Source organism: Pelobates fuscus, chromosome 3 (genome assembly GCF_036172605.1).
Source record: "Pelobates fuscus isolate aPelFus1 chromosome 3, aPelFus1.pri, whole genome shotgun sequence".
Lineage (NCBI taxonomy): Eukaryota > Metazoa > Chordata > Amphibia > Anura > Pelobatidae > Pelobates > Pelobates fuscus.
Window position 1 is genome coordinate 360,805,294 of NC_086319.1, and position 144,179 is coordinate 360,949,472.

Sequence of the window (144,179 nt, forward strand, 5' to 3'; positions counted from 1 at the left end):
TTTTCATGCATGACAATACCTTACTGGCCTTAACCACTGCTGACTGACATTGCACATCGTTTCATAGTTTGTTGTCTATAACAATTCCCAAGTCCTTCTCGTGTGTGGTTATCTCTAATTTATTCCATTAAGGGTATAAGTTGCTTGTGCATATTTGATGCTGAAGTGCATAACTTTGCATTTTTCTACATTAAATTTAATCTGCCATTTAAGTGCCCAGTCCCCCAGTCTATATAAATCCTTCTGCAGCAAAGTGATATCTTGCTTACATTGTATTACTTTACAGAGTTTTGTGTCATCTGCAAGCACTGAAACACGACTTTCAATGCTTTTTTCAAGATCATTTATAAACATGTTAAATAGAAGGGGCCCCAAAACGGAACCCTGAGGGACACCACTTGCCACCTCTGTCCAGCTTGAAAATGTACTATTAATGACAACTCTCTGTACTTTATTTTTAAGCCAATGTTATACCCAAGAACAAGAATTTTCATCTAGACCGATTTCATTGAGTTTGAACTCTAATCTATTGTGTGGAGCCCTATCAAACGCCTTGGCAAAATCCAAATAGATCACATCCACTGTAACACCCTGATCTCTACTTCTACTTACTTCTTTGTAGAATGCAATTAGGCTAGTTTAACATGGCCTATGTTTCAGTTCATTCTAAAAATGTTATGTAGTTTGGTTAAGGAAGGCTGAGGGTGAAGTGTCAAGATTGGAAAAAACCTGCATATGAATTTTCGTAAATCTTCATGTAACTGATGTTTACTGATGTACATCAGGTGTTGGTTCAATAATTCCATAAGGACGTAATATAGCTTAAACTAACCAATGAATGATTATTAAAAATAGCAACTTGTCTCTTTGCCAGTGGAAAAAAGTAAAAGTTAAATGATTCAATTAGTTGAAGAGGAGAAATGAGAAGGGATTTCCGGTCAATCTAGGGAATTCACTTGTTACTCACAGATGTGGCCCTGTAGAATTATTGAGGCAACATGCACCTCAATACCCACTGCTATCCTAATGGACATTTCCCTCTTTCAATTGTATTTTTTTTGCAGTAAAAAATAACTGGTACTTTTTAAAAACATATGAGAATTTTTTATAGATGACTTAAAGGTAGGCAGACAGAGTCATAGAGCAGCGGGAAATGCTAGCAGAATGCTTGGTTGTATAGGGAGAGGTATTAGCAGTAGACAGAGGGAAGTGCTGATGCCATTGTACAGAACACTGGTGAGACCTCACTTGGATATTGTACACACTACTGGGGACCATATCTCCACAAGGATATCGATACTGATATTGATACTTTGGAGAGAGTTCAGAGAAGGAATACTAAACATGTTCATAGATTACAGAATAAAACTTACAAGGAAAGGTTACAGGATCTTAACATGTATAGCTTGGAGGAAAGATAAGACTGGGTGGATGTGGCAAATGTGCCGATGCCACAAGCACCTGGAGGAGCCTGCTAGCTATCCTCCGGCCCAAACACTATGGGCCATATACAAAGACCCTGTTCAGGAGTTAAATCTACACAGCCGCCATTAGCAGCTTTCCTGGGTGCCCCTGGTTTGGCACTTTCCCTTCATTTGAATGGAACCGAACACTAGCTCTCTGGCAGCCATTTGCATGAAAAAAACCACGAATTGTCCTCAGTGGTACTTAGCCGTGATCGTTATGGAACTAAATTCGGCATGAGGACTTTGTGGGTTCCCGGTCACCTCAGCTGGACTTAGCCGCAAATGTTATGGAACTGTTTTTGGAACTGTTTGGCATGAGATAACTGAGGTTTTAAACGATTTTGTGACCAGCCATGGGAGTACTTTTGTGGGGTTATTATTTATTTTTATGATGTTTTAGAGTATTTTAATGTTTTATATTTTTATGTTTGCATCTCTGTTCTTGGGAGATTATTAGCTTACAGATCTTTAACACAATTATCTCCCAGGCACAGAGATCTTTGGTAGGGGCTTGCATTGTATTGTGCTGGGGGTTCTGTATATAAATAGTCAACTTGGTCATAATAAACCAGTTCGTTTGTACCCTTCATCAAGTCTAGGCTAATGTTTGGGGTAACTCAGAGTTATAATCACTGCTTCACTTTGGGGCCTGGGAGACTTCAACGGATATACTCAGTATAGGAGTATAGGGGATCCGTTACAGTGCATATGATCAAAACATTTAAATACATAAAGGGAATGAACACTGTAAAGGAGGAGACTATATATAAAAGAAGAAAAACTACCACAACAAGAGGACATAGTCTTAAATTAGAGGACCAAAGGTTTAAAACTAATATCAGGAAGTATTGCTTTACTGAAAGGGTAGTGGATGCATGCAATAGCCTTCCAACTGAAGTGGTAGAGGTTAACACAGTGAAGGAGTTTAAGCATGCGTGGGATAGGCATAAGGGTATCCTAACTATAAGATAAGGCCAGGGACTAATGAGAGTAATTAGAAAATTGGGCAGACTAGATGGGCCGAATGGTTCTTATCTGCTGTCACATTCTATGTTTCTATAAATGTTTAATAAATCTTTTTATTTGAAAATCTACTGAATGCACACCATAATGAACCAAACTGGGTACTGTCATACTTATAACTGGCTAGAGAAAAGGTAACCTAGGTGTGAATCCCAGTTTGACCACTTCAGCAGTGAGTGTACTTAGGCAAGTCGCCTAATGGTACATATCTGCCTACCTCAAATCCTTGTAGATTGTAAGTTTTTTGAACTTGGTCTCCATCACCTCTAAATATCCCCTTCGTATAGTTGCATAGAGCTGTGGAATACGGTGGTTCTATATTAATGACAACATTATTAAAAGTTGGGCATTTCTACAAGCATTTATGATATACTTGTGGTAGAAATATTTTAAAAAAAATACATTTCAGTTAAATATTAAATTAGACAACCATTACAATTCTCTTGCAATAAATTAATTATTATTCTTTTATTTAATTTTTTTGTATTTATTTAGTCTACATATAAGGTCTTTTTTATTCCAAATATATACAAAATTAGGAATAATTTGATATACGATTATATAAAATTGCTTAGCATCTGAATACACACTATATGTATTACTCTCACAATAAATGCAAATATAAACCCAGGCTGGGTGGAAGAACATTGCCCACAGCACTCAAACACTTTGCATCTAAAATTACTATATTATTACTCTAAAATGCATGCATGGTACCATACGTCTGGAAACATTTGTTTTTATTCAAATGTCAAGAAATCAAATTCATTCTTTTTATTTAAATAATACATTTATTTGAATTTGATGGAAGTAATATTTGATGAATGCACTCACCTGCTGATTTGTTTAGTTTTACCCTTCTTTACATTCGGAACGAAAGTTTTTGCACTCGAGTAGCTCAGAACCAAGGTAATTTTTTTTTTTTCAAGAAATAACATTCATGGGTTAATATTTGTGCAAATATTGCTCAGGTCATTGCTTGAGGTCATTGAATAGTATTATGTGTAAGTTAACACATTTTTTTCTCTAAATTGTTGAGGAATGACATGAATTTTATATGTTTACAGATCTCAGTATAACCTATAATATAGAATGTTAGCTGCAAATTCTACAGAACGATAGCTACATTTGATGGAATTATCATTATAATATGGGTTTGATGGTAGGGGTACATGTTAAATAACTGGAATTAAATACATATTTAGAGAGAGAAAAAAAAACATACTTTAGGGAATAATTAGTAACTAACTAAAGCCAAATCAGCTTCTGCATGTGTGTTTTCTATTTTGTTAGTTCGAGAAACTGGTTTATTGTCAGAAAATGTCAGACTGCAAGCATTATTTGGTAGTTCATTATATTGTTCACACTTTTTAATGCTTATTGATTAAATATTGCACTTTGTTACATTGGCAGGCAATCAGCTTGAATAATTTGCACACATTGCTGACTTAGAAAAATGGATTAGGTAATTTTCTCACCCACTATATTATTATTGGTTTTTTTGGCCTAAATCTTGCAATACCATATAATTCTAATTATAGAAACCACAGGGCTTAGCCCAATGAAGAGAGCTTCCATCAGAGATGCTGTATGGAGCAGCACCTGGCTGTTCGCAAGAAGAAGTATGTTGAGGGGGAACCCAGGCACTCCTGGCACTATAACCACAACAGCATTATATATTGGTTCTGGTGCCTGGGGTGTTCAAGTCAATATCTCCAGTTTTGACTACTACAAGTGTCTCTATTTGAGAGACATTTGATTAAGCTAAAATGAATGCAACATTTTGCTACCCTGATCATATGTCTTATACATATTTACTTTTTTGCTGATTCTCTCTGCATAACTGTCTGCTGGCTCATCACTGGTTAGAAAAAAAATATCTCTCCACCCTGTTTCTTCTAAAATAAGTCATCTTTATTATAAAGTATGCTCCTACTCTGCACCTCTGCTCTTCTTGTGATCTTAAACTCTCCACCTGTCATAAAATTATATCTCTCTGTCTGTCGATACATGGATTTAAATAGAACATTTGAAGAGTATGTTCCAAATGTTCCAAATGCCCACATCTATCAAACTCACTAACATATGATCATGGACCATGATAGTTCTGGTAAGAGAGGCAATTGCTCCACAGGGGTTTGTGGACTTTGTGGACTGCAGCCCGGGAGCACCACTCACTTTAATTAAAGAAACTGGTGTTTGCTGTAATGCCTTACACTTTGTCTTTCATTCTAGAACATGACATTTCTATTCTTCCATGCATCCATTTCCTCTATTAGATTGCAAGCTAATGTAAACATGATCCTTGTCAATTCTTGTCCCCACCTAACATTTTTACAACTGTTCTCCTGTTTCATTTTGTTTAGTCACACTTGCTTCACTCACAAACTATACAAAATAAAAATACCCACTATTCTAAAACAATCGCACTATACATCATGCAACTAATGATACAACTCTAAAAAGTACATAAAGTGCCAAGCCAGTCACTGATAGTTTCCATGACGAGTTGTAGTATCATATGAAGCAATCTGAAGTTGTGACATTTGCATTTTGTTCTACTGTTCGTAACAGTCTACACAAAACCAAAAACAAGAGTAAAAAGTGTAAACAGCATATAGACAATAACAGGCAATACGAATGTTATCGCAATGTGTTAGGAATCGTTAGATACGAAAGATATGAACAAGTTTAGGCAAGAGATGTAGTTTGGTAATCCTCTCCTGTATACAAAAGAAAGAGGCAAAGCTTGATTCATAGTGTGTCACTTCAGTCTGGGATTGTGCAACATATGAATTGCACTTGTGCTATTAATCTTGTTTTAGTTAAGAGTGGGTGTGATATTACCGTTCTTCCAACCTCTTGTGTACACATTTGTAAACTAAAAGCATTGATTCACAGGAGAAAATAGTTCACTGTTATGGTTTGATAGTGGTTCCTGCATCTGGAGTCCTGTATAATTTACCCACATGGGATGAAAGAAGCCATAAACACAGGATTATATAAAGAATAACGCAAGAAATAAACAGGTCAGTCTGGATTATATCTTTAAACACACTGTGTTTTATATAAGGTAGCAATTTTACATTATGGCTCCATCCTCTGTTTCAGCAGTTTGGTTAAGCATTCGACAAACCTTTATTCTATTACCATACAGAGTAGAATATACAAAAATGTTTTCAATGGATTGGTAATATGTATGGAATACAGAACCTATTTTATTGCACAAACTATATATGTATTGTGTAAATCATAGTGGAGACAGTGATGTCACAGATCTATTGAAATCTGAGATTTAAAACATTTGACAAAAAGTTTAAAAAATAAAATGAGAATTTTTTCCAACCCAGCTTTTATATCTTGAATATTTTGAATTACTACTCAACCACTTCATCTCACTTTTTAATGAATATAACCTTCCTTTTATTTTCTTAATCAGATATTATTTTACAATTAAATAAGGTTAACAATGTCAGTATTTCACAGCGAGTCAACTGCATTGTCTGCAGAAGAATTTAAGGGAAAAGTAGATAATTTACCCAGAGAACTTATGGTCCATTTATGACATGTTCAGTATGATGTTTTTTCACATGACTAAACATAAACAAAATAAACAGGACTATTTGAAAACAGTACGGGAATATGTAGAAAGAAATGTCAAAGGACACACTTATTCCTCAAGTATGTCTGTTAGTTTATTGATGGTGTATGTTTAAATGTATTGTATGTAACGAGATAAATATCTATAGTATAAGCTTGACATATTCTATAGTAAAATTCTGGCATATTCTTGGTATTTTATATTTAACTCCATGGTAAGTCTTTATCATGGTAAGTCATTTATTTTGTAAAAATATAATGATGCTTATAACCGTAATGGCATCAAAGTGGATTGGACTCAATGATTTATCTCGGGTATGTTGGTCACAAGTTCGAAAACAGGTCAGCCTGGCCTTTCATTTTTCAGTAAAATGCCATTAAGGCATCGATTTAATATGCTTTACAAATGATTCAATACTGTTAGAAAAAACTTTCTAAATTATTTTTCTGTAAAATTGCTTGTAGACTTTAATGGTGACGTCTATAGATGAATAATTTGGAAAGTTTTTTCTAATAGTGCTGAATCATTCAGGAAGCTTATTAAATGAAGGTCTACATTGGGTAATAATACTAAATCTTGACCTCAGGGTATTTCCTAGTTAAATACTTTAATATTATAATATATTTTTCAAGGAAGGATAAAGTTAGACTTGTTCTAGCCTGTATTATTATTATGATGACTTTAACCCCTTAAGGACAGCGGGCGTGCTATGCCGTCCTTGGGGACCCAGCTCTAAATGCCATCCTGTCCTATGTACTTACCCACTCGCCGGTGATCCCACACTTACCTGCAATCCCAGGGAGTCCCCCTGCTGCTGTTCCGGCCCTCCTGGGCCATGTGATTGCGAGGTCCTTGTGAGGACCTCACGATCACATGGACAGAATAGCCATCCACAGCATTGCAAGTATATATATACACATACATACACATACATTGTGTAAGTGTATTTTAATATATATATATAATTATATATATATATAAATATAAAAATACACATAGAATGATATTGATTATATATATATTTATATATAAAATAAAATAAATACATAAATAAATAAGAAAATACGTTAAAAAAAAAAATAAAATATATATATGTGTGTGTGTAATTTCGTTCTAACTGTATTTTGGTATTAACATATATATATATATATTGCTATCAAAATACACGTAGAATGAAATAATATATATATATATATATATATATACATAAGTATATACATAAATATCACTATGCAGTATATCACTATATATATACCTATATATAAATCAAAAATATTAAAAAATTATACATATATATATATATATATATATATACATATATATATACATACGTATAAATGCAGACAGCTCTTGCACTCTTCACTATTTGTAAAGTACCTGGTGCTCTGGTAGCTCATGCACAGCAATAGAAAAAATATACCAGCACTCCTAGGATTTTCAAATGAAGTTTTCCTTTTATTCCAAAGTACAATATCGACGTTTCAGCTCTCCCTCAGAGCTTTCATCAGGACATATACATACGTATATACATATTAATTCTACGTATATATTTATGTAATATTTTTAAATAATTAGGTCATTTTATTAATTACAATTTGCAGAACCTGCCTGCCAACCCAGGCCGAAAGTCCAGTGAATTTTATTTGCTAGCACTATATTTAACCCTGTAACTTTCCAAGACACCATAAAACCTGTACATGGGGGGTACTGTTTTACTCGGGGGACTTCGCTGAAAACAAATATTAGTGTTTCAAAACAGTAAAATGTATTACAACGATAAAATCGTCAGTGAAAGTGAATTTTTTTGTATTTTTCACACACAAATGGCACTTACACTGACAATATAATTGTTGTGGTACGTTTTACTGTTTTAAAACACTAATATGAAACATAATTTAATAAATGGAAGAAAATAAGATTTATTTTTATTTTTTTTGTTCTATGTGACATTTTAACTGTGAATGTCATAATACTGTTTGCTTTTACTGCAATAAAATACACATATTTGTATTCAGCAAAGTCTCCGGAGTATAACAGTACCCCTCATGTACAGGTTTTATGGTGTTTTCAAAAGTTACAGAGTCAAATATAAGGCTTGCATTTCAGTTTTTTCACATTGAAATTCGCCAGATTGGTTACGTTGCCTTTGAGACCGTATGGTAGCCTGTAACTTCCCAAAATACCATAAAACTGTACGTAGGGCGTACTGTTTTACACGCGAGACTTTGATGAATACAAATATGTGTATTTTATTGCAGTAAAAGCAAACAGTATTATGACATTCACAGTTAAAATGTCACATAGAACTAAAAAAAATAGAAAAAAATCTTATTTTCTCCCATTTTTTTAATTATGTTTCATACCTAAATATTTAATGTTAAATGAAAGTCCTGTTTCCCTTGAATAGAATGATTAATAATAAGCGTGGTTGCACATAATATGAAAGAGGTGAATTACGGTTGAACAGACATACAGTCAAATTCCAGGTTTTGTTTACATTTTGGTTTGATCACAACATGTACATTTGGCTCAGTCCTTAAGGGGTTAAGCATTAAATGGGGTATAGATATTATTATATCTCTGTAGTACTCGTTTTGTCACCCATAGAATCATGAAAGTCAAGAATGTAGAATGTACTTCATTTGATATAATAAAACACTGTATTTAAACTAACTGTAAATATAACAATATCTCACTGGGAATATATATCACATATACTGTATATTTTGTTTTCATTTTCTATTAAGTTTACTTTCATGGTAGCCATGTAGAATCTAACTAAGCAACTCTTCGAAAGGATTTTTCTGGAAATGCTACTAAGTAAAATATAAAAATAAATGAATACAATGTTATTGCCTGTTTAAAGGGACTCTACAGTGCCAGGAAAACAAACCGTTTTCCTGGCACTGCAGGTGCCCTCTCCCTCCCACCCCCCATCCCATGTTGCTGAAGGGGCTAAAAACCCCTTCAGTGACTTACCTGTTTCCATGCCGATGTCCCCCAGCGCTGGGTCAGGGTCCGCCCACTCTCCTCCCCCGCCGATGTCATCCGGCAGGGGAGACCTATTAAGCATGCGCGGCCAGCGGCTGCGGGCATTAGACCTCCCCATAGAAAAGCATTGAATAATGCTGTCAATGCTTTCCTATGGGGATTTCAGCGATGCTGGAGGTCCTCACATAGCGTGAGGAAGTCCAGCGATGCTATAACACACTTTTCGTGTTCTATGAACACGGAAGTGTCCTCTAGTGGCTGTCTAGTAGACAGCCACTAGAGGAGGACTTAACCCTTCAAGGTAAATATTGCAGTTTATGAAAACTGCAATAATGACACTTGCAGGGTTAAGGGTAGTGGGAGTTGGCACCCAGACCACTCCAATGGGCAGAAGTGGTCTGGGTGCCTGGAGTGTCCCTTTAAGCTGCATGCTGCTTCTACAAGATGTGCACTCATCAGTTATATAAATTCTTGTGACTTGTATCAGCAAAGTTTTATAAACAAATGTTAAGTTACAATCTTCTGGCAAACAAAGTAGAGATAATTTGATATAGCACAGGGTATGTCCTTCCTTATCAATGGGGAACTGTCACTTACCTATAACTTGTGTTATCCTTTTTTTTCATGAACTGCTCTGTATTTTTTTAAATGAATATTAAAGATTTAGCACATGACACTATAATGCATTTAAGACAAGGCCACACCAGGACAAACAATGCTGATGAAGAGACAGAAATAAATATTTATTTACCCTCTTCTTTGTATCTATTCTGTATACTGACTGCCAGATGGAAGGGCAGAACTTATAACAATGATTGTCAGCTAACTAAGATGGAGGCACTCAGTGAATGAATAAAGATATACGTTTTCTACATTTAATTAGATTTTTCACTCCTCACAAATACGTGTACAAAAAATATATGGAAAATTAAACATAATATTACAAACCCTGGTTAGTTATAATTTTAATTTAACTGCATATTTTTCATTTCAAATTTGCTAAAAAAAATCTTTAAATATTTATTGATTTTTACATTGGTAGTGGCAGGGCACTCCTGGCACCATAACCACAACAGTGCTGTAATGTTCCTTCACCACATGTTAATATCAAGAAAAGTTAGCTGTTAAGTGTAAATATATGTATTGAACCACCCTGTAAAGTGCAGTTGATATTGGTATATACAACCTAACTTTAAATAGATACAGCTCCTTAGGGGGCCTTCCTAAACAGCAACCCCTTTCCATATCAACAAATATGTATATCAAGATACAGGTTCAGGACACTGCTGAACATCTATAAAGGAAAATGTATCCACACATAGTGACTTTTTGTTAAAAAATCTGACGATATTAGCTCATTAGTATGCACTTACAAAACGACTCTAGGTACCTCTCCTTTGAGGGCCCAACGGGGATCATTACAAATCTCTGTTTAAAAAAGTAATATAATATAAACTACAGCAATACATGTGTTTGCCATACATGTCTGTATTTACATAGTTTAAATGTAAACTTGACAATCACCCTAAACTCATTTTTAGGGCACATTAAAGTTATTTTAGAGATCCCTCTCTACATACCTCAAAACAGAAAGCATCTGTCATGGTTGATTATATATTTCCTACCTGTTCTATGTTAAATTTTGTATATATTGTGTATTAATATTGTTTTTGTATTTTATCGTTCCATAATGTATCAATGCAATGTTTTTTTTTTTTGGACCCAGGACATACTTGAAAATGAAAGAAATCTCAATGTATCTTTCCTGGTAAAATATTTTATAAATAAATAAATACATTATAATAAAGCCAACAAGTTTTTTATATGAGCAATAGTGATGTTGTGAACACAAAATTTTCGGTTCGCGAACGGGAACTTCCGCAAACGTTCGCGAACCGGCGAACCGGGCGAACCGCCATTGACTTCAATGGGCAGGCGAATTTTAAAACCCACAGGGACTCTTTCTGGCCACAAAAGTGATGGAATGCCAGAGGGGGGTCCATGGCAAAACTCCAATGGAAAATTACACAGTTGATGCAGAGTCTGGTTTTAATCCATAAAGGGCAGAAATCACCTAACATTCCTAAATCACAATGGATATGGATTGACACCTGACATATGACATATTGACACCTTGACATATGGATTGACACCTGTCCTCAGAGACCCTGATACACACTGACACAGAGCAGAATAGGGTCTATTCCCCCTACATAGGGTCACTTGGCAGATATGAATTGACACCTATCCTAAGGATCCCTGATACACACTGACACAGAGCAGAATAGGGACTGTTCACCCTACATAGGGTCACTTGGCAGATATGGATTGACACCTATCCTAAGGATCCCTGATACACACTGACACAGAGCAGAATAGAGACTGTTCCCCCTACATAGGGTCACCTGGCAGATATGGATTCACACCTATCCTAAGGATCCCTGATACACACTGACACAGAGCAGAATAGGGACTGTTTCTCCTACATAGGGTCACTTGGCAGATATGGATATACACCTATCATAAGGATCCCTGATACACACTGACACAGACAATAATAGAGACTGTTCCCCCTACATAGGGTCACTTGGCAGATATGGATTGACACCTGTCCTCAGAGACCATGATACACACTGACACAGAGCAGAATAGAGACTGTTCCCCCTACATAGGGTCACTTGGCAGATATGGATTGACACCTGTCCTCAGGGACCCTGATATACACTAACACAGAGCAGAATAGGGACTGTTCCCCCTACATAGGGTCACTAGGCAGATTTGGATTGACACCTGTCCTCAGGGACCCTGATATACACTAACACAGAGCAGAATAGGGACTGTTCCCCCTACATAGGGTCACTAGGCAGATTTGGATTGACACCTGTCCTCAGAGACCCTGATACACACTGACACAGAGCAGAATAGGGAATATTCACTAAATGCCAAACATTGTTATACAGGGGAATATTCAGTAAATAAGGATAAGGTGGGGGACCTACTGTCCTCCCCCCGGCCCCCACCCCTGCGCGGTGGGTGGGGGGGCATAAATCACAATGGGGGGTCCTATTGTCCTCCCCCCACCCCCACCCGAGAGCGGTGGGTGGGGGCCATAAAAATAATGAGGGGGGGACCTACTGTATGATGTTGTATCGATCAGGTAGTGTAAGGGTTTCGCCCGCTTCACAGTGACAGACCAAACTCCCCATTTAACGCACCGCAAACAACCGCAAACAGTCCATTTCCACAACCGCAAACTCCCCATTTGCACAAGGTTGGATACCAAGCTAGCCATGTCCCGTTCCTTGTCCTCACTGATGTCATTAAAGGTCTCTTCCTCCACCCAGCCACATACAACACCAAGGGTCCCCGAAAGGTGACAACAAGCCCCCTGGGACGCCTGCTGTGTTTGGTCTTCCACCTCCTCAAAGCCACCTTCCTCCTCTGTCTCCTCTTCTTCAGACTCCTCTCTCTGCATTGCCTCTCTCTGCGTTATCATAAGGTGTGTTAAGTAGTACTATTCTTATCAGTTTAATCCCTGTTGCGTCCCCTATCAGTGGACGTGTATATGGCAGCGATTTTAAAAACCGTGAGATAGAAAAAGATGCTTGGTCGATCCTCCTAACTGGAGACTGTGTTGCTGTACGGGTGGCAGGTGGAGCCATTTATAAAGTACCCACTGCCAAGGTACATTTGAATTGTGGAGCGGGGCACGGAAACGTGGAGGTGGGGCAGGCAGGACCTACCCGCTGACGTTATTTTGGGCAACGACCTGGGGGAGCTGACTTTAGCTTTTGTTCCTCAAACCGCAGTACAAGAGGCTTATCCGGTTGTGACCTGGCAGCAGGCCCGCACCACAGCTCTGCCTAACCACTCTGAGGCTCAGGTAAGCAATATACCCCCCATGCCCAATGTCACGCCCGGAACATCCCCCCTAGAATTCGGTTCTGAAGTGGCCCTAGATCCCTCCCTGCAGATCTACAAAGTTCGTATTAATAAAGACCAGGCAGGATTAGAAGGGGAAAGGTACACCTGGGACAAGGGGCTGCTGTAGAAAAAATAGTGTCCGGATCCATTCCCTTACCCATAAAGCAATTGATAGGGCCGAGAAAATATAGACTGGAGTTATTACGCATCGCCCACGACATTCCCCTGTCTGGGCACTTAAGGATCAGCCGTACTAAGCACAGGCTGACCCAGAACTTCTTCTGGCTAGGTATCTCACAGGACATCAGGCGATTCTGCCAGACCTGTGATACCTGCCAGAGGGTAGGGAAGAGGGGAGACTGATACAACGCCCGGCTCCGTTCTCTTCCCATAATTGAGGAACCATTCAGTAGGGTAGAGGTAGATATTATAGGACCCCTATCCAAGCCCAGCCCCTCCGGCAAGAAATATGTACTGACCGTGGTGGACTATGCCACCAGGTACCCAGAAGCAATAGCTTTGACTAATGTGCACGCAGAGACGGTAGCGGATGCCCTGATGCGAATATTTTCCCGGGTGTGATTTCCCAAGGAAATTATTTTGGATAGGGGCACCCAGTTTACCGCCGAAGTCGCACAACAACTCTGGAAGATATGTGGGGTTCAGCAAATACTGAACTCCACTTATCACCCCCAGTCCAATGGGCCCTGTGAATGGTTTAATGGAACACTTAAACAGATGATCCGTACGTTCATAGACACTCAGACTTGGAAAGGTTCCTACCCCACTTGATGTTTGCCTATAGGGAAGTACCTCAGGAATACACGGGTTCTCTCCTTTCAAACTATTATTTGGGAGGAGAGTGAGGGGCCCCCTAGATTTAATTAGGGAACACTGGGAGGGAGACGAGACTGTTAGCGGCACCCCCATCGTACCCTATGTGCTAGAGTTTAGGGACCGCCTGGAGATGCTGACCCAGAACGTACGCGACAACCTCCAGACGGCCCAACACAGGAAGTGCAGATGGTACGATAAGGGAGCCAGGGACCGCAGCTTTAAAGTGGGGCAAAAGGTGCTAATTTGGCGACCCGTCCACAAGGACAAGCTGCAGGCTTCCTGGCAGGGCCCATACAAGGTGGTAGATACCTTGTGATACCACCTTTGTGATCGGTCCGGTCACAGGCACGGGAGGCAAGCGCATGCTCCATGTGAACATGCTCAAGCCATACCACGAGCGCACGTAAGAGGTAACTGCGATCTGTGCACCTGCCACTGAAAATTATGATAATTTGCCACTCCCAGATCTCCTAGACCAAGAGGGCCAGAGCGGAGACCCGGGAGAAGTACAGTTAGGAGAACGGTTAGACCCCCAGGAACAAACCCAGGTCCAAAGACTAATCCAGGACAAGGGGGCCACGTTTCCCAACCTACCTGGGTACACTCCGTTAACCACTCACAAAGTTGAAACCCTAGACCAGACCCCCCTTCGCCAAACCGCCTATCGCATACCCGAAGCAGATAAAGAAAATATGCGGAAAGAAATTGAGGAAATGCTGCAGTACGGGTTGATAGAACACTCTGACAGCCCCTGGGCCTCCCCGGTAGAACTAGTAACGAAACGGGATGGCACGACCCGTTTCTGTGTGGACTACCGGAGGCTAAACGTTAAAACAACCTCAGATGCCAAACCTATGCCCCGGATAGATGAGATCCTAGACAAAATGGTCAGAGGCCAGTACCTCACCACAATAGATCTGTGCAAGGGGTACTGGCAAATTCCATTAGCCGAGGACGCCATCCGCAAGTCGGCATTTGTCACCCCGTTTGGCTTGTATCAGTTTAAGGTCATGCCATTCGGGATGAAGAATGCCCCGGCTAACTTTCAGAGGATGGTAGATCGGCTACTGGATGGGTTTCAGGAGTATGCCTGTGCCTACTTGGATGATATACCCATTTTTAGCTGCTGCTGGGCCGAACACCTGACCCACATAGGAGCCGGACTAGACCGGATTAGGGAGGCCGGACTGACCCTAAAGCCCAGTAAGTGCCATATAGGAATGGCAGAAGTTCAATACTTAGGGCACAGAGTCGGGAGTCTGCTACAGAAACCAGAACCCGATAAAATAGAGGCAGTCGCCAAGTGGCCAACCCCCCGCACTAAAACCCAGGTCCTCGCATTCCTGGGTACCGCAGGGTACTACAGGAAATTCGTAGCTAATTACAGCACCCTAGCTAAACCTCTCACGGATCTAACACATAAAAACCTCCCTAAGATAGTAGTATGGGCCCCAGAGTGTGAACAGACCTTCCAACAGCTCAAGACGGCGCTCATTAAATCACCTGTACTTTCTGCTCCTGATCCAACTAAACGCTTTCTCGTCCATACAGACGCTTCTATGTTTGGATTGGGAGCAGTACTGAGCCAAGTCGGAGCAGATGGCGGCGAGCAACCCATGGCTTATCTAAGCTGGAAACTTTTACCCAGGGAAGTAGATACACCGCCATTGAAAAGGAGTGCCTGGCGGTGGTGTGTGCCCTCAAAAAGCTGCAACCTTACTTGTATGGACAACCGTTTACCTTACAGATCACAATCCAGGAGCCCTCCACCTTCTCTTCCGGCGCGGCCGGAAGTGACGTCACGACGCCGGTCGCGCACGGCCGGCGCGCCGGATATGACGACAGCAGCCGGCGACGGGCAAAACCCGGAAGTGGGTGCCCGCGCCGGAAATAGGACGCCGGGCGCCCGGAGACCACAAGCGCCGGCGGAAGAAGGCGGCAATAGGGGTGCTGTGAGCCGGACAGCAGCCCCAAGGAGATGGGAGTCCCCAGGACCGGCCGGTTCATGGGGTGCCGCGGATCAGGCGGCAGCCCCAAGATTGCAGTACTTCCAGGATGCCGGCGGTCGGGAGGCCGTGTCGGCTGCAGCCCCTCTGGGAGCTGGGAGGCTCCAGGGGGAGTCCGATGAGGAGGAGGAGTCTGAGGAGGAGCGAGAAGGTGATGGAGGACGGCCCCTGCGCCTCCCCTCATTTGGTGAGTCAGCATGCGCAGGCGCCTGGGGTGCTGCAGGGGGTTCAGGTCAGGATAGCGAGGTGTTGCGCCTGCTGAGGATGTTAGTGGAGGGGCAAGCCAGGGGTACTGGTCTAGGGGCTCAGGGTCCCGGTAGTGCGGATAGTTTGAGGGGTCATGGGGTTGGGGTGGGTTCCTTTCTCCCAGGGTGTGAACTGGCTCCCCTAGGTTTACATGTGCCAGCGGAGGTGCAAGAGAAGATTATTCGTGGTGAGTATGTGGATCTCCTTTCTCTCGTTCCGCCAGACAAGGAGTCCGTGGACAGACCGCGACGTGGCGAACAATTGGAGGGAGAAAAGGGTAAGGCTATCCCGCGTACGTTCGGTAATTGGCTGCAAGGATTTAATATCTTTGCCAGCGTACTAGTGCGCCGTTTCCCTGAGAGGGCCCCCTCTTTATTTGGTTATTTGGACTTAATTTGGGGCGCCTACAAGGTTTATGGAGGGCAATGCTGGTTCAAATACGACCAGCAATTCCGCCAGAAGATGGCGGCGTGTCCGGGTATGGGTTTTGGGGTGCAGGACGGCAGCCTGTGGCTGCTACTTATGACCCCGTGTAGACCCTCTCCCTTTTCGGGGGCGGCCGGCGTCCCCACGGGTACGTCGGCAGGTCAGAGGAAGGGAGTCTGTTGGCTCTTCAACGAGAGCCACTGTAAGTGGTTTAGCTCCTGCAGATTCCGGCACGAGTGTGCCCACTGTGGGGGAGCCCACCCGGCTCTCCGTTGTTTCAAGAAGGGCAGACCATCTGCCTCCAAGGGCTCTGGTAGGGACGACGTTCCTCGCAGAGAGGACTCCAGTGAGCGTGGAAAAGATGCGTCCATGGCTCGTCCAGTATCCTAAGAGGGACGTTGCTAGCCTCTTGTTCGACGGTTTCACAACGGGTTTCTGGATTCCCTTTGTGCTGTCGGACGAGGGCCAGTTCGCGGACAATCTTCGGTCCACGCGGGGAAAAGAGGTTTTGTTACAAGAAAAGTTGGAGGCGGAGATTCAACGGGGCCGCATGGCCGGCCCCTTTGATTCCCCCCATTCCACAACCTGAGGGTGTCTCCGCTGGGTCTGGTACCCAAAAAGGATCCGGGAGTTTTTCGATTGATTCACCATCTCTCGTACCCTTCGGGGTCGTCGGTCAATGATGACATTGACAGGGATGCGTGCAGGGTACGTTACGCGTCCTTCGACTCGGCATTGCTCCTCCTGCGGCGGGCCGGTCGTGGGGCGTTATTAGCAAAATCGGACATTGAATCGGCCTTTCGTTTGTTGCCGGTTCATCCGGATTGCTTTCACTTGTTGGGGTGTTTCGCTAATGGTTGCTTCTATTATGATATGTGTATGCCCATGGGCTGCGCTATCTCTTGTTATCATTTCGAACTGTTTTCTTCTTTTTTGGAGTGGGTCACGTCCAGAGTTGCGGGTTTGTGTTCGTTGACACATTACCTGGATGATTTTTTGTTTGTTGGTCCGTCGGGTTCCCAGGATTGTACAGCGTTGCTTCAGGCATTCCGGCGGGTGGCGGCTGAGTTCGGGGTTCCTGTGTCCGAACAAAAAACGGTTGGCCCGGTGTTGGTCCTTTCATTCTTGGGTATCGAAATCGATACCGAGAGAATGGTTTTCCGGCTTCCGTAAGAGAAGTTGGAGGGGTTGCTGCGGTTGGTGGACTTAGTCAAAGGTTCCAAGAAGGTTCAGTTGCGTCAGATGCAGGGCCTGTTGGGGCACTTGGTTTTTGCATGTCGGGTGTTACCGATGGGTCGGGCATTTTGTCGTAGATTGTCCTTGTCCACGGTGGGGGTGAAGGAACCTTTCCATTACATTCGGATCACGAGGCGCCTTCGGGCGGATCTGGCAGTGTGGAGCTCCTTCCTCAGACGTTACAACGGGCACTCTTGCTGGTTGAGGGAGGCCACCACCAATGCTGCCTTGGATCTGTTTACCGATGCCTCGGGGTCAGTTGGTTTTGGAGCGTATTTTCGGGGTCAGTGGTGCGCGGGGGAGTGGCCGGAGGAATGGCAGTCTTCCCCATTTCGAAGGAATTTGACCTTTTTGGAACTGTTTCCGATAGTGGTCGCCCTGGAACTGTGGGGTGAGGAGCTGAGAAACCACACGGTGGTCTTTCACACGGACAACATGAGTGTGGTCCATGTGATTGCCCGATCGTCCTCCTCGTCCCCACCAGTGTTGGCTCTTCTCCGTCACCTCGTGCTCCTTAGTCTTCAGTTTAATGTTTGGGTGCAGGCGCAACATGTCCCGGGTGTGCAACATGTGGTGGCTGATGCATTGTCTCGCTTGCAGTGGGAACGGTTTCGCGAGGCAGCGCCGGAGGCGCGGCGGACCGGTCTGCAGTGTCCGGACTCCTTATGGAAGCTCGATTTCGAGGCCTGATGGGCTTGGTATCGGACTCCTTGGCGGAGGCTTCCTGGAAGGCATACCGGGCAGTGTGGAAACAGTGGCTGTCGGCAGCACGGGACGGGGATGTATCCACGGAAATGGGACGTACGGAGGCGACTCTTGTGTTGCTGGATGACTTGGTCAGGAGAGGTAGGTCTTGCGCAGTAGCGGAGAAGGCGCTGGCTGCCCTGTCTTTCTTGTTTCGATTTATGGGCTGGCGGGATGTTACTAAGGAATTTGGGATCCAGAGGGTGGTGAAGGGGTGGCGACTGCGGCGTCGCCCGGATCGTCGTCGTCCGATTTCGGTGGAAATGTTGCGGCGGATTCTTTTAGTCTTGCCGCGGGTCTGTGGCTCGGATTATGTATCGAAGTTGTTTCGCGTAGCCTTCTCGGTCTGCTTTTTTGGAGCCTTTCGCATCGGCGAGTTGGTAGCCCCGAGCAAGGGGAAGGCCTCGCCTTTGGCATTGTCGGATGTGCGGTGGTCTACTTCCTCCGTTGACATTTTTGTGCGGCGCTCTAAGACGGACCAGGCGGCCCGGGGTGCCTGGGTTCGTTTAGGGGCCACGAGGGATGTCGTCTGTCCTGTCGGGGCTTTTCACGATTTTCTGGAGGTGCGCCCGGAGCGGGGAGGCCCTTTGTTGGCTCACGCGGATGGGTCTCCCCTAACACGCTATCAGTTCTCGGCAATGCTGAAGAGAGCATTGGCCGCGGGTGGTATGGAAAGTCAAGGGTTTTCGGCCCATTCCTTTTGGATTGGGGCGGCTACCCAGGCAAGTGTTTTGGGTTACTCGGCTGCGGGCATTAAACGCATTGGAAGATGGGAGTCGGGGCGTTTTAAGTCTTATGTCCGACCTCATATGCTGTAACCCTCTTCTCGTTGTAGGTGGGCGGCCCCGGTACGTGTGGATACTAGGGCATTCCTACGTGTACTGGGCAGCTAGGCGAGCTGAAGACCGGGCCTATGGACGAAATTTGGGGTTCTCAGTGGACTTGGCCCGAGTCAGGTGGAAGGGCATTAGGGGCCTCCGATGGCAGCAAGTATATCCTGAGTTCGTGGAGCTCCGTAAGTTTGTGTCAGGGCCGGTGGTGGTGGTGGTCCATGCGGGCGGGAACGACTTGGGGGTTTCCAGGACTGTGGACCTTCTCCACGCGATTCGGCACGACTTGGCGAGGTGCATGGCGCTGTTTCCGGACATGACCTTGGTTTGGTCGGAGGTGGTTTCCAGGCCGTGCTGGCGCGCGCTGCCGCACTCGCGCGGTTTGGAGAAGAGCCGGCGCAAGCTGAACATTGCAGTGGGGAAATTTGTCCGGCGGCTAGGTGGGGTGGTCGTTCGACACGTGGAGCTGGAAGGGGAGAACCAGAACTTAATGAGGAGGGATGGGGTCCACTTAAATGAGATAGGTTTGGACATCCTGAACACGGGTTTGCAGAGTGGGATTGAGGCTGCGCTGTCGGCGGGGGGCGCGATGACGGCAGGAGGCGTGAGGGGAAGTCGTCATCGCGGTGGCGGGAGTCCTGGCCAGCGCAGGCAGAAGTGATGGAGTTGCCGAGGAGGCTTGGGGAGTCGCAGCCTGTTGGGAGCTGATGGCGGAGGCAGGCTGCTCATGGACTCATGGTTTGTGGGGATAGACCTGTCTGTTGGGCAATCACCCCAACAGCTGACAGTATTTATGTTGCTGGCATGGAAAATTAATAAAGCTGTGGCCGATGCCCTTACCCAACTTTATACGGTCTCTGTGTGTCATTGGGAAAGGGGGGCACCGGGTGGGTGGTACAGTCATCTAGACAGCAGTCAAGACACCTCCCTGGACTGACAAGGAAGGGGGGACATGACTGCGGCTAGGATAAGGAGTCTTAAAGGAAGAGCAGATGGGAGGGGGATATATGGATACATAGTTGCTAAGATGGAAGACAGTTATAAGGACAGTGAGGGGAGGGGACTTACCAGTCAGCTCTTGGAAGTGCAGGGATCCTGACTTTCCCGCCCTCCCGCCCTTAGGACATTTGGTTATTGAAGGAATGTGGGTTTTGTTTCTGGTGCTTGTTGTTGGTTGTCTTTTCTTGTTTTGTCACAGCATGCGGGAGTCCTGGCCAGCGCAGGCAGAAGTGATGGAGTTGCCGAGGAGGCTTGGGGAGTCGCAGCCTGTTGGGAGCTGATGGCGGAGGCAGGCTGCTCATGGACTCATGGTTTGTGGGGATAGACCTGTCTGTTGGGCAATCACCCCAACAGCTGACAGTATTTATGTTGCTGGCATGGAAAATTAATAAAGCTGTGGCCGATGCCCTTACCCAACTTTATACGGTCTCTGTGTGTCATTGGGAAAGGGGGGCACCGGGTGGGTGGTACAGTCATCTAGACAGCAGTCAAGACACCTCCCTGGACTGACAAGGAAGGGGGGACATGACTGCGGCTAGGATAAGGAGTCTTAAAGGAAGAGCAGATGGGAGGGGGATATATGGATACATAGTTGCTAAGATGGAAGACAGTTATAAGGACAGTGAGGGGAGGGGACTTACCAGTCAGCTCTTGGAAGTGCAGGGATCCTGACTTTCAGATTTTCAGATTTGCATCTGTCTTTCTTTGCTGACCCCTTAAAAAAAAAAAAAAAAAAATATTATAGACATTATTCTTAAAAAGTTTTATACTTACCTGTTCCTGAATTTTGAGAGTGATGGACGTTTCCCAGGAATCGTTGGTGGCCCTGTTGCAGGCTTATCGGGCTGCACATGGTGCAGGCTCGTTAGCAGAGGTGTTGGCCGGCATGGATGGCGTCCCCGGTGAAGAGGCTCGACCTGTGGAAGGTGGGCGGCGGGCCAGGCGTTCAAGGCCGCCGTCGCGACTGTCTCCCAGCCCGGTGAGAGGAGGTCGTGAAGGCCGAAGAAGCCGGCGAGCTGGAGTGGCTGGGAATGTGGAGCCGAGCCTGGTGTCGTCCCCCCGAGCGATCTGGTCCCAGGTGAGAGCTGCGGCTGCGTCCGGCAGCCATTTCCAAGATGGCGATTCGGCGGGAAGATCCAGGAGCCCTCCACCTTCTCTTCCGGCGCGGCCGGAAGTGACGTCACGACGCCGGTCGCGCACGGCCGGCGCGCCGGATATGACGACAGCAGCCGGCGACGGGCAAAACCCGGAAGTGGGTGCCCGCGCCGGAAATAGGACGCCGGGCGCCCGGAGACCACAAGCGCCGGCGGAAGAAGGCGGCAATAGGGGTGCTGTGAGCCGGACAGCAGCCCCAAGGAGATGGGAGTCCCCAGGACCGGCCGGTTCATGGGGTGCCGCGGATCAGGCGGCAGCCCCAAGATTGCAGTACTGCCAGGATGCCGGCGGTCGGGAGGCCGTGTCGGCTGCAGCCCCTCTGGGAGCTGGGAGGCTCCAGGGGGAGTCCGGTGAGGAGGAGGAGTCTGAGGAGGAGCGAGAAGGTGATGGAGGACGGCCCCTGCGCCTCCCCTCATTTGGTGAGTCAGCATGCGCAGGCGCCTGGGGTGCTGCAGGGGGTTCAGGTCAGGATAGCGAGGTGTTGCGCCTGCTGAGGATGTTAGTGGAGGGGCAAGCCAGGGGTACTGGTCTAGGGGCTCAGGGTCCCGGTAGTGCGGATAGTTTGAGGGGTCATGGGGTTGGGGTGGGTTCCTTTCTCCCAGGGTGTGAACTGGCTCCCCTAGGTTTACATGTGCCAGCGGAGGTGCAAGAGAAGATTATTCGTGGTGAGTATGTGGATCTCCTTTCTCTCGTTCCGCCAGACAAGGAGTCCGTGGACAGACCGCGACGTGGCGAACAATTGGAGGGAGAAAAGGGTAAGGCTATCCCGCGTACGTTCGGTAATTGGCTGCAAGGATTTAATATCTTTGCCAGCGTACTAGTGCGCCGTTTCCCTGAGAGGGCCCCCTCTTTATTTGGTTATTTGGACTTAATTTGGGGCGCCTACAAGGTTTATGGAGGGCAATGCTGGTTCAAATACGACCAGCAATTCCGCCAGAAGATGGCGGCGTGTCCGGGTATGGGTTTTGGGGTGCAGGACGGCAGCCTGTGGCTGCTACTTATGACCCCGTGTAGACCCTCTCCCTTTTCGGGGGCGGCCGGCGTCCCCACGGGTACGTCGGCAGGTCAGAGGAAGGGAGTCTGTTGGCTCTTCAACGAGAGCCACTGTAAGTGGTTTAGCTCCTGCAGATTCCGGCACGAGTGTGCCCACTGTGGGGGAGCCCACCCGGCTCTCCGTTGTTTCAAGAAGGGCAGACCATCTGCCTCCAAGGGCTCTGGTAGGGACGACGTTCCTCGCAGAGAGGACTCCAGTGAGCGTGGAAAAGATGCGTCCATGGCTCGTCCAGTATCCTAAGAGGGACGTTGCTAGCCTCTTGTTCGACGGTTTCACAACGGGTTTCTGGATTCCCTTTGTGCTGTCGGACGAGGGCCAGTTCGCGGACAATCTTCGGTCCACGCGGGGAAAAGAGGTTTTGTTACAAGAAAAGTTGGAGGCGGAGATTCAACGGGGCCGCATGGCCGGCCCCTTTGATTCCCCCCCATTCCACAACCTGAGGGTGTCTCCGCTGGGTCTGGTACCCAAAAAGGATCCGGGAGTTTTTCGATTGATTCACCATCTCTCGTACCCTTCGGGGTCGTCGGTCAATGATGACATTGACAGGGATGCGTGCAGGGTACGTTACGCGTCCTTCGACTCGGCATTGCTCCTCCTGCGGCGGGCCGGTCGTGGGGCGTTATTAGCAAAATCGGACATTGAATCGGCCTTTCGTTTGTTGCCGGTTCATCCGGATTGCTTTCACTTGTTGGGGTGTTTCGCTAACGGTTGCTTCTATTATGATATGTGTATGCCCATGGGCTGCGCTATCTCTTGTTATCATTTCGAACTGTTTTCTTCTTTTTTGGAGTGGGTCACGTCCAGAGTTGCGGGTTTGTGTTCGTTGACACATTACCTGGATGATTTTTTGTTTGTTGGTCCGTCGGGTTCCCAGGATTGTACAGCGTTGCTTCAGGCATTCCGGCGGGTGGCGGCTGAGTTCGGGGTTCCTGTGTCCGAACAAAAAACGGTTGGCCCGGTGTTGGTCCTTTCATTCTTGGGTATCGAAATCGATACCGAGAGAATGGTTTTCCGGCTTCCGGAAGAGAAGTTGGAGGGGTTGCTGCGGTTGGTGGACTTAGTCAAAGGTTCCAAGAAGGTTCAGTTGCGTCAGATGCAGGGCCTGTTGGGGCACTTGGTTTTTGCATGTCGGGTGTTACCGATGGGTCGGGCATTTTGTCGTAGATTGTCCTTGTCCACGGTGGGGGTGAAGGAACCTTTCCATTACATTCGGATCACGAGGCGCCTTCGGGCGGATCTGGCAGTGTGGAGCTCCTTCCTCAGACGTTACAACGGGCACTCTTGCTGGTTGAGGGAGGCCACCACCAATGCTGCCTTGGATCTGTTTACCGATGCCTCGGGGTCAGTTGGTTTTGGAGCGTATTTTCGGGGTCAGTGGTGCGCGGGGGAGTGGCCGGAGGAATGGCAGTCTTCCCCATTTCGAAGGAATTTGACCTTTTTGGAACTGTTTCCGATAGTGGTCGCCCTGGAACTGTGGGGTGAGGAGCTGAGAAACCACACGGTGGTCTTTCACACGGACAACATGAGTGTGGTCCATGTGATTGCCCGATCGTCCTCCTCGTCCCCACCAGTGTTGGCTCTTCTCCGTCACCTCGTGCTCCTTAGTCTTCAGTTTAATGTTTGGGTGCGGGCGCAACATGTCCCGGGTGTGCAACATGTGGTGGCTGATGCATTGTCTCGCTTGCAGTGGGAACGGTTTCGCGAGGCAGCGCCGGAGGCGCGGCGGACCGGTCTGCAGTGTCCGGACTCCTTATGGAAGCTCGATTTCGAGGCCTGATGGGCTTGGTATCGGACTCCTTGGCGGAGGCTTCCTGGAAGGCATACCGGGCAGTGTGGAAACAGTGGCTGTCGGCAGCACGGGACGGGGATGTATCCACGGAAATGGGACGTACGGAGGCGACTCTTGTGTTGCTGGATGACTTGGTCAGGAGAGGTAGGTCTTGCGCAGTAGCGGAGAAGGCGCTGGCTGCCCTGTCTTTCTTGTTTCGATTTATGGGCTGGCGGGATGTTACTAAGGAATTTGGGATCCAGAGGGTGGTGAAGGGGTGGCGACTGCGGCGTCGCCCGGATCGTCGTCGTCCGATTTCGGTGGAAATGTTGCGGCGGATTCTTTTAGTCTTGCCGCGGGTCTGTGGCTCGGATTATGTATCGAAGTTGTTTCGCGTAGCCTTCTCGGTCTGCTTTTTTGGAGCCTTTCGCATCGGCGAGTTGGTAGCCCCGAGCAAGGGGAAGGCCTCGCCTTTGGCATTGTCGGATGTGCGGTGGTCTACTTCCTCCGTTGACATTTTTGTGCGGCGCTCTAAGACGGACCAGGCGGCCCGGGGTGCCTGGGTTCGTTTAGGGGCCACGAGGGATGTCGTCTGTCCTGTCGGGGCTTTTCACGATTTTCTGGAGGTGCGCCCGGAGCGGGGAGGCCCTTTGTTGGCTCACGCGGATGGGTCTCCCCTAACACGCTATCAGTTCTCGGCAATGCTGAAGAGAGCATTGGCCGCGGGTGGTATGGAAAGTCAAGGGTTTTCGGCCCATTCCTTTCGGATTGGGGCGGCTACCCAGGCAAGTGTTTTGGGTTACTCGGCTGCGGGCATTAAACGCATTGGAAGATGGGAGTCGGGGCGTTTTAAGTCTTATGTCCGACCTCATATGCTGTAACCCTCTTCTCGTTGTAGGTGGGCGGCCCCGGTACGTGTGGATACTAGGGCATTCCTACGTGTACTGGGCAGCTAGGCGAGCTGAAGACCGGGCCTATGGACGAAATTTGGGGTTCTCAGTGGACTTGGCCCGAGTCAGGTGGAAGGGCATTAGGGGCCTCCGATGGCAGCAAGTATATCCTGAGTTCGTGGAGCTCCGTAAGTTTGTGTCAGGGCCGGTGGTGGTGGTGGTCCATGCGGGCGGGAACGACTTGGGGGTTTCCAGGACTGTGGACCTTCTCCACGCGATTCGGCACGACTTGGCGAGGTGCATGGCGCTGTTTCCGGACATGACCTTGGTTTGGTCGGAGGTGGTTTCCAGGCCGTGCTGGCGCGCGCTGCCGCACTCGCGCGGTTTGGAGAAGAGCCGGCGCAAGCTGAACATTGCAGTGGGGAAATTTGTCCGGCGGCTAGGTGGGGTGGTCGTTCGACACGTGGAGCTGGAAGGGGAGAACCAGAACTTAATGAGGAGGGATGGGGTCCACTTAAATGAGATAGGTTTGGACATCCTGAACACGGGTTTGCAGAGTGGGATTGAGGCTGCGCTGTCGGCGGGGGGCGCGATGACGGCAGGAGGCGTGAGGGGAAGTCGTCATCGCGGTGGCGGGAGTCCTGGCCAGCGCAGGCAGAAGTGATGGAGTTGCCGAGGAGGCTTGGGGAGTCGCAGCCTGTTGGGAGCTGATGGCGGAGGCAGGCTGCTCATGGACTCATGGTTTGTGGGGATAGACCTGTCTGTTGGGCAATCACCCCAACAGCTGACAGTATTTATGTTGCTGGCATGGAAAATTAATAAAGCTGTGGCCGATGCCCTTACCCAACTTTATACGGTCTCTGTGTGTCATTGGGAAAGGGGGGCACCGGGTGGGTGGTACAGTCATCTAGACAGCAGTCAAGACACCTCCCTGGACTGACAAGGAAGGGGGGACATGACTGCGGCTAGGATAAGGAGTCTTAAAGGAAGAGCAGATGGGAGGGGGATATATGGATACATAGTTGCTAAGATGGAAGACAGTTATAAGGACAGTGAGGGGAGGGGACTTACCAGTCAGCTCTTGGAAGTGCAGGGATCCTGACTTTCCCGCCCTCCCGCCCTTAGGACATTTGGTTATTGAAGGAATGTGGGTTTTGTTTCTGGTGCTTGTTGTTGGTTGTCTTTTCTTGTTTTGTCACAGCATGCGGGAGTCCTGGCCAGCGCAGGCAGAAGTGATGGAGTTGCCGAGGAGGCTTGGGGAGTCGCAGCCTGTTGGGAGCTGATGGCGGAGGCAGGCTGCTCATGGACTCATGGTTTGTGGGGATAGACCTGTCTGTTGGGCAATCACCCCAACAGCTGACAGTATTTATGTTGCTGGCATGGAAAATTAATAAAGCTGTGGCCGATGCCCTTACCCAACTTTATACGGTCTCTGTGTGTCATTGGGAAAGGGGGGCACCGGGTGGGTGGTACAGTCATCTAGACAGCAGTCATGTATAATTTACCCACATGGGATGAAAGAAGCCATAAACACAGGATTATATAAAGAATAACGCAAGAAATAAACAGGTCAGTCTGGATTATATCTTTAAACACACTGTGTTTTATATAAGGTAGCAATTTTACATTATGGCTCCATCCTCTGTTTCAGCAGTTTGGTTAAGCATTCGACAAACCTTTATTCTATTACCATACAGAGTAGAATATACAAAAATGTTTTCAATGGATTGGTAATATGTATGGAATACAGAACCTATTTTATTGCACAAACTATATATGTATTGCGTAAATCATAGTGGAGACAGTGATGTCACAGAGCTATTGTAATCTGAGATTTAAAACATTTGACAAAAAGTTTAAAAAATAAAATGAGAATTTTTTCCAACCCAGCTTTTATATCTTGAATATTTTGAATTACTACTCAACCACTTCATCTCACTTTTTAATGAATATAACCTTCCTTTTATTTTCTTAATCAGATATTATTTTACAATTAAATAAGGTTAACAATGTCAGTATTTCACAGCGAGTCAACTGCATTGTCTGCAGAAGAATTTAAGGGAAAAGTAGATAATTTACCCAGAGAACTTATGGTCCATTTATGACATGTTCAGTATGATGTTTTTTCACATGACTAAACATAAACAAAATAAACAGGACTATTTGAAAACAGTACGGGAATATGTAGAAAGAAATGTCAAAGGACACACTTATTCCTCAAGTATGTCTGTTAGTTTATTGATGGTGTATGTTTAAATGTATTGTATGTAACGAGATAAATATCTATAGTATAAGCTTGACATATTCTATAGTAAAATTCTGGCATATTCTTGGTATTTTATATTTAACTCCATGGTAAGTCTTCATTTATTTTGTAAAAATATAATGATGCTTATAACCGTAATGGCATCAAAGTGGATTGGACTCAATGATTTATCTCGGGTATGTTGGTCACAAGTTCGAAAACAGGTCAGCCTGGCCTTTCATTTTTCAGTAAAATGCCATTAAGGCATCGATTTAATATGCTTTACAAATGATTCAATACTGTTAGAAAAAACTTTCTAAATTATTTTTCTGTAAAATTGCTTGAAGACTTTAATGGTGACGTATATAGATGAATAATTTGGAAAGTTTTTTCTAATAGTGCTGAATCATTCAGGAAGCTTATTAAATGAAGGTCTACATTGGGTAATAATACTAAATCTTGACCTCAGGGTATTTCCTAGTTAAATACTTTAATATTATAATATATTTTTCAAGGAAGGATAAAGTTAGACTTGTTCTAGCCTGTATTATTATTATGATGACTTTAACCCCTTAAGGACAGCGGGCGTGCTATGCCGTCCTTGGGGACCCAGCTAAATGCCGGTGGGCAGCATAGCACCTCCATCCTGTCCTATGTACTTACCGACTCGCCGGTGATCCCACACTTACCTGCAATCCCAGGGAGTCCCCCTGCTGCTGTTCCGGCCCTCCTGGGCCATGTGATTGCGAGGTCCTTGTGAGGACCTCACGATCACATGGACAGAATAGCCATCCACAGCATTGCAAGTATATATATACACATACATACACATACATTGTGTAAGTGTATTTTAATATATATATATAATTATATATATATATAAATATAAAAATACACATAGAATGATATTGATTATATATATATATTTATATATAAAATAAAATAAATACATAAATAAATAAGAAAATACGTTAAAAAATAAAATAAAATTTAATACAAATGTAATTATTTTAATATATATATATATATATATACATATATATATATATATATATATATATACATATATATATATATATATATATATATATATATATATATATATATATATATATATATATATATATATATATGTGTGTGTGTAATTTCGTTCTAACTGTATTTTGGTATTAACATATATATATATATATTGCTATCAAAATACACGTAGAATGAAATAATATATATATATATATATATATATATATATATACATAAGTATATACATAAATATCACTATGCAGTATATCACTATATATATACCTATATATAAATCAAAAATATTAAAAAATTATACATATATATATATATATATATATATATATACATATATATATACATACGTATAAATGCAGACAGCTCTTGCACTCTTCACTATTTGTAAAGTACCTGGTGCTCTGGTAGCTCATGCACAGCAATAGAAAAAATATACCAGCACTCCTAGGATTTTCAAATGAAGTTTTCCTTTTATTCCAAAGTACAATATCGACGTTTCAGCTCTCCCTCAGAGCTTTCATCAGGACATATACATACGTATATACATATTAATTCTACGTATATATTTATGTAATATTTTTAAATAATTAGGTCATTTTATTAATTACAATTTGCAGAACCTGCCTGCCAACCCAGGCCGAAAGTCCAGTGAATTTTATTTGCTAGCACTATATTTAACCCTGTAACTTTCCAAGACACCATAAAACCTGTACATGGGGGGTACTGTTTTACTCGGGGGACTTCGCTGAAAACAAATATTAGTGTTTCAAAACAGTAAAATGTATTACAACGATAAAATCGTCAGTGAAAGTGAAATTTTTTGTATTTTTCACACACAAATGGCACTTACACTGACAATATAATTGTTGTGGTACGTTTTACTGTTTTAAAACACTAATATGAAACATAATTTAATAAATGGAAGAAAATAAGATTTATTTTTATTTTTTTTGTTCTATGTGACATTTTAACTGTGAATGTCATAATACTGTTTGCTTTTACTGCAATAAAATACACATATTTGTATTCAGCAAAGTCTCCGGAGTATAACAGTACCCCTCATGTACAGGTTTTATGGTGTTTTCAAAAGTTACAGAGTCAAATATAAGGCTTGCATTTCAGTTTTTTCACATTGAAATTCGCCAGATTGGTTACGTTGCCTTTGAGACCGTATGGTAGCCTGTAACTTCCCAAAATACCATAAAACTGTACGTAGGGCGTACTGTTTTACACGTGAGACTTTGATGAATACAAATATGTGTATTTTATTGCAGTAAAAGCAAACAGTATTATGACATTCACAGTTAAAATGTCACATAGAACTAAAAAAAATAGAAAAAAATCTTATTTTCTCCCATTTTTTTTATTATGTTTCATACCTAAATATTTAATGTTAAATGAAAGTCCTGTTTCCCTTGAATAGAATGATTAATAATAAGCGTGGTTGCACATAATATGAAAGAGGTGAATTACGGTTGAACAGACATACAGTCAAATTCCAGGTTTTGTTTACATTTTGGTTTGATCACAACATGTACATTTGGCTCAGTCCTTAAGGGGTTAAGCATTAAATGGGGTATAGATATTATTATATCTCTGTAGTACTCGTTTTGTCACCCATAGAATCATGAAAGTCAAGAATGTAGAATGTACTTCATTTGATATAATAAAACACTGTATTTAAACTAACTGTAAATATAACAATATCTCACTGGGAATATATATCACATATACTGTATATTTTGTTTTCATTTTCTATTAAGTTTACTTTCATGGTAGCCATGTAGAATCTAACTAAGCAACTCTTCGAAAGGATTTTTCTGGAAATGCTACTAAGTAAAATATAAAAATAAATGAATACAATGTTATTGCCTGTTTAAAGGGACTCTACAGTGCCAGGAAAACAAACCGTTTTCCTGGCACTGCAGGTGCCCTCTCCCTCCCACCCCCCATCCCATGTTGCTGAAGGGGCTAAAAACCCCTTCAGTGACTTACCTGTTTCCATGCCGATGTCCCCCAGCGCTGGGTCAGGGTCCGCCCACTCTCCTCCCCCGCCGATGTCATCCGGCAGGGGAGACCTATTAAGCATGCGCGGCCAGCGGCTGCGGGCATTAGACCTCCCCATAGAAAAGCATTGAATAATGCTGTCAATGCTTTCCTATGGGGATTTCAGCGATGCTGGAGGTCCTCACATAGCGTGAGGAAGTCCAGCGATGCTATAACACACTTTTCGTGTTCTATGAACACGGAAGTGTCCTCTAGTGGCTGTCTAGTAGACAGCCACTAGAGGAGGACTTAACCCTTCAAGGTAAATATTGCAGTTTATGAAAACTGCAATAATGACACTTGCAGGGTTAAGGGTAGTGGGAGTTGGCACCCAGACCACTCCAATGGGCAGAAGTGGTCTGGGTGCCTGGAGTGTCCCTTTAAGCTGCATGCTGCTTCTACAAGATGTGCACTCATCAGTTATATAAATTCTTGTGACTTGTATCAGCAAAGTTTTATAAACAAATGTTAAGTTACAATCTTCTGGCAAACAAAGTAGAGATAATTTGATATAGCACAGGGTATGTCCTTCCTTATCAATGGGGAACTGTCACTTACCTATAACTTGTGTTATCCTTTTTTTCATGAACTGCTCTGTATTTTTTTAAATGAATATTAAAGATTTAGCACATGACACTATAATGCATTTAAGACAAGGCCACACCAGGACAAACAATGCTGATGAAGAGACAGAAATAAATATTTATTTACCCTCTTCTTTGTATCTATTCTGTATACTGACTGCCAGATGGAAGGGCAGAACTTATAACAATGATTGTCAGCTAACTAAGATGGAGGCACTCAGTGAATGAATAAAGATATACGTTTTCTACATTTAATTAGATTTTTCACTCCTCACAAATACGTGTACAAAAAATATATGGAAAATTAAACATAATATTACAAACCCTGGTTAGTTATAATTTTAATTTAACTGCATATTTTTCATTTCAAATTTGCTAAAAAAAATCTTTAAATATTTATTGATTTTTACATTGGTAGTGGCAGGGCACTCCTGGCACCATAACCACAACAGTGCTGTAATGTTCCTTCACCACATGTTAATATCAAGAAAAGTTAGCTGTTAAGTGTAAATATATGTATTGAACCACCCTGTAAAGTGCAGTTGATATTGGTATATACAACCTAACTTTAAATAGATACAGCTCCTTAGGGGGCCTTCCTAAACAGCAACCCCTTTCCATATCAACAAATATGTATATCAAGATACAGGTTCAGGACACTGCTGAACATCTATAAAGGAAAATGTATCCACACATAGTGACTTTTTGTTAAAAAATCTGACGATATTAGCTCATTAGTATGCACTTACAAAACGACTCTAGGTACCTCTCCTTTGAGGGCCCAACGGGGATCATTACAAATCTCTGTTTAAAAAAGTAATATAATATAAACTACAGCAATACATGTGTTTGCCATACATGTCTGTATTTACATAGTTTAAATGTAAACTTGACAATCACCCTAAACTCATTTTTAGGGCACATTAAAGTTATTTTAGAGATCCCTCTCTACATACCTCAAAACAGAAAGCATCTGTCATGGTTGATTATATATTTCCTACCTGTTCTATGTTAAATTTTGTATATATTGTGTATTAATATTGTTTTTGTATTTTATCGTTCCATAATGTATCAATGCAATGGTTTTTTTTTTTGGACCCAGGACATACTTGAAAATGAAAGAAATCTCAATGTATCTTTCCTGGTAAAATATTTTATAAATAAATAAATACATTATAATAAAGCCAACAAGTTTTTTATATGAGCAATAGTGATGTTGTGAACACAAAATTTTCGGTTCGCGAACGGGAACTTCCGCAAACGTTCGCGAACCGGCGAACCGGGCGAACCGCCATTGACTTCAATGGGCAGGCGAATTTTAAAACCCACAGGGACTCTTTCTGGCCACAAAAGTGATGGAATGCCAGAGGGGGGTCCATGGCAAAACTCCAATGGAAAATTACACAGTTGATGCAGAGTCTGGTTTTAATCCATAAAGGGCAGAAATCACCTAACATTCCTAAATCACAATGGATATGGATTGACACCTGACATATGACATATTGACACCTTGACATATGGATTGACACCTGTCCTCAGAGACCCTGATACACACTGACACAGAGCAGAATAGGGTCTATTCCCCCTACATAGGGTCACTTGGCAGATATGAATTGACACCTATCCTAAGGATCCCTGATACACACTGACACAGAGCAGAATAGGGACTGTTCACCCTACATAGGGTCACTTGGCAGATATGGATTGACACCTATCCTAAGGATCCCTGATACACACTGACACAGAGCAGAATAGAGACTGTTCCCCCTACATAGGGTCACCTGGCAGATATGGATTCACACCTATCCTAAGGATCCCTGATACACACTGACACAGAGCAGAATAGGGACTGTTTCTCCTACATAGGGTCACTTGGCAGATATGGATATACACCTATCATAAGGATCCCTGATACACACTGACACAGACAATAATAGAGACTGTTCCCCCTACATAGGGTCACTTGGCAGATATGGATTGACACCTGTCCTCAGAGACCATGATACACACTGACACAGAGCAGAATAGAGACTGTTCCCCCTACATAGGGTCACTTGGCAGATATGGATTGACACCTGTCCTCAGGGACCCTGATATACACTAACACAGAGCAGAATAGGGACTGTTCCCCCTACATAGGGTCACTAGGCAGATTTGGATTGACACCTGTCCTCAGAGACCCTGATACACACTGACACAGAGCAGAATAGGGAATATTCACTAAATGCCAAACATTGTTATACAGGGGAATATTCAGTAAATAAGGATAAGGTGGGGGACCTACTGTCCTCCCCCCGGCCCCCACCCCTGCGCGGTGGGTGGGGGGGCATAAATCACAATGGGGGGTCCTATTGTCCTCCCCCCACCCCCACCCGAGAGCGGTGGGTGGGGGCCATAAAAATAATGAGGGGGGGACCTACTGTATGATGTTGTATCGATCAGGTAGTGTAAGGGTTTCGCCCGCTTCACAGTGACAGACCAAACTCCCCATTTAACGCACCGCAAACAACCGCAAACAGTCCATTTCCACAACCGCAAACTCCCCATTTGCACAAGGTTGGATACCAAGCTAGCCATGTCCCGTTCCTTGTCCTCACTGATGTCATTAAAGGTCTCTTCCTCCACCCAGCCACATACAACACCAAGGGTCCCCGAAAGGTGACAACAAGCCCCCTGGGACGCCTGCTGTGTTTGGTCTTCCACCTCCTCAAAGCCACCTTCCTCCTCTGTCTCCTCTTCTTCAGACTCCTCTCTCTGCATTGCCTCTCTCTGCGTTATCATAAGGTGTGTTAAGTAGTACTATTCTTATCAGTTTAATCCCTGTTGCGTCCCCTATCAGTGGACGTGTATATGGCAGCGATTTTAGGAACCGTGAGATAGAAAAAGATGCTTGGTCGATCCTCCTAACTGGAGACTGTGTTGCTGTACGGGTGGCAGGTGGAGCCATTTATAAAGTACCCACTGCCAAGGTACATTTGAATTGTGGAGCGGGGCACGGAAACGTGGAGGTGGGGCAGGCAGGACCTACCCGCTGATGTTATTTTGGGCAACGACCTGGGGGAGCTGACTTTAGCTTTTGTTCCTCAAACCGCAGTACAAGAGGCTTATCCGGTTGTGACCTGGCAGCAGGCCCGCACCACAGCTCTGCCTAACCACTCTGAGGCTCAGGTAAGCAATATACCCCCCATGCCCAATGTCACGCCCGGAACATCCCCCCTAGAATTCGGTTCTGAAGTGGCCCTAGATCCCTCCCTGCAGATCTACAAAGTTCGTATTAATAAAGACCAGGCAGGATTAGAAGGGGAAAGGTACACCTGGGACAAGGGGCTGCTGTAGAAAAAATAGTGTCCGGATCCATTCCCTTACCCATAAAGCAATTGATAGGGCCGAGAAAATATAGACTGGAGTTATTACGCATCGCCCACGACATTCCCCTGTCTGGGCACTTAAGGATCAGCCGTACTAAGCACAGGCTGACCCAGAACTTCTTCTGGCTAGGTATCTCACAGGACATCAGGCGATTCTGCCAGACCTGTGATACCTGCCAGAGGGTAGGGAAGAGGGGAGACTGATACAACGCCCGGCTCCGTTCTCTTCCCATAATTGAGGAACCATTCAGTAGGGTAGAGGTAGATATTATAGGACCCCTATCCAAGCCCAGCCCCTCCGGCAAGAAATATGTACTGACCGTGGTGGACTATGCCACCAGGTACCCAGAAGCAATAGCTTTGACTAATGTGCACGCAGAGACGGTAGCGGATGCCCTGATGCGAATATTTTCCCGGGTGTGATTTCCCAAGGAAATTATTTTGGATAGGGGCACCCAGTTTACCGCCGAAGTCGCACAACAACTCTGGAAGATATGTGGGGTTCAGCAAATACTGAACTCCACTTATCACCCCCAGTCCAATGGGCCCTGTGAATGGTTTAATGGAACACTTAAACAGATGATCCGTACGTTCATAGACACTCAGACTTGGAAAGGTTCCTACCCCACTTGATGTTTGCCTATAGGGAAGTACCTCAGGAATACACGGGTTCTCTCCTTTCAAACTATTATTTGGGAGGAGAGTGAGGGGCCCCCTAGATTTAATTAGGGAACACTGGGAGGGAGACGAGACTGTTAGCGGCACCCCCATCGTACCCTATGTGCTAGAGTTTAGGGACCGCCTGGAGATGCTGACCCAGAACGTACGCGACAACCTCCAGACGGCCCAACACAGGAAGTGCAGATGGTACGATAAGGGAGCCAGGGACCGCAGCTTTAAAGTGGGGCAAAAGGTGCTAATTTGGCGACCCGTCCACAAGGACAAGCTGCAGGCTTCCTGGCAGGGCCCATACAAGGTGGTAGATACCTTGTGATACCACCTTTGTGATCGGTCCGGTCACAGGCACGGGAGGCAAGCGCATGCTCCATGTGAACATGCTCAAGCCATACCACGAGCGCACGTAAGAGGTAACTGCGATCTGTGCACCTGCCACTGAAAATTATGATAATTTGCCACTCCCAGATCTCCTAGACCAAGAGGGCCAGAGCGGAGACCCGGGAGAAGTACAGTTAGGAGAACGGTTAGACCCCCAGGAACAAACCCAGGTCCAAAGACTAATCCAGGACAAGGGGGCCACGTTTCCCAACCTACCTGGGTACACTCCGTTAACCACTCACAAAGTTGAAACCCTAGACCAGACCCCCCTTCGCCAAACCGCCTATCGCATACCCGAAGCAGATAAAGAAAATATGCGGAAAGAAATTGAGGAAATGCTGCAGTACGGGTTGATAGAACACTCTGACAGCCCCTGGGCCTCCCCGGTAGAACTAGTAACGAAACGGGATGGCACGACCCGTTTCTGTGTGGACTACCGGAGGCTAAACGTTAAAACAACCTCAGATGCCAAACCTATGCCCCGGATAGATGAGATCCTAGACAAAATGGTCAGAGGCCAGTACCTCACCACAATAGATCTGTGCAAGGGGTACTGGCAAATTCCATTAGCCGAGGACGCCATCCGCAAGTCGGCATTTGTCACCCCGTTTGGCTTGTATCAGTTTAAGGTCATGCCATTCGGGATGAAGAATGCCCCGGCTAACTTTCAGAGGATGGTAGATCGGCTACTGGATGGGTTTCAGGAGTATGCCTGTGCCTACTTGGATGATATACCCATTTTTAGCTGCTGCTGGGCCGAACACCTGACCCACATAGGAGCCGGACTAGACCGGATTAGGGAGGCCGGACTGACCCTAAAGCCCAGTAAGTGCCATATAGGAATGGCAGAAGTTCAATACTTAGGGCACAGAGTCGGGAGTCTGCTACAGAAACCAGAACCCGATAAAATAGAGGCAGTCGCCAAGTGGCCAACCCCCCGCACTAAAACCCAGGTCCTCGCATTCCTGGGTACCGCAGGGTACTACAGGAAATTCGTAGCTAATTACAGCACCCTAGCTAAACCTCTCACGGATCTAACACATAAAAACCTCCCTAAGATAGTAGTATGGGCCCCAGAGTGTGAACAGACCTTCCAACAGCTCAAGACGGCGCTCATTAAATCACCTGTACTTTCTGCTCCTGATCCAACTAAACGCTTTCTCGTCCATACAGACGCTTCTATGTTTGGATTGGGAGCAGTACTGAGCCAAGTCGGAGCAGATGGCGGCGAGCAACCCATGGCTTATCTAAGCTGGAAACTTTTACCCAGGGAAGTAGATACACCGCCATTGAAAAGGAGTGCCTGGCGGTGGTGTGTGCCCTCAAAAAGCTGCAACCTTACTTGTATGGACAACCGTTTACCTTACAGATCACAACCCGTTGGTGTGGCTGAACAGGGTGTCAGGAGCACAAAGCGTTGTACAATCAGATTACACACGTGCCATGCACGGCACATGTGTCAACTTGCCCAAATTCAATGCCACCAACAAATGTATTCCGTTGTCACAAACCACTTTGACGATTTCCAGTTGGTGCGGAGTCAGCCACTTTTCCACCTGTGCGTTAAGGGCGGACAGGAGTGCTGGTCCGGAGTGACTCTCTACTTTCAGGCAAGTCAACTCCAAGACGGCGTGACACTGCCGTATCTGGGATGTGGAATAGTACCTGGGGAGCTGGGGGGGGGGGTGCCGTTGATGTGGAGCAAGACGCAGCAGCAGAAGAGGACTCAGCCGAGGATATTATGGAAGAGGATGGAGTAGGAGGAGTAGAGGAGGTGGCAGCAGGCCTGCCTGCAAGTCGTGGCGGTTTCACCAACTCCTCTGCAGAGCCACGCATTCCATGCTTGGCAGCCGTCAGCAGGTTTACCCAATGCGCAGTGTAGGTGATATACCTGCCCTGACCATGCTTTGCAGACCAGGTATCAGTGGTCAGATGGACCCTTGCCCCAACACTGTGTGCCAGACATGCCATTACTTCCTTTTGCACAGTCGAGTACAGGTTGGGGATTGCCTTTTGTGCAAAGGAATTTCGTCCGGGTACCTTCCACTGCGGTGTCCCAATAGCTACAAATTTTTTGAACGCCTCAGACTCCACCAGCTTGTATGGTAAAAGCTGGCAGGCTAATAGTTCAGACAAGCCAGGTGTCAGATGCTGGGCAAGGGGGTGACTTTCTGACGCTTGCAGACGACTAACTGTTATTCAATGTATAACAGTGAAAAAAGTTTTGGGGTTTTTAAATGCAATCTATTGTGACACCAGCTAAGTGTGGAACTGTGCAGAGGTTGGCAGAGTACACGCTGGAGGCCTGACACCCGCTTGAAGACAACTAACTGCTATTCAATCTATAACAGTGAAAAAACTTTTTTCTTTTTAAAGGCACGCTATTGTGACACCAGATATGAGTGGCAAAGTGGACTGGCAGAGGTTGGCAGAGTACACGCTGAAGGTCTGACACCCGCTTTAAGGACACTGACTGCTATTAGCTTACAGTGAACAACATTTTTTATTTTTAAAGGCACGCTATAGTGACACCAGATATGAGTGGCAAAGTGCACTTGCAGAGGTTGGCAGAGTACACGCTGTAGGCCTGACACCCACTTGAAGACAACTAACTGCTATTCAATCTATAACAGTGGAAAAACTTTTTTTCTTTTTAAAGGCACGCTATAGTGACACCAGATATGAGTGGCAAAGTGGACTGGCAGAGGTTGGCAGAGTATACGCTGAAGGCCTGACACACCAGCTTGAAGGACACTGAAAGCTATTAGCTTACAATGAATTTTTTTTTTCTTTTTAAAGGCACGCTATAGTCACACCAGATATTAGTGGCAAAGTGCACTTGCAGAGGTTGGCAGAGTACACGCTGAAGGCCTGACACCCGCTTGAAGACAACTAACTGCTATTCAATCTATAACAGTGAAAAAAGTTTTTTGTTTTTAAATGCACGCTATTGTGACACCAGATATGAGTGGCAAAGTGGACTGGCAGAGGTTGGCAGAGTAAACGCTGAAGGCCTGACACACCAGCTTGAAGGACACTGACTGCTATTAGCTTACAGTGAAAAACTTTTTTTCTTTTTAAAGGCACGCTATAGTCACACCAGATATGAGTGGCAAAGTGCACTTGCAGAGGTTGGCAGAGTACACGCTGAAGGCCTGACACCCGCTTTATGGACACTGACTGCTATTAGCTTACAGTGAAAAACGTTTTTTTCTTTTTAAAGGCACGCTATAGTCACACCAGATATGAGTGGCAAAGTGCACTTGCAGAGGTTGGCAGAGTACACGCTGAAGGCCTGACACCCGCTTGAAGACAACTAACTGCTATTCAATCTATAACAGTGAAAAAAGTTTTTTGTTTTTAAATGCACGCTATTGTGACACCAGATATGAGTGGCAAAGTGGACTGGCAGAGGTTGGCAGAGTAAACGCTGAAGGCCTGACACACCAGCTTGAAGGACACTGACTGCTATTAGCTTACAGTGAAAAACTTTTTTCTTTTTAAAGGCACGCTATAGTCACACCAGATATGAGTGGCAAAGTGCACTTGCAGAGGTTGACAGAGTACACGCTGAAGGCCTGACACCCAGACGCTTGCAGACCACTAACTGCTATTCAATCTATTACAGTGAAAAAAAAAATTGTTTTTAAATGCAAGCTTAAGCTATTGTGACACCAGATATGAGTGGTGGCACTGGGCAAGTGGGCACAGTATCCACTGTGAGCCTGACACAGAAGCTGGCAGACAACTAACTGCTATTCAATCTATTACAGTGAAATTTGTTTTTTATTTTTAAATGTCAAGCTTAAGCTATTGTTACACCAGATATGAGTGGTGGCACTGGGCAAGTGGGCACACTATCCACTGTGAGCCTGACACAGAAGCTGGCAGGCAGGCAACTGCAATTACATTACATTTTAAAAAAAAAAGCAGACTGATGTTCTAGCCCTAAAAAGGGCTTTTTGGGGTGCTGTTCTTACAGCAGAGATCAGATGAGTCCTTCAGGACTGTAGTGGACACTGAATACCCTAGCCTAGCTATCAATTTCCCTATCAAAGGAGCAGCAGCTACACTTTCCCTCTTCTATCTAAGAATGCAGCTTCAGAATGAATCTAAAATGGATGCTGTACAGGAGGTGGGAGGTTCTGGAAGGGAGGGTCTGCTGCTAATTTGCTGGAATGTGTCTGCTGACCGTGAGGCACAGGGTCAAAGTTTGCTCAATGAGGACGAATAGGGGGCGGATCGAACCGTGCATGTGTTCGCCCGCCGTGGCTAACACGAACACTCTATGTTCGCCAGGAACTATTCTCCAGCGAACAGTTGGTACATCACTAATGAGCAAGTTTCAACATGACTATTTGTCAACTTGCAAGTCATTTGTTTATTTAAGCATTGCCACTTATATTCTTGATGAGTTGACATAAGAATGAATTTGTGTTACTGTTCAGTTTTTTGTTTGTTTTTTTTACGTGAAATTGTAGGTCCTTTTTAACTCATATAAATGTATACTGGATTTCACTGTTAATTTCTGTTGCCATATTGTACATACAACTTGATTTTGTAGTTGCTAAAAACAACATCACAACAGTCGACATAAGTTGTGCTTCTCTTTTCGAAAAACAAAGATCTGTACCGTTGACTAGCAATGATTCAGGAGTCATTTATGAGAGTAATTCTATACTTAGAATGTTTTAATTTTCCTGGTGTAAATATAACGTTGCACAACGCCAAGAAAAAACACAATATAAAAGGGAATCCCGGAAATTTTAGATCTCATCTATCTCATTTCCCTCTAATATCAGAAAGAGGGTGGGTATAACCTAATAACCTAATTAAAAAAATAGAGATAACAATGTATTTAATATTTACTATCCAAAGTCTTAAATCTTATATGTATGTATGTATCTTGCACCATATATGAAAGTAAACTGTTTTTTTTTTAAAGACTTACTATTGAGAAACGAAGATCATATTCTTATTCAAACATTGAAAAAATAATAATTAAAGAATCCATAAAATTGTAATGCATTCAATAAGTAATTTTTTTTCTAAAAAAGTAGAAATGTATTAACACTAGTGATGTCCCGAACAGTTCGCTGGCGAATAGTTCCTGGCGAACATAGCTTGTTCGCGTTCGCCACGGACGGCGAACATATGCGATGTTTGGTCCGCCCCCTATTCGTCATCATTGAGTAAACTTTGACCCTGTACCTCACAGTCAGCAGACACATTCCAGCCAATCAGCAGCAGACCCTCCCTCCCAGACCCTCCCACCTCCTAGACAGCATACAATTTAGATTAATTCTGAGTCTGCATTCTTTTTTTTTTAGACAGAAGTGTGTTATATTTGAGCATGCTAGGCTGAACGTGCGTATATCATGGCTAGTTGCACTGAGGGTATGAGTATATAGCAGGGCATTGTTGTGAAAGATGGCTGTCATGTTTAGGGTGTAGCTTGCACGTAATCAACTGTGTATTTATATCAGCAGCTCCGCCACTAGTTATAAATCAATTGTGAGTCGCCCCATGAGATGAGACTAGTGAATAACATAATACATGCATGGTTAAGGTAAAGGCATGTAAGGAACTACGACAATAAACTCTTTAGGAGGTGAAATAATTACATGTTTAAACGCTTGCTACTTTACGATTAGTTAATGTGCAGAGAGCAGTTCATGTGATCAATGGCATGGTGTGGAGGATCAGCTATAGTGGGACATGCTTGGCAGACTGCTGTTTACTGCTTGTGCTCATCCGATCGCTTCTGGGCGCCAGGTGCAGACCCTGGGAGTCCCTGATACCTGGAACAACAAAGGCAAGTCTCGGGTTCGCGGCTTGAGGTGGTGGAAGCTTGTTTTGTTGGGTGGTCAGTTCTGTCCCGGTGGTGCTTCACATCCGGTGCGGGATTGTGGTGGCTTAAGGTGGAGGCGAGTGCTTGACATGGGGCAGGCTCTGCATTTCTGTTTGTGCCTCCGGTCCCGCCTTTTGCCTTGGTGGATTTTAATGGGGACTGCTTTGCTTAGCTGTGGTGGAGCTTGTTGGGGCTGTGGTGGAGCTTGTTGGGTTGTGGTGGAGCTTGTTGGGGCTTCCTGCTTGTTATTTGCTTCCAAAATTGATTAAAGAGTCTTTCCAGCTTAGGCTCAATATCCTGCCATATTTTGCTGGTACCAGGAGGACACGCGGCTGCCGCCATATTGGGAGAGTCGCAGATGAGTATGTCAGCCTGGGCGGCTGTGCTCTGTGCGTCCATTAGCTCCAGACAGCCTCTCAGGGGTGGACCGGGATAACCCCCACCAGTCCGAGGGGGGGGGGGGGGTAATGGAGCTCCTGCTGGGAAGTAGCTGCTCCTGGGCATCCCAGGATCGTGAAATCGGCCGCCTCACCCGCCCGGTGAGCACCAGGCCACACTTGCCACGCGGAGGTAAGTAAGACTCTGTCGAGTTGCTGACTGCTATTAAGCATGTCGGGTTGGTCAGGTAGAAGCAACATTGCTGGGTCATCCCCTTCTGGGGTTAAATTCGCTTTTTGATAGCTGCTTAAAGTTAGATATTGAGGGAGCTCACACGAAGTGTGTCTTTCCTCTATGAAAGCTAGGCCCCGCCCCCCCGAAGCTGCATTCTTAGTGAGAGGAGGGGCAGTGTAGCTGCTGCTGATTTAATAGGGAAATCAATAGCTAGGCTAGTGTATTCAGTGTCCACTACAGGCCTGAAGGACTCATCTGATCTCTGCTGTAAGGACAGCACCCCAAAAAGCCCTTTTTAGGGCTAGAACATCAGTCTGCTTTTTTTTTTTTCCTGTGTAATCTAATTGCAGTTGCCTGCCTGCCAGCGTGTGTGTCAGGCTCACAGCGTATACTCTGCCCACTTGCCCAGTGCCACCACTCATATCTGGTGTCACAATAGCTTGCAATTAAAAAAAAAATGCTTTTTTGACTGTAATATAATAGCAGTCAGTTTCCTTCACACGTGTGTGTTTCAGGGCCTTCCAGGGCACAGTGTCACACCAGTGCAACTCATATGTGGTGTAACAGTAGTGTACATTTAAAAAAAAATACAGGGGGCTTGTTGTCACCTTTCGGGGACCCTTGGTGTTGTACGCGGCTGGGTGGAGGAAGAGACCTTCAATGACATCAGTGAGGACAAGGAACGGGACATGACTAGCTTGGTATCCAACCTTGTGCAAATGTGGAGTTTGTGGTTGTGCAAATGGACTGTTTGCGGTTGTTTGCGGTGCGTTAAACGGGGAGTTTGGTCTGTCACTGTGAAGCGGGCGTAACCCTTAAACTACCTGATCGATACAACATCATACCTGATGTTTTAAAGCACGTTATTCCAAACAATTTAGGAATGTTAGGTGATTTATGCCCTTTATGGATTAAAACCAGACTCTGCATCAACTATGTAATTATCCATGGGAGTTTTGCCATGGATCCCCCTCCGGCATGCCACAGTCCAGGTGTTAGTCCCCTTGAAACTAATTTTCCATCACTATTGTTGCCAGAAAGAGTCCCTGTGGGTTTTAAAATTCGCCTGCCTATTGAAGTCTATGGCGGCTCGCCCGGTTCGCCCGTTCGCGAACTTTTGCGGAAGTTCGCGTTCGCCGTTTGCGAACGGAAAATGTTATGTTCGCGACATCTCTAATTAACACTTTCCAACATACCAGGTTACAAAAAAAAAGGGGTTTCAAGGATCAGCGCTGGGTGGTCTAAAGGAAAAGAAACAGAAAAAAAGCTGCAACCTATGGGTATGAGGTTCCCTCTAATGTCCTCAAGGAAGAATATGGCAAAAACAGAATAATAGGTCGCGCTATACTAAAATAATCCAATAAAAAGAGAAATAAATATGAAGTTTACTCACATATATATACACATAGAATAAAATAAATATAAATGTGTGCGTAATAGTCCCAATATATAGTGGATTCCAATAGGCTGATGGAGACTTGATACTGTAGTAAATGGAAGGCTGAGTCTTCTATGGTGTAGGTAGTCTTGACTCAATGATGAGCATGTAAATAAAAAGACAAATAGACTCCAATAGTGCAGGCTGTATAGACGTAGAAAAAATAGAGTGGATGTGGGGGGAGGTATTTCACTCACCTATGCAGGAGCATGTACTAGTTCAAGTGTAATCAGCGTTCAGTGGCGTTTTACCCCCACTGGCGGGACATAGATGTAGGTAGTTCCTCGATGTAAAAGAGAGATAAAATATAGTGCTCACTGTATATAGAATAAAAATAAAACTTAAAAGTAGAGAACGTACTCACATTTAAATGAGCAAGATATACTGCTCACTTTGATGGCGTGGCTGGTTTGATCCCCACCTAGGATTCTTTGGACAATTTTCGGCTCCAAAATGACGTATAACCAGGTTGACGTATAACGTATAATGTAAAAAAAAAATTAAAAATAAAAGCAAAAAATAGAATAAAAGGTATATGGCAAATGTATGGTGAAAAAGCCAATATTCCTTTATTAGTACAAATAAAATATATATATTAAATATGCCAAAACGCGTTTCGCCACACAGGGCTTTATCAACTGGCAATAATATACATTAACCTGGTACAATGAAGCTTATATAACAGGGGTAGGCAACCTACGGCACTAGTGCCATGCACGGCACTCGAGGTGCCTTTGCACGGCACTCAAGGCTGCTAGAGCCAAACAGGCTCTGGCCTATCAGGAGTCCCAGTAAAACAGGCTCTGACCTATCAGGAGTCCCAGTAAAACTTCAGATATCTGCTAATCCGAAAAGGTGGTGAAGGACAATCCTCAATTTATGCATTGCAGCACGTAGAGGAAGTGATCTCAGATCACTTCCTCCCAGCTCTTGTGAATAGGAATCCACACAGTAGTAGAGCAGCACGCAGTTGCAGCTCCTGTCTTTGACATGTACCTGGCCGGCCTGGTCCCCACTGGAACCCAGGGAAGTCGCCCACACTGCTAGATATACACAGAAATGCAGAATAACCCTTCCCACCATACAAATAATATGGACAGCCCACACACAAACATACACACAATCCGAACAAACGCAACACCACTAACAATCCACATACATGAACACAACCCCACATGCAGCCTCTCACATGCAATACCCCAAACAGCCCCCACACACTACCAAACACACAATGTGACATATCCATCCACACACACACACACAATTCCACAAGCAGCCCCCACACACAGCTTACATTCATATGTATCATACACAATACCATAAACTACTCATGAACATATACAATATAATATCTCATATACGTAGGGCCGTCTTTAACACGGGGCAAACGGGGCAGCTGCACCGTGAGCCCCGCTGGCCTGAACTATTTCTCACCCCCCCAGCCGGTAATCCGCACACTAAGGAGGCCCACCGGCTGGCCCATGCACAAAGGGCCACCCGGTGGGCTTCTGTCAGCAGGGGTCTGGTCGCGCGCTGAGGCGCTTTAACAGCGCGAGTGGGCCCCTTGCTTTTCGGCAGCAGGCTGGGAGGAAGGGACGGCCGTGCATCACTTCCTCCCACAAAGAGAGGAGCGCGCGAGAAAGAAGAGTAGGCAGAGTGGAGGGGGGCTTGACGAGAGAGCCAGACCCCAACACCTTCAGCCACCAGCAGGAAACTGGAGGGTGGGTTTTTAAAGTGTAAATTTTGTGTGTGTTAGTATGCTTGTGTGTGTGTCAGTATATCTGTGTGTGTGTGTCAGTATTTGTGTGTCAGTATGTCTGTGTGTCTGTGTCAGTATATCTGTGTGTGTGTGTCAGCATGTCTGTGTGTGTCAGCGTTGGGGTGGAGGTGATCGCACGCCTGGGGAGGGGGGACAAGGTCCAGGGGGCCCCAAGCAAATGCTATGCCCAGGTCCAGTCAATATTAAAGACGGCCCTGCATATACGCACATATACAAAGATACAAAGCAATTACAGTAAAAATAACACAAGCAGAATACGGCAGCACACGCACCTCAATTAAAAAAAAAAATAGGACCGCACACTTCGGGACATCACAATCCTATATCGGCACAGTGCTGCTAAAAGGTTGCCTACCCCTGTTATATAAGCTTAGAGGATACATGATTGTTTGAATTTTGGCGCCAAAATGACGTCATCAGTACAATGAGAGTAATACAAAAATATTGAAAACATAAACATAACATAAAAATAACTGGAACATGGTTTAATGATAAAACTATATACTGAATACTATAAAAACAATGTAAAAATGAGTCTTATTAATGGTACATAAGGATAAAATAAATAGTCATGTGATCGCGAGCTACCGCGATCACATGGTATGTCCCAATGCTTATTGGGAGGTGTAGTATATTGGTGGCGTTCAGGGAGACCGGAAGGGGATGGAGAAGTGAAGGACACGTGACCGCGATCGCTCGCGGTCACGTGACATAGCATAGGGCTCGGGAGGGATGCAGAGTCTGGACAGAGGCTAGCCTATGAGGGCACACCTCCGTCCAATAGCAGCACTTGGGGAACACGTGATCGCGATCGTACGCGGTCACGTGTTATGGCGCAAAGCATTATGGGGGATGTAGTGTGTGGTAAGACACATCCCTATTGAAGTAAAAAAATAGAAAAACGGGAAAACGAAAACCTATGGGGAAAGGAAAAAATCTAAATCGAGAGATATATATAAATACATGAGGGAAACAATATAATAAATAACTAAAAAATAAGAGGAACAATTTAAATAAATACTGAAGATATGAAAGGAATAAATGGAAATGGATGGGGAAATAGAACAAGGGAGTCTGGTATAAACAAAAAACATCCTATCTATATAAAATGCAAGGAGAAAATAGAATGGATATATATATATAAGTAAAAAGAAGGGGCAAAAACTGTACTAAAAAAAAAAGGCAAGTAAGAAAAAAAAAATATATATAATATAAAAAAAAATATGGTTAAAATTAAAGGGTGCGGAAATAATAAAAATATATTAAAAATAAAGGGTAAGATAATATATATTATAAAAAGTTAAAAAGATCGAATTCAGCATTAAGTCCTTTTGGAGAGAGGGTTTTTAGTTGAAAAACCCAGTACATTTCCCTTTTTCCTAAAATATTTGTGATATCTCCACCTCTCCAAGGAAGGGTAACTTGTTCAATCCCAATAGCTTTTAAGAGAGTCGGGTCTTTATTGTGGTTTATAAAGTGTTTAGAGACTGAATGGTTTTCATAGCCTTTTTTAATGTTACGGCAATGTTCTGCCAGTCTCACTTTCAAACATCTTTTGGTCATGCCCACGTATTGTAATCCACATGGGCATTCCAAAAGGTATATAACCCCTTTTGTATTGCATCCAATAAAATCTTTGATGGGGTAGGAAATTTTAGTGGTGGTGGAAGAAAACTGGGTGGATTTTGAATTTGTGGTGTCTTTCGTGGTTTTACATACAATACATTTTTTGCATTTGAAGAACCCTTTAGGCCTAGATAAAATTTTTTCTTTTTGGTGTGTATTTTCTTTAGTATAATTTTTAGTCAGAATTGATCTAAAATTAGGGGCTCCTCTGAATATAACATTTTTTATCTAGGCCTAAAGGGTTCTTCAAATGCAAAAAATGTATTGTATGTAAAACCACGAAAGACACCACAAATTCAAAATCCACCCAGTTTTCTTCCACCACCACTAAAATTTCCTACCCCATCAAAGATTTTATTGGATGCAATACAAAAGGGGTTATATACCTTTTGGAATGCCCATGTGGATTACAATACATGGGCATGACCAAAAGATGTTTGAAAGTGAGACTGGCAGAACATTGCCGTAACATTAAAAAAGGCTATGAAAACCATTCAGTCTCTAAACACTTTATAAACCACAATAAAGACCCGACTCTCTTAAAAGCTATTGGGATTGAACAAGTTACCCTTCCTTGGAGAGGTGGAGATATCACAAATATTTTAGGAAAAAGGGAAATGTACTGGGTTTTTCAACTAAAAACCCTCTCTCCAAAAGGACTTAATGCTGAATTCGATCTTTTTAACTTTTTATAATATATATTATCTTTCCCTTTATTTTAAATATATTTTTATTATTTCCACACCCTTTAATTTTAACCATATTTAAAAAAAAAAAATTTTTTTTCTTACTTGCCTTTTTTTTTAGTACAGTTTTTGCCCCTTCTTTTTACTTATATATATATATATCCATTCCATTTTCTCCTTGCATTTTATATAGATAGGATGTTTTTGTTTATACCAGACTCCCTTGTTCTATTTCCCCATCCATTTCCATTTATTCCTTTCATATCTTCAGTATTTATTTAAATTGTTCCTCTTATTTTTTAGTTATTTATTATATTGTTGCCCTCATGTATTTATATATATCTCTCGATTTAGATTTTTTCCTTTCCCCATAGGTTTTCGTTTTCCCGTTTTTCTATTTTTTTACTTCAATAGGGATGTGTCTTACCACACACTACATCCCCCATAATGCTTTGCGCCATAACACGTGACCGCGTACGATCGCGATCACGTGTTCCCCAAGTGCTGCTATTGGACGGAGGTGTGCCCTCATAGGCTAGCCTCCGTCCAGACTCTGCATCCCTCCCGAGCCCTATGCTATGTCACGTGACCGCGAGCGATCGTGGTCACGTGTCCTTCACTTCTCCTTCCCCTTCCGGTCTCCCTGAACGCCACCAATATACTACACCTCCCAATAAGCATTGGGACATACCATGTGATCGCGGTAGCTCGCGATCACATGACTATTTATTTTATCCTTATGTACCATTAATAAGACTAGTTTTTACATTGTTTTTATAGTATTCAGTATATAGTTTTATCATTAAACCATGTTCCAGTTATTTTTATGTTATGTTTATGTTTTCAATATTTTTGTATTACTCTCATTGTACTGATGACGTCATTTTGGCGCCAAAATTCAAACAATCATGTATCCTCTAAGCTTATATAAGCTTCATTGTACCAGGTTAATGTATATTATTGCCAGTTGATAAAGCCCTGTGTGGCGAAACGCGTTTTGGCATATTTTATATATATATTTTATTTGTACTAATAAAGGAATATTGGCTTTTTCACCATACATTTGCCATATACCTTTTATTCTATTTTTTACTTTATTTGTAAAAAATTTTTTACATTATACGTTATACGTCAACCTGGTTATACGTCATTTTGGAGCCGAAAATTGTCCAAAGAATCCTAGGTGGGGATCAAACCACCCACGCCATCAAAGTGAGCAGTATATCTTGCTCATTTAAATGTGAGTACGTTCTCTACTTTTAAGTTTTATTTTTATTCTATATACAGTGAGCACTATATTTTATCTCTCTTTTACATCGAGGAACTACCTACATCTATGTCCCGCCAGTGGGGGGTAAAACGCCACTGAATGCTGATTACACTTGAGCAAGTACATGCTCTTGCATAGGTGAGTAATATACCTCCCTTACATCTACTTTATTTTATATTTTATACAGTGAGCACTATATTTTATTTCTCTTTTACTTCGAGGAACTACTTACATCTATGTCCCGCCAGTGGGGGGTAAAACGCCACTGAACGCTGATTACACTTGAGCTAGTACATGCTCCTGCATAGGTGAGTGAAATACCTCCCCCTACATCCACTCTATTTTTTCTACGTCTGTACAGCCTGCACTATTGGAGTCTATTTGTCTTTTTATTTACATGCTCATCATTGAGTCAAGACTACCTACACCATAGAAGACTCAGCCTTCCATTTACTACAGTATCAAGTCTCCATCAGCCTATTGGAATCCACTATATATTGGGACTATTACGCACACATTTATATTTATTTTATTCTATGTGTATATATATGTGAGTAAACTTCATATTTATTTCTCTTTTTATTGGATTATTTTAGTATAGCGCAACCTATTATTCTGTTTTTGCCATACCAGGTTACAAACCTTATATGAAATAAAAGATAAAATAAATACATACTGGTACAAAAAGTAATTTAGGCTCTGGTCTTTGGATGTTATTTTTTTATATTTAAAATTAGCATATTTTAAGTTTACTTTTTTTTTTTTAGTGACTTTACTTCATTCTCTTTGCTGGTCACGGTGAATTTGTTCAGGACAGTCCTCTCCATTTTGATAACAAAGAAGAGCATTTCTCAAGGTTAGTATGCAAATCCCTCTTAGAAGTAATTATTTCAATATGAAAATTAAACTTATCACCACTGTAATATTGCCCTGCTATTCATAAATCTAGTTCACCTTCTCCTTTAAATATGTTACATAAAACTCTTACATAAAACTAATATACGTTACGTTACCTAGCAATAAATCTTCACTTTTGAAAGAATAATGATAATAATTAGAACATCTTTTTGTGGCCTACTTTACTTTAGACCTATATATACTACATATAAAGGGTCTATCTATCTATCTATCTATCTGCCTGTCTGTCTGTCTTCACAAAAGACCAAATAAGATCAATGAGCAACCAGATACATAGAAACATAGAATGTGACAGTAGATAAGAACCATTCGGCCCATCTAGTCTACCCAATGTTCTAAATACTTTCATTAGTCCCTGGCCTTATCTTATAACTGGCTTAAACTCCTTTGCCTTATGCCTATCCCACACATGCTTAAACTCTCTCATTGTGTTAACCTCTACCACTTCAGCTGGAAGGCTATTCCATACTTCCTGATATTATTTTTAAACCTTTGTCCCTCTAATTTAAGACTATGTCCTCTTGTTGTGGTAGTTTTTCTTCTTTTAAATAAAGTCTCCTCCTTTACTGTGTTGATTCCCTTTATGTATTTAAATGTTTCTATCATATCCCCCCTGTCTCGTCTTTCCTCCAAGCTATACATGTTAAGATCCTTTAACCTTTCCTGGTAAGTTTTATCCTGCAATCCATGAACCAGTTTAGTAGGCCTTCTCTGAACTCTCTCTAAGGTATCAATATCCTTCTGAAGATACGGTCTCCAGTACTGCGTACAATACTCCAAGTGAGGTCTCACCAGTGTCCTGTACAATGGCATGAGCACTTCCCTCTTTCTACTGCTAATACCTCTCCCTATACAACCAAGCATTCTGCTAGCATTTCCTGCTGCTCTATTACATTGTCTACCTTTAAGTCATCAGAAATAATCACCCCTAAATCCCTTTCCTCAGATGTTGAGGTTAGGACTCTATCAAATATTCTGTACTCTGCCCTTGGTTTTTTACATCCAAGATGCATTATCTTGCACTTATCCACATTAAATGTCAGTTGCCACAACTCTGACCATTTTTCTAGTTTACCTAAATCATTAGCCATTTGGCTTATCCCTCCTGGAACATCAACCCTGTTTACATATCTTAGTATCATCAGCAAAAAGACATACCTTACCATCAAGACCTTCTGCAATATCACTAATAAAAATATTAAAGAGAATGGGTCCAAGTACAGATCCCTGAGGTACCCCACTGGTGACAAGTCCAAGCTTCGAATATACTACATTGACTACAACCCTCTGTTGCCTGTCACTCAGCCACTGCCTCACCCATTCAACAATATTGAAATCCAAACTTAAAGATTGCAGTTTATTGATAAGCCTTCTATGTGCAACAGTGTCAAAAGCCTTACTGAAATCTAGGTAAGCAATGTCTACTGCACCACCCTGATCTATAATTTTAGTTACCCAATCAAAAAAATCAATAAGATTAGTTTGGCATGATCTCCCTGAAGTAAACCCATGTTGTCTCTGATCTTGAAATCCATGTGTTTTTAGATGTTCAACAATCCTATCCTTTAACATGGTTTCCATCACTTTCCCCACTACTGAAGTAAGGCTTACTGGCCTATAGTTGCCCGACTCCTCCCTATTACCTTTCTTGTGAATGGGCACAACATTCGCCAACTTCCAATCTTCTGGGACTACTCCTGTTATCAATGATTGGTTTAATAAATCTGTTAATGGTTTTGCTAGTACACCACTAAGCTCTTTTAATAGCTTTGGGTGTATTCCATCAGGTCCCATTGACTTATTTGTCTTTACTTTTGACAGTTGAAATAGAACCTCTTCCTCTGTAAACTCACGTGTAATAAATAACTCATTTATCCTTTTTCTTAACTGAGGTCCCTCTCCTTCATTTTCATCTGTAAATACCGAACAAAAATATTCATTGAGGCAGTCAGCTAGACCTTTATCCTCTTCTACATACCTTCCTTCTTTTGTTTTTAATCTAACTAATCCTTGTTTTGCTTCTCTTTTCTCATTTATGTATCTAAAAAAAGTTTTGTCCCCTTTTTTTACTGACTGTGCTATTTTCTCTTCTGTGTGTGATTTGGAAGCTCTTATAACTTGCTTAGCCTCTGTATGCCTAATCTTATAGATCATTCTGTCTTCCTCACTCTGGTTTTTTTTATAATTACTAAATGCTAACTTTTTGTTTTTTACTATTTTGGCCACATCTGCGGAGTACCACAGTGGTTTCTTGATTTTTTTGCTTTTACTGACAAGCCTAATGCAATTTTCTGTTGCCTTCAGTAGTGCGACTTTCAAATAATCCTGTTTCTCTTGGACGCCATTTAAATTGCTCCAGTCTGATAATGACTCCTTTACACATATTCTAATTTTAGAAAAGTCTGTTTTTCTAAAGTCTAAAACTTTTGTTTTTGTGTGGTGTGACTCAGTCACTGTTCTTATATTAAACCACACTGATTGATGATCACTGGATCCTAAACTTTCACCTACAGTAATATCGGATACCAGATCTCCATTTGTTAACACTAAATCTAGTATGGCCTCTTTACGAGTTGGCTCCTCAACGACTTGTTTTAGAGACAATCCCAGTAGGGAGTTTAGAATATGTGTGCTCCTGGCACAAGCAGCTATTTTTGTTTTCCAATTCACATCAGGAAGATTAAAGTCACCCATGATGATAACTTCCCCCTTCATTGTCATTTTAGCTATTTCCTCAACTAGTAGATTATCTAACTCTTCAATTTGTCCTGGGGGCCTATAAATCACATCTACACGAATTACTGTGTGATTACCAAATCCTAACGTAACCCAAACGGACTCTATGTTCACCTCACTAACTTTTATTAGGCTAGATTTTATGCTATCCTTCACATACAGGGCCACCCCTCCCCCTTTCCTGCCTTCCCTGTCTTTTCTATATAAAGAGTACCCTGGTATTGCTATGTCCCAGGCATTTTTCTCATTATACCATGTCTCAGTAACAGCGACTAAATCTACACTATCAGTTGCCATTATTGCCACGAGTTCATGGATCTTATTCCCTAAACTGCGAGCATTTGTAGACATGACTCTAAGCTTATCATTTTTTAACACACTTGCTACAGGCACCTTCTGTCCTTGTTTTGGGGGACAATTGGATTGATGTTTTATCACCCTTTTGCCCCCCCTCCTAGTTTAAATACATCCTAGCAAAACCTCTGAACTGCTCACTGAGAACATTTGTTCCCTTTTGAGAAAGATGCAAACCATCTTTTTTGTACAGTTTATTTCCATTCCAAACAGAGCTACCATGAGAAATAAAGCCAAATCCTTGCTCCCGATACCATTCACCAAGCCACAAGTTAAAGTCCCTAATACGCATCCGCCTGTCGTTCTGAGTGTTATGCACAGGCAGAATTTCAGAGAATGACAGTGTGGAAGCAACCTGCCATATATCATTGGCAAAAAACCTAAAAACTTCCTTAACCTCTGAAACCTCATTGCAAGCCAAGTCATTTGTCCCTAGATGGACAAGTACATCCAATTCCCCTTCCTGCTTTGCTCACTTAACAATATTACAGATACGTCTCCTGTCTCTGTGAGCAGTAGCTCCGGGAAGACACCTCACAAGACCACCATTGTCCATCTCCACACCTCTTATGATGGAATCCCCCAGCAACAACTGCTTTCTATTGGGCCTCACCATAGTCTCCAAGCCTCTCTCCACAACATCACTAGCCTCAGTGCCTCTCTCCACAACACCACTAGCCTCAGTGCCTCTCTCCACAACACCACTAGCCTCAGTTCCTCTCTCCACAACACCAGTAGCCTCAGTGCCTCTCTCCACAACACCACTAGCCTCAGTTCCTCTCTCCACAACACCACTAGCCTCAGTGCCTCTCTCCACAACAACACTAGCCTCAGTTCCTCTCTCCACAACACCACTAGCCTCAGTGCCTCTCTCCACAACAACACTAGCCTCAGTTCTTCTCTCCACAACACCACTAGCCTCAGTGCCTCTCTGCACAACACCACTAGCCTCAGTGCCTCTCTCCACAACAACACTAGCCTCAATTCCTCTCTCCACAACACCACTAGCCTCAGTGCCTCTCTCCACAACACCACTAGCCTCAGTGCCTCTCTCCACAACACCACTAGCCTCAGTGCCTCTCTCCATAACACCATTATACTCTGAAAGTGCAGAAAATGAATTATGTAGAGCAACAGACTGTGCAATATGCCTTTTATCCACAACTCTAAGTCTACCAGATCCTACAGTGATCCATCTGCCATTCCTATTATGTCTCTGCGGCAGTGGCTTTGCAGCAGTTCCAGCCTGAGTTTGTTTACCAGATAATTTACAAATCTCAGACTTCAAAAATACAATCTCCTGCCGCAAGATAGAGAACTGTCTACAGATTAGACAACAATCAAACCTCGAAAAAGTGGAACGTGAAACAAATGCATAGCAACTATTACACTGAACTAAGTCTGCCATTCCAATAAGGCGAATAATTTAAATCAAACAAATCTTAACTTTTAATTTATCCTCTTGAATACCTCAAATTACCTCCAGTTTATCTCCAGAATATCTCCAATCACACACACTTAGAAGCAGCACTCTCCAGAATATCTCCAACTACACACACTTAGAAACAGCACTCTCCAGAATATCTCCAACCACACACACTTAGAAGCAACACTTAGATGAAGCAACCAAGCTATATTAGCCAAGCTAATGACAACAACCCTTATATATTTCTAAAATCACCACCCACTAGGAATGTTTAACACCTGGGTAGGCCTCTGCTTATTTGCAAACAATAGCTAATTTAAACAGAAATCAATAGCAAGTAGCTAACTAATCAAATCAAATACCTTATAATTACCAACAGGAAATCAAACCTTGTGCAATCAGTAACCTTTTCCTACAGATGAATCTTACCTGTAACAGTAAAAAAGAAAACTCTTAGCACAAATCCTCTGTAAAACTCTCCAGAATATCTCCAACCACACACACTTAGAAGCAACACTCTCCAGAATATCTCCAACCACACACACTTAGAAGCAACACTTAGATGAAGCAACCAAGCTAAATATAGTGTGTATATATTTTTCAAGGCACAGATTAGTCAATTTTCATACACTTTTGGTTTGTCCAAATTTGTTCTTTAACACTTAATTTTCTGGAAAAATGATTAGGCAGGGCCAAACATTCCACCATGAACAAGACTAATGTGCACCTCTTGTCCCCTCATTCCTCTAATTCTTCCAATGTTAAGATAGAGTTGAGGAGGATACTGTCATTACAATTCACTCTTTAAATGCCTTTAACCCCTTAACCCCTTAAGGACACATGATGGAAATATTCCGGCATGATTCCATTTTATTCCAGAAGTTGTGTCCTTAAGGGGTTAAGGACCAAACTTCTGGAATAAAAGGGAATCATGACATGTCACACATGTCATGTGTCCTTAAGTGGTTAAGTCTGTTATTTTAGTAAATCTTTAAGAGCACCACATAAAGTATTAGTCACTGGTGATATACATTTAACCCTTTTAGGACTAATAGTGATCTATGCCATCAAAGCTACATATTTTGATACGTGATGTTCCTGATGATAAGTAAACAGAACAACCAATGATGATGTAATCTCTGATTGTTACATCGAGAAATATAATCGGTCCTCAAGGGGTTAAGTACAATATTTTACACTTGAGTATTTATTGATTTGAGAATCTTTATAATTTTTTTTAATATTGTACATAAATAGATTTATTTTCGTATTCCATGAGAATCACAGACTGTTCTCTCTGCTGTAAACTACAAAAGGTTAATGAACCAGACAGAAAATATTTTTCTTGACTCGTCAAACTAGTTTGTCTTAAGAATGCTATTCAATGTTTTCCCAGCTATAGTACAATGCTTTTTAGTCATGAAAAAGCTTACATCATTAATTCCTGTGTAACTTAAGTTCTCGTAAGAAACCCATTACACTTTCAATGAAAATGAAAGAATGAGAAAACGTTTTTGTGGCACAAAAAGTCTCCACTAGAGGGTAGTGAATAGTCACCTATTGCATGTGAACTTGACTGAGGAACATTTTATGCTATAGCCCTCATTTTATAATACATCATTATGGTATTATTGTACTTTTAGAATATTGAAAGTTATAGGTAATAGTAATAATCATAGTACAATTTATAACGAACAGTGTAAAGAAGTGTAAATGAACTGTGAAGTAGCAGCTCTAGGCTATGTGAGGTCATAGGCAAAACTCAAACATGAGTTACACTAACACCCATAATTAACATAGTTGATGAGATCATAATATGTAAAAAAAAAAAAAACAGTTTATTCTGATCACCAATCCAGATATGGCAGCACAATGTTCAAAGTTCCTGTATGTAGGTTCCAGGTGGTAAATGGTTGAATCCTCCTCAAAGGAAACAGCACATAATTACTGAAGATAAAGTCTCTATGTTGAAGTATTTACATACAGAGTCCGGCATCCTGTTATGCTGCAATCTGAAATGTCCATACATCAGTGCTTAGTCTCCTAGATGCAGAATTTCTTAGCTTTCAAAATACAGCAAATTAAATCCCAGCATACAGACGCATTTCACCATGTCCTGGCCCTTTTCAGTGACACAGTGAAATGCGTCTGGATACTGGGATTTAATTTGCTGTCTTTTTAAAGCTGAGAAATTCTGCATCTTGGAGACTAAGCACTGATGTATGGACATTTCAGTTTGACCTTTCCCCATATCCTTATGCTCCTTCTCCATTCCAGTTATTTTGACTCCTAGCCGCCTACTACTGGAATAAACGACTTCCTTACTTTCTATCATTCTTTGCTCTCCTTTCCTTTCCTGAACTCCTCAAAAAACACCTCTTTATAAAAACCCTTTCTTGGCTCCTGACACTTTATATTTCAATTCCGTTCTGAACCATCTCAGTATATCTCATCTGATGATACTAGCTCTATTCTTTGTTCCTCAGCTGTGTAACCATCACACTAAACCCAACCTACGTCCCCCAGCGTCTACTTTACCCATTCAGTTACCAAGGTTCTTATATTCTACTCGTGCTTTAATATGTTTCTGTTATCTTTGTTCTCTCATTATCCTTAATGCTTTATACTATTCTTTGTGTAGTATAACTTTATTTTGATGATTGCATTCCTAATCTATGTAAAATGCTCTGGATAAAAGTTATATATACAAAATGTTAAATTAAAACATAGAAAACCTATTATTTTTTACCCTTTTCTTTTGTTTTCTTATTCCCATAGGAATGTGACAACTGGAATAATAATAATACAAAACACAATTCTTATATAAGCATCGTCACCTGCTCACCATGTCTGACTTTTCCAATGGATCACAAAATGTTTCCACGCACAAACCATCGAATACGAATGGAGATCTTGAGACATATTCTATTGTTGCCTGTTTTGCTGCAATATTGTGTCTGTGTGGGCTAATAGGGAATGCCGTAGTCACCTGGGTTCTTTTAATTCAGATAAAACTAAACAAATACACAGTGTACATTCTTAACCTTGCCATTGCAGATTTTATCTACCTTTTATTTGTCGCTATTGTGATGATTTTAATGGTTGATCAAATGCTAAACTCAAGATCCCCCACAGAACTTACACTGTCGGCCTTGGAAATAGTATATGATTTGGCTTACACAGCCGGGATGTTTTTTTTGACAGCTATAAGTCTTGAGAGATGCCTCTCTGTCCTATTCCCCATATGGTACAAATGTCGCAGACCGAAACATTTGTCATCCATAACTTGCTTGTTAATCTGGCTGCTTAGTATCATCTTGTCGCTTGTTGATAATTTAATCTGTCCTGCGCCATCCTTTATGAGAGGCACACATGAATGCACAGTCATTCAAATATTCACATCTGTTTTGACATTCGCTATCATTCTTCCTTTGATGCTTTTGTCTAGTTTCACTCTAATCTATGTGATTAAGACCACATCCAAAAAATCACGCCCGCCAAAAATCTACATGGCTATCATAGTTACAGTCTTGGTTTTCCTAATTTCAATTATACCCATCAGATTGCTGTGGGTAAACCTTTATTTTAAAGTACTCTCAGCTAATGCGTACTATGTTGGTTTGTTCTTTGCCAGCATATATTGTACCGTGTTCAACAGTAGTGCAAATCCTTTCATTTACTTCTTTGTGGGAAGACAGAAGAAGAAGAAATTTGGGGGTTCTGTTAATGAAGCTCTGAGTAGGGTGTTTAAAGAAGATGATACTGAGCATTCAAATGGTTCCTACGGAACTACAAGCATTTCAAGCGTAGGCTAAGCCTAGGCTAAGATTTTTTTGCCAGTTTTATATTTTTTAAGTGCTTGATTTAATTAGTTTGAATTAGAAATTATTCCATTCTGTTAGAAAAAAAAACCTTAAAGATCATAATAATGTTAATATTTCATGTAGTAAAACCACCGTATACCAACTGTCCTTTGGATAAAAACCGTAATTAAAAAGCAGGCCATCTATACATATGCTCAAAACAGCAGGCACTTATGTCTTATGCAATATGTTTAGAAATATTATACTGCCTCACAAGAATGGAGTGAACAGACTTAGAGGATTACCCTAAGCACAATTACCATGTCAGTGTTTTGAAGTGGTCATGATACAAGAAGTCTGTATGTGCGGCATTCCAGAATTTTCTTTTTTTTTTTGCTGCCAGACATAGCCCTGTCCCCATCTCTGTGCCAGTCTGTGGCTTTCCCTGCCATTGCCTCCATCACTCCTCCCATTCCTGGTTTAGAGAGAGCACGGTTCCACGTCCTACGCATGTGTCACTGAATGATTGGGCTTTTTTCTTTTTTAATGGGTGTTGTACCAGTATGGTTTGCTCTGTCCTGAAAACAGTGTTTTTTTATAACACTGATTTTTGGTTGAAGTAATCCTTAAAAATCTGCATAATCATTTTTTCCTGTAATTGTACTGCAGCCAAAGCATTTTATTATATTATGCCCTGTTATAGTCACTATTTAACCATATGTGCATTATGATGTCATTTCACAGTTTGGGTCTGAGTGTGTAACACATTTGTAGAGACCCAGTATAGGTTATGGCATGTAGGCTTTGAACCTTTTCACATATTTCTGCAAATGGCCTCTGAGGCAAATAAGCTGTCAAACCTGGAATTAATTTGTCACTGCAAAAAAATAAGTCCGATGTGACTTTTCATATGATTAAGTAAACTAACAGAGCACTATCATGTTACATATGCCATGTTTACACCCTAACACTGTTACATTTCTCATTTTTGTTTAAATATTTAACTAACTAAAAACTATAATGATTGCTTTATTATTTGTTAAAATAAGATTACATGTACTATAGCCTCTGTGTGTATTATTTTAAAATGCAGACATATATCAGACTTCCCAATTTTCCTAATATAGGTGGGACCATCCTGATTTTGGGCTTCCCCATCTCAAATTTATCTGGGGACACCAGCGAATGCACTCAGACAGAACAGCAGACCATGCAGATAGCACTTCAGTATCACTCTTGCATGGCCTGACCTGAGTGGGGCTGGTTAAAGGACTGTCTGCGTGAATGTATCCTTTTTCTGGACAGCCCACCAACCCCCTTTCACGCAAATTACTACACTGACATAGCCCTCTAGCTCCACCCAACTCCTGTCCTGCTTTCACGCCTTCCACATTTGGTTTGATCTAAGTAAATACATCTTTTCCAAGTATCTCTTGTCTTACATTTGGTCCATGGGGTGGCCATCTTGACGTATTTTTTGGTCAAAAGCACGTGTTACCAACTGAAGCCTGAGCATAAATGTAAGCAGAAACCAGCTTAGATTACAATCTTCATGGAGAAAGAGTAAGCCATTACATGCACTGCTAAAATTGTATTTATTTATATGCATTGTAAATGATGCACATATTGGCTATAATGTAAAATTGTGTCAAATTAAAGTTTGTCCTTTAAAACTTGGGGCTATATGGACTTCTGCTAAATGTAGCTCTCCTCCCAGGTAAAGGTTTTCTGAATGTCTCATTATTGTTTCTTCAAACATTTGTTCTAAAACTAGAATCTTTACATTTTTACTGTTGTAAATATAAATGAGTTAACCTTTTTTGTTTAATTTTGAAAATTATGTTTATACTGCCCCATAGGTTTAATTGTATAACTTGATGGGTTTCATTTACTGTTATCCAAATCTTAAAAAAAAAAATACAAAAATAACATACTAAGATACATTAGGTTCTCTAAAATTATTACATTTTTATGAAAAGTGGATTTTAGTATTAGACTAAAAGCTTACAAGAAGTAATCTTTTTGTAAAAAAAAAAAAAAAATCATTACCATGCTAATTTTTTTATTATTTTTTTAATGTTGTGGTGGGTATCTTCATAATGTATAAAGTTGATGGGTTTGACTTAGCGGGGCACTCTCAGCACTAGAGCTCATTGTAGCAGTAGAACCAGTTGTTGCTCCACGCCACGCCACTAATTCCAACTCTTATTGCTGCATGACACTTTCCTTGTTATAGAGTTATCCTGTTCTGTATCAAAATATTAGTCTTCCATCATCCCCTGTCCCTTGAGCTTTATCCATCCCATTCACATGTGGGCAAATAACTTTTTATGGCTTTATGAAGGCTTTAGTCATTGAACAGTAAATTGTAGTGATCTGGAAAACAACATTTTGGCCAAAATGGCTAAGAAATCAACAACAGATTGTGCCAATTTAGTTATTGTAATCAAAGCTTTGAAAATATGGATTTTCAAACTGCAATTCAATGTTCCGTGAATAAACGTGTTTCTCTGTTGTATTGTCTATGTATTCTGATCTTTAACACTCTATCAAATGTAACCAATGCTTCAGAATATGTGGCATTGTATAAATAGAAAATAAATAAAAATAATAAAAATAAAAAAATAAAAACAATATGTAAACGCAAATGTGAAATTCTAAAAATGGTGTGAGTGAGGCAAAGACAATAACAAGAACATTTCAAGTATCGTATGGAATTACAATTACAGTCAGTCATGGATAACAAATAAATGTATGTTTTAATTGCACAAAACTTATTACCTAATAAATGGTAAGTGAAATGTCTTTTAAATGGACACTCCCATTTTACAGCAACTTCATTTAGTTTGTTATCACATAATTCCTAGCAAAATTCACAATTTTACAATGAGGGTTTCAAAGATGTCCCAAAAGAACAGCCACCTATACTCTCGACAGGCACCTAGAGCATTTGGCACCCGGGGCGGGTCCTATTTTGGCATCCCCGCAACTTGAAAATGTAAAAAACAACCTCATTTTTTTAATGTATTTAGCACTGAGCAGTGTTTGTGTGTTTGAATGCAAGCCTGCATTTGTGTGTAGTGTGGTATTTGAATGCAGCATTGTAGTTATATATAATGGTGGGGTTTGTATGTAGTGTTGATATTGAAATGCAGGGGTGTATTTGTTTGTAGTGTTGGCGAGATTCTGAGATGTATGCACATATACACATACTCAAACATATATAAACGTTGACACACATGCAGATACATATACACACAGATTCACACATGCAGATACATAGGCACACAGGCACACACATATACACAGACACACGGTGACACACATGCAGACACACAGTGGCGACTCTAGGAACAATATATACTCCCATACTCATATGCATGTATGCTTACAGGGAGTGCAGAATTATTAGGCAAGTTGTATTTTTGAGGATTAATTTTATTATTGAACAACAACCATGTTCTCAATGAACCCAAAAAACTCATTAATATCAAAGCGGAATATTTTTGGAAGTAGTTTTTAGTTTGTTTTTAGTTTTAGCTATTTTAGGGGGATATCTGTGTGTGCAGGTGACTATTACTGTGCATAATTATTAGGCAACTTAACAAAAAACAAATATATACCCATTTCAATTATTTATTTTTACCAGTGAAACCAATATAACATCTCAACATTCACAAATATACATTTCTGACATTCAAAAACAAAACAAAAACAAATCAGTGACCAATATAGCCACCTTTCTTTGCAAGGACACTCAAAAGCCTGCCATCCATAGATTCTGTCAGTGTTTTGATCTGTTCACCATCAACATTGCGTGCAGAAGCAACCACAGCCTCCCAGACACTGTTCAGAGAGGTGTACTGTTTTCCCTCCTTGTAAATCTCACATTTGATGATGGACCACAGGTTCTCAATGGGGTTCAGATCAGGTGAACAAGGAGGCCATGTCATTAGATTTTCTTCTTTTATACCCTTTCTTGCCAGCCACGCTGTGGAGTACTTGGACGCGTGTGATGGAGCATTGTCCTGCATGAAAATCATGTTTTTCTTGAAGGATGCAGACTTCTTCCTGTACCACTGCTTGAAGAAGGTGTCTTCCAGAAACTGGCAGTAGGACTGGGAGTTGAGCTTGACTCCATCCTCAACCCGAAAAGGCCCCACAAGCTCATCTTTGATGATACCAGCCCAAACCAGTACTCCACCTCCACCTTGCTGGCGTCTGAGTCGGACTGGAGCTCTCTGCCCTTTACCAATCCAGCCACGGGCCCATCCATCTGGCCCATCAAGACTCACTCTCATTTCATCAGTCCATAAAACCTTAGAAAAATCAGTCTTGAGATATTTCTTGGCCCAGTCTTGATGTTTCAGCTTGTGTGTCTTGTTCAGTGGTGGTCGTCTTTCAGCCTTTCTTACCTTGGCCATGTCTCTGAGTATTGCACACCTTGTGCTTTTGGGCACTCCAGTGATGTTGCAGCTCTGAAATATGGCCACACTGGTGGCAAGTGGCATCTTGGCAGCTGCACGCTTGACTTTTCTCAGTTCATGGGCAGTTATTTTGCGCCTTGGTTTTTCCACACGCTTCTTGCGACCCTGTTGACTATTTTGAATGAAACGCTTGATTGTTCGATGATCACGCTTCAGAAGCTTTGCAATTTTAAGAGTGCTGCATCCCTCTGCAAGATATCTCACTATTTTTGACTTTTCTGAGCCTGTCAAGTCCTTCTTTTGACCCATTTTGCCAAAGGAAAGGAAGTTGCCTAATAATTATGCACACCTGATATAGGGTGTTGATGTCATTAGACCACACCCCTTCTCATTACAGAGATGCACATCACCTAATATGCTTAATTGGTAGTAGGCTTTCGAGCCTATACAGCTTGGAGTATGACAACATGCATAAAGAGGATGATGTGGTCAAAATACTCATTTGCCTAATAATTCTGCACTCCCTGTATATATGTGACTGTGCATTTATATTTGTGTATATGAGTTCATGTGCATGTATGTATATGTGTTTGTGTGTATGTATATGTATATGTATATGTGTTTAAGTATTTATGTGTATGCATGTACATGTATATATTTGTGTGTGTGTGTATGTATAAAGTGTATATATACATGCATACATGTATGTATATGTGAATAGGTGTATGTGTACATATACATAAATATGGGTCTATGTATGTGTAGGCACATTGGTATATGAGTAGGTACCTGTATTGGTGCTTGTGTGTGGATGTATGTGTAGGTGTGCATGTACATATATTTGAGCATTTGGTTGTATTTATATGTATATTGTATGTACGTGTGTATAGTGTGTATGTTCTTGTGTTTACTTGTACATATGCACTACTTGTGTATATGTATAGGAGTGTGAGTGTGTAATGTGTGCCTGTGTATGCTGAATATAGGCCTTCATGCATATCCTGTAACTCTTGGATGGGAATTCATGTGTTCTTTATATTAATACTCCCTTCTTCTAGAACCATCTTCTGCACTGTTGTTTTTTTTTTCTATCTCTCTCCCCCCTCACTCCCCATGTGATCTTCACTTAAGATATTTATGGCCCTCTGCAAGAATGGTGTCTATGTTCTATCAAACCTGTCTTATCTGCACTCATGTTGCTTTAACCCTTGTATCACAACTCAACTTTGAATTCTATGTGTCGTCTTGCTCAGAAATGTTTTAGACTTGAGAAATGGAGGTTCTCCCAAAAGATTGGCATTAAAAAATTATGTTAGTCCAATAAAAAAGATATTACAAGATACAAATGTTATCTGTTTTTTACATCTACATCACTGGACTAATACGGCTACAATCTCTCTCCTCTCTCTCTCTCTCTCTCTCTCTCTCTCTCTCTCTCTATATATATATATATATATATATATATATATATATACATATATATACACAATCAGAGACATACGCCCAAATAACCACAGACACACATACACACACACACACAATCACAGACCCACACATACTATCACAGACCTACACACACAAGCACCTACATAAACACACATAATCACAACACACACATTTAACCACAGAGATACACACACAATCACACACATAATCACAGACATACAAAAAAACAATCACAGACCCACACACATACAATCACAGACACATAATCACATACACACATAATTAGACAAACACACACAAACATCACATACATACACACATTTAATAATTAAGAGGCTGGAATGGATCATCAGTCCCTGGTGGACAATGGTTGTTGCTGGGATCTCTGTGCTCTTTATGCACAGGTCCCTAATGCGCCCTGTAATGATGTTGATTTTGGGATGACGTTATATTCCGGCTGCCAGCTCACTGCAGGGCAAAGACTGTCAGATGCACACAGTTATACACATGTACTGTCAAATATAGCCACAGGCGCATAGTCACTTGCACACAGTCAAACACACAGTTACAGGCAGATAGTCACACACAAGCAGTTGCAGGCAGACAGTCACACACAGTTACAGACAGACACACAGCCATGGTAACAAGAAGACACTCACACACACACACACACACACAAACACATGGCTACAGGCAGACAGTCATACACACACACCAGTACAGGCAGTCACACACACAAATACAAGCAGACTGTAACACAGTTACAGGAAGCATCACACAGTCACAGGCAGACAGTCACACACAGTCACAGTCAGTCCCACACACACACACACACACACACACACACACACAGTCACAGGCAGACAGCCACACACAAAGGCACAGGCAGACAGTCATACACACATTCACAGGCAGACAGTCACACACACACACAGTCACAGACAGTCACAGACAGACAGTCACACACACAGTCACAGGCAGACAGTTAAGGCAGTCACACACACAGTCACAGGTCGAAAGTCACACACAATTACAGGCAAGAAGTCACACACACAGGAACAGGCACACAGGAACACACACAGTCACAGACAGTCACACACAGTCACATGCAAACAGTCACACACACAGGCACAGGCACACAGTAACACAAAGACAGTCACAGACAATCACAGGCAGACAGTCACAGACAGTCACAGACAGTCACAGGGAAACAGTCACACAGTCACAGGCAGACAGTCACACACACAGTCACAGATGCAGTCACAGACAGACACACACACAGTCACAGACAGCCACAGGCAGACAGTATCACACACACAGTCACATGCCCATAACAGGGTGTGTGTGTATCTGTGTGTCAGTGTGTGTATATCTTAGTGTGTGTGTGTATGTGCCATCTTCACCCAGCAGGTCCTCTTCAGCTTGTGGCGCTTCAGCGCCAGGAGCCGACGTCCCTGCTGAACTCATGTGAAAGGGTTCCTACATGAAATGTAGTTATATGCTGCTTATGCTAATGAGGAAGCAGGCACTATAACCAATTCAAAGAGATGAAATTGTTATAGTGCCTACAGTGTCAATTTAAAGAGTTAAAACTTATGACAAGGCTATTGTGCCAAACGTGCTCACAATGTAGCCACAAAGGAAATGTACCTTTACATCCATGACTTACAGTAAAAAAGACATTCCTGGGTGGCTGGTGTAAAGGAAATAAAAGGACAAGATGTTGGGCCTTTATATAAAGTTATTTTGGGTGTTTTGTATAAGAGATTTCTCTATGTGTATTTAGGTGTTTAGAAAGCGCAAGACAAACTTTTTAAATCAAAAATGTTATTTTTTTCTGTGTTTTCACATGATAAATAATAATAAATAAATTAATTATTAATAAACAAAATAAAATCCCACTTTAGAGGTCTAGATTTAATAGATTTAACAAAAACATTGATTCCGTTCTTCTCTTTGACTTTGTCATGCAACATGAATGTATGATTACTTCTCGGAATACTGCACATTTTCATTTTTTATTTTTTTATTTAATAAATGAAGGCATTTTTAACACTTACAGAATAATGCAACATTTCCACAGCTTACTTAAAGATAAAGGTTATTTTACAGTGAAGTTTATAGATTCTGTTAAGTGCATAACATTTTTGTTTCTTTAAATATATATATATATATATTGCACTGAAAAAATGATAGCATTCATTCTTATCTAACCGAACATAGAACACAAGGTTTTTGAACTGTTGCTCCATGTAAACATTTCATATCAATATCAAGATTCTAATCTTGACAAACTGTTATTTTAACTACAGGAAATACTAGTGTGTTAGCAAAGCAAAATGTAACATTGCTTTATAATTAAATTAGAATTATGAGATGTTTTTGTTGACCGTGCAACAAATTCTTACCAAATACAGCAAGCTAAAAGCGACACCACTAAATTTAAAACTTGTTATTAAACTCCTGTTTTTAAAAAACATCTACTAAAGTGAGAATTGTTATTCAAAGAGAATTTAGTTAATGCAATTTTAAAGCCAAAATTGTCAAACTGCTAAAATTACCCAGGTCAGCTATATTACAAATGCAGATATTTTGGCCATTAATCTGAAATTCACTTTACACAATTCCAGCAATTGTCATTTTAGTGAATAACCCAGACAGCCTATTAACTGTTTCGTGACAAAGGGCTATTTTGTCATGTATCCCAAACCCACACCATGAAGCACTTCTATGCTGCAGCTCACATATTTATAGCGATTGAGCACGTTCCTTAAATAGGTGCACTGCTCTCCATTAAGGTTTCCTTGTCAACCTCCCTACATTTGTGTTCTAAATATGTTTCCCTATCTCTAATCGAGTCTGAGGTTGTACCACACCAGCATTCTTCAGATCAGTATTTTTCAAGAGACCATTTCAATTAGAGAACATTTTTCAAGGTCAAGCTACTTTTTTTTTCAACTTTCATCAGAGTCTTAACATCATTAACATCAATCATAAACGTCTAACAAAATTGACCTACTAGTTTTAATTAACTGACAGATAAGATCCTAGTTTTAATGCTATCACTTAAAAATCTAATGTAAGTACTGCATTCAGCCTATTACATCTCTGGAGTCTATTTGATTTAGGCACACTTTGAGGTAGCTTGAGGGCCATCAGCATGCCACGGCACACTGGTTGAAAATCATTGCCCTGAATTAATGCAAGTACCATTGCCCAAAGTTCCACTATCCTTTAGATGGTGTCAAGTTGGTACCAAGTTTGGGTATCAGCTATGTAATGGGGGATACCATAGTTCCCCTTGGATTCACTGAGTTTCACTTCCCTTGCAGAGTTCACTTTTTTATATCTTTTTTTCCAATGGATATTTTATTCACTAAAATTCAGAGTTTAGTGAATAATCCTGTTAGTGTCGAGCTGGAGACTGACTAGCATGTAGAGCTTGCCTTCTGCTAAGTAAGGAAACATATAAGCAGGACACAAGTGTGGACTTAATGCAATGCCTGTAGGAAGGCAAAATTGCAGAACCTGTGAACAGGTGGAGTAGTCAAAAATGAAATGAGTTTTAGGTGTATAAAATAACAAATGAACAAGAATACTTAACCAGGTCAGGAACACAATATAAGTCAAGTCAAACACCGAATTAATATCACAAGAAACATAGTGGGTAGTAAAACCACAATAAGGCCCAGCAGGACGTTACATTGAACCTTTATTATTATTATTATTATTATTATTATGATATTTATATAGCACCATCAAATTCCGCAGCGCTTTACAATGGGTGGACGAACAGACATGTAGTTGTAACCAGACAAGTTGGACACAGAACAGAGAGGTTGATGGCCCTGCTCAATGAGCTTACATGCTAGAGGGAGTGGGGTAAAATGACACAAAAAGGTAAGGATAGTATTAGGCTAGTGACAGTTGCAGAAGAGGAATCAGTCAGGAGCTATTAACAGTTTAATTGATACGCTTTTATGAAGAAGTGGGTTTTTAACGATTTTTTGAAGGAGTGGAGACTGGGTGAGCATCTAACAGAGGAGGGAAGCGAGTTCCACAGGAATGGTGCAGCCCTCGAGAAATCTTGAAGGCGAGCATCAGATGTGGGAGTACGGACAAAAGATAGACGTAAGTCTTCAGCAGATCGTAAGGGCCTAGACGGGACATACTTGTGTATAAGGGAGGAAAGATAGGTGGGAGCAGCATTATGTAGAGATTTGAAAGCAAGAACCAGAATGTTAAATTGAGCTCTATATTTTATAGGAAGCCAATGTAGGGACTGACAGAAGAGTGAGGCATGGGAGGTACAGGTGGACAGGAAGATGAGCCTCGCTGCCGCATTCATTATGGACTGTAACGGCGCAAGTTGGGAGCACGTAAGACCACTGAGAAGCGGATTACAGTAGTCAAGGCGAGAAAGTACAGTGGAATGGACCAACACCTTAGTCGCATCTGATGTTAAGTAGGGTCGGATGTGCGCAATGTTTTTGAGATGGAAATGACAGGATTTGGCGATAGATTGAACATGAGGCTTGAAGGAGAGGTCGGAGTCAAAGAGAACACTTAGGCAGCGAGCTTGCGTGGTGGAGCTGATGGTAGCACCGTTGACTTGGAGGGAGACAGACACAGGAGTAACAACACTTTAGGGTGGAAAGACCAGGATTTCAGTTTTGGTCAAGTTTAATTTAAGGAAGTGGGCAGCCATCCAGTTAGAAATAGCAGAGAGACAGTCAGAGACACTAGTCAAGAGGGACAGGGAGAGATCAGAAGAGGACAGGTAGATTTGCGTGTCATCTGCATAGAAATGATATTGGAAGCCAAAGGAGCTAATGAGTTTACCAAGGGAGGCAGTATAGATGGAGAACAGTAAGGGATCAAGGACTGAACCTTGGGGGACACCAAGAGAGGAGTTGGGGAGAAGAAGCAGAGCCAGAGAAAGAAACACTGAAAGAGCGCTGGGAGAGGTTGGAGGAGCACCAGGAGAGAGCAATATCTTGTAGACTGATATTCATAGACTGTAATTCAGCTTGGATTGACAACCTCTTGGTGGTGCCAACTTAAACTCTTTCAAATGTATAGATGTTGTTTAGCAAAGTCATCAGCTGTAAAATTGAATTGAATTGAATTGTAAGAAGAGATGATGTAAGTAACAAGACCAGTAATCTGGCAGCAAAAAAGGGAAAGTAACCTTTTTTGTAGCTGGCAATACCCTTGACCTAATCTTCACTTATGCATGTACAGTATCTAATATCTGCAACACTCCATATCCACTCTCTGATCACCACCTCTTATCATTTGCTCTCACATACCCCCTCACCCAAAAACCTCAGCCTAACCCCCCTCAACTCAGGAGGGACCTTAATTCTCTTGATCTCCAACAGTTGTCAGCTGACATTGATTCACAACTGCTGTCCATCCCTTCCCTCTCCTGTCCTTCACAGGCCATCTCCATATATAACTCTACTCTTACATCTGCCTTGAACACTGCAGCGCCACTCCAAACAAGCACCTCGAGGAGGACCCGCCCCCAACCATGGCATACTAAATCAACGCGCTACCTGCAAAGATGCTCCCGTTGTGCTGAACGCTCCTGGAGGAAGTCTCGTACACAATCAGACTTTCTCCATTATAGATTCATATTGTGTTCATACAGTGCAGCCCTTGCCCTTGCCAAACAGTCCTATTTTTCCACTCTCATTAGTTCATGTTCCCGCAACCCCAGGCGTCTCTTTCACACCTTTAATTCTCTTCTTCGCCCTGCTGTGGCCACCCCCAAAACTAACCTTACTGCTGATAACTTCGCATGTTACTTCACTGACAAGATTGAACAGCTAAGGAAAGAATTCTCCCCTCCTTGCCTTTCTGTTTCTCAATCACACATAGATCATGCCTTTCCTACCCTTCAGACATTCTCCCCAGCTACTGACCAAGAGGTGGCTGCTCTTCTTTGCTCCTCTCGCCCCACCACTTGCCCGCTCGATCCTGTCCCATCTCACCTTATTAGATCTCTCTCCACTTGTCTCGTGCCTTCTCTAACACACATCTTCAACTGCTCGCTCTCCTCTGGCATCGTCCCTGCTGACCTTAAACATGCCACTGTAGTACCTATACTAAAAAAACCATCCCTCGACCCATCCACCCCCTCTAACTACCGTCCCATATCCCTGCTCCCTTTTTCCTCAAAGCTTCTGGAAAGACTTGTCTTCACCCGTGTGTCTCATTTCCTCAATTCCAACTCTCTCCTTGACCCTCTTCAATCTGGCTTCCGCCCTCTCCACTCTACAGAGACTGCCCTTATCAAAGTTACTAACGACCTAATCGCAGCTAAATCCAAAGGCCACTACTCCATACTAATTCTTCTTGACCTCTCAGCGGCCTTTGACACCGTTGATCATGCTCTCCTTCTTCAAACTCTTCAATCGCTTGGTCTCTGTGACTCTGTCCTCTCATGGTTTTCCTCTTATCTCTCCCAACGCTCATTCAGTGTCTCCTTTTCTAATGATACCTCCTCCCCTTGCCCTGTCTCAGTTGGAGTTCCCCAAGGCTCCGTCCTTGGTCCCCTTCTATTTTCTCTTTATACTGCCTCTCTTGGCAAACTTATTACCTCTTTTGGATTTCACTACCACCTGTACGCTGATGACACCCAGCTATATCTCTCCTCCCCGGACCTCTCCCCTGCCGTCCTGCAACGTGTCACTGCTTGCCTTTCTTCCATCTCTGACTGGATGTCCTCCCGCTTTCTGAAACTCAATCTCTCAAAAACTGAGCTCCTTGTCTTTCCTCCTCCTAATACTGATCCTCCTCTTTCGCTCTCCCTCCAAGTTTGTGGTACCAACATCAGTCCATCCTTGCAAGCGCGCTGTCTTGGCGTCATACTTGACTCTGGTCTCACCTTTGAGCCTCACATCCAGCATGTTGCCAAATCCTGTAGATTCCATCTTAAAAACATAGCCCGCATCCGCCCCTTTCTTGCACCAGATACTACCAAGGAGCTTGTCCATGCTCTAGTAATTTCCCGCATGGATTATTGTAACCCTCTCCTGATTGGTCTCCCCAATAGCCGTACTGCACCCTTACAGTCCGTAATGAATGCTGCTGCTAGATTGATTTTCCTCTCTAGTCGTTTCTCTCACACCTCACCCCTCTGCCAGTCCTTACATTGGCTTCCTGTATGCTATAGGAGTCAATTCAAGGTACTAACTCACACCTATAAAGCACTGAACAACTCTAGCCCCTCTTATATCTCCTCACAGATCCATAGGTATGTCCCTTCTCGGTCTCTCCGTTCTGCCCGTGACCACCTCCTGTCCGTTGTCCGCACTCGTACGGCCAACTCGCGCTTGCAGGACTTCTCGCGGGCGGCTCCCTTCCTATGGAATAGCCTGCCTACCGCCATCAGACTCTCCCCTAGTCTTGCATCTTTTAAGAAGTGCCTTAAAACCCATCTCTTTAGGAAAGCTTATGGCCTCCAAGACTAACCCTTACCTCACATACCTGTCTCTTGCCCTCTCCAAAAGGGCAGCCCACCTTATTTGATTGTAAATTCCTGTCCTAATGTGTTTTACACCCCACCTCCTATAGAATGTAAGCTCGTTTGAGCAGGGTCCTCTTCAACCTATTGTTCCTGTAAGTTTATTTGTAACTGTCCTATTTATAGTTAAATCCCCCTCTCATAATATTGTAAAGCGCTACGGAATCTGTTGGCGCTATATAAATGGCAATAATAAATAAATAAACACACTTAGGAAGGAATAACTTGCTCATCTCTTCTAATATTTGTTTTTTTAGTGTAGATTCTCTGCATAATGGGCATCAAATAAAGTGGCAGTTTTGTTTCTGACTCTTTAAGAAACCCTTATGTCTGTTACTTTTGGTATTTTCTCTTATTTTAAGCATTCAGAGCAATTTCAATTTAAGATAAAAGGCAGATCGTACTTCCTACCCAGTGATATCTGGCAATCACAACTGCTTAATAAATTTTCACACTTATAATACAGTGGCAAACTGTTTCAACAAACCTCAATTCTTTAACCCTAAGTATTGATATATGCTCTCCATGTCCTGGATTTGAATTGAGTGATGGTTAGACAGTATGTTAGTAATTGATAAGAAGAAAATTAAGTTCTCTATCTCTCTTACTCTTCCTACAGCCCTCCGCTAACAAAAAAAAGAGCAACATATTTATTTGAAATATAAGATACATAAAATGTTACTTGGATGTTTTTGTACGGACATAATGTCCTAAACAGTAAATTACACCAGCAAGCATATTGTACGCGATCTCCTGTAGTGTACTCACTGGCTATGATTTCTCTCTATCCTTTCTTGCTGGTATAATGTAGTTATAATTTTTGGCCTGCTAAAGAAGCCCTAGAGAACGTTGAGCTCAAAGCAAATGCAAAGATTCAGATGAAGACTTGATAGAGAAAGCTCTTTAAGGTAAACCAATGTTGGACAAAGGGTAAAATAAAGGAACTATATAAGTTCAATTTTATTTTGATGTGTGTTATGAAAATTGCCATTACCAGTTTCTCTTATGAGCTTGATTTCTTTTACACTTACAGGATCTGGCACTGCCCCTCTGATGGTAATCTCTGTGTTCCCCAGTTTACCACAACCAGAGATGCAGTGACGAGAGAGCGATATGTAGCTCTTTTACTTTTATAATGCTGCGTATTTTAACAAATCACTCAGTTTCTAACCTTATTCGCTCCACATTCGGAGTTTATGGTGGTCTACCATTCCTCTTAGCCGTGCTTTTTCATGAAACACTTTTAATTGTCTTAAAGTCTGTTTTTTCTAAAGCCTACAACTTTTGTTTATGTGTGGTGTGACTCAGTCACTCTTCTTATATCAAACCACACTAACTGATGATCACTGGATCCTAAACTTTCACCTACAGTAATATCTAATACCAAATCTCTATTTGTTAACACTAAATCTAGCATGGCCTCTTTACGAGTTGGCTTCTCAACGACTTGTTTTAGAGATAATCCCAGTAGGGAGTTTAGAATATGTTTGCTTCTGGCACAAACAGCTATTTTGGTTTTCCAGTATAAATCAGGAATATTAAAGTCACCCATGAGGATAACTTTCCCCTTCATTGTCATTTTAGCTATTTCCTCAACTAGAAGATTATCCAACTATTTTGTTTGTCCTGGGGGCCTATAAATCACACCTTGCCTCATTAACTTTTATTAGGCTAGATTGTATGCTATCCTTCACACACGGGGTCACCCCTCCCCCTTTTTTGCCTTCCCTGTCTTTTCTATATAAAGACTACACTGGTGTTGCTATGTCCCAGTCACCCTATCACCCTTTTATAGCCTCCAAATTACTCTCTCTTACTGTCTCTGTTTTATGCAGTGGATTAAGCACACCACTCACTATGTTATTAATCATGATACAAGCATAGTCCATTCACCATCTCAAAAGCATCTACACACCTTTACCTCTCTCTGATCACTGTCCACTAAACCTGATATCTTTATTTGTGCTTTACTTAGCTTTATGCTCAAATAATCTCTTTAGTTTTCTTGGATTCCCAACCATTCATGAAGCATTTATTCCACTGTCCTCTCTCCTGTACACAATGCAAACCTTCTCCTATCCTAATCCAGCTTCCTTCCTCCATATGTGAACTATATATTTGGTTTAAAACATTGTCACCTGATGTTCACCTGTCTAAATAACCACATAAAGATTCAACACTTCTGAAGAAGTGCTGGGCCACTTGTGTTTTATACAGGGGCGGACTGACCACTCGGGCACATCGGTCATGGACCGAGGGCCCGAGACAGCCAGGGACTCTGCCGCACAGCCATGCTCTAGCTGGAGAGTTCAGAGATCTCTCCAACTGGAATGGCAAAATAAATAAAAAAAGATCCATTGCAGTAGTGAGAGCACTGTTAAAGTGAGATTTCTGTGGGAAAAGCAGGTTTTACAAAAAATCTGCACACCAGTATATTTATATATATGTATAAATATACTGTATATTATTCTTTTTTATTTACATTTCTCTGTTTTGTTCTTTTAGTAAAAGTTACCATTGTAATTTATTTTCTTATCTACTTCAATTAATAGTTTTGCAATTGTAATGGTTTGTGCACTGTACCTCATCATTTACTTTTAAAACCTGCTAAGCTTACCGCTGTTATAATACAAAAAGGGCCCAGAATATCAATGTATTCCATCTCTAAGAACTAATGAGGAGAAGGTGACACCAGAAAAGGCATTGAAAAGTTAAAGAAACACTATAGTGTTAAGAATACAAATCTGTATTTCTAACATTATAGCGCCCCTGGCACTAGTGGTTATAAACCCCCCTCCCCGTTCAGCATAGAAAGTACTAAAACGCCTTTTTCACTTACTTTGTTCATGCACCGAGACTCACTCGGCGCTGCTTAACTCTCCTTCCCCAGAAAGCATCAACATTTTCTGCAGTCCAGTACAATAGCTATGTTAACAAGAGGTAGAATTGAATACATTACAATACACAATAAGATGAATTGATACACAATTACATACATACATACAAACAAACATAAAAACTTAAAATGCAGCATTCTAGCACGTTTATAGAAAAAGTACAGAGCACAATGGTCAGTGAGGTTATAATTCAAAAGAGACAATAGGGAATAGGGAAGATAATATAGCAGGGGATTGCTTCCTATGTGCAAGATTTTAAAGGCAGGATACAACCACCACGTGCCAGTGAGAACTTGTGGTTGATCTCTGCATGAAGATGCTAAAGACACGAGACAGCCATACGTTGTCAGTGAGTCCTCATGACTGGCTTCTGCAGTAGGATGTTAAAGGGAGATAGCATTACAAAATTATCTTATCAACCTTTTCTTTGCAAAGGTTCCAGAGATTGAGAAAAGTAGTGATCTTATGAATAATAAAGAGCTGCTTGTGGTTATGAAACTTGGTTGAGACCTAACACTGTGAAGTAGGTTTACTTTGGAAGAGAAATGGTTCAGTTTTGGGAGCACAGTGCACAATGTTAAATGTGTAAATGGAGATTACTTTTAAATGTGGGCTGTGGTTTTTGAGAGTAATAGATATAAGAGTGGTTTAGAGGGAAGTTGTTGAATTATAGACAAAGTAGGTTAAAAAATGGGAGAAATTGCTCATGGCCAAGATCATTCAACAGCACCGCAAGAATTATTCCACAAATAGGTTTTATTGACGGTTTTCACAAGTAGAGTTAGGAGTGGAATTCATAAGTGGAATTTGAAGTTGTGCAACATGTGCATGTGACCACAGGACAGACTCTCTCATAGAATGTACTTCATTTTAACTACCCTTTTCTACGGCTGTCCTTCCCCTTTATTTGATCTTCCTCTTCCATTTTGATTGCATCTCCTGTCCTTCTACGTCCACAGTCACATTCCTCTCTCCCACCCATTTTATTCTCCTATTTCCAGGATACATTTTCATGGTTCCAGTTTAGTATATATGCAGTGTGACTGTATCAGGAATCCACTAGGGATGTGAATGGGGAAAATATTAGGTTTGGTTCGGCATTCCGAAATTCAGGACTTAGGCATTTCAGAACTTTGTACACTTTGGAACTTCAGTACTTCGGCACTTCGGCAACTTCGGCTGTTGTCATGCAGCCGCTTAGTAGATAACTCCCTAATTCCCATGGTATTAGGGAGCTATCTACCAAAAAGCTGAAAGACCTATATTGGTATTTCAGACAAATTTACTAATTTACAAGTTTACTAATACTATGTAAAAATTACTTAGTATTAGCAAATTTTGTCCCTACTCGCTATACTGCGAGTAGGGGCATGTCTATTAAAAAGGGGCATGTATGTTAAAAAAATATTTAAAAAATAAAAAAAATGTCCCCCCTCCTGAGCCCCCACCTGTGCTGCATGAGTAGGGGCTTTTAAACTGAAGGGGGGACCTATTGCCCCCCCCGGCCCCACCCCTGAGCGGCGGGTGGGGCCCTAAAGAAGAATAAGGGGGGACCTATTTCCCCCCCGCCCCCACTCCTGAGCGGCGGTGGTAGATCGTTCTCCCTAATACCGTGGGAACTTTGGCAACTTCAGCACTTTCGGCACTTCGGCACTTCGGCAATTTAGCTATTCTGACATTCAGAAATTCGTCCAAATTAAAAATTCGGAGCAAAACGAATTGCACATGTCTAGAATCCTCCTACCTCTATCACTAGTAGTATAGGTGACAAAGCATTGATAGGTGTTGCTGTCAGTAACTGCTCCTTCCCGTCATGCAGTTACCTATCCAAAAAGCATAGGTGGTAAAGGTAATTAGAGCATGTCTTTTTGTGGTCTGTTATATTTTTTCATCACCTCTTTTTAAAGCCATGAACTATTTATTAAGTCTTATCAATCAAACTGTCTCTGCTAATCTGATTAACAGAACTCTGATGTTGTTTCCTGAAGTAAATGTTTAAGATGATAATGGAATTTAATACTAGGATATAAATATTCAGCTGAGTGTATGGCACATGATTTACAGTTTACTCACTACTGGAAATCCTATCATTCAGGTCAGTGCTTTGGGGGTTTAAACTAGTGTTGTTATATGGTTTATTTAATAATATTTATATACTAAGTGCCAATGTTAATGATAATTTTGCTATATTTATTGACGTTTAAATGGTTTAAAAAAATATTGCCTTTTTTTTTGTATTTTAAGTATAAATTATGTAAAACTATTTTTCAAAACAGTGATTATTATTTAGCAAACCAAATAATGTTACATGTTTTTTTTAGGATGCATTTAAATTATCTTTTATTTGTGCTTGTGGTAATTGTGATCTGTGCCTCAGCGTCACAGTTCCTTCAACAAGAGTGGAACGCCTGGAAACTAAAACATGGTAAGTAAATTCGATAGCTAATGAATACAGTAGAGGAAAGGGTTAGAAGTAAATATCCCCCAAAGAGTGTATGTTTTATGAACACATGGCTTATGTAAATTCATATAATCATTATAGCAAAAATACATACATCTCACATCATTTATCTCAACTTGGAACATAGGAGCTGGTGAAACTTCATCCAGCTATCACTAAGCACATGGTATGAGAAAGAATAGGAATGCAAACAGTACAGACAAATGTTGTCAAATAAATGACATTTCCTTAATACTTTCCGATTATGTGTTATGTTTGTATAATAATGAATTGATGTAAAGCTTTACATCTTACATGCATGGCATAGCATGTGGAGCTTCTCACCTTCCTGATGTAGAAGAATCCCCAACAAATCTCTAGAATTAACAGAAATACAAAAAATGGTTAATGACCTGACAGTGTGCCTTAGAAAATAAATGAAACAATTAATTTATGCACTTTAAAAATTATTTATTTATTAAGTATATGCATTATGCATTGTGCACTGGAATTAAAAAAGTGAGCTTTGTGTTAAATGTAGCTTTATATATTTTTATACATTTACTGCTTTTACTTGTTGGTATCATAGAAAAAGGGTCTTGTACAATTTAATAACAGTGAAGCAGATTGATGGTAAAAGATGCTGCAAACGCTAAGGCAACTTTATTTAGGTTATTTTCCCAAATTATACAAAAATAACTGATATGGAAAAATTCTACAACGTAGTGTGTAAGATCATGGTCCATCAGTGCAATCTGGATTTTAGTCCATTTTCTGATTTTCCAAAATTCTGATTTTAATATATAACCCTGTCTAAGAAAAGGTAACCTCAAGATATGTTACATTAATATAATGAATGACACATAATACTGGTGAAAATTATATAAATAGTATTGCCTATTATTCCAATAGGCAGACCATGGTTGATGATGTCACACCATCCAATAACTCCATATTGCTTTTTTGTAACTAGTCCTGTGCAGTGCAATTTAGTCCCTCTTCCTTCACTTAAGTGCTTAGATAGGAGCTGGGAGACAAAAAGAGTATATACACAGTCACAAGACTTATAACAATTTTACATTATATTTGATAGTTTGATTACATTTTCATCACATTCTAAAAATGTTCACAATATGTAATGATTTTGCTAACATATTCAGATTGAACTATATGATGTTTTGCATGTCAGGGAAAAAATACCAACATTCTGAAGATGAGCTATTTCGAAGGAAGGCTTGGGAGGCCAATTGGGAAAAGGTTCAGAAGCATAATGAGCTGGCTGATCAAGGTCTCAAAAAATATAGACTTAGTATGAATAAATTTGCAGATATGGTAAGTTTATAGACTTTATCTGAAAACTATATCATAATGTTAGACAATGTTCCTAACTAATTACTATCATATAAAAATGTCTGTCAATAAGTAAGTAAAGTAGTCAATCTAGTAGTCAACAAGTTTTTAGTATGGTCTTGACAACTTATGTTGGTCCTGCTTGGTTCCTCTCTTCTTCTGTAAGAGATTCCATATAGCTTTACAGAGCTATGGAGAGTCATGTAGGGCCAAGTTATTTGTCTGAGAGTGTCAGCTGAAAGCTCTCAGATAATAAGTGTGGTCCTGGATCAGATGGGCTTTATTTTATAAAGATATCTAGCTTCTCATTCTGGAGAAGAACAGATACAGTAATGGGCACCCAGAGGACCCAGATAAGTTATCAAGTTACTACACATATCACTATAAAAGGATTTATTTGTAGACAACCCAAGTTGATTTTAATGCACTTTATGTAGAATAGCAGCTTTGTTTATGATTGGTCAATCATACTTATATCGTATTACATACATTTTTTTCTTACTGTATAATATGCTCATGTTTCAGACAGCAGAAGATGTGAAATCGAAGAGCTGCCTTATTCCTAAAGAATTACCATCAAAAACCAGCGAGGTTCCACAAATGCGTTATAGAAATAATGTTAACATTCCACAAGAAGTTGACTGGCGGAAAACAAAATGTGTGACCCCTGTTAAAGATCAAGGAAGTCTTTGTGGATCCTGCTGGGCATTTGCAACAGTAAGTGAAACAAAATGTGTGTTTTTTTTTTTGTTTAGTTTTTTTATGTACACTATTATTTACATGATGAAAAATATCTACTTGATAAAAATATTTTCTTGCCTAAGCTATTCCTGCATGCAATCCACAAATCATATGGATGAAAAGTTCTATTTTATTTAGGTATAAGTGCCATTCAAAACTGATCTGGATCCCCTAATTTGTAGTTTTTTTACTGAATAATAAAAGGAACAACCAAAAGAGGGACAAAATGACATATGGCTATAATAAGAAAAGGTGTATATATGTTCCTGAATGCAAATATACAACATATGTGAAAGCTGGGATGAGTGGAAACCAAGAGGTTGGTCTAGGGAATAATTGAAGGTAGAAATTTAGTATTACAAATAAACTTGTTCTGTTGAAAGAATAGTAAGTAGATAAGAAGGACATTTGGGATTTGAAAGAGGGGCTCACAATTGTGCATTGACCACAAAGTGATTTTAGGGGATCTATGAGGTGGAGAAATTATGGAGTAGGCAAAGTAAAGTTTTATATTGGGTCTTCACAAGCATATGGAGCATAGGTGTTTCTGTACTGGAACAGTCAGATGGTCTTTACATGTGGGACCTTATATTAAGTAATGTCAAGTAGCACCAGGACACAATATGCTGAGGGTACTAGATAAACATAGATAGCTGTTTTCCTTAAGCAGTTGGAGCTGTTACAAATGCTGTAATAATGCTGTAATAATGGTTCTGACAGTTTTATGGAGACTATCCTATCACCAATAATAACAATTAACAACATCTATACAGCTCCTTGTGCCTGAATTTAATTTTATTTATTCCGTTTTTTTAATGTATTTATTTTTCTAAGAATTTTAGATTTCCTAAAATATAAAAAGAAAAATGTGGATTATATTTCCTTATGTATGCCAGTCAAGTTACAAAACTTGACAACGGGTGGGGCTTAAACAAGGCTCTTTTTTAGCAGCCAATCCTATTTAGTATGTTCTAAACACTGCCTTCTTGAATCCTATTATACTATTCAAACAACTAATATAACACTTTTAATAGATTGGTGATCATTCTTAATGTATATATGTGAAATAGAATGCTGTAGAATGCTGTTAATGTTTTTTTTTAAGGTGGGCGCAATAGAAACTCGCTTGTGTGTAAAGAATGATGAACTCATTGCCCTGAGTGAGCAGCAGCTTGTGGACTGTGATCCTAGTAATCATGGCTGCTGTGGTGGTTTTCCAATTGATGCATTAGCATATGTGGCAAAGCAAGGAGTAATGAAGAGTGATGATTATGAATATACGCAGAAGGTAAGCCATTATTTCATCTAGTAGATATTACTTGGCATGGAACCAACCTAGAGCTATAATTAAAACCACCCTGGATCACTTATTTGGTGCTGAAGAGCACCAGTAGCAAAAAATGTGTGGATACTTACAACCACCCAAGAGGCAGCCACCCCGTACAATGCAGAGGAACCAGAAGCCCCCAATACCATTTATTAATCAAAGGACCTCACGAATGTTTTTTTTTTTTTTTTATTCCATCACTAAGATTTAAGTTTATTATTCTAAATCAACAGGAGGTTGTAAGCAGAAAATTGTCACTGTTATAAATGAAATGTGTTACACCGTCTATCTGTCAATAAGACAACTGGCCCTGTCACTTCCTGGTTGTTTCACTCAGGGACGCTAAACTCAAAAGACAGGCATTGCCCAGAGTACGTGCCTTGTGAAGATTTCTCGTTGAGCTGCATTGGGATGTATGTGATTGAACAGCCTTAGAAGGTCTGGGCTGTGTTAGAAAGGGAGATTTGTAAAGAGATCTGTAATGAGATCTGCAGGTTTGGCTGTCTTTAGATAGATCCCCAATACGAAAGTGTACAGTTAAATGCATGCATGTTTGTATTTGATATATAGACAAAATAGGGGATAATCTGCTAAATTGAGAGTAGATAAAATAACATAGCAAATAACTGTGTGGAGATGGATCATATAAGATGTATTTACAAGTGGCTACTCACAAATTTAAAGATGTAAAACAGCCTTGTATAAAAATTCCTCCTTCAGTTCAACTTGATCCTTCCATCTTCATACCCCCATCAATAAACTTGGATATGTAGCTCAAGAGAGAATATATAAAGAAATTGATGTGCACTTTCCAGAGTAAAGTATAAAAATAATTTAATAACTTAAATATCAATATAAAACAATGCGTATTCACCACTGGGCGTCCTACGTGTTTCGTCCTCAACTCAGACTTTTTCAAGTCCCTGAGGAAGTAGTTGGTAGTCTAGAGAAATCATCTTTTTAAGCAGTTTTGTGTGCATGCATATCAGTTTGAATCCGGACATCGGTTTCCCCAGTTTGGTATTGTGTCTGCAGGGTCTGTTTGAGGCCAAATAAGATTCAGTTTGGAGGTATGAGAAGAGTTATAGAGGGTTATACTCTGATTTCATATCTGGGAATGCCATTATGTTCCCATCTTTGTATAGCTGTGCTACTATGTGGATGCCACATTGTATCCATGGTCATTTGTCTAAGGTTGGAATTAGGTTTGCCAGTGAGTCCATCGGGGAGGCCAGAGGAATTGAGTAATAATTAACCAGATGTACCTTAGAGGAGTTCCTCCAATAATTTTCAATGGGGTTGCTGTTCATATCTCATGAATCTGTAAGATGTTGTTTGGCATTTGTGAGTCATTACATTGATGAATAAAACTTCACAGAAAATACTTGGCATGCTGACTAGCTTCCTCCAATTTTTGTCATGAAGGTAGTGTTTTATGTCTGCAAATAATCATGCATGCAAGCAATAACTGTATTTTTTATTCTTTTTGTTTCTAAATCATGTTTTATTATTTTGCTATTTGATACTTTCATTTTATTTGAAATTATATTTACAACCAGAAATTTACCTGTGAATATGATCCTGATGAAGCAATACAACTAAATACAACTAAATACTACATATTGCCTGGTGAAATAAACATGGCAACCGCAGTAGCTCTCGAAGGACCCATCACTGTCGGGTTTGGAGTAGACATTGATTTTTTTCTGTACTTTGAAGGTAACTTTGTTTTGGCAATAATAATAATGTAACTCACTTTTATTCAAATATTTAAACAAATATATACATTCATGATCTAAGAATACTTTCTAATTTTATAATGAGATTATAAGAGTTGGTTCTAGTAGCAAAGACATTTGAGGAATGAAGAGTTTGTTCATTACGCAGTCAATTCTACTTAACTGACACTAGCATGAGTTGATCATTGTTGATTGGTAATGCAACACTGGCAACACGGTCTCAGTTGAAAGAAAATAGGATGGTTTATGGTATATCTAAAAATCACAGTAACATCAGAAGACACACGCCCAAATCTCTAGAATACTAGCAAAGTGAAATCTTGCCATTTTACTTAGACTTGGGGAGATATGGAAAGTCCTTCCTGATTCCTGAGTACTACATCTGGCCACTTCTTCAACTAGCACAGTTATCTGTCTAGTGCATTGGTTCCCCAACCAGTCCTCATGGGTCACCAACAGTCCAGGATTGATGTATTTCCATGTTTTATTCCAATGGAGAGACTGACAAAACCTGGACTGTTGGTGGGTCTTGAGGACTGGTTTGGAAAACATTGGTCTAGGGGATGATCCAATTACATCATATATTTTTTTTGCATTTTGTTCTCAATCTCTTTAACTGTTACTTTTCTCCATTATGGGGGGAGGGGAGGGGGAAATAATGTTTCTCAGTCCTATTGAGTATTAATCTTAAATCATAATGATAGTGTGGCATGAAGTGAAGTATGAATATTTAAGACCTTTCAGGAGAAGATGATACATTTAAGATTTGTTCTTTTGCTTCACAGTTATATCCTGTAACACCAGATAAACAGTATGTTGTAATTGTTGTCAGTTCCATTTAATTGACATACTATAAAAAATATGTGTTTTTAATACAGTATATAATTCTATAGATAATGAGAATAAAAACAATGTATTTTCATTTTGATCACTCAAGGCAAATAAATAGATTTACCTTAAAACATGCAATATATTTTTATGAGCCACTTGCTGTTAAAATGTTTTTTAACAAGGCATTTGCTTTAACACGGAGGTACCATTGTGTTATTTATATGTATTGTAATATATTGCAAAAAAAAATACTAAAATGTATTGGTATGTATTGTATAGAAGACCAGGGGTATGCATAGGGCTAGGAGTAATAGGAGTTGGACCTCCTTTAAGTGTCCTTCCACGCTTTCCATCCGAGCCATATGATGTTAATAGCGCTCTCCTTGTGAGTGATATTCCTGATTTTATCAACTCCACAATTATTTGTTCTGGCAATATTGCACTATTTTTTGCTATATTTTATCTCTACAGATTTGTATTATACCGGCTCCAATTTATGTATGTATATACAATGTATTGGTGTTTTGTTTAATTGCTACTCTTTGCTGCAAAACTGTGAGGATTAAGTTTCACTTAGTGGTGTCACATCTGCAAGTGAGGGATTATGGAATGTCTGGAACATGTACAGAGTTTAGAACCTCTACCAAGCCGAGCAGTCATGCTTTTGGCATTATGTTGATGACAACTGTTCAATGACACTTGTTCCCTCTTCCATAAGGTTTTTGGAGGAAAAGTTTAATAGCAGCATTAAACCCACATTAAAACATTCTTGTGGGTCTCACTGATTAATGAGAGTACTGTCAATTTGTTTTCTCTCCCTTTTTTAGCTGTTATTTTGAAAACTGTCTAAAGTAGATAAGCAATATTTCTATTTAATATCGTTAGTATTATTTTACAACAGGGATATTTGACGGTGATTGTGCAGACAGCGCAAACCATGCTATAATCATTGAGGGTTATGGGACTGAAAAAGGTGAGGATGGGGAAGATGAGGAATACTGGCTAATAAAGAATAGGTAAGTTGTTGAATACAATTTGTTCATATTTTTTTGGTAACATGGATATTATTGGAAAATACAAGAAAAAAAGATGTTTTACAATATAAAGTAAATTGTGCCGATGATCTATATATGCACAGATCATAGCATAACCATATGAAGGATTTGGATAGATTGGGGGACTGGGCACTAAAATGGCAGATGAAATTTAACGTAGAGAAATGCAAAGTTATGCACTTTGGGGTCAAGAATGCACAAGCAACTTACACCCGAAATGGTAGTGAATTAGGGATAACCACACACGAGAAGGATTTGGGAATTGTTATAGACAACAAATTAGGCAGCAATATGCAATTTGCAGTTGCTAAGGCCAGCAAGGTTTTGTAATGTAAATAGGGGCATAAATTCTCAGGATGAAAATATAATTTTGCCTCTTTATAAATCGCTGGTAAGACCACACCTTGAATATGCTGTGCAATTTTGTTCTAAATAAAGATATCATGGCACTAGAAAAAGTGCAGAGATGAGCTACAAAATTAATAAAAGGAATGGAGCATTTTAGTTACAAAAAAAAGGTTAAAAAATTTAAATCTCTTTAGTATTGAAAAACGGCACCTCAGAGGGGATATGATAACATTATACAAATATATTCGGGGTCAGTACAAATCATTATCTGGAAATATATTCATAAACAGGGCTATACATAGTACACAAGGTCACACATTTATGCTGGAAGAAAGGATATTTCCTTTAAGGCAAAGAAAAGGGTTTTTTACAGTAAGAGTAATAAAGATATGGAATTCTCTGCATGAAGAGGTATTTTATCAGAGTCCATGCAGATGTTTAAACTGCAATTGGATAAATACTTGCAAAAACATAACATACAGGGATATCATTTCTAATAAGTGGGGTAATTGCTGCTTGATCCAAGGAGACATCTGACTGCTATTTTGGGGTCAAGAAGGCATATATATATATATATATATATATATATATATATATATACTTCTTCCGCACATATTACTTCATATTGTGTGTCAATGCTGTGTGCAGTGTGTGAATGCTGTGTGCAGAATGCAGTGTGTGAATACCTCCATTGCCCATGACAAATTTTGATATGCATTTTGCTATTTATAAAAGGTTAGGCATAATACCTTACCTTAATACCTTAAGGCATTTGTTCTGCATATATATATATATATATATATATATATATATATATATATATAAAAAAAAAATAATATTTAATGATTATATTTTATGTCTTTATATTTTTATCTCGCTAGTATATATAGTTTTTTTTTTTTTTTTTCTGCAGGGCAAAAATTAATTGTATAGTTACAGCTGGTAACCGTTGTATAGTTACAGCTGGTAAAATAGGGCCTATTACTATACCATGTACTTGGTGGGAAAAGTCATAGTGCAACATTTGCTGCTGAGTATACTCTGATTTACGCGTACTCTGATTTACACGTATACTCTGATTTATTTGCTGCTGAGTATACTCTGATTTTACTGATTTACAGCATTGTAAAAGTAAATATACTGTATAGCGCATATTATAAATGTTTTATGTTCAAACTCTTATGTATTTTTTTATTTTTTATTTTACCTACAGTTGGGGTGAAGATTGGGGGATCCAAGGCTACGGCAAAATAAAGCGCAATGTGAATAAGTGCGATATAGCAGAAATGGCAGCAACAATTGATCTTATTGCATGAATTCTAAGCATTTTATATATCAGACGATCTCCTCTTCAACCACAAATCCATTCTTTACCGATATAGTTAACTTTTTTTTTATAATAATATAAAAAAAGTTATTTAACGTCTGTTTTTGATATGTTAAATTAGTTGACATTCTAAAATATCTGATGAATCTGATATCTGTTAGACTAGCTATCAGAGACGTTTTTAAGACCAAGAGTTAAAATCACTATCTCATGTAACTGACAAGCAGCAATGTCCTAGCAAAATGTCTTCTAACTGCCATGCTCGTTTAAAAATTATGACCATGTAATTTGAACTGCTATATGTAATTAAACAGCTTTGATGCCGAGTATCTCTGAGTCTGTTACATAATTTCATATATACATAAAATGTTTTAATGATTTTAGTAAATGTTTAAATATATGTAAAATCTGAACAATATAATGCCACAAAAGTAAAATTTAGTTATCCTACTACTCACGATAAGATAATTGAAGCACAAAGTAAAATCATTTGAAAAAAATCTGCATATATATATATATATATATATATATATATATATATATATGTATATATATACCTTCTTTCCCCGAAAATAAAACCGGGTCTTATATTAACCCCCCCACCCCCCAAAAAAAAAAAAAAAAAACGCATTAGGGCTTATTTTGATGTGATAGAAAGCAGGTCAACGTTCGGGCCAGACCAGTTGATTAGGGCATGGAATCTTGCAAATCTATGTTCAGGGAAACTTTCCCAAACACAAATTAGCTTACTTGCGAATGGAATCCCGCAATCTATGTTTGGGGAATCTTCCTTGAACATAGATTAGCTTACTTGCATATGGAATCCCACTAATCTATGTTCGGGGAAAATTCTCTAAACATAGATTAGCAAACTAGCGACTAGTAACTAGGGCTTATATATGCCCTGTTTCCTTGAAAATAAGACATCCCCAAAAATAAGCCCAAGCTTATTTTTGGGGGATGTTTGTAATGTAAGCCCAACCCCTTAAAAAACAGGTGCAATTCTTTTTTTATTGGACTAACAGAATTTTTTTGATGACAAGCTTTCGGGAGAACCTCCATTTCTCAAGTCTGAAGCATTTCTGAGCAAGACGACACATAGAATTAAAAGTTGAGTTGTGATACAGGGGTTAAAGCATCATGAGTGCAGATAAGACACAGGTTTGATGGAAAATAGACACCATTCTCGCAGAGAGTCCTAAATATATTGTGTGAAGATCACAGAGTGAGGGGGGAGAGAGAAAAAAACAAAAAAACAACAAGCAACAGTGCAGAAGATGGTGCTAGAAGGGGAGAGTAAAAAGACAATTACTTATATTAAGAATGCACAAATTCCCATCCAAGAGTTACAGGATATGCATGAAGGCTTATATACAGCATACACAGACACACACATGTACATACTCCTATAAACAAGTAGTGTATATGTACAACTATACACAAGTACATACACAATATGCACAAGTACATACAACAATATACATATAAATACAACCAAATGCACAAATGTATGTACATGCACACTTATACATACATCCACACACAAGCACTAATACACTAATCCCGTTTTCTTTATTCTTCCCATCAGTGGGCAGCTTCCTGTTGATTAATTATTGTTGGAGGTTTGGTGGTTGTCTGAAGGTCAAAATGGATGTTTCAGAGAAAATGTTTTTCAGAGTCTCATCTTCTGTTAACATTGGCTGTAGGTCTTTAATGATTTTCCATATTTCCTAAAGAACTGGGTTGTTGGTGGTACACGTGTAGATATACACAGGGCCGGACTGGTCCACCGGGATACTGGGAAATTTCCCGGTGGGCCGCGGCATCTGGGGGCTGCGCAAGTATGTGCCACCGGGTGGCCGGTCCGGTGGCACACTCAGAGGGGGGCCGGCGGCCGCGTTCCAGGCTGGAGCCGCCGGGCCGGATCGCAGCCTCGCCGGTCCGGCGGAACTCCTACTGCTGAGGGCTGAAGGGGGAGGGAGCATATCTCTACCATGCTCCCTCGCGGTTCCCACAATTCACAGCACGGATGCTGCTGGGGATTGTGGGAACCGCGAGGGAGCATGGTAGAGATATGCTCCCTCCCCCTTCAGCCCTCAGCAGTAGGAGTGCCGCCGGACCGGCGAGGCTGCAGTGTGGAACGCTGCCGGCCCCCTGACTCCTCTGCCGACCCCCTGACTCCTCTGCCGGCCCCCTGACTCCTCTAAGGTGGGTGGGGGAGATGGGGGGGGTGAATAGAGAGAGAGACCGAGGGAATAGAGAGAGAGAGAGAGAGACAGAGGGAATAGAGAGAGAGAGACACAGAGGGGATGGGGGGGTGAATAGAGAGAGAGACAGAGGGGAGAGAGAGAGACACAGAGGGGATGGGGGGTGAATAGAGAGAGAGACAGAGGGGGTGGGGGGGTGAATAGAGAGAGACAGAGGGGGTGGGGGGTGAATAGAGAGAGAGACAGAGGGGGCGGGGGGGTGAATAGAGAGAGAGACAGAGGGGGCGGGGGGTGAATAGAGAGAGAGACAGAGGGGGTGGGGGTGAATAGAGAGAGAGACAGAGGGGGTGGGGGGTGAATAGAGAGAGAGACAGAGGGGGTGGGGGGTGAATAGAGAGAGAGAGACAGAGGGGGTGGGGGGTGAATAGAGAGAGTGACAGAGGGGGTGGGGGTGAATAGAGAGAGTGACAGAGGGGGTGGGGGGTGAATAGAGAGAGAGACAGAGGGGATGGGGGGGTGAATAGAGAGAGAGACAGAGGGCATGGGGGGTGAATAGAAAGAGAGACAGAGGGGATAGGGGCGATGAATAGAGAGAGACAGAGGGAATGGGGGGGGTGAATAGAGCGAGAGACAGAGGGAATGGGGGGTTGAATAGAGAGAGAGACAGAGGGGGGGAGTGCCACAGGGAGAGGGGGGAGAGTGAGACACAAGGGGAGAAAGAGGGGTGAATAGAGAGAGACAGAGGGGGAGGGAGAGTGCCACAGGGAAAGGAGGGAGAAAGAGACAGAGGGGGAGAGTGAGACACAAGGGGAGAAAGAGAGGAGAATAGAGAGAGACAGAGGGGGAGGGAGAGTGCCACAGGGAAAGGGGGGAGAGTGAGACACAAGGGGAGAAAGAGGGGTGAATAGAGAGAGACAGAGGGGGGGGGGAGAGTGCCACAGGGAAACTCTAGCCCTGGAGCTACAGGCTAGAGTTCACTCTCACCACTGCGACCACCAGGGATTCCTGGTGGTCCAAGTGGTGAGAGTGAACTCTAGCCCCATACAAACACTGCCCACACACACACCATACACATTCACACACTGCCCCCCCCCATACACACACACAGACCCCCATACACACATTGCCCTACACACACAGCCACCCATACACACATTGCCCCACGCACCCTACACACTGAACCTTTCACACACATTGCACCCCTCACACATTGCACCACTGCTCCTAAACCCTACTACAGCCCCATATCCCAGCAGACCCCAGGTAAGTTGTCAAACTGTACTTAAACGGTTTGACTATTTACTCTGGAAACGGGTCCCGGCACAACTGGCACCATACCCACTACACAGAGCAGTAGTGGTTATTGTGCACGGATTATTTCTTTAAATAATCTATTGGTTCCCCCTCCTGAGATCAGGCTCTGGATCTGCCACTGATTTTATATATATATATATATATATATATATATATATATATATATATATATAATTATGCCTATAATATTTACACATATATTAATGTACATTTATATATGCATAATACACTGAGAAATGCCATTGATATGTACAATATGTAATAAGCAGATATTGGCCCAGTCTTGTTGCTAGGTACATACTCCAGCACAATAACATATTTAAAGTGAAGAGTGCACCCACAGGACCTCAAAATAAACAAGATAACGTAATTTTTTACAGTTGTGCCCTAAATACATTCACCATTTCAGTCCCATTACCAAGCTTTCCTTAATATGTCATGGTAGTTGGACTGAAACATTGGTTATATGCAAAGGCACGTCTGCTTAAAATAAATCTGCACTCTTTTTTTTTTAAGCCTATGAGTGCTTTTTTTCACGTTGGAGTAATAATTTTAATTTTAAGTTATCTTTTCTAACTCTGTATCTGCACACTATGCTGGCGCGACGCATTATGGGGCTGGTAAATAATTTTTTTCCAGGGCTGCTTTTAATTCCCAGTCCGGCCCTGGATATACATGCATACATATAGATATATAGACAAGTTCTAGATATGTCGAGCTTAAGCCATTGTAGCACTCACAATATTGGAGCAAAAGGACAAGTTTCCTGGAATCTCTACTCCACATTGGTGCAGCAAGTAAAGAATATATGTGGTGGTGGGGGGCTTTGATAATAACCCCAGACCCAATCTGTATTATAAATGAAACCATGAGAGGTGTATTTAGCCTCAATGAAGACATCATAGTGTCTAAAACAAATGGCAATAGTTTACATTACCAGGTTTAACTCCTTAAGGACACATGACATGTGTGACATGTCATGATTCCCTTTTATTCCAGAAGTTTGGTCCTTAAGGGGTTAAAGGACATGAACATTCCACCCTGGCCACTTCACTGAGATGAAGTGACCTGAGTGACTTTAGTTGTTAAAATAGAAACATATGTTCTTAAAAGCTACTCCATATTCTCTGCTTGTCCATATTACTCCATATGGAAAGTGCATACTTTCTACTTTATTGTAAAAAACGAAATAAATGACAAGCAATCCAAAATCCCAAACACATGCCAATTAAAATCACGGTGCAGTAAGAATTGAATAGAAAATACCACACTGTAAAAGCATAATTTTAAATTTCATTGTATTTAAGTATTTTTGAATTAAGTTGGTTAATAGTGAAAGAAAGAAATGTAACAATGTTTAAAATGCATTATAAATTGCATAGCAAATGATGCAGGCAAAATAAAATACAAGCGAAATAAAATACAAACAGAAAAAAAAACAGTATAGCAAGCAACTGAGTATATTTTAATCAAAATACAATATGTTAACATGCATTCCACTAGTGAACACAAGTTGAATGAAAATTGTTTAAGAGATTAGTTTTTAAAACTTTAAATATACTACAAGATCCTTACATACCCGCATAAATGAACATATATATCACATTAGACGGCAATATGCACTGCATCAAGTTTCTTTACATTTTAAACAACATCATAGGGCAGATCCCACACAATTAAGCTTTATAGGTATCCAACAGGTTCAAAAGACATGGAGAGGAGGTGATTTTAATGAAAAAATAGGCAAAGCAGAAATGAAGTGGATCTTTGAATTGAATACTATGATTCACATGGCCTAAATAATGACTTTGAAATATGTCATTTTTTTCAAGTAATTTATAATAAATTATTTTTTATACACTATACAATATATATATTTTTCATATATTGTGTGGGCATTTTTATATTAAGAAAATATTTAATCCCTCCATAACTTTATTTACCAGTATGCTCTATATAAATACTCTTAGTCTTATAACTGTGCACCTTTTTTCATTGTAAAATCTTTTCACACTGGTTTATGCACATTTGCACCTTAGCAGAATTAAGTCTTATGCAATTTGCACTAGTTATTTGGGATACTTAAAGATGATAATCCATGCCTGTATTAAAAAACAATGAATTATTTTAAGTCCAATATTAAGCTTCTCTCTCTCCTTCTCTCCCCCTTTGTTTTATATACAACATATGGGAATTGTATATATTAGATAAAAGTTGTTCCCATTTCAATTTTATTCATGTATTTTTATATTCATCTGCATTAAGACTTCTTAATAGGATGTTGTGATTATTTAATGTATATAAGGTATGTGTTTATAAAGATTATAATACGTATATTTTGCACATATAGCTCCTTTTTATGGATATTATTTCATTTGATGCTATTTTTGTAAAATATTATGTTTTTTTTATGGATTAAGATGAAGTTATAATTTGTAATTTATAAGTAATAAGGTCTCTTTAACAACAAAAAAGAATGTTTTATGGATAGAATTATAAATTGATTTGGGTTAAATAATTAAATATGTATTTTACTGGAGAAATCATTCACATTTTATAGTTAACTACATAGTTTTTCGATTATTATAATGTAATTGAGCTAAAAACAATGCAACCTATCACGGAGGACATTGCCCTATTTATGCCCATAACCAACATGGTGGTTATGAACACGTCCTGAGGAAGCCACAACACGGCGAAACGTGTTGACGTCACGCAAGGGGGAGGAGCTTGCCGCACACGGAACTCGGAGCTGATTCTTGGAAGCTTACAAGGACCAGCTGATTTTCAAAACTGTCCGAGCCCGGGAAGCAATCTGCAGCCTGCCTGCCACCCTATTGTTCAAAGCGAAAACTGTGAGTTACAGCATAAGCTGTTTGAACTCACCACCGGATTCAGTAAGGGGCCAACCACCCTTTCCTTTTCTTTTTTTATTTTAGTGTCTATATTATTTTTAAAATTTGTAGTGTATTGATGTTATCTTTTACTGCATGTAGCAGACAATAAATCCATGTCATTTTGCATATATATTGAAAGCATTTCATTACAGAAATATTGCACAAGTGACAATAAGTTCTGCTGAAAAGAAATACATACCTGTTAGTGTTAACAATCTGCGCTATCATTGTATATATGTTTTTGTCTTTCCTGCATATAACTACATCGCTTGGAGGAACCTGCATACCAATTTAAAGTCTGTACTGGATTTTACTTTATCTCTAATTTTTCTAATTTTTCTATTTCCTCATCCTCTTTTTATTTGATGTTACTCTTTGCTCCACTCATTATTGCACACTATTTTCTGTCGGTAGTATTTGTGAATTACACCAGAGTGTGAAGCAATTTTTAACACCTTACATCCTATTTAAAGCACCCAGTTTTTGTTTTATTTTCATAAAACTTTAAATATGCCTACAACCTGTGTTAACCATTTTTCACTTGTTTTCTTTTCGTAAGTATATTAAAGATTTGACATGTGACGTTACAATCGAGATTAGTTCAAGCACAGTGAAGATCACAGTGGAAATGAGAAGCAGAACAGAAACTTTGGGAATTTTATTGTAAATTTTCTGGTCTAAGCATTGGTGCAAAACCTGCAAAGGATGTGGTCACCAATCGAATGTGCCTACTGGGTCTACTGGTTTCCATGGTGATTGAACCACTTTTAGTACTTTTACCATATTGTACAGATCACAGATGATAAATATCCTCCATGCAGAATTTAGCCCTGTGCTCAAACTCCCACTACTCTTGGCTGGCAGCAAGGACTATAGTATTTAATACATACAATAAAAAAAAGAAAAAACTAAATAAAAGTTACCCATGCACATTTAAATAGCTGGCGATTAACATGTAAGCTCACCTGCTATGTCAAGGCAAACCTCTTAAGTGAGCTGATGGATACTATACTGATTGTTGCTGCCCAGGAGTAGTGGAATGTTGAGTGCAGGACTTGATTTTGTGTGTTTGTATTTGCTTTTGTATTACACAGTCATGGTACAATGCTGCCGCCCAGCCAATCTGTTCCGTATTAAGGACTTGCTGTACTTTTTTTTTTTCGGTTTGTATTTTTTTCTGCTTGCGGCATTTTCCATTTCCCGTCCTATTGTGTTTTATACCCCACCTTCTACAGACTGTAAGCTCGTTTGAGCAGGGTCCTCTTCAACCTATCGTTCCTGTAAGTTTTCTTGTGATTGTCCTATTTATAGTTAAATTCCCCCTCTCATAATATTGTAAAGTGCTACGGAAACTGTTGGCGCTATATAAATGGCGATAATAATAATAAAAATAATAAAAAAAAAGGCTATTAAATGAGTAGGGCTTTAGAAAAATACCCCTCTCTGTCTCATTAGAGATTTTGCCTTTTAGCTCAAAGAACCAAGGTGAATTGTTAGTGTAGGACTCACCTAAGAGGTTTGCCTTAACATGGCAGATGAGTTTACACTTTAATTGCCAAGTAGAATGATGCTTAAAAACCTCCAAATATCCTCCATAGTTTCAGCTTTCCCTCTTCAGTGCAGAAAAGGGCAACATGTATAAGACTGATTTGACGCCAGTAGTACCAAAACAACTGTCGGTGACACTGATAATCTCTGCAGTATTACACTCTGTGACAAACCCAACCAAGCTGCGGTGGTTCGTGGGGTCTGCAGTGGTTATGGTGTCAGGTGGAGTGGTTGGAGTCCTCGGGAAGCACTAGGAGCATCCGTCAACGGAAGGTACCCGGTCAGGGTGCAAGCGATTCCGTTACACACTCTGGAAAGCGATTGAAGTCACTAGAGCAAACAAGACCAAAAATAGAGAGTGGTATACTAATCTGACTATGGTCACAAGCCTGTGATACATTAAACTGCATACTACAACTCTGATATGTTTACGCTTGGCTATAGTAGTCAGATAATTATGGAAGTTGAAGTCCAATAACATAATTAAATCAGTTTCCTATTGATGGATTACAAAGTGAATAAAGATTCCACTATAGTGGGCTCATATGATCTTGTGCTGGAATGGCTAATATTGCTTGCCATAAAGTGAGTTTGCCTACAATCATTAGATGTTAAACAACCACTAAAGGGATCAAGACCCCTTAATCTCAATAAAGTGGTCTTGGTGCAGTCGCTCTTTAGTTTTAACCCTGCAATGTTGTTTAGTAGATACGGCAATGTTCGGATTGCAGGGTTAGCACACAGAAAGACAGCCACTAGGGGCTATTCTGCTAAATAATCAAGTCAGACTCTATTATTCAATCAAATGCTACTCATTGAGAACATTTGATTGGTGCAGCATGGTGTTTTGCAGCCCAGGCAAACTAGTTTTTCAAAGTTTCCCTATGTGGAAACATTGGATTGGCTGAGATCATCAAGACGAACAATGATGTGGCGATGGAGTCAAGGAAAGTACATAGCTGTCATGTTCTGCTCTGTTCTGTGAAGATGTCTGGCAATGGCTTCTGGTATCCAGTACTCTTGTTACAATTCTTGTTTAGTTTTTCTTGGTTTTTGGTTTTCTATTCTATGTCTGGTTTTCTTTATGCTGGGATTTCTGGGTTCATTCCTGTAATCCATCCCTGGGATTCCCAGTCTCCAGGTTTCATTTAAATGTTTGTTTTATGTTGCCACACCTGTTTGTTTTCCACCATTCACTCTGTTTCAGTGTTCCTGCAGGCAGCTCCTTAATGCTTCTGCCCTTTTTTGCAGGTAAGTGCTATATATGTCGTTTGGTTGTTTTAGCATACATTAGGCAGTGTAGGACCTGCCAGATATGGGGTACATTGGCGTTGTTGGTAGGCTTATGCAATGTATGATCATATAGTGTGACTAAATCCCCATGATTTTCATATGTAGTATTTAGTTATTTCTCCTCTTGTTTTGCCTATGTTATCCTGTCTTGTTTTAGTTTGTATCCCAGTCCATGTACAGTCCTGTCTAGTCATGCCCATGTTATGTTCATGTTTTCCTCATGTCTTGTGTATATGTTCTGGGTTTAGCTTACTATCCTTCTCTGGTTCTGGGTTCTACTAGTTCTGTCTTGTTTTCTTGTTTGGTCCCTATCTCTAGTCTTGCCTTGTTTCTAGTACTGGATACAATCTTGCTGCAGAGCCTCCCTATTAAGCTCCTGGGAGGTCTGCTAATTTCCTTGCTCCTAGTTCCTGGTATCCGCTTAAGCTGATTCAGGGTCTTGGTATGTGGCTGCACAAACGCTAGTGCTCACCACCAGGGGGCGTGCGGTTACCCTGCACCAGACCCTGCTAATCCACCTCCACGCTGAAGACTCCCACTTAACATCAGGCATATTGGGTCTGGGTCCCGGGCACCGGACCGCCACCCTGACAATAGCTTTACTAACCTTAATTGATGGGAGGAAGGGCAACAATTTACTAGTACATGATAGCGTTAGGCATACATGTTTGTATACCTGATACTTAAGTGTTCGTTTAATCATTATGAGCTTTGCCTAAGGAGAACACCAGTATACCATTAACTTGTTAGTAAAACACTAACAGAGTACATATACTTTTTATACACAGCATTTTGTATTAGGTACTAAATAAAATATTGAGTGAGAAACTGTCTAATACAAAAATTACCCCATATAACAATATTTTATCGAATGGAATGAAAATGTTTTTTATAGTATTATTAAACAAATATAAAAATAATAAATGCAAATAAGGTAAAACAATAAGATACAGATAAATCTGGCTTCATAAAGAGTGCCATCTAGTGGATATAAATATTATAGTAGGCAAATAATAACTTCTAGAAATTTAAATAGTGCTTAAAAATCAAATCCAAGAAAGAAACAGTATTTTTAAAACTTCCCTTTAAAAACCTCTTTTGCTTCTACAAATTTTAAGGCATGCCTCTTGTTCCCAATTTGTACACCAGTCGCAGAGATAAAAAAAAATAACCCTAAAAAGTGGAGAGCTTTAAAAAGCACAACACTAAAACAAAAGCAAATAAAATAAATAAAAACAAACAAAAGCATCCAATGTATTTACTATGTAAAATACCATATAAAGCAGTGGATACTCAAATTACTTATAAAAAAACACAGTCAATATGATTCTTTATTTGAAAACTTTCACGCTTCCAATAATTGACCATAAAGATAAAAAGAACAAGATAATAGTGTAGCCAATCCTCAAATATGTAAATGAAAAATACCATATATTAGACCACATGGGTGTACACTCACATTTCCTAGAGCAAATGTTTCAGCTCTAGTATTAAAGCTTCTGTAACTTTGATGGTATGCACAAAGCCCAGGCATTTGGTTTTCTAGACTTAAGGTGTGAAAAATCTGTTCAATCACAATATTAAAAGAACCTGCCTAATATTGTGTTGATCCCTCTCGTGCTGTCAAAACAGCTCTTACGGGTCGATACACTAAAGGTGTTCTGTGGTATCTGGCACCAAGACATTAGCAGCAAATCCTTTAAGTCCTGCAAGTTGCGAGGTAAGGCCTCTATGCATCAGATTTGGTGTTCCAGCACTTCCCACAGATGCTCAATTAGATTGAGAACTGAGGAATTTGGAGGCCAAGGTAACACTCTTAAACTCTTTGTCATGTTCCTCAAACCATTACCGAATACATCACCGATTAATGCATAACATTAATTTGTTTTGGAAGATTCTGGAATCATAATCATAGAATACCACAGAATCATAGGATACTGTGGTGTTTTAACTAAATATCTTTAAAAAGCGATTATCAATACATATCTATACAATTAACAGCCCCTTCTCAATGCAGTTCCAACGTGGGAGCATCATCTTCCCAGCAGCTTGATCTTCCATTGCTGAAGTTATTATGCATGATAACTATTGTCAAATGCAGTGCTATTGTCCCAATCTGCCAACACCCCCCCTTTTTATGGGAACTATAGGGAACTATATAGAACTATAGGGAAATATATGGTCACTGACCAGTTTCTCTGGCTCCAAGACTTGAGCTCTGTGTGTCTCTGTGGTCTGTTCCACAATGACAAGGTGTAGAGTGAATCCCCTTACATCCTCCAGGACATGAGTGATTTCTGCTGAGATGTTTTGACGGAGGTCAGATATGAGATTTGTAAGAATTGGTGTAGTGACTGGGAGAGATGGGTGTTTGTGTGTATGCGTGATTTATCGGCACCCAGGACAAATAGAAGAGTTAAATAATCTACTAGTTGAGTAATTAGCTAAAATGACAATGAAGGGGGGAGTCATCATGGGTGACTTTAATCTTCCTGATGTTAACTGGAAAACCAAACCAAAATAGCTGCTTGTGCCAGGAGCACGCATATTCTAAACTTCCTACTGGGATTGTCTCTAAAACAAGTTGTTGAGGAGTCAACTCGTAAAGAGGCCATACTATATTTAGTGTTAACAAATGGATATTTAGTATCAGATATTACTGTAGGTGAAAGTTACACCATCTGAGGAAAGGGATTTAGCGGTCATTATTTCTGATGACTTAAAGGTAGGCAGACAATGTAAAACAGCAAGAAATGCTAGCAGAATGCTTGGTTGTAGAAAGAGGGAAGTGCTCATGCCATTGTACAGAACACTGGTGAGACCTCACTTGGAGTATAGTACGCAGTACTGGAGACCGTATCTCCAGGAGGGTATAGATACTTTAGAGAGAGTTCAGAGAAGGGCTACTAAACTGGTTCATGGATTGCAGGATAAAACTTACCAGGAAAGGTTAAAGGATCTCAACATGTATAGCTTGGAGGAAAGACGAGACAGGGGGGATATGATAGAAACATTTAAATATATAAAGAGAATCAACACAGTAAAGGAGGAGACTATATTTAAAAGAATAAAAGCTACCACAACAAGAGGTAAGGCCTCTAATATAGTCTTATATTAGAGGGGCAAAGGTTTAAAAATAATATCAGGAAGTATTACTTTACTGAGAGGGTAGTGGATGCATGGAATAGCCATCCTGCTGCAGTGGTAGAGGTTAACACAGTGAAATAGTTTAAGCATGCGTGGGGTAGGCATCCTAGCTATAAGATAAGGCCAGGGACTAATTAAAGTATTTAGAAAATTGGGAAGACTAGATGGGCCAAATCTGCTGTCACATTCTATGTATCTATGAATTGTCCAATTGTCACCTGGGTAAAGTTATGACTGGCCACAAACGTGGGTGATACCCAAAATATATCCAGAGCAAAAGTGATCTTGGCCGGTCAAATATCGGGATTTTTTTTGGTCACGTAAATGGGTGCTCCTCCTGGCTCTTAAGGAGTGATTGTTCCTCATAGCCCCCAGTACCACCTCCAATTAGCTCTCTTCTGGCATGTTGATAAATAGGGCAAAACAGCAAAACCGATAGACTAGGAACTGCATGGTTAAATGGCCGAATATAGTTCCAGGGCATTCGCCACTAAGTACCACTGTTAGACTTTGGGGAAACAAAATGGCCACCATCTGCCAAGGAGCATGCTTTCATTAATACATTCAATAGAAGGAAGGTACCGAACCAGGGGGAACACAGTTTGTTCAGGGAAATGAAAGGTGAAAACAGGCAAATGAACAGGGATAGGACAGGGTCCGCCACAAGTATGTACAGCGTATCTAAAAGTAATACATGCACAAAGGACAGTTGAGTGTTTAAAATAGTACACAAAAACAATACACCAAAAAAGGAAATAGAATATGAACTTATCTTACATGTAAATCACTATTTAATAAATTGTAACTTATAATACCTCATATAAGAGAAAATAAATAATATATTATAGTGATCCCCAACAAACAAACTTAAAGGTTGCTCTCAGGTCTCACACTTAGCAAGTCTTGGAGCTCAAAGCCTTACACTGAGTCTGAGCCTCACCTCCAACTGTTTGTGAATCCTCAAAATACAAACATTCAACCAAAACATTTAAATCTTACTCCCACCTTCTCTTGCTTTCTGTGCTTTTGCTCCTTGCAGCTGGCGATGTCTCTCCAAACCCTGCTCCCGCCTCTACCTACCTTTTGTCCACCCCAGAAACCTCTCCAATCTTATATCCATCCCATGTAACTCTCCATCGAAGCCCTCCTTTCATTCTGCCCTCTGGAATGCACGCTCTGTGTGCAACATAACTAAATCTACTTATATCCATGACTAATTCATCTCACGCTCCCTAATCTTACTTGCTTTTAATAAAACTTGGCTCTTTCCCTCTGACACAGCTGCCCCTGCCTCATTGGTGGTCTACAGTCTGGAAGTAAAGGCGGTGTAAGGTTTCTGCTTTCACCCCACTGCTCTTTCAAACCCCTACCTACCCCCCTCCCCCGCCTTCCCTCTCTTTCTCCTCCTTTGAAATTCACTCATTTTGCTTATTTAAACCCATATCTGCAAACATTGCAGTTATTTATCGGCACCCTGGTTCCCCTCGTCTCTTCCTTGACCATTTTGCTACCTGGCTTCCTTACTTCCTTTCAAACAATATCCCATGCCTAATTCTCGGGGATTTCAACATTCCCATTAACCCACCCTTGTCCTCAGTAGCCTCGAAACTTATTTCAATCACCTCCTCCTTTGGGCTATCGCAATGGGCTAATTCCCTACATATGTAGCTGGTAATACCCTAGATCTTATTTTTTCAAATGCATGCTCAGTCTCCAATCTCTGTAATACTCAATTTCCTCTATTAGCCCACCTCCTCCTCTCATTTTTTTCTTGAGTGTCCCACACCCAATATCCTCAGCCTAACCCCCCTCAACTCAGGAGGAATTTGAATTCTCTTGACCTCCAGCAGCTGTCAACTGATATCTATTCTGAACTCTCATCCATACCTACCTTCTCTTGTCCCTCTCTGGCTATCTCCTCATATAATGCTACCCTCACCTCTGCCCTAGACACTGCAGCCCTGCTCCACGCACGCACCTCATGGAGGCAGTGCCTCCAACAGTGGCATACTAAGTCGACCCGCTACCTGCAGAGATGCTTCCGCTCAGTTAAACGCTGCCGGAGGAAGTCTCGCACCTTGTCAGACTTTCTACCTTGTAAATGTGCCTTACATTCATACAGCGCAGTCCTCACCCACGCTAAAGAATCCTACTATTTCTCTCTCATTAGTCCATGCTCTCGCAGTCCTATGCATCTTTTTAACACCTTTAACTCTCTTCTTCACCCTGCTGTGGCCAATCCACAAACTGACTATACATAGAAAGGAAATGCAAAACAAAAAGTAACAGGAAGGGTATTTAAAATTGATCAAATCAAAAAAAAATTAAAAATTGGGGTAATATCAACTATGTTGTTTAAAATCATCTTTTATATTTCTAATAGTTCATTGATTCTTTTGTACAGTAATGCATCCTATATATTGCTGACGACCTTCGCAGTCATTAGTCAGTTCTGCCCAAAATGCCACATGGAGGAATCTCAAATCCACCAATACAAATTTTCTTTTCAGACTAATTTGGGTGAACCAAATTTGTTTATCTTGCACATTGCCTAGTAGTGAGACATCTCACTGGTGACACCTTATTGGCATTAAATGCACAATTGTTTTGCTCTTGGTGCCCCCATCCCCCATACATTACATTATTTTTTAAATGTACATTTGATTCAATGTAACCGTTTTCTATCTACATGACTGAGCCCACATTTTTCTGAGGATTTCAATAGGCTTTTGTAATTAAATTCCTGAAAAAAGGTTAGCGTTCACCTTACTTTGATAGATTATATTAGCCGTTTAGTAGAAGGTTAAAGGTTACTTTGTAACGGACATTCAAAACTAATGAACAGTTACATTGTGGATCTGTGGGTATACTCTCACACCATTACCTACATGTTACATACATAAAGAGTTATTCACTAAAGTGACAATTCATGGTGAATTCAAAATGAATCTCAAATATAAAGTCAGAGTAGCTAAACTGAAAACATACCTGACTTAGAGAATTGTTTTAGTTCAGCAATATTGACCATACATTTGAAATTCACCTCAAATTAATTTAAAGTAAACAGTGCTCTGCATGTCCACTAGATGGCACCTTTTATTAAGTCAAAGTATTTCAAGATTTTGAACAAAGGGGACGTCTGCATGTTATTTCATACATTGATTGTACATACTCCGATGGTAAAATTAACTGTTTTAAAATGCACATAATGGTTTCTTGATTTAGTGCATTTGTCTGCTAATGTTTTATATCTCAAAATTCCAGATTCAGAACTCACTTAATGCTGTTTATATAGTGCTGGTCATTCTGAACTACTCTGTATTTACAAAAGAATCAGAATATTTTTTAAACAAATTCATTATATATATTTTTTTTTTTTTCCTCAAATCTAAGTATTGTTTGGGTGCTTGAGGGTAAATGGACAATCTCACTTCTAAAGGTAGTAATGTGTAATCGAGACAAATAGTTACAGGGGAAATGTGCTAATTACCGGAGACAAAACACTAAACAACTTGGCAACGAGAGTAAAAATAGCTTTTGACACGGCTGTTTAATTAAAATGTTACTCCAACCACCATGGCCACTTCTACTTTTAGAAGTGGTCATGGTGGTAAAAGTCTGCTTGAAACACTGCACATCAAGAGTTATCTGCACTTGTGTGCCAGAGACTAGTTACACGCTCGGTACACATGACTTGGACAGCCCGGAACCCTAGTTTATTTGTATATGTTATATCTGTCCTCAGCCTGCACTGCATGTTGGTGACATACATTCACTGCTTTTCCCTTACATCCCTCTCTCCCTCCTCATGTCCAGCTCTCCCTCCCTAATCCTATGCCATATGTTCTCTGCCAATTTTTCTACCCTCCCTCCATCCTCTTCTCCTTTGCCACCCCCTCTCTTCCTTCCTTCGCCGGCTCAGAGCATGCACATGTGCTTTGAGTTGGTTATGGTCCAATCAAAGGCTTCTTGTAGATGTGATGTCACAGGCAGTTAAATTTAGGTAAGAAATAACTTATTTGAAATATTTTTAGCATCTTTTCTGGGGGCTGGGGGGGGGGGGGAATGCTAAAGAATAATGCCTTATAGGGCATTATACAAAGAAAAAAAGAGTTGGAGATGGGCAGTTTACTAGCTAGGGAACTTGGAGAACACCCAGCCCAGCATTCTTTTTATTATTGCCTATATATATATATATATATACACACATTTATATTATAATCACATTCCTCCCACCTGTCGGTGAAGGAAGTTGTAAGGGGCCATTAAGTGTGCCCCAAAACAGTATTGCCTTATTTACACCCCACCCTACAGCCCATACACAATACCACAGGGTGCATGCAATATTCTTCCACACACACCCCTGCACAGGTCCCTTAGTTAATTCTGGGGTCTGAGAACCTTACTTATTTTACGTCCCCACCTGATGCATGCTTGGCTCTCTTGGATTAAATGTGTTGGTTTCATGGTTCCCAAATGTGTTTTTATTTTCTTTTTTTATATACAGTGTATGTGGCCAACAGTGACGATTTTGTTTTGCTCTTTGGGGTCATAAACAAGTTTTAATTTTTTTTATTTTTTTTCAAATACCCCAAAATTGTGCTATGGAAACTAACATGCAGGAAGATTTAATTCTCAGGAGTCAAACTGCAAGCCATGTTAGTAGGTGGCACAGAGTATTTTCTTGACCTCTGAATATAACTAATAATGCCAGTGGATTTATGCCAACTGACCCCAAATACACAGAAACACATTGTCACATACCCACAGAGATATATGGACAGGCACACATACACATTCAATCTCATATTTGTTTCCTTCTTAGAGCAGCAAACTGACATGTTGAATGACATTGATGGAAGTCACATTAAAGGGCAATAGCAGATATATGTGGCTGTCGCAATTAAGTTTGTCTTTATTGATATGTAAGGAGTGATGCTGGGAAGATAGACACACCACAAGGATGTATTCTGTAAGCTATTGTGATAGAATTTATCTTGTTTCCAAGGCTCAAGCTTATAGGTGTCATATAATGATATCCTATATTAAAATTGGCTAACTTGGAATTAGGAAATGCTTGATGCTTGAACAACACTTAAGACCATATATGTCTAGTCCCGGGAGCAGAGAGCCCCCACCTAAGATGTCTCTACTCTAATCTTGTTGTTCTCTCTTACCTTGAAACGTATTTGTTATGTATACATGGCGCTCATCCCTATGTCTTATCTGTATTCCCTTGCTATTTTTGTTCTAAGAGTATTTGCACGTAAGCACTTACTTTTTAATGTATGAAACCCAGCTGATGAATAAAACGTCAGAGGCTTATTTTGAATACCAACAGGTGTCTGGTGTCTAATTCTCACTTCTCCAAGTGCACTTGTAACAACAATTTGTGTTTCCTCTAAATATAACAAAGATCATTATTTGGATCCACAACACTGTGAATTCTAGTGTTTTGAAATCTGAATTGCAACATTCAGGATAAAATATTTTGTATGCATGCATGATTAATATTACTTTAAGTGATAAATTGTAATATTTGCAAACATACATTTTGTCAAACATAATAGAATAGGGGATCATCTGCTAAATACAGATAAAATGGAAAAACATAGCGTTTAACTGTGTGGGAGTAAATGAAGGTGTATGATTTACAATTGGCCACTCACAAATTTTCAGATGTTAAACAGCCTTGAATGGAATCTTTTTCTTCAATATCTTCACACTCCCATCAGTCAATCAGGATATTTGCTCAAAGATAAAATATATGGAGAAAATAAAGTGCAATTCCAGAGTAAAGTAGAAAAAAAAATTTAATAACTTACATATAAGTAAAAAACAATCAGCATATCACCACTGGGCGTCCTACGCGTTTCGTCCTATGATGGGACTTCCTCAGGGACTTGGTGCATCAGTAACAGCAAGAATGTGTATAAAAAAACATTCCCCCCCACCAGTTCTTATATATCCCCTCCCGGAGTTCATTATTCAATTATTCCCGGCCGGTGCTTCTTCTCCATTCGGGCGGCACTTCCTGCTTGGACGCGATGTCGTCATCACGCACGCACGCCCTTTGCGTTCCACACGTGCGTTCCAAATACCTTGGAACTTTACTCCCACACAGTTAAACGCTATGTTTTTCCATTTTATCTGTATTTAGCAGATGATCCCCTATTCTATTATGCTTTTGTATTGAAGACAAGAGGAAGTCTTTGGGGACCTTTTACCCTACACAGGGAAGTTCCGTTTTGGTTTACAAATTATCACTATTTCTCACTGGGGTTGTGTTCACATATTTTGTTTGTTTGTATATATTTTGTCAAACATAACAGTTCTGTTTAAAACATAAAAAGTTCCTCTTTTGTGTAATAAAAAAGGATAAAACTATCTCATTCGTTCTCATCTATTAAACTTTTTTTTTATCTATTCCCCCCTCTTTTCCTGTCCTTCGTTATGTTTTTCTTTTGAAATAACTAAAATATATACATGTGAATGAATATTGTGTCATATTAAATATGAAAGTATACATATTGTTTTCATTATTTTTGTTATACCTTTTAGAAATATGATTGAAAAAAATAAAAAAATAATAAAAATAAAAACCTACTAGCATGCTTGATTCGTATAGAATAATTGTGACTGCAAAAGATAAGGGTTTGAAGAGAAGACTTATTGTTATCAGTACACCAAGACTATTTATAGTTTATTTCCTCCCTAGGAACAGATTGTCCAAACTGCACATGCATGCAAGCATTTTAAGTTTTAATAAATATATATATTTTTTAAATCATTAATTTTGTAGTTTTGCTAAATATATTTCTGTGAAGAAATCAAACTATCTCACATGTTCTATCACATCAAATATATACCTAACATACTACTTTTATCACTTACCATTATTTTATTGTTCTTTTATTGGCTAGTAGACACAAGAGATAACTAATACTTTCAGATATGAATAGATAAGAAGTGAAATTACTTTGCTAAATAATATGAACTTCATAGAGATAATTTTTTGTTTTTCGAGGCTATAAAAAAAAAAATAGAGGTAACCCAGTCTTACCTTCCTCAATCTAAAACACTTCCTACAGTTATTTACTATAATCTACCAAATATATTGGAAAGCAACTAAACCTTTGACAAAATAAAATATAACATAGTATAATACAGTAGATAAAAATGTTATGGTCATGGAAACTTACTAAAACTCCTACCAATGCTCCCTATAATGTGTTGTAATATGATAGGAGGAAAGACAGGACCTCCAGTGAGATAAACAGGATAAAAGTGACTTTATTAAACAAATGGAAGACCTATGAGGATGAAAAAAGGGAAATTTAATGCAGGACTTGTGCAAGGTGGAGTTCCACCTTGTGGGCACGTTGCATATGAGGCGGTGAGCGGGAAGGCCGAAGTTACGATTCAGCGCAGAGAACGCTAAAAGCGCGCACAGATGGCCCGCACTTTCTGCAGCAGCTCTGATATATCTGGGTGTACACCGTGGCTGTGTAGGTGGAAGCAGCGGCGTTGGAGGAGTAGGAGGAGGTAGCCAACACAGTTTTTTTTTGTTTTTTTTAATTGGGGTAGCCCCCAAAATATTGGGACATATAAAAAAAGTAAATAAGAAAAAGTGCACTTGAGTATAACAATGGCTGGGTTACTTGGATAACTGTGGAATTCTAAAGATAATACATGCCGACGAGCGCAAGGGGACGGCCGCTCCGCTTTTGCACCCTGCTCCCTCTTATGCTGTGCTGGTGCCTCTGTGCCTCTGTGCAACCAGCGCCTCTTCCTCCAAACTGCACACGTCACTCGCATGACCTTCATTCCACGTTGTTTTGGTGTTAGTTGTGTCTTTACACCATATAGAAATGTATATTAATTCTTCTGTATATGAAGCGATCACAATAACACTTATTTTTTCACTTTTTCAAAAAGTCTTTAGACTTTCTTGAGAAGCGGTAACTAGCCAGTGTTGCACACATACACCAGCACAGTATTTGACGGTTCTATTTGACTCTCAGATATGAACTGCAGGCACCAAATTGACTTTTTAGCACCTAAAGAATTCAAATGTTTAAAACTGCAATATAAGCACAGTATTTGATGGTTCTATTTGGCTCTCAGATATGAAGTGCAGTCACTAAATTGACTTTTTAGCACCTAAAGAATTCAAATGTTTAAAAATGCTCTGTAAGCACAGTATTTGACGGTTCTATTTGACTCTCAGATATGAACTGCAGGCACCAAATTGACTTTTTAGCACCTAAAGAATTTTAATGTTTAAAAATGCGCTGTAAGCACAGTATTTGACGGTTCTATTTGACTCTCGGATATAAAGTGCAGGCACCAAATTGACTTTTTAGCACCTAAAGAATTTGAATGTTTAAAACTGCAATGCAAGCACAGTATTTAACGGTTCTATTTGACTCTCAGATATGAAGTGCACCGCAGGCCGCAAATGTACTATCTAGCACCAAAAAGTTAGATTTTTTTAAACCAACAATGTAACAGTAGTATTTAAGGGTTTTATTGTACTGAGCTACCAGAACAGGATTAAAGTAATGTGCCTGGCACACATGCAGTTGCAAGTGCACTGCACTCTGTAGCACTGGACTCAGGGCAGGGTACAAAAATGTAGTATTATAGCACCCACAAAAATAATCGCTGTAGTTTGAATAATCGCTGTAGTTTGAATAATCGCTGTAGTTTGCAGATTCAACACCAGAATTCTTTCCTAATCTGTCCCTCACAGCTGCAGCATCCTCTCCCTGCACTAATAAGAGCTCATGTGCGTGAGCTGCTACGCAACTCCAGCTTATATATAGAGGCTGGGTCACATGCTGCACTGGCCAATCACAGCCATGCCATTAGTAGGCATGGCTGTGATGCCTTCTAAGGGCACACAAGTCAAACGCTTGTTGATTGGCTGCCCTGCAGCCTTTCAAAATGCGCCATTAAATTGCCGAACACCGAACTCCAACCCAACATACACTGATATGTCCATGTTCGGGTCCGGGGTCCAAAAAACATAATGTTCGGTACGAACCTGAACTTTACAGTCTGGGTTCGCTCAACTCTGTTTAAGATGCTTACACCATTTCCTTTCTAGTGTGTAGGAGAGAAAGCTGAATATCACAAAAACATTGTAAAGCGGGGATAACATGCTAGATGGGGAATGACACTTCTCTGTTAGAGAGCACAACAAACAATTATTGTTTAATAAATTCTTATTGAGCTGTTTTGCTAATATTCAGTTCTAATTTCATCAGATCAGTGAGGAATCTTATCAGTTCTGTGATACAGTTCCCACGCGTCTGATTAGTAGCATGACTTACATGATCATTATGTTAGTACGGGGAAGCACAAAAAAAATAGCTACGTATGAAAAACTGTTTCTTTGATAACAAATGAAGGCGTTCTTGTTTCTGGGATCACATTACGTTGTCATAATAAGCCTCTTTGTTAGAAAAACATGAGCTCAATATTTATTTGGAATATGGTATGAACATACTTTAAAAATGTAATTAATTTGTTTACCATTTATAGAAGTATTGACCAGGGCCGGACTGGGTATGAAAACCAGCCCTGGAAAAAATTACATACCAGCCCCATAGCATTGCGGAGTCATCAGAATTCACCTTAACAGCCCATTAAAAAGCGGACGGCATATAACGCCGTTACAGCGTTAAAGGGACACTATAGTCACCCAGACCATTTCAGCTCAATGAAGTGGCCTGGGTGCAATATCCCTCAGGTTTTAACCCTTCACATGTAAACATAGCAGTTTCAGAGAAACTGCTACGTTTACATTTGCGGTTAATCCAGCCTCTAGTGGCTGTCTTCCGGAGAGACACTAGAGGCGCATCTGCGACGCTGGAGGCACATTTTGCCTCCATCACGCAGAGTGTCCATAGGAAAGCATTGAGAAATGCTTTCCTATGGACACTTTGAATGCGCGCGCAGCCATGCGCATTCAGCTCCAGTGACGTCGGACGGGGGAGCTGACGTCAGACAGGGAGGAGAGGTCACCAGCGCCGAGGGAGCCTGGCGCTGGATTAAGGTAAGTAACTTAAGGAATTTTAACCCCTTCAGCGCCACGGGAGGGGGACCCTGAGGGTGTGGGCACCCTCAGGGCACTAAAGTGTCAGGAAAACCGCTTTGTTTTCCTGACACTATAGTGATCCTTTAAGAGTTTAAGGGGTTATTTTGGCCTGTGGAAGACAAATGGTTATACACCTATGCTCTAAACCAGGAATAGACATCCTTTGCCACTCCAGATGTTGTGGACTACACCTCCCATTATGCTTTGCAAGCCTTAATGGAGATGTAGTCAAAAAACAAAGGGAGTGTCGAAGGTTACTTACCCCTGCACTAAATAAAAAATATATAATACAGTTCCTACCCCATAAATATAATATTTAATGCTATAATATTTAATGCTCTCATCCAACCCCCTTCCCTCCACAGTTCCTAATAAATATATTACAAATATAATTCCCTCACCCCTGTAGCCCCCTCTATTTACATTTCCTTCTATACACACATATATATAATATTCATTGGGCCACAAATATAAATGTCACAAATATAATCATTGCCTCATCTCAAATTCCCTAGTCAGATCTTTCCCGTCCCCCCTCCCCCCTATCTAATACACTGCTGTTCCCCCTCCCCCTAATATACTGCTGTCACCCCCTCTTCTAATACACTGCTGACCCCTTCTCCCCTAATACACAGCTGACCCCCTCCCCTAATACATTACTGCCCCCCTCCCCCAATACATTATACCCCCTCCCCTCCCCCAATACAGTACATACCCCCCTCCCCAATACATTACTGCCCCACTTCCCCTCCCCAATACATTAATGACCCCCCTCCCCTCCCCAATACATTAATGACCCCCTCCCCAATACATTAATGACACCCCTCCCCTCCCCAATACATTAATGACCCCCTCCCCTTCCCAATACATTAATGACCCCCCTCCCCTCCCCAATACATTAATGACCCCCCTCCCCAATACATTAATGACCCCTTCCTCAATACATTAATGGCCCCCCTCCCCAATACATTAATGACCCCCCCAATACATTAATGACCCCCTCCCCAATACATTAATGACCCCCTCCTCATTACATTAATGACCCCCCTCCCCTCCCCATACATTAATGACCCCCCCCCTCCCATTCCCCATACATTAATGACCCCCCCTTCCATTCCCATACATTAATGACCCCCCTCCTCAATACATTACTGACCCCCCTCCCCTCTCCAATACATTAATGACCCCCCTCCCTCCCCTATACATTACTGACCACCCCCCCTCCCCTCTCCAATACATTAATGACCCCTCCTCCCCTCTCCAATACATTAATGACCCCCCTCCCCTCTCCAATACATTAATGACCCCCCCTCCCCAATACATTAATGACCCCCCTCCCCTTCCCAATACATTAATGACCCCCCTCCCTTCCCAATACATTAATGACCCCCCTCCCCAATACATTAATGACCCCCTCCTCAATACATTAATGGCCCCCCCTCCCCAATACATTAATGACCCCCCCAATACATTAATGACCCCCTCCCCAATACATTAATGACCCCCTCCTCATTACATTAATGACCCCCCTCCCCATACATTAATGACCCCCCTCCCATTCCCCATACATTAATGACCCCCCCTCCCATTCCCCATACATTAATGACCCCCTCCTCAATACATTACTGACCCCCCTCCCCTCTCCAATACATTAATGACCCCCCTCCCCTCCCCTATACATTACTGACCACCCCCCTCCCCTCTCCAATACTTTAATGACCCCTCCTCCCCTCTCCAATACATTAATGACCCCCCTCCCCTCTCCAATACATTAATGACCCCCCTCTCCAATACATTAATGACCCCCCCTCCCCTCACCCATACATTACTGACCCCCCTCCCCTCTCCAATACATTAATGACCCCCCTCCCCTCTCCAATACATTAATGACCCCCCTCCCCTCTCAAATACATTACTGACCCCCCTCCCCTCTCCAATACATTAATGACCCCCCTCCCCTATACATTACTGACTCCCCTCCCCTCTCCAATACATTAATGACCCCCTCTCCCCTCCCCCATACATTACTGACCCCCCTCCCTCTCCAATACATTAAGGCCCCTCCCCTCCCCCCATACATTACTGACCCCCCCTCCCCTCTCCAATACATTAATGACCCCCCCTCCCCTCTCCAATACATTAATGACCCCCAATACATTACATAATACAATAGGTCCCCCAAGCCCCTTTATTCTTACCTTTAGAAGTTCAACAGCTCGGGGAAAAGAGGGCGCGATGCACACAGTTTCAGTAGTGCCGCCGCTGCGCAGCCGCCGGATGTGACGTCATGTCGTCATTTGCCGCTCACATCCGGCGGCTGACAGGAAGTATCGCACAGTAAGCAGCAGCAGCGGCCGGCTCAGGTGTGACTGCGGCCGCGCGGTTGTGGCTGCGGCCGCGCGGTTGTGGCTGCGGCCGCGTGGCCGCATAGGGTAACAGAATTTTTTTTTACAGGTCGTGTGGCTGAGTGCAGCCACATGTCAAAGCGGCCCCAGGGCTGGCGGCCTACCGGGAAATTTCCCGGTATCCCGGTAGGCCAGTCCGGCCCTGGTATTGACTGCTTCAACAAATAATTACTGATCAATTGTTTTTTTTCATGGAAAGTAACTCTGAGTTTTTGAGCCAGATGGGCTCATGTACAGTTTTGGAAGGAAAGACCATTTATAATCTTTTTGCATAGTGCAAATGGTTTTGGAACGGATTTCCTTTGGCAATGTTCTCTATTGCAAAATACTAATTTGAAGAGAAGGAGATACATTTTTTTAAAAAAAATGACTTTTATTGGTTTCCTTTAGAATGCATTTGATAAACATATGTTTGTCCTCTCAACAATTAAAATCTGTGCCTCAGCTATATATTATTATAATGATTAGTGGAAACTGCGGAAATCCAAATATGGTATATATTGCCTACTTAGTATACTGGTCTAATTAAATTATGCCTACACTTGATTTGTGCCAGTTATGGACATACTTAGACATATTAATGAAGGCAAAAAATAGGCAAATATGAAGTGAAGTGTTAAATTAGAGCAAACAGTTGAAACAAGTGTTTGGTTTTATTAATAACTGTTAAAATAGTGACTTTCCCATGAATTGCTTAATAAGTAGTTTCCTTCATTTATATACACTGTCTATACTCGGAGCATTTCCGTGCTACCATAAACACCAACATATATGCAAAACAGATTAAGGAACGGCCCACACACAAAGAAAATGCAGTTTCAAATGACTAAATCTCTGTAAACAAATATGGTGATTAAACTACACCGCATGGATATATTGTGTCAAACCCACCACTACATCACAGTACCCCAGTATTGGTTGGACCTACACTAATTTGAACATGGGAGATAAGCCTCAAATTTATAATTGACTGGGAAGGAACATTACACGTGATGGGTGGTAAGGGGTATAAAATATATACCTGGTGAGAATGACGAGTTAAAAGGCATCAGTTAATCTCAAGTAAGATATCTTCTTCCTAAAGTGAGGTCCAAAAGATCCCAATGTAATTGTAAGCCTCCATAGTTTAAAAATGTTTTTTGTTGCAATGAAAGCACATTCATGTAACAATTCTTAACAAATATTCTTTAGTGCGATAGCAGCAAAATTATTATTATAAGTACTTTTAGAAATAGCTTGCATATGCATGATTACATTTATCAGCTGGGATTTAGAAGGCTTCTGTCTATTTTCCTTGTTTTGTTTGCTATATACACTGATTATGTGATTTAAACATATTGTAAATTATTCTTTCCACCATTGTACTAACTTCACAAGTCAATAAATACCATCAGTTCCAGGTGGGAATGGGGGTTACTGGAATAGCTTGTAGGGGCATCACTTCACCCTCTGCCTTGTGTAAAGCCTTCAATCCTTCAGGTAATGTTCAGTTTTCTTGTGGCCTCCCTAGTGTGTATTACCTGTATTACCCAGTGCCTTCTGTTTTATTATAATGTATGCTAAATCCTGACTTGTCCTCTGACTCCGAACCTTTGCTGCCCTATCGTATTGTGTTGTACTGTATTGTGGAGCAAATTGAGTTGTTTCATAATGGCCGTTAGTTCAACTATAAATAAATTGTTTCTGTTGTTGTTCCAATGTAGGCAGTTTGGAAAGAAGATTTTACATTTCTGATTTTATTTATTTATTTTTTAAGGTAGCTCCTTGTTTACTAAATTCTCCACTAATTATGCACTTATGGGCGTTCCAAAGCATCACTAGGGACCACACTATCGGATATATAGATGTGCCGTGTAGTAGGTGTCTATGGGACAGAAAAAGCATGTCTAATTTAGAATACGATTGTTTAGTGTGGGAAATGTAAGTACAATCTCATTTGGTAGGGTTTTGAATGTGCCAGCAGTCAGGCAATTGGAATTTGTGTTATAAAGCCAGCTGTGTCGTGAGTCAGATTGTATTGATCCAGGAGTATTGTCCAGGTGAGGGTCAATCGTGAGGTTAAAGTCTCCTCCTAAAACTAATATTCGTATTTCAAAGTTTATGACCCATTGATGTCATGGCATATAAAACTCATCAGCACACATAACATGTGTTGTGTATGATTGCTAGAAGGCATGTAAGCATCAAAAGGTTTATAGAACACCTACCGTATATACTCGAGTATAAGCCGAGTTTTTCAGCAAATATTTTGTGCTGAAAACCCCCAACTCGACTCATACTCGAGTCAGTGTCTGTATTATGGCAACTTACATTGCTATAATACAGACTGGGGGCTGGCAGAGCTCTTACTTACCTCTCCTGCAGCTCCTGTCAGCTCCCTCCTCCTCCGCGCCTGTCCGTTCAGCACCTCTGTCAGCTCCCAGTGTAAATCTCGCGAGAGCCGCGGGGTCATAGTGCGGCCGCGAGACTTACACTGGGACTTGCAGAGGGAGCTGACCGGACTGGCGCGGAGGAGGAGGGAGCTGACAGGAGCTGCAGGAGCGGTAAGTAATAGCTCTGCCAGCCCCCCTCCTACACAGTGCACACCACTGGACAACCAGGGAGTGAGAGCCCCCTTCCCTGCCATGTATCAAGCAGGGAGAGGGGACAATTTTTTTTTAATAATAATAAAATAAAATAAAAAATAATAATAAAAAATTATAATTAAATAAAATAAAAAAATAATAATAAAAAATAATAATAAATAAATATTAAAATAATTAAAAAATAATAATAATAAAATTGCCCACCCCCCACCAAGGCTCTGCAACACACACACACACACACACTGCACTCATACACACACACACACACTGCATTCATACACACACACACTGCACTCATACACACACTGCACTCATACACACTGTACTCATACACACACACACTGCATTCATACACACACACACACACTGCATTCATACACACACACACACACACACACACACACACACACTGCACTCATACACACACACTGCACTCATACACACACACTGCACTCATACACACACACTGCACTCATACACACACACTGCACTCATACACACACACTGCATTCATACACACACACTGCATTCATACACACACACTGCACTCATACACACACTGCACTCATACACACACACACTGCACTCATGCACACACTGCACTCATGCACACACTGCACTCTTACACACACTGCATTCATACACACACACTGCATTCATACACACACACACTGCACTCATACACACACTGCACTCATACACACACTGCACTCATACACACACACTGCATTCATTATACACACACACTGCATTCATTATACACACACACTGTAAATAAATATTCAATTAATATAATTTTTTTTAGGATCTAATTTTATTTAGAAATTTACCAGTAGCTGTTGCATTTCCCACCCTAGTCTTATACTCGAGTCAATAAGTTTTCCCATTTTTGGGGGGTAAAATTAGGGGCCTCGGCTTATAATTGGGTTGGCTTATACTCGAGTATATACGGTAAACTTGCCCGCCAACGTTTATTTTTCAACTTAGTGTAAGGAATGATACTGCAAACATTTTAAATCACATTTTTATGTTATGGAGAAAAAATAATTCCCAAATCCCTATGGTTTTTATTGTTATTATTTTGTCATCTGTAATTTTTTAAATTAGGAATCTATGTGCTGATAAAGCCATGACGCTAAATAAGACCAAGTACTATTATTTAAAAGGAGACAACATGGCAACATCTTTGGTGCTTAATGAACCAATTACCTTTTTGCCCTACCTTTTTGATGCTCTGCTAGCTGGATGCCAGACTACATATTGCCAAGCTAGTTTTTAAGGGGCAATAAGTGCAAATTACAGACATGGACACTGCAATTGAATGTCTCAAATTAGAGTTTAGTAAGTATTTGAGAAAATCAAACGATCAATAAATCGAGCAATGATTTTTTTGTTTAGAAATGAAATATATTGTGTTGTATGTGATATTATCTAATACGATTATTGGTAAATCATAGAAATACTAAATATGTTTCTTCTATCTTTTTTTTTTTTTAATTGTTTCTGTAGTGATAAGAAAAAATCAGAGCTTTTATTCCTTTCAACAGAGTAGTGGTTTCAGCTGTTTTGTTGATGTTATCATGGCACAAAAGATAAAAAATAAATTGGTTTGGATGGTAGAAAATGTGTTAGGAAGAAAGCTGTAGCAACATCAGAAGTCCAGTTACTTGCTAAGGGTGTAGGCTACTGAGTAACAAAGTAATAAGTAATAAAGTACAGAAAGTAATAAAACACAACTCTTATTTTTTCAGAGAAGGGAAGTTTTGAATCCAGGAAACAAAACAAGTAATTACTAGATAGATGACAGGCAGCTCATGCTTTGGATCCTTTACTGCAATACTTGGCACCATTAGTTCTGATCATTCCCCAGTGCTCAGATCCCAGGTAGGGACTAGGAAGCTATAGGTACTGTGTCTCTCTATTCCATATGTGTCTCTCAAGCATGCCAGCAAAGGGAGAAGGAATTAATGGTGACAGCCACAAACAGTGTCTGCATTTGTTTGTCATGGTGCTGCTGTGTAAAACAACTAGGTGCATATCTCTAACATTGTCCCTAAATAGCTAGCGTAAGCTGTCACTGAAGTGGTTCTTCCCGTTTTCTTTTTTTATACCAGCTGACCGCCAGTAAAATTTTCTTGCAAACATACCGACCACCCACAGATTAGTCACTCGCTGGTAAAGTATAGAAACACATCCTGTGTAACTTGTCACTGTAGCAACATTATGAGCATGCATACTTCACACTGTTACAGCCTTAGCAGGAGATAGTGACAGTGAATACCATGTGATAAATATATGTTAATCCATATACCATATTAAACTGTACTAGACTGAGTTTGCACTATGCCAAACACATATCTATGCCATGTTTGAGGATATTTTGAACTTAAAGGGACTCTACAGTCACAAAAACAATTTTTAGCTTAACGAAGCAGTGTTGGTACATAGATCATGCCACTGCTCAATTCTCTGCCCTTTAGGAGTTAAAGTACTTTGTTTATGAAACCTTAGGCACATCTCCCTGCATGTGATTTACACAGCTTTCCTAAACACTTCCTGTAAAGAATCATCTAATGTCTACACTTACTTAACTGCAAATTCTGTTCAATTTAAAATGTCTTACCTCCTGCTCTGTTAATAGCTTGCTACACCTTGCTACATGAGCTTATTGTATGTAATTAAAGTTTCAATTACAGAGTAGAAGATAAAAATGTTTAACGTTTGTTACGTCATAATAAAAATGAAGTGAGTTTGTTTTCACGCAGGCTGTGTCAGTTACAGTCAGGGGAGGTGTGGCATAAACAGAAGCAAAAGTGATTTAACTCCTAAAAGGCAGAAAATTGAGATGTGAGCCTGTAGGGCATGAGCTATACACAAAATCTGCTTAGTTAAGCTAAAGTTGTTTTGGTGACTATAGTGTCCCTTTAAATGACATTTAAATGACACATGCAATCTACTCACATGAAGAATTATTTTATATTTTACATCATATGTCTAGCCTAAATGTTATAGTTATGTGGTATTGTTTAAAATGCTGTAATATGTGCTTTAGGATTTTGTTGTAATGTCATATTATATAATATCACTAATATAATGTGTTTTTTTCCAATGGATACGTAGAAACATAACATGTGACGGCAAATAAAAACTGTTTGACTCATCTAGTCTGATTAGTTAGATTGTATCTTCTTCGCACCAGGCAAAGGGATTGTTTTCAGAGATAGCAGCAGCTGTTAAACAGTAGTAATAGGATTAATAAAAAGAGTCAGAAACAAGGTGCTATGTCATAGGTAGTTTCTCTCATAAAGAATAATAGAAGCTGTCTAACATTGCATAGAGACTGACAATATGTATTAGTAGACTGTACTGGAGAAATGTTGCAACCAGTAAACTTTAATGAGTTGTGGCTGAAAAAGTAGTAACAAGATTGAAAATAAGCACCAAGTGGCCGTGTGTGTGTGTGTTGATGTGCCTGTGTGCATGTGTTTGTCTGTATATATATGGATTAGCTCTAACCCTAGTTTAAAACGGAACATCATGTTGAAGAATGTATTACAGGAAAATAGTGTTCTGGAGACATCAATAATGAACTTGATAGTTAGCCTGGTGGTTTATAATATCTATCTGTTTATAATGTCTATAACCAATTGAGAGCAGTTTGGCAGTGCCCTCTCTAACCATGTTCTGTGTCCAATAGCACAGGTTGCACACCCACAGACCAGCTTTGGGTAAGGGCCTAAGGCAAGAGATGTGGGGTAGAGTAGCAAAAAATACACGCAAAGGTAAAGGCACATAAGGATATACAGAATGGTAGTGGTTAATAGGCAGGATATACAGAGAGATACTACAGAAAATTACTGGACGGGGACACTAGAGTGGGAATAAGGCTAAAGCAGGATTTAAGCTTTAGGTTTCCAAAAAAATATATTAAATATATAAAAATTATATTGCTGGCAACATTGGACAAATATGGTATTTTTATCAGGATGTACAAATGTGATTAGTGATGTACACCAAGGTTATAGTTAAACAGTTATGTTAAGGGGCATTACGCTTTGAGAAGGCAAATTAGAATATCTGTTTAACAAAGATGGAGGAGGATATAGTATTTTGGGTATACAACTGGAATATAATACAGATTTAGGAAATCTGGAGAAGGACATGGGAAAGGCCATTAAAGTGCAACCATTGTAAAGGCATTACTAAGGATGACTTTTGTGTTACCCAAAAACTTGATGAGTTTTTAAAATAAAGGAACACTCTAAGCCAGGCATAGGCAATCTTTGGCACTCCAGATGTTTTGAACTACACATGCCATGATGCTTTGCCAGCATTATAGGTGTAAGAGCATTATGGAGGATGTAGTCCACAACATCTGGAGTGCCAAAGGTTGCCTATCCCTGCTCTAAACACATAAACACATTTCAAACGCTTGTGCCTTGTTTCAATTTAAAAAAGTACTAACTTCAACAGAAATTACATTGGATGCAATGAGATGTGGAAAAAAATGGAATGCACTAATGAACCATTTTTTCTGTGCACAATCCAGTTAAAATGGCAGGAATGTCCTGAAGCTGTGTCAAGCTGAAAAAGAATACTTGGGACAGGAGAAGATTAAAGAGGCGAAAGTGAGTATATCTGCTCTTTCTTTGAGGATTACATTTATGTAGTTGCAGTAATCTTGCAAGTCAGCTTTTTATGGTCAGAGAGAATAGTGTGTCACAAAGGAGATCAGATTAAAACAAGCATTCTGATAAAAGTCTAGACTTAATTTTTTTTAGAATATTTAGTCAACTGTTTCAGGTCAAAGGAGGAAGTCACAGGAGGATTATGGAGGCATCAGAGTTGGTAAGAGTTTGTAAGGATTGTGACAGAGCTTCTTTACTCAGACTGAGTAACTCCCTGAGGTGTGCTTCCTAGCTGCCCCAGGGGACTCTTGAGTGCTCTAAACCCAGTCACTGAACATTGACTTGAGTCTCTCTGGAACTCTTACAATTGACCAGGCTGCAGCTCCCTTCTGTCAAGATTACTAGTTTATCCAGCACGCAGAATTATATCACACCTAGGACTAAGGATAAAGTTTAACCAGACCTTAGACTTAACATATCCAAGAATAGTCAGAATACTTGCCGAGGTCAGGGATACAGAAGAAGACCCAATGATAAGGGACAGACAAAAGTCAAGGATACCAGAAATCAGGGAAGTCAAAACTAAGTCAAAGTCAAAAACCAGAAATATATGATGAGGAACGCACTCTTGGATAACCAGCAAAGGGGAACCATGACAGGGCAACAAGTAAAAGGAAAAATGAGTTTAAATAACCCTCCTGCAGATCTGATTGTCCGTAACCGGCCTTTGACCCCCAAAGCAAGCGTGCACATCTTTTGCGTGACGTCACACGCACGTCGACGAGGCCGTCATTACCATGGGCGGATGTGGGGCTACAATATGGCATGGATCTGCAGGAGCCAGTGTCCACCTACATGACGCAGAAGTCAGGCACACCGGCGCAGGACTGCTGAGTAACACTTCCATTATTTCCAGGAAGGCAATTTTCACCGCATATTAAACTGTTAATAGCTCCCAACTGATTCCTCTTCTGCAACTGTCACTAGTCTAATACTATCCTTACCTTTTTGTGTCATTTTACCCCACTCCCTCTAGCATGTAAGCTCATTGAGCAGAGCCCTCAACCCCTCTGTTCCTGTGTGTCCAACTTGTCTGGTTACAACTACATGTCTGTTCGTCCACCCTTTGTAAAGCGCTGCAGAATTTGACGGCGCTCTATAAATATCATAATAATAATTATAATAAGGTGAGGATTAATATGTGACACCTTCTTCCAGGCAGGTATTGTCCCCTCTGCCTTTGCCTCTTTAAATATAAAATAAATGCCAGAAAATAGATTATGATGACATATGACCAAAATATCTAGCTTACTTGGCTTGATGAACAGATAGCAAGGACATCAAAGAAGGGGAAATAAATGTAAAGTGCATGTGAATAAGTTTAAAGGTATAGTGTGGTGAAAGTACAATGTCTACACCTGTACCGAAAAGGCAATTACTCATATCCCCAGACCACATCCTGGTCCAATCCCCATGGCCATCCTCTTACAACTATACTTCCATATCCTTCATCCTCAGTTCTGTAATTTTATTCTCCTATCTCTCTTGTGTCTCTCTCCCCATCTTTCCTGCACTGCTTTTGTCTCTCTCTTCTCACACATCTTCCAAAAACCCTTGTGTTTCTCTATTTTTATCTCCCTAAACCCAGTTTGGTCACTCTCCCCTAAACCATATTACTCTACACCCTGTTCCAAATTATTATGCAAATTATATTTTTCTCATTTACCTAAATAATTGATGTAAATAACAGTCAGCATAATTCTCATGTTATTAACTATTAAGAGTACAATTCAAATTTTATTGAACAAACCTCCTAATGATAACAGTATTTTTTTTAAAACATAAAAAAACAATGCACTGTTTCAAATTATTACGCACAGTAAGTTTCAAAACACTTTATAGGTTGTAAAGAACTGAAAATTGTCATTTGTTGTGTTTGCAGCATATTTACTGAAATCCAAAGCTATTTCAATCAAACTTATAACAACGTTTTAACTTTTTAAACATTTTAACAGGTCACGTTACATTTTAACATAGGACCCCTTATTTGATAGCAGCTTCACAAGTCTTGCATCCATTGAACTTGTGAGTTTTTGGACAGTTTCAGCTTGAATTTGTTTGCAAGATGTCAGAATAACCTCCCAGAGCTGATGTTTGGATGTAAACTGACTCCCACCCTCATAGATATTTTGCTTGAGGATGCTCCAAAGGTTCTCAATAGTATTGAGGTCAGGGGAGGATGGAGGCAACACCATGACTTTTTCTCCTTTTATCCCCATAGCAGCCATTGATGCAGAGGTATTCTTTGCAGCATGAGATGGTGCATTGTCATGCATGAAGATGATTTTATTACGGAAAGCATAGTTCTTCCTTCTGTACCAGGGAAGAAAGTGGTCAGTCAGAAACTCCATATACTTTGCAGAGGTCATCTTTACACCTTCAGGGACCCTAAAGGGGCCGACCAGATCTCTTCCCATGATTCTGGCCAAAATCATGACTCCACCACCGCCTTGCTGACGTCGCAGCCTTATTGGAACAGGGTGGCCGTCCACCAACCATCCACTACTTAAATTGGGCTTACCTGGCAATCTAATTATCACAGGTGTCCGAGATTGTTTTCAGTGATCAAAAGAGTCCTGAGACACAATGCCATCCATGAGTTAAACTGAAAAACAAAATATTTAATCTTTGTGACACTTAAATAGAATTTGCATAATAATTTGGAACAGGGTGTAGTTGTGTGGATAGCAGGAAGGTGCTGAAGCTGTGTCAAGCTGGTTTGATAAGTTCTTGCCTAGTATAAAATTAGAAAAGCACTAGTATACTATCACCTAAGAGATATAAGGCTAATGAACTCCACATCTGGGACTTCAGCCCCCAAAAAAACATATTTACAAGACCTACGGTCTACACCACTTTAGCCAGCTTGTGTGGGAGTGCAGGAAAGCGGAATGCATAGTAAATAGGAGTGTAAGAAGAGAAAAAATAGATTTCAGTGAGTGTCAGGAGAGTGAGAGTTGAAATAAAATTACTATGAGTAGAAAGGAAAAAAAACTCTTGATCAGCCAGTCAGTTAGTTATTCCTATTTTATGTGAGGTCAGGGCTATTTCAGGTAATAGGAAGTAGGTTTAGATAAACTGAGTGACTTCATTTTGGGAATAATTAGTCTTAATTCAGTGTTTATTTTGTTCAGTTTGAATGTTAATATATATATTGAATGTTACCCTTCAAATTGTATTACTGCCACTATAGCTACATATTAGTAAAGAACCCAAATAATATTTTATGTTTTTGCCCTCCAAGATAATGCTTGCTTTTATAGTGAAGTAAGAGAAGGAAAATGGAAGCTGTCCTAGGACTGAAGGGGAAGAAGTATGCATAGAAGGAGTACCAAGATAAGGCTCACCAGTCCAATGGGAAAAGCAAGACATTCTCTGAGACACTTTCATGCAGGACAGGTCTCCTTTATCAGGGTCAGCTGCATTCTTCAAATGGAGTGACAGAGATATGCTTTCCATTGCCATTCCAACTTGTCTTGATTCAGTATGAACGCTTGTGCGTTGCTAGCAAAAACATGAAGCAATGGTACCAAAAGACATTAGCAATGTTCTTGAAAGGAAAGGTAGGTATTCACCCATTATAAAGCATGTGTAATTCTTCATAGTGTTTACATCAGGACTCTTTCAATGTCGTTGAGAAGGATTAAGGAGGATATAAAAAAATGAGTTAGAGCCCCAAGTAATTAGATCAGTTTAGCTCCATCAGACCACTTTCCCACTCAAGATCTATTTTAAATCTTCTCTCAATTTGTATTATTCTTTTACCATATAAAAAAAGATATCACAGATGTTTTGTTTGTTGTTATTTAATTTCCATTATACCAAATTACTCATGAAGCTTATCAATTTAATGATAAGTTCAACTGTTTACACTTATCTGATTACAAGCACGATGTGGCGTTGCTTAGAATTTCTTTTGGTTCCGAGTAGCATATAAAAGAGTCTTGGAAAGCTGTTTATTCAAAAAGAGATGTTCATTAACCTTTGGATCTCATCAGCCAGGTAGGTTAACTATTTTTCTACAAAGAGCATGTCTTTAATTAAAAAATACTTAATATTTCTTATAAACATAAAATGTGTAAGTAGTACATTAATTCAGGACAAAATAATAGTTATGTATATTTATATACCTAGTTTTATTTATTAGGTTATCCTATGGAAAATATTGTGTAGAAAATCATTTTTATAGATTATACTATTTCCTTAACTTGCAATATTTCAGAGAGTTTCTGCAATATTAACATAGAAGTTTTAACACGTTTTTGTGCATGCAATAGATGTGCAAAACAAAATAAAAATGGAAATGGTAAATAACTTTACTTAATTTTTAATGTCATACATACTGTAAATACAAATGTCTGGAAATCTGTTGTCTGTACTATATATAGAATTACAGGCAGCTACTGCAACCTGCACATAAGCCCAGCAGTGTGCCAAGAGCCCCCATTTGTTTTTAAAATTTGTAAGGTAGAATATAAATTACAACAGCAAGTAAAAGATTTTTCATTGGTTTCCTTTAGGATGCATTATAGTAAACATCTACTTGTCGTCACAATTGTTATCTGGGCTTCAGCTGCACAGTTCCTTGACGAAGAGTGGATCCTGTGGAAATCCAAATATGGTATATTTTTTGTCTATCTATATGTGTGTGTATAGTACGTGTTTTTTTATTGTTGTTTTATTTGTGCAAGCTAGGGACATATTTATCAAGAAAAACAAGTGTAATCCTTAGGAAAAGTGCTAGGTTTGGAGCAATCCACCAGTTTCTACAAGGATGGCCCATTTTGGTGTCTAATCCCCAAAGTCATCAGTTTTGCCTTAATAAATTATTTCATGTACTTATTTACTTTATTTCTCAAATATATGATACAGAAAGTCCTTAAAATAACCCCTCATGATAATGAGGTGGCTCCCTTCCTTGGCGACAGCCTACCTACCCTCATCAGACTCTCCCCTAGTCAAATTGTTTAAAAAGTCCCTCAAAACACATCTGTTCAGAAATGCTTATGAACTCCAAGAATGAATATCTATACCTATTTACATTTGTCTCTTGCTCTTCTAAAGAGCCACACTTCACTCTCTCCTCCAGTTATGCTATGTTTCCACCGTATTTGGTGGTAAATGTCCCCCCTTTCATAATATTGTAAAGCGCTGCGGAATGAGTTAGCGCTATATATATACACTAATGTCTGTGCCTACTAAATTTGCTTTAACTCTTTAGAGCAACTAAAGCTGCCCAAACTCTCTAATCAGACAACAAAGATCCCCTAAGAAATATATTACCTGCCTTTCGAGTGTCTGACTTAAATGAACACTCCATGCACCATAACCACTTATGCCTACATTTCAGCATGGTTTGACATACATCTGGGTCCAATGGTCTCAAGTAGAAGAAGCAAGATACCAATGTTGGCATTAATTGATTGACTGACTGAGAGTGTTAGTTTAACAATCCCAACCAAGGAAAGCATTGAATGATAACTGCATTGAACAAACTGGTAGCCAGCTTCTATAGTTTTAAAATGTCCAAATGTAGCACTGGAACTCAGAGTGAATAAAATGGCTTGTAAGATTACTACTGAATGGTGCTGTGACAGAGCTCCCGTACTCCAACTGAGTACATCCACCTGGTCAGCTTCCTAGCTGCTATCAGGGACCCTGGAATGCTTCAGCCCCAGTTGCCAAAACTTGACTAGGGTTTCCGAGTGCTTCTTCCATCCTGGACCAAGCTTCCACTCTCTTCTTCCAGACAGGTATCATAACCTCTGCCTCTTCTGTTTCTTTCCCAGGCAGGTATCACACCTCCTACCTACAGTGTCTCCAGTTACTACCTTTACATAGACACTTGTGGTTCTCAGGCCTAGCTCTTTTGTAACTTGTCATAGGAATCAGGGACCAAAGCAGCCAACCAACAGGTCCTAAAACTGTTACTGAGATCCATGAATAAACTAACCAGGACACATAGCTCCCAATGGAACTAACACAGAATGATTTATTTTCACTCACGACTAGCCCTTAAATGCATTACGTTTAACTTATGGTGACACGCTCAGTCTAATGCATAACCAATATAACCAAATCATACGGGGAAACATACAGGAAACCACAATTTCATAAAAACATATTTATAAAGGGGTGGGGAAGACAGTGACAAGAAAGCATCCACAGGAAAGGAGAACACGCAAAACATCTAACAAATGATACAAACCCTGCACCTATAATGGCACAGGGTGACTTAAACATAGGAGTCATCCGAGGATCTACTTGAAGACTCCTTCTAATGCTCTCAGTGATGGTGACTACTGTTACAGGCACCAAGGAGACCAGTGTGTCACAATAACCCCCTCAATGGGCTACAATAGGCAATGAGTACTTGGAGGGTTCCCTTGACAAAACCTCCTAGTAGGTAAAAGAGAGCTTTACCAGTCTTGCAATACTTATTAATATTAAGGGATATAAATCTCCCTGGATGCTGCACACCGGCACTTCATTATCATGTTTACTCCTGTGATGTGACTTTTACCTGAACTATAATTAAAGTTAAGTACTTTGTATTGAAGCAAAAAGTACTATGTAACAACACTTCCTTGTTCTGGGCAGACCAGTCCATGTAAACCCATTTCGGTTTCACATTTTCCCCCAAAAAACATATTTTTCTGCTGTATTGATGAAAGACTGATATTGTTCATTCTCAGAGTTTGGCCCTCTACTTGCCCGGCAATATGTGCCCTTCCTAGTGCACTTTCCTGGTACCAGAAGGAAAGTTTTAATGTAGCTGTGATACCTTTACCTTCGCCACTAAAGATTTAGTGGCAACCTGATAAAACTTAAAATGTGTGTCACTCCCACCCTCGGTGAATGGAATGCACCAAATGCACAGAGTAGGGCAAAAAAAAGAGAGCTATTCAACAACACCGACACTCTGGCTAATGTCTTTGGATAAGGAAAAGTGCCTATAGCGCACCATATAATGAAAAAAAAATGATTTTATTAAGATATCTTATTACCTAAGAATGGTACAAATAAAGTGCTTAGAGAAGGTATTGCTATCTACATACATAGAAAAACCATATAACACCATATAAATCAGATTTAAGGGCATACATAGAAACCCACAATTGTAACCAAGGTAATACTGACCAGAGGCTAGAGACCAAAAAAAAATCCAACATTTTGCTTCTTGTGCCTTTGTAATTGTAAAAATGGCATATACACAAAATGCTAACTTTGTAAGTAACGTAAATACAGAGTAAGTTAGGAGGGCCAGTTTCCCTGAAATAATCTGCCACAAGAAAACTGTGATCTTCTACTTGTCCTTTAGGAAATGGATGCTTGAAGAATTGTAGTACGACACAGAACAAAAGCTAAGCATTTACCTATGAATGCAGATAGATTATTTTAATCAATCCCTGCAACATAATATTAGGAAGATAAAAACGATTGATTTAAGAAGGTGCATGCATACGTTTATTAGCACTTAATTCCGGACTATGCATTGGAACATTTTTCGGTTACTTCAATGTAGACAGTTTATCTTTAAATACGGTGCAGTGTTTATTCCAATTCTGTAATTTAAGTTGTGCTCTATTTATTTATATATTTCATGGCAGGTAAAAAATATGCCACAAAACAGATTGAAGTGTTTCACAGGAACACATGGGAAGCTACCTGGCATAAAGTACAAAAACACAACCAGCTGGCAGAGCAAGGACTTCAAAATTACACTTTGACAATGAATCATTTTGCAGACATGGTAAGTTGGTATATATACATATGGCCATACTAATAATTTGAGTAGATGATCACCAGCAGATGCCACCTCTTTATTCTTCTGTCATGCTCTGGGAGTCCTGGTACATACCAATAGCTTGTATGTGCATGTTCAATGATGCCTTTTAATGCATTCCAGCTGTACCTGGTCCCAGGTCCACAGCAGTAAAATGCCCCGACCCATTATGCAGGGCTGGAGGCAGCCTCAGGTACCAGACAGACAATATAGAAAATACAGACAGATATGCAATGTCACTATCAGATACGGTCACTGGTCTCTTACTTGACACAATAACTTGACAAAAAACATGGCTGAGGTATACATAGGGGTATTGCTGTACTCAGGGGTCTATTCAGGCCTAATATCCATGCCCAAATAGGACATGAGACTAGCAGATCAATCAACATATATCCAGAGAATAGGGTTATTCACGAAAGTGAATTGAAAGTGAATCTCAAATTCAAGGATAGAGTTACCAAACTGAAAGCATAAATTGGTTAAGTAATTTTTACAGAAACTTTTTACAGAAACTTTTTCCAAAAGGAGAAAATCTAAATAAATTAAGCCTATAATGCCTATGAACATTAAATGCAAGGTGGGTGTAAAAAATAATGGAAAAAAAGAGCTACCATCAACTGCAGTATTACACATCCCGTGAATGCCTACTGGGGTGTTAATGAGACAGGATTAGCTATTCATTTTCATTCAATAATTTTATGTTAGAATGAATCACTGATATCTGATTAAATCTATATGCCATTACCTACTTGTTTACAATCCTGAAACACTAATCTCTGCCTACCTTTGTAATTTTTGCATCTCTTAAAAATGTTCCCTTATTTTATGATTTTGTGTTTTTTTTAATTTAGAAATGAGTACTTTGTATTATGCTTCTGTTTTACTCATCCTGAACATGTATAGGCCAGTTTTCCACTACTTTTGAAGATCAGAACAGTTTGTTGTTGACCTTTCAACAAATAGTCTATATCATTTCTGAGTGCTTTGTGTTCAAAATATTCTTTGTAATTCATGTAAGATGACAGGAGAATTTGTATGAAATATTGTGAAGTGAATAAAGTGATGGGTAGGTTTGATTACCCTTTCAGAACCAGGAAGAATTGAATTCCTACAAAGGCCTTCAATTGAAGAGGAGATTCCCACCATCAAATCATTCCAAGATCCATCAGGGAAAACTTACCAATGTTCCAGATGAATTTGACTGGAGAAAAACGGAATGTGTGACTCCAGTTGGTGATCAAGGCCAATGTGGTGCATCTTGGGCTTTTGCAACGGTAAGAAAAATGAATTCAATAGTGTGAATCAGGCTATTAATTATCATGCTCTGTCTGATGTAGTCAGAAAATAATCAATATTCAAGATATAATGTAAGGAAGATGTTTACTATTATACTGGCAGGTGCACTGAGGTAACAGGATAATAACAGAAAAAGAAACAAGAAAAGTAAAACTCTGTGAGGTAATGAAAACTTAACACATATATGTACCCACCATGAATTCATCCTTGCTGTCACTTCTCACAACAAATTCTATAAACAAACCAGTAAAAACATGCTTTTATTTAAAGTAACACTATGGGCACCCAGACACTTCATCTCAATGAAGTAGTCCGTATGCTATGTGCCCCCCTTTTAACTCTGCAATGTAAAACATTGCTGTTCTGATAGAACTTCAAAGTTTACAATGCAGGTTTAACGTCAGGAGACCATCTGATTGATGTAGAGCGCCATTTTGCAGCACATGCCTGCTAGCAACCCAATATTGATGATTTCAGCCAAAGAGGTGGAGCTTGAGCAGGGGGACTGGTGCAGTAAGGGGAAAAAAGGTAAGTAAATCATCTTTTTTAACTGTTACAGCGCAGGCTCAGTAACAAATGATGACTAGGTCACTATAGCGTTAGAAATACATATTTGTATTCTTAACACTGTAGTATTCCTTTTAATAAAAGGGTTGTGTTTTTACAATCAAATATGCACGTTCTATTTCCATTGCAGCCAATATAAGCTTTTCGCTTTAGTATTTTTTTTTTATATTATGTAAACTCTTATCTAGGGTTGCCATATCCACCATATTTTCCTTAACACCTATACTAATTAATTTTTATTAAAGGGACACTATAGGCACCAGAACAACTACAGCTTATTGAATTTGTTCTGGTGAGTAGAATCATTACCTTCAGGCTTTTTGCTGTAAACACTGTCTTTTCAGAGAGATTGCAGTGTTTACATTACAGCCTAGTGATAACTTCACGGGCCACTCCTCAGATGACTGTTAGAGATCCTCCCTGGGTCATGGCTGCCTAAAATGCCTCCAAACATTCAGTGTCTCCTCCCTCTGCATGCAGACACTGAACTTTCCTCATAGAGATTCATTGATTCAATCCATCTCTATGAGGAGATGCTGATTGGCCAGGGCTGTGTTTGAATCATGCTGGCTCTGCCCCTGATCTGCCTCTTTGTCAGTCTCAGCCAATCCTGTGAAGAAGCACTGTGATTGGATCAGGCTACCACTTCTGATGATGTCAGCAGACAGCTTGTTTTTCTGAGGCAAGCAGCATGCAGAGTTACAGCTTCAGGCTTGAATACAGTAAGGTTTTGCTATATTTATGGAGGCATGAGGGGCCCAGGGGGGCTAGATGGTGGTTTTAACACTATTGGGTCAGAAATACATGTTTGTGTTCCTGACCATATTGTGATCCTTTAATATCACAATACTATTTCTTTCAAAATGTGTTTTTCACATGCCTTATGAGAGGCTTTCATATCATTTCTATGACGGATTATGTTCTTGATAAGCGTATTTAATGCATACTTTCAATGCACCTGTTATTCCAGGAAAAGCTTCAATGGAAATTTCTGTAATGATAGATACTGACACCATCTGACACCAGTTAATTTTTTCAACATGTAAAATGTGTGTCAAAAAAGATACAGACAGAAATCACTATATTCTTCAACTGCATTCTCCACTTCCTTACTGTTAGCTGATAACTCCACAGCAAATACATTTCATTAATATTTTTAAATACATACTAAGTCAGGGTTATTTACGTACGTGAGAATTCAAATCTTGAAATAGAATAGATTAACTGAAAAAAATCAGTTATGCTTTCAGATTGGCTGTTTTGGTCTTAAATGAATACTATAGGGAAAGGAACACAAACATGTATTCCTTCCCCTATAGTGTTAAAACCATGATCTAGCCCCCCTGGTACCCATTGCCCCCTAAATATAGTCAAATCTTAGTTGTATCCAAGTCTGCAGCTGCTGTCTCTGCCTCTGACCTGCCTGCTTAATCTGACATCATCAGAAGTGATTCTGTGAGCCAATCACAATGCTTCCCTGTAGAATTGGATGAGACTGCATAGGAAGCAGATCAGGGGCAGAGCCAGCTCAAGTCAAACACAGCCCTGGTCAATCAGCATCTTCTCATAGAGATTAATTGAATCAATGCATCTCTATGAGGAAAGTTCAGTGTCAGTGTCACATTAAATTCGCTGTGAATCCTCACTTTAATAAACAATTCACATTAAAACTTCACTTTAAGTCTCACCCTGTCAGGGTTATTAACTAAAGTGAGAATTTTAAGGAAATTCAAAGTGAATTTTTAATTAAATGTAAAAATAGCTTGACTGTAAAAAATCTTCAGCTGTGCTTCCAGTTTGGCCATTTAGCCTTAAATTTAAAATTTACTTTGAATTCTCACTTAAATGAACAACCCTGTATGTCTAAGTGTGGCCATGCACTCTTATTAAGGGATTATTTCATCTCTAATAACAGTCATCTGGACCTTTGCAAATAATTACATATTTTTTTTATGTTTGTGGATATTCTGTTTTAAGGCGGGCATTATTGAAACACGTTATTGCGTTGAGAAGCATGTTCTAGTCGAACTGAGTAAGCAGCAACTTGTGGATTGCGATATGTATGACGATGGGTGCAATGAAGGCCATCCACTTAATGCTCTGGTGTATATTTCAAATGAAAAAGGCATTATGAGGAATGAAGACTATACATATTTAGAAAAGGTAAGACCTCTTACGTTCAGATTATCATTGTGTGGTAGATGTAGGAGATAACACTTGCTCTATTATAATATTTACATGTTCCATGAGTTACAGCATTGAGTTTAACAGTTGATAGAGCTTCATCGGATTTTGCTGGATAATGCATGAACATATTTATATATACTATTACAAAGAGGGTTTGAAAAGAGCAAGGCTCTCCCTTAATAATGAGTAGCAGTAACAGTGATCAGATTCATTCAGACTCCGAATTCATATTATTTGATTATTGCATTGACTCTTGGCACGTATACATATTCCCTGGCAGTGGTTATTGCCCGCCTCACCTTTAATGCTTCAGTTTAGTACAAGGAATGATATTTAAATTAAACATTTATATTTTGGGTGGAAAAAACACTCAAACACTTACAAATATGCTTATTTTTATCTAATTGTTTGTCATTTTATTTCGTAAGAAATCTAAATGTTTATATGACGAAACTAAAGCAATAAAATTTAGCGAGACAGATTTCTATTACGTGACTGGGGAAGACAACATGGCAATATCCGTGGCACAAGATGGACCTATTACTGTTTTAATAGCAATTTCTGAAGAATTCATGCAGTATTCAACAGGTAATTAATAAAGAAAAGGATTAATAAGGCAGCATAACATTTAATTTAAAATGTCATGAACACTCCAGATGTTTCTTAGTTTAATTATAAGAAATTGAGAGCTGCAACATACAAGCCTTTATAGTGTAATTTATAGTTAAAGAAATCACCTCTAAAACACAGTTGTTTTAATTCTATCAAACATAAATTAATTCATCTGAATTTAATCAAGTCCATCAAGTTAGCAGAACGGTTGTTAAAAAGTAAAAAAGCACAAAGGTTGATCTAGATCTAGCACTGAAACTCTTTGAAATGTTTATGACATTTATTGATGTTTGTTCAAATAAAAAGGAAGGGGTCACACTCAAATAAAAATCCACACTTGGTTTCACAGAGAGAAGTGTCTCACTCCCAGTAGTAGACAAAAACAAAAAGTGTCTGGGCACACTAGCATTGGAATTAAGTGGCTTTTAAAAGGAACAAGCCAAAAGACTATGTTTTATCTCCATTCCAGAATCTTTATCAAGTGCTTGATACACTTGATAAAGACTCCAATATAGAGTTAGAACATTGTCTTGTGGCTTGTTCCTATTAAAAGCTGCTTAATTCCGTGGCTTGTGTGTCCAGGCACTTTTTGATATTGCATTGATTTTTGGACTATAGACCAGCAAACATATCTATTGTCATCTTTACTGTGATTAGTATATTTACTTACCTTTGAATAGAGAAGAAAGCCCTGCAAGCATAGGCGTGCGCACGGGGTGTGCCCTTTTGTGCCTGGGCACACCCTAATCCCCGTGGCACGCACTATGGATTGAGTCCTGCAGGAACAGCGTTCCTGCACTTTTCTTTAAGCAGGAACGCTGTTCCTGCAGGCACTCAGCGCCCCAAATGCCCCCTTCCCCGTGTTCCCCCATCATCCCCCCTCTCTCCATATCAGCCGCGGCGAGGGAGCTGTGTGCTCTCTGCTCCCTCTCGCCGCGCGGGCTGTCTGCAGACGCCGGGAGCCGGAATATGACGTCATATTCCGGCTCCCAGCTACAGCAGACAGCCCGCGCGGCGAGAGGGAGCAGAGAGCACACAGCTCCCTCGCCGTGGCTGATATGGAGACAGGCACCCGCCCCACTGCACCCCAGGGACAAGTCCACACCAGCTCTCCAAGGAGGCTGGGTGGACATTTTTTATTAAAAAAATAATAATGTGTGAATGTGTGTGTGTGTGTGTGTGTGTCTGTGAATGTGTGTGTGTGTCTGTGAATGTGTGTGTGTGTGTGTGTGTGTGTGAATATGTCTGTGAGTGAGTGTGTGTGTGTCTGTGAATGTGTGTGAATGTATGAGTGTGTGTCTGTGAGTGTGCGTGTGTATGCATGTATGTATATATATATATATATATATATATATATATACACACACACACACACACACACACGTGTATATTTTTTTTGGGGGGTTGGGAATCTTGGGAGAGTTCCCACACATTATTCCACAGGACTTGTACCCTCCCGATCTCCCCTGTCGGCTCACACAGAGCCGGCGCTATCTGAGTGCCGGCTCTGCTCTAAGCCTCCATGGGCCGGCAGGGAGATCAAAGATCTACCTCACCGGCCCACAGCAGCATGGAGGGAGGCAGGAGAGGACCCAGGGAGCTCTAGACAGCAGCTCCGCTAGGTTCCTCTCGTGATATCTGAGCGTTGCCGCAGCAACGCTCAGATCTTGCGAGAGTTAACTCTAGCCCAGCAGGCTAGAGTTCACTCTCCACTGGACCACCAGGGATGGCACATGCACATGATCCCCCCTCCCTACATAAGGTCAGAAGTGAGGGGGGATATTTATTAATCTGCCCCCACCTCCACAATCCCTCCAAACATACAGCACACACACACACACACATACAGCACCTACACACATACAGCACCCTCACACACAGCACACTCACACATACAGTACACATACAGCACCCTCACACACACAGTACACTAACCACACCCTCATAAACACACACAGCACCTTTACAAACACACAACACCCTTACACACAGCACACTAACAGCACCCTCACAAACACACACACACAAACCGCACCCTCACAAATACACGACACTCACACAAACAGCACCATCACACACACAGCACCCTCACAGGACAAACACACACACACACACAAACACCCTCACACACAAACAGCACCCTCACAAACACACACACACACACACACAAACACCCTCACCCACACATTACACTAACAGCACCCTCACACACACTAACAGCACTTGCGCACACACACAGCAGTGTATGTATGTGTGTGTGTATATATATATATATATATATATATATATATATACACACACACATATACATGCGGCATGTGTTTGTGCTTTAGGGTGCACACCCTAATGCAATAGGCTGTCCACGCCTATGCCTGCAACTCCAATTAGATGTGACTTTTTAAGCCACCCAAACATGGTCAAAGGATTAAATAGCCACCACATCCTATTATAGTTGCAGTGTTTTAATTTCTCTATTGTTGTAGCAATATTCTCATCATATCAACAATTTTCTATGAAACAGCATTATAGTTAAAGATGACACATAAATGTTTTAATTCCAGCATTATTTCAGTTTTCCTTTATTTAAACCATTGCTAACATTTTAAAACCTCTTTTATTTACTAAAGGAATATTTGACGGAAGTTGTCCTGGAATAATAAATCATGCAGTAATCATTGTGGGTTATGGAAGTGAAACAAGTGGACACAGTCCAGATATAAAACAAGATTACTGGATAATTAAGAATAGGTAAATTAATAAACTAATTAATAAATGTAGAGATCCCTCTCTATATACTTGAAAACAGAATGTACCTGTCATTGTTGATTATATATTTCCTACCTGTTCTATGTTAAATTTTGTATATATTGTATATTAATATTGTATTTGTATTTTATTGTACTCTAACTGTAACAATGCAATGATTTGTGGACCCAGGACATACTTGAAAACAAGAGAAATCTCAATGTATCTTTCCTGGTAAAATATTTTATAAATAAATAAATAAATAAACAATTATCAATTTCAGTACACAGTTTCTTGCATAATGCACATTTTGATTATTAATAAATATATATCTTTAGAAGGCAGCTTGTTATGTGCATCCCCATCTAAAATTGGACTTGAGTTAAAAAATGAGTTGACAAATTCCTAAATTTAGTTTTTGACTTTGTTTAATATAAACTTTGAAGATGTTAAATGCACTTTTCTTAAATGTGCTATGATTATTCTTATCTTCTTTGGTAAAAACAGTTTGTACTGTATTGAGTCTTCTATGATTTCATAAGGTACTTAGTGAATATCTGAAAATAAATGAAAATTAATTATACTTAAGCTGATTACATGCTTTTCTCTAAGTTGCTCACATTGTCTTAACCTTGGCACTGTCCCAGGTGCCAAAAAGGCTGAGCTAATTTTAGGTCTCAGGAAAAGGTTTGTGAATTTATGAAATGTTGTATTTGGCTTTGCAATGCAAAGACGTCACCAGTAATTTGTCATTCAGACCTAGTTATATTCTAAACTATAAATACAAGAATTAGTTGGCACATGTGTATTTATGACTTTTGCCTATTGCGCTGCGTGATGATATTCCATTGGCCCTCTGAGAGAGAGGGGGTGGTTCTCACAACTCTAGCAGGGTCAATCACTAAAGTGAGAATTGCCAAGAATTCAAAGCAAATTTAAAAATTTGGGTCAAAATAGCTGATTTAGAAAAACAGAATTCAACTCTGTTTTTAGTTTTGCTATTTTGGGCTTACATTTGAAATTCACTTTGAATTCACTTTACATTTTAACTTTTGTGAATAAACCTGGAGGTTTAAGATTGGATATGGTGTAAATAAAGATGCATAGCATTAATTTGTTACTTAGATGTGGTGAGAAAACCTAATTTGATCTGAGGTCAACTGTTGTCCTTGTAGGGACTGCCAAATATAAGGATTAGGATAGACGTAGTGTTTTCTAATGAATAGAACACTGCATTATGCCTGTATTATTATTACTATTAAACAATCATATTATTTTTCCATGTAGTTGGGGTGAAGGATGGGGAGAAGGCGGTTATGCAAGAATGAAGAGAAATGTTAACCAGTGCAAAATAGCATCTGAGGCAGTTTCAATGGATTTCACAGTCGCTTGAAGAACAGCTTGTGTTCCAGCAAATGTCCCTATGGCTAAGAAGAATATCTACCTCACTGTAGAGGGTTTCACTTATTAAAGCAATCTTGAGATGAGCTCTTATCAGATAAAATTGGTAAATTGTATCATGACTTGCTGTTTATCTTGCTTTTAATTCAAAACTTGTTTCAGCTTGTATGCAAAGAAAATAATTAGAATTTTGATTTATACTTTTACACAAAAGAGGCCTTAATGATGGTGGGAAATTGTTATTTGAATAAAGAAGAAAACAGCCTGTAAGCTAAAATATAAAAGGGGAGATTTATTAAGACAAGAGTGTTATTCTGGGACAATAAGGAGCAATCACCATAGAAACTATTAGAATGTTTCTCAAACTTAGCTCTTTGCACCCAAAATAACAAATGTGTTGCCTTTATAAATCTTGCACAAAATTAGTTATATCTATTCGTGACGTGTCATTAAATGGGGAAAGAGGACTCAAAAACCACAAAAGCAATAGAATGCCAGTCTGTCTATTCAACCTATTTATAAATGATCTTAAAATATTTATTATAAACCATGTTTCAGTGTTTGCAGAAGACACAAAACTCTGTCAAGTATTACAATGTGAGCAAGATATTACTTTGCTGCAGAGGGATTTAGATAGATTGGGGGACTGGGCACTCAAAGGGCAGAGGACATTTTTTTGTAGATAAATGGGAAGTTATTCACTTCAGGATAAAGAATGCACAAGTAACTTACCCCTAAATGGTAGTGAATTAGGGATAACACATGAGAAGGATTTGGGAAAGGTTCTAGACATCAAACTAAGCAACAATGTCCACTGTCAATCAGCAGTTGCTTGCTTAGACCAAGCAGGTGTTAGCATGTATAAAAAGGGCATTTCTTCTCACGATGAAAATATTATTTTGCCTATTTATAAATCAGTGTTAATCTCTAAATGATGAAGGCAATTGTCCAAGTTCTGATCAAAACAAAATGTAAACAAAACCTTGAATTTGCGCTATATGTCTGTTAAATTTACCTCTTTTGTATTAAATGCACAATCTAATATGATTTTTTTTTGTTCTGCATATCATTTTAACTGTGAATGTAATGACATTGTTAACTTTTACTGCAATAAAATACACATATTTGCATTTAGTGGTGTCTCACGAGTACAACAGTACCCCCTATTCTGCCCTGCGGCACTGAAGCCCGCTTCCTGCAGGGCTGCATAATACGCCCTGAGGAATTTAGGGCGAGCACCTGTTTTAAAGATGGATATTATGGCACTAGGAAAAGTGGAGAGGTGGGCTATAAAATTAGAAATGGTAATTTAAGCTTTTTATTATGTAGAAAGGCTTCAAATTTAAACCTGTTTATTTTATAAAAACAACACCTCATTGCCTGAACACCTATTTATTCATAGGACAAAAGGTCATCTGGTTAGATTGGAAGAAAGAAGGTTTAGATGAATGCAAAATAAAGAGTTCTTTCCTGTAAAAACAATATAGATGTGGAATTTTCTGCTTGAAGAGGTGGTTTTAGACTTTTTTTTTGAGACTATGTAGCTTAGTAACTATAATCTGACACAAATGCACCCTGGTCTGTAATAGAATATGTGCCAGCAGAAGGACTTGCCCCAGATACGAAATGGCTGAGGTTGCAAATGGCCACACTAGAGGTACATGTAAGTAGGAAAGTGGTCACATGAAACCAAGTATGAGTTCAGATGTACAAAATGAAGAAAAAGGCAACAGAACAAATTAAATATATTGGATAACAAATGTACTTGCTAGATAAAAGAAATGTAAAAACAGACAATGAAAATGACAATGAAGTGTTCCATGTAATGTCCCAGTGATTAGGGAATCCAAGAGCAACGTTTATTGTTCAGGACCTAAGACAAATTATTACCAACACAAACTGTTATATTTAAATATTATTATAGTAGCCTAATGAGTCTCCTCCTTTTCACATTGTAGGACCTTTTCAAGACAAATTACACCCCTCTTTGAACAAAATGTATTAGGTATCAAAGAAAGAAAGTATGCTTAATTAAGGAGTAAATTAAAATACTGATTTAATTAAAATCTTAAAAAAGGTCTGTGAAATCAACAGTTAGCTCATTTTTGTCTTATTAATTTTTCTGAATATTTTTCCTTAACGGAATTTGGACCAGCTGAATAATGGATGGAATTCGACCATCCTGAAAATGTTTTTACTTTTAGATGAAGTGGTTTGGCCAACCTTTTCCATGCACAAGTCTTATAATAACACTATCCACTAAAGGGCAAGGCACTCACACTCAATGGTCTGCGTTGTCAATCTAAGGGGATTCCCTGAGGTTATATATAGGAGGTACAAGGGACATCTTACTGAATGCCTCTTCTTTCATTACAAAAGCCCTTCTACATTTCACTTGTGTTTCCATTTTCTATTTACAATACAGTATTTGATCCCCTGCTGATTTTGAACGTTTGTACACTGGAAAATAAATGATCAGTCTATAATTTTAATGGTAGGTATATTTTAACAGTGAAAGACAGAATAACAAATACAAAAAACAGACAAACGCATGTCAAACAAGTTATACATTTATTTGCATGTCAATGAGTGTAATAACTATTTGGTCAATCAATCAGTAAGATCTCTTAAAGGGAGTGTTTCTAATCTCAGCTCGTTACCTGAACAAAAGACACCTATCCGCTGAAGCAATCACTCAGATTCCAAACTCTCCACCATGGCTGAGACCAAAGAGCTCTGCAAGGATGTCAGAGACAAGATTGTAGACCTACACAGGAAAGGGGCTACAAGACCATCGCCAAGCAGCTTGGTGAGAAGGTGACAACAGTTGGTGCAATTATTCACAAATGGAAGAAACACAAAATAACTGACTGTCTCCCTCCGTCTGGTGCTTGATGCAAGATCTCACCTCATGGAGTTTCAATGATCATTAGAATGGTGAGGAATCAACCCAGAACTAGACAGGAGGATCTTGTTAATGATCTCAAGGCAGCTGGGACCACAGTCACCAAGAAAACAATTGGTGACACACTATGATGTGAAGGACTGAAATCTTGCAACACCCGCAAGGTCCCCCTGCTCAAGAAAGCACATGTACAGTCCCATCTGAAGTTTGCCAATGAACATCTGAATGATTCAGAGGAGAACTGGGTGAACATGTTGTGGTCAGATGAGACCAAAATCGAGCTCTTTGTCATCAACTCTATGTGTTTGGAGGAGGAGGAATGCTGCCTATGACCCCAAGAATACCATACCCACCATCAAACATAGAGGGGGAAACATCATGCTTTGGGAGTATTTTTCTGCTAAGGGGACAGGACGACTGCACTGCGTCAAAGGGATGATGGACAGGGCCATGTACCGTCAAATCTTGGGTGAGAACCAACTTGCCTCAGCCAGGGCATTGAAAATGGGTCGTGGATGAGTATTCCAGCATGACAGTGACCCAAAACACACAGTCAAGGCAACAAAGGAGTGGCTCAAGAAGAAGCACATTAAGGTCCTGGAGTGGCCTAGCTGGTTTCCAGACCTTAGTTCCATAGAAAATCTGTGGAGGGAGCTGAAGGTTCGAGTTGCCAAGCGTCAGCCTTGAAAACCTTAATGACTTGGGGAGGATCTGCAAAGGGGAGTGTGACAAAATCCCTCCTGAGATGTTTGCAAACCTGGTGGCCAACCAGAAGAAATGTCTGACCTCTGTAATTGCCAACTAGGGTTTTGCCATCAAGTACTAAGTGTCAGGATCTTACCTGATGTGGAGTCCGACGTGCAGAGTTATACGCTCACTCATGCAAATAAACACAGACCAAGTGATCAGGTAAGAAACCACCTGGGCTGTGAGTCTGTGCATGGGGGCTGTGCAGGAATATAGCTACAAGTCACAGTACAGGCAAGGACAAGCAGAAGAGTAGTCATAGAAAGTCGAAGTCAGGGGATGCCAGAGGTCAGAGTAAATGAAGAAATAAAACAAGGTCGGAAGCCGTCTACACAACACTGGATTAAGATACACAATAACAGAGTCAATGAACTGACACTGCCCTCAGAGAGAGGCAGTGTTTTATACCTGACTAATTAGCGATATGCTTTAGGTGCACCGAGATTGATAGGAGCAGCCACAGAAAAAGTACAGCCCACCAGTGCTGGAGACAAGGCAAGGATAAATCAGCTCAGTGCTGTTTTAGAGTAATTAATTATGATTAATTAATTCATCCAGTAACTAACTTCTTGCAGGTTTAGTTAAACAGTTACCCATTCCTCTGGGTAACTTTTGATATTCTATTTTTTATTTCACGATTTTGATTAATATTTCAGTCTGCAGTGTGAGATAACAATCTTTATCATGAGCAATCATAAACTCCAATCTGGTGGATTTCAATCAGTGTTTACCCAGAAAAATATTAGTCTTAATTACGTAATTTTATAGTTTTATAGTTAGTATAATTGGTTATATTTACCGATAGATGTTCTGGATTTTATTTTTAAGATTGTTTCAAGATGTCTTCTTGTCCATCTCTTGTCTTGTGTCCTATCTCCTATTTTCCTTGTGTGTGTGTATATATTTTGTCTATCCCTATGTCATGGGGTTATATGTCATTCCTTATCTGTTAACCTTCTGACCTGGTCCAATGAGATTTTGGAGCAAGTCATTATGTTAAGGGCTGTTGACTTTATTTTGATATATATTTCTATATGTTTCAAATAGCAGGTGGAGCTGTTGGTTTACATCAGGAGTGTTACCAGCTATTATCAAATAGGGTTAATACATGTTCAGGACAATTTAGGAATGCTTTATTTCAAGATGCTTAGGTCAGTGTTTCTTCTTTTCTCTCAATGTGGACTTTGGTCTCAAACCAATAAACCAATGTGTCCCTGTTCACCTAAGCATTATGGCAATTTCAGGATATTTAAGCTGTCTAACATAATTTATCTCTATTGATTACATCTTTATATGTATATATAAGTTTCTATATATGTAAATTGCTAACACAGGATATATCACACTATATTTCTATTTTTATATATATATATATATATATATATATATATATATATATATATAAAATTAATTTATATACCTCATAGTTATATATGTGTGTATGCTGAACACGTACTTTTAATTAACACATACTTGTCTTATCTGTGTTCTTAGCTTTTATTGACACAGATGTATTCACTCACTGTCTGACTCTTTTAGCTGACAAGGTCATACTTTGAGAAAAACATCTTGTTTTTTTTCATTTTAGCACCCCATGGCATATTAGCTAAATTGTGTTTTTGCTACTATGCATGTATTATTTTATCACACAATATATACATATTTCTTTCTACACAATATCTCTGACAGGTAATAGCAGGTCAATGAAAGTAGTTGTATAATAACACCATTAGTTGCTGATAAAATTTGAGAAGTGAAATTATCCCTCTACCGGTATTAAGGTTTGTGTACAGTAATGAAGGCCAGCAATTATTCCTTAACTTGCTCCTAACCTAACAGCCATGATAATTAATTCATATTCTACATATGTGATAACCAAAGAAAGAGGTGAAAAACAGTAACCAATGCACTTTTCACTCACACAAGGAACCCATCATGAAATTTGATCTCACTTTGATAAGTATAAAATAAAAATATAGACTGTGTAACAAAAAATAGGATAAAAAAAAATAGGAAGCAAAATACCGAAAATGTCTGGTTACTCTGGTTGTACAAATTGTTTAACATAAAACTCCCTGTTATGCAGCTTTTCCACTTTTGATCAAAAACATTTATGTTGATGCATTTATCAAAGGAATGCCAACCTACAATAAGTTTAACAATACAGTCTCTACTTGGGGTGAGTTATATGGTTCATTATATGGTTTAAAAAATATATATATATACCAGTGTATACACCTTCCCAGTGTGACTCTAATGAATCAAATAATATTACCAATAATGGACTTGGTTGGAATGTTATCTAAAACATGAAAAAATACAAAACAACATAGTGTGAACTGTATAATAGCACGAAGTGGTTAATAGATATTGAACTCCCACTCACATTCTCCAGAGCCGTACCAGGCTCTGTATATCAGGTTCACAGGTGCCAATACTGGCTAGCGATCCAATTGATGCAGGCAGTAGATGCAGATGAGACTCCAGTATAAATGTAAAAAATATATTTATTGTAAAAAGTACATATATTGAAAATACTACCAGGTACTATGGGGGTGGAATCCAACATGCAAACTTTTATAGCAAAACAAAGTCAGAATTCCACTTACCCCTATATAAAGTAACCCAGAGTAGATGAATACAATAAAATCAATATAAACAAATAATATAAGTAAAAGCAGACGCTTTTCGGCTAGCAACCTTCTTCCAGTGCTTGTCTCTGAGTCCCAGTTTGTCTTCTTTTATAGGTCCTATTCATGCCGATCACCTGTATTCAATTTCGTATCGGCTTTGCGTCACTTCTGGTTTCTTGCGTGACGTCACAATTGGAACGCATGCTGGAACGCGGCATTCTGAGTGTGGATTCTTTGATAGTATAGTTGTACAGTCCTCATGGCAACCATCCTCCCCAATTCATGTTATTTTTTAAACCCAAACTAAAGCCAACAGTGTGTTACACAAAAGGATTCCCCTATATGGGGAGATCCTACAGACAGGAAGCAAGTGGAATTTCCCATCCAACCAGATAGAAGTACATTCCATACATATGGAGATTTGGAGTTTTACAAAAAATATATCAATAAAAAAATGTATATATAAAAATGTATATATAAAGAATTTTCAAAAAAAAATGGCAAAAATTAATCTATAAGTGTCAGGGTCCCGCGGTCTCCCCTTCCTATGCCTGTTGGCGAGCGGCGTCTTCACAGCCTCGGACGCCGCTTGCATCCTCCTTCTCGTCTCCCGGTGGCAGCGTGTATAATGCTGCACGCTGGGAGACCGCGCGTTTATGCAAACGCCGGGGTCAGCCACGTGACCCGGCATTAAAGTCACAGTATGACAATCACAGTGGGAGGTATAGATATCTCCCACGTGTGATTTTTAATACTGATTGGAAGTTATCCAATCAGAATTAACCACAGGATTTAAATACTTACCTTTCCTGTCCCTCAGTGACCTGTGTGGTCTTTGGTTACCTGTATTGCTGTTTGCTTGTGTTTCTCTCTGGTTACCGATTATTTGGCGTGTTTCTCAGACTTTCCTGTATTCTCCATCCCTTTGACCTCGGCTTGTTTCACGTTCTCCTGTTTTCTGGCTCCCCTTACTTGGCTTGTCTCCTGACTATTCTTCGTGTGCTTAACCCGGCCATTCTAAGGACCGGTACTGCACCTTTTCCTCTCTGTGACCTGTTAGCGTATTAGGTTCCCCGAATCGTGACAATAAGAAATGTATAAACTCAAAATCCAAATTCTGTCCATTTGGGGACAAGGTGTTTACATCGAAAATCCACTTGCCCTCTATCTTTGCCAATTCTTTCACATTATTGTCACCCCTCCAGTTTTTGATTTTTATTAAAAAATGACCATGTATGATAACATAGAGGGATCACTTCTATGTTTTTCAGCAAAGTGTGCAGATACGCTATGTTTCATATATCCCCTCTGGATATTGCCCACATGCGCTGCAACTCTTGTTTTAAAGACTCTCGTAGTCATCCCGATGTACTGCAGGCCACACGGGTACCAGAGTAGATATATGACATTTGTGGAATTACAAGTTAACATTTGGTGAATTTTAAACGTGCGGTTTGTGGAGTATGAAGTGAATTCTGTCTGTTTCTGTTTACCAAACAGGGTTTTCTTGCAGGCCGAACAGGATTTACAGGGATAAAATCCATTTTCTAAACCAAAGTGGTTATTCTCTTTTACCTTGTCTTTAATAAAGTTAGTAGTTAAGTATTGCTTTAAATTTTTTGCCCCTCTATAAATTATACGCAGCCTATCTCTAATAATTCCCTTTAGGTTTGGGTCCGATTTGAGGATATGCCAATGCTTGTTAATGATGTGTTTGATTTGCTTGGCATCTTCACTATAATTTAGAATGATCGGTATCGTTTGATTAACGTCTTCTTTCTCTTGCCTAGAGGTCTTTTGATTCAGGATCTTACTTCGATTTAGTTGGTTTAGTTGATTACTGACTAAATAATTAAATTAAAATGTCTGTTAACCCCTTAAGGACCAAACTTCTGGAATAAAAGGGAATCATGACATGTCACACATGTCATGTGTCCTTAAGGGGTTTTAAAAGCCTCAAATCAAAATAATGAAAAGCTTTTGCCTTAACCCTGCAAGTTAAAAAAAGTGAAAAAAAACACTTTAATGTGAGATCTTTCCCAACCACTGGAAACACTCTCTTTGTTATATATTATACAATGGAATGTTGATTTGGTGGATCTTTATGTGCTATTCAACTCATTGAACATTTGAACGCTATAAAGTAGCTTAACTACATTGTTTATCAGACCCTCAAATTACCCACTAAAATTTATCACTATGGTATTTATTTGGAATTTTTGTCCTGAGGCAAATTCTTGCAGATTTCCTTCAGCATTTAATGTGCATGTATTTTTGATTGCAAAAGTTGTACCTATCCATAAAAGTTGTGATAATACTTTGGTATCTAACTATCGCCCGATATCATTGCTCCCTGTATTGTCAAAAATCTTGGAAAAATGCGTCCACCTGCAACTATGTGAATATTATCAACAATCAAATTATCTGACCCCTGATCAATCAGCCTTTCATCCACATCACTCAACTTCGACTGCCCTCTTAAAAGTTTGCAATGACATCCAAATTGGCATGGAACAAGGAGACTTAACTGGAGCTATTTTCCTTGATTTTGCCAAGGCCTTTGGCACAGTAGACCATGGCATTCTTTTGCAAAAACTTAAAAACTCAGGCATTGGTGATCGTCCGCTAACCTGGTTTTCGATCATATGTTTCAGACAGATTGCAATGTGTGGCCATTTCTGATAGCGCTTCCCTCCCTCTTCCAATCACGTGTGGTGTTCCCCAAGGCTTCATACTCAGCCCCCTGCTATTCACATTATTTATAAATCTGCCTAACGTCTGCAAATCCTCAACTGTACACATGTATGCAGATGACACAGCAATCTACACTACCCAAGCTACCGCAGCTTGACGGTGTGCTACAAAACCAAATCACAGAGGTAGAAAAGTGGATAGCGGATAACAAACTCTTCCTAAACACTGACAAACTGTTACAATGATCTTTGGAACTGTACCTAAATTACGTAAACTACAAAATCAAAATTTGTGTATTAGAACAAATTCAAAAAGCAAACTGACAGCAGTCTGCTCTTTTAAATATCTAGGTATGTTGCTAGACCCCAATCTATCCTTTGGCCTTCACATTGAAAAATTCTCCTCAAAACTTTACCCAAAGTTGTACAGCAACAAATCCTGCCTAAGCCCTACAGTAAGGAAACAGATAGTGAAACAAATGCTAATGCCGGTTTAATGATTATGGGGATGTAGTGTATGCACCCGCACCGCAAACCCACCTTAATAAAATTAATACGCTATATAATTTGTTCTGCAGCTTTGTGCTAGAATGTAATTACTTTACCCACTACTGTGACATGTTAAAAGAGCTAAACTGGCTGTTGCCGGAATTCCGACGCACTCCCTCCAGCCTTGTGCATAAGAACATTTCTGGGAAGCTCCCACCCTACCTGAGTAGAATGCTCTCCCCAGCTGTTCCGACCTCCTATAAACTCTGATCCAGTACTAGCACAATATTTAGTATACCGCAATGCAAAAATAAAGTGTCTCGATCATCATTTTTAGTCACACTAAAAATTAAAGTGGAAAGGAGGAGCGGGGCCCGACCGCCATGCTGAGAGGTCGCACACAAGGCGAGCTCCTGCAGTAAAACGACTTTATG

General features: G+C 40.3%; 3 protein-coding genes across 4 annotated transcripts; all 3 read left to right on the forward strand.

The window, feature by feature from the left end:
* Positions 1-26,684: 26,684 nt before the first annotated feature.
* Positions 26,685-58,431, forward strand: LOC134601388 (proto-oncogene Mas-like). 2 transcript variants are annotated; one of them, XM_063445863.1, is made up of 3 exons: positions 26,685-26,765; positions 49,561-49,649; positions 57,006-58,431. In XM_063445863.1, the coding sequence occupies exon 3, from the start codon at positions 57,074-57,076 to the stop codon at positions 58,040-58,042; it is 969 nt and encodes a 322-aa protein (XP_063301933.1). In that variant the 5' UTR covers positions 26,685-26,765; positions 49,561-49,649; positions 57,006-57,073; the 3' UTR covers positions 58,043-58,431. The 2 variants fall into 2 exon arrangements, with proteins under 2 accessions (XP_063301933.1, XP_063301934.1); XM_063445864.1 differs by lacking the exon at positions 26,685-26,765 and adding an exon at positions 49,293-49,343.
* A 17,931-nt stretch (positions 58,432-76,362) lies between these two features.
* On the forward strand, positions 76,363-85,821 carry LOC134601389 (uncharacterized). The gene is made up of 8 exons (XM_063445865.1): positions 76,363-76,429; positions 76,656-76,759; positions 77,964-78,106; positions 78,650-78,841; positions 79,971-80,153; positions 81,752-81,911; positions 83,664-83,778; positions 85,379-85,821. The coding sequence occupies exons 2-8, from the start codon at positions 76,657-76,659 to the stop codon at positions 85,479-85,481; spliced, it is 999 nt and encodes a 332-aa protein (XP_063301935.1). The 5' UTR covers positions 76,363-76,429; position 76,656; the 3' UTR covers positions 85,482-85,821.
* A 35,820-nt stretch (positions 85,822-121,641) lies between these two features.
* LOC134601390 (uncharacterized) lies at positions 121,642-135,307 on the forward strand. Its single transcript, XM_063445866.1, has 8 exons — positions 121,642-121,683; positions 122,202-122,302; positions 125,292-125,434; positions 126,559-126,744; positions 129,311-129,496; positions 129,949-130,108; positions 132,760-132,880; positions 134,165-135,307. The coding sequence occupies exons 1-8, from the start codon at positions 121,652-121,654 to the stop codon at positions 134,268-134,270; spliced, it is 1,035 nt and encodes a 344-aa protein (XP_063301936.1). The 5' UTR covers positions 121,642-121,651; the 3' UTR covers positions 134,271-135,307.
* Positions 135,308-144,179: the final 8,872 nt, after the last annotated feature.

Excerpts from the sequence above, each read along its gene's own strand:
- LOC134601388 (XM_063445863.1), top strand. The coding sequence starts at position 57,074 with ATGTCTGACTTTTCCAATGGATCACAAAATGTTTCCACGCACAAACCA.
- LOC134601389 (XM_063445865.1), top strand. The coding sequence starts at position 76,657 with ATGCATTTAAATTATCTTTTATTTGTGCTTGTGGTAATTGTGATCTGT. Across the intron at positions 76,760-77,963 it reads CGCCTGGAAACTAAAACATG|GGAAAAAATACCAACATTCT; the intron begins GTAAGTAAATTC and ends TTTGCATGTCAG. Across the intron at positions 78,842-79,970 it reads CCTGCTGGGCATTTGCAACA|GTGGGCGCAATAGAAACTCG; the intron begins GTAAGTGAAACA and ends TTTTTTTTTAAG.
- LOC134601390 (XM_063445866.1), top strand. The coding sequence starts at position 121,652 with ATGTTCATTAACCTTTGGATCTCATCAGCCAG. Across the intron at positions 121,684-122,201 it reads CTTTGGATCTCATCAGCCAG|GATGCATTATAGTAAACATC; the intron begins GTAGGTTAACTA and ends GGTTTCCTTTAG. Across the intron at positions 132,881-134,164 it reads TACTGGATAATTAAGAATAG|TTGGGGTGAAGGATGGGGAG; the intron begins GTAAATTAATAA and ends TTTTCCATGTAG.